General features: G+C 34.4%; 2 protein-coding genes across 5 annotated transcripts; one reads left to right on the top strand and one right to left on the bottom strand.

Moving 5' to 3' along the window:
* The first annotated feature begins 24,324 nt into the window (after nt 1-24,324).
* On the top strand, nt 24,325-118,379 carry LOC106716547 (GATA-binding factor C). 4 transcript variants are annotated; one of them, XM_045678203.1, is made up of 8 exons: nt 24,325-24,663; nt 36,157-36,531; nt 63,222-63,599; nt 72,553-72,704; nt 98,484-98,618; nt 116,969-117,182; nt 117,448-117,587; nt 117,779-118,379. In XM_045678203.1, exons 2-8 carry the CDS (start codon nt 36,282-36,284, stop codon nt 117,803-117,805), a joined length of 1,296 nt encoding a protein of 431 aa, XP_045534159.1. In that variant the 5' UTR covers nt 24,325-24,663; nt 36,157-36,281; the 3' UTR covers nt 117,806-118,379. The 4 variants fall into 4 exon arrangements, with proteins under 4 accessions (XP_045534159.1, XP_014365559.2, XP_045534157.1 ...); XM_014510073.2 differs by having other exon boundaries at nt 63,222-63,758; nt 72,553-72,698; XM_045678201.1 differs by having other exon boundaries at nt 63,222-63,758.
* Nucleotides 53,318-58,818, bottom strand: LOC123721058. Its single transcript, XM_045678204.1, has 2 exons — nt 58,378-58,818; nt 53,318-53,778 (listed from the first exon to the last, which is right to left on the bottom strand). The coding sequence occupies exons 1-2, from the start codon at nt 58,742-58,744 to the stop codon at nt 53,504-53,506; spliced, it is 642 nt and encodes a 213-aa protein (XP_045534160.1). The 5' UTR covers nt 58,745-58,818; the 3' UTR covers nt 53,318-53,503.
* Nucleotides 118,380-121,426: the final 3,047 nt, after the last annotated feature.

Genomic DNA, 121,426 nt, shown 5'->3' with positions numbered 1-121,426 from the left:
GTACATATTTATTCTACTGGATATTGAAAATCAGAAGAACAATCATATATTTATTGCTGTAAATATATACAGTTCTAGAGTTGCGATGCTACTCTATGTGTATAGATAAAGGATGATGATTAAAAGAAAAGGAGGGGAGAACATTGGGTTTGAATCACCTTATAAATGAAGAAGTATTAGAACCTCACGTGATACTTGTGTGAGGTCTAGCAAGCAATAATAGACTCGAATATTAATACAGATTATCTATGTGGAAGATAAATATTTGTCAGATGTCAAGTAGTATATATTGCCCGTTTTATTTGGCTTCAGACACGTTTGTTCATAGAAGATAACTTGATGTTCATTTATTATCAAAATAAAGTCTTGCTACACGCCTTTGAAATAAGAGACCGGCCTATCTATAAATATTGAATGACTATGAACATAGACCCTATTAATAAGTCACAGTAATTGATTACCTTTATAAATAGACGTGTAATTATTAAATAATTGTAATTACTGAAACGTCTAGTCACTTAAATAATCTAACAGATGTTCTCCTTAATATAACTATAGTTGTTTTTTATAAATATGAGTACACTAGTTGTCGCCCGCAACTCCGTCCGCGCGGATTAAAAAAAACATAATAAGTAGCCTATGTGTTCTTCTTAACTATGTTCTACATCTGTGCCAAATTTCATCAAGATCCGCTGAGCCGTTCTGGAGATACCTTCAAACATCTAAACATCGGCATCTATATATATAAAAGAAAGTCGTGTTAGTTACACTATTTATAACTCAAGAACGGCTGAATCGATTTGAAGGAAAATTGGTGGGCAGGTAGCTTAGAACCAGGAAACGGACATAGGATAATTTTTACCCCGTTTTCTATTTTTTTTTATTATTATTCCGCGCGGACGGAGTCGCGGGTAAAAGCTAGTAGGTATATAAAAGAAAGTCGTGTTAGTTACACTATTTATAACTCAAAAACGGCTGAATCGATTTGAAGGAAAATTGGTGGGCAGGTAGCTTAGAACCAGGAAAAGGACAGGATAATTTTTACCCCATTTTCTATTTTTTATTCCGCGCGGACGGAGTCGCGGGTAAAAGCTAGTTTACAATATAAGGAAGATATGTATAGGACCGACGCAACACAAACTGTTAGTATAGTTATTCGTAATTCCTTACGTTGGCGTACTGAAAAATATATGCCCTTAAAACTACCCTATGTGACAAAGTTGAGCATTCATTCGTCGTGTTTGCAGTGTTGTACAGTAAATAAAACTCTCTTTACAAGTATATTGGCTGGTGTTAAAGTAACCGCCAGATGGCGCGAATGACACCAAAACATTACGCAAATATTGTGCATTTAATTGCCCCCCGTCTTTGGTTCACGCGGGGTCGAATCAATTGGTAGAGATTTATCGAGTCGCACATTTGTTTGGTATGTTGTGGCTTGTTCGCGCTGTTGCTGGCAATACTTCGCGCTTTGTTAATTGCTAATGTCATTGTGTGATATAATAAAACTAAATAAAAGAGAATATAAATTGTTCGTTTATTTATGCTTTGTTTTGCAAGTTATTATTTATATTGAAAGACATTTTGGATTTGTTGTTGTTTGGAAGGTCGACTTAAGTCATGATAAAAGTTTATGGAAGCTTGAAGCTTGAGAGAAATAAGAAATTATGATAAAACAACTGTATACTCATAAAGAAATGTATACGAAGGAGTAATTAGGCGAGGCGAGAGGGACATGGGGTTCGGGGAGGCGCGGCCGGAATGGGAAGCTCGCCGGAGATGAAGCCGCGATACAATATCCGGTTAGACGTCGTATCCGCCGCGACGCGAGCCGCGCGTGTGAACACACCCTTACCGCGGTACACTGCCAATGCTGTGTGAATGCAAAAAAATAATTAAATAAATATCTAATTTATAAATTACATTTTGCGACTTAAACATTTGTTTTTAATATCTGCTATTAAACCGAATACATTACTTATTATTGATCGAATCTCTCTTATTCAATTAAACTAAATTTCGTTTTAATTTCCAAAAGTATTTACGTGTTTAAATATTATTGCATAAATTACATTCCTTCTTACAAGAATACATTTACTAAGGAAGTCTTAAATATCCAAGAATAGTAGGTACTAAGACTTTTAATACACCTGACAACGGATATAATAAAGAACGAACGATTAGATACTTATTTTTAAAAAGTGCAACTTCATAACGAAGCACACAAACAGACATCCGTTAGCTAGATGCAGATAAGGCAGGTTATACACACCTTTGAAAACGCACAAGAGCTATAAAAATGCATGCTAGGGGTCACAATGTACAATACAAAGGATACATAGAAGTATGGCCTGTTCAACTGTTCAATTATTACGTAAATCGAAGTGGGCTTTTATTATGATGAAGGTGATAGGGCAGGTCGTGGTTTGCGTTATGCTCATTTCACACGAGGGAACAGTGAAGCAGTACAGTCGGAGAGTGCAGTACCTATTGCCATTGTTTGACCGCAAAGTTATTGATGAAAACTTACTGTCAAATTTGTATAATTCTATCCCGGGTTGGGAGCACCGCGACACATATATATTTTCCTTCCCATTTTCTTTAAAAAGTAGAGACAATATGTTTTGATAAGTTTCACGGCAATCTAATTTTACGATCTTCGTGTAGATACTGCTCTTTTCTATCACACTGTATCACAGTTCCGGCCTCGTGTGAACATAGCGTTACCTCGTCACCTCAGTCAAGAGTAAGAGCGGCGTCCGTTACTCAGAATAGGTCCTCGATTCTTTTGTCAGAATTGTTCTTTGTGACGTTAACGTTTCAATTATACTTTAAGTTATTTGCATAATCCATTTCCTGAACGGACCGCACTGAAAAGTTAAAGTAGGAGCAATATTTAACTGTTAGTAGATTCCTCAAACTTAATGTATATTACACTACATTTAAATATTATGAAGCTCTGAATAATCTAAAAATGACGTCCAAATTGTACGACGCTTTGTAACTCTCTGAAAAAGCTTTCACAAAATATCAAAGCTCTATGTTACGTCTCGTATACTGTAACATAATCTAAGTGCAAAATCTCTTTGACATGACAACGAATTTTAAAATTAATACATTTAAATTATGACATATTCGTATATGTCTCGTTTTCTCTAAGTATATGCGATTTTGTAACAGTAGAATTCCACTGGAATTCTCGTATACAGTCGAACCTGGATACGAGAAAAATATATCGGTCTCTTGAACTCTCGCTTATCCAGGTTAGACTGTATAAACTTAACCTCCTTTTCATTGTCGTTGACAAAACAAAGAAATATGTCAGCAGTCGAAATCTACGGTAAGAGAATTGAATTAATAAAGACATTGCAAGCAAGGCTGGGCAGGTACGTGGTAGGTAAGTACAGTTTGTATAACTAATAATAATTATTCGGCGGCGTGTTGCGATAATACAGATTTAGATAGAGCAGCGACTGAGGAGATAACCCCTTACATAGCTCACAGCATATAGTGCCTTCCACCCTGCAATGTACAGTCAGCAAAATATGACTATACATGGTATTTTCAATTTAAAAGAAATAATTGAAGACAGTAAATGAGTACGCTCATTTACTGTCTTCAATTACGTAAAACTAATACTTATGTCTTAAATAGGGAAAATATATTAAAAAGTTAAAAAAAAACTACTAATTTTTTTTTCGGATTTACATATCAGATTATATAATATAAAGGTTTTTTATAAAGTCTGTATGTGATTGTTTTATGAGTAATGTATTCAAATAAAAATAATTAAACTAATTACTTTGTATTCCATACGTCTTCTAATAACCTCTTTCATATTCATGAAAATATTCTCTGCTGAAGTATTAATTTGCTGACTCTATCGGAGGGATTTCTGAAAGGATCTAAGGAGGGTGGCGTGAGGTTCTGAGGATGCGCGCGGGTATCGCGGGCGGCGGGGGATGCTGTGACGTCACGTCCTATCTCGGCGGCCATCTTGGATTATCTCGTCGCACCTGCGGGGAGCGGGGGACGGCTCCGTATCGACCCGCGCCGCTCTCATTTTTCACGGAAAACTTGATAACGTACCTTCAATATGCACTTGAAAAACACCTTATGGAAGAATATTTTTCGGTTACACATGAAAGTAGTAAGATTTGTAATACAAAAACTCATTATGTATAGTAATCGTATTTTTAGTACGGTTATCATATAAAGAGGGACAATGTATTGATGGTTTCCATCGACATATTCATACAGATTTTACGTTGTATACATAGTTATTTGTCTTGTTGATTTGTATTCGTTTGTCTTTTTTAATGATCTTCTAGTGAAATGAGACGTCTCGATGGACGACTGAAAATTAAGCGATCTGCAAACATAGATTTGGATAGTAACCTAATAACAAATTCGTCAACAGACGACATCTCATATATAGGACTTCCGATGAAACAACTTCGAAATGCCTAAGTATAAACAGGTGAGATGTGTAAATTCTTTCAATCATTTCTATATAAATTTTGTAAACACAAGTAGTAAAACGATTCAAATATAAATTTCACTTGTTACCATTCAATTTAGCAATCATCGTTGGAGCGTAAATATAAAATGGACTTTATTATATATTAAAATTCGGTCCGCACATGCTCGTTATCTGTCTGTGGCAGTTCCGACGCTGATACCATCTCCGTTCCCCGCACCCCTCGCGCCCCCTACACCCCCGCAGACTGCCATATCCCGCCCCCGCGCTAGTCTACCTTTGTACGCGACATCAAACGATCATGCCCGCTGTGTTTACACTACCTTACCCCGCAATTACACTTTTCCTATAGGTTATCACGCCTCCTTTTTGCTTGCTTGCTTACTGCTCCTTACATCTTAAAGTGGAAAATTCTTACTGTAGGAAGGATACATATATAGGTATATATAAGTCTATTATATATTTGTACATTATTTGTATATTTTAAAGTATACATCAGATAGTTATAAGAGCTTTATTCGTCTTCCCTTTATACCTTGAAATTCTAATACAGTCGTTTCAATATTATTGCGTGCGGTCTACATTTCATTTAATGGAACAACTACATTTTACACTAAAGTTTTGTTTTGATAAATTATGAACATTCTAGTGATTAACATCTAATACGTTAATTATCTAACGCAGTTTGTTATAAGATATCTTTGGATGTCAAAAACTTTGAAAGCAAAAGGGTGAAGCCACTTTCAACGGCTAAAGAATTTACAGCTACTGTTAAATGTCAAGTTTTCTAATAAGAAAAGATGGAATACAGTGATTACTAGATGGTCTAAGTTAACTTGCAAATGCTTTTACGTTTAAACTTCTACAGTCACTATAGAAATGGCTGTAGACACTTTAAATGTATTGTGCTATAAAGGTAAACAATAAACATGTAAAAACACAGGAAAAGAGTGAAGGGGCGATCAATATGGTTAGTCGAGACCACCAGTATGCGATACTCGACTGAAACAATGGTGGTCGCGTTATGAAGAGCGCGTGCGTACGCAGCTGTGGTCCCACCACTTGCCCTCTAGAGGTCGCTCTTGTGCTTTGTTCCGGAAGTACTATCGAGTGGCGGTAAGTAGGTAAACTGGGGCACGTGCTGACGCGACCGCCCGCCGCCTGGTGGACCACCGTCGTCGATGACAAATTATATAATCGTTTATACGTCATTGAAAAGTGACAACTTTAGTGGTACTGGTAGTTTAACTCCCAGCAAAATAAATATTTAATTTTATTAATAGTATTTTAATTAATTGTTTATTTTAAAGTTATAACGTATACTTTCAGTTATAATTTTCAGAATGTGAGAATATCAGAATTTTTATAGTAAATAAATAAAATTAACAAATTTCGGAACACTTTACATTATTAAGGAACACTGAGGAATATTTTTTAAATAAATTCTTATTGGAAAAGCGATCAGAATCGATTTCATTGATTGAAAAAAATTTCATATGGATAAAAATAAAATGCATTTCACTATCAAATCAAGGTTTTAACTGTACTACACACAAGAATAAAAGTTTTTTTTATTAATTAAGTATACAAATGCTCAAGGTATCTAGTATCAGCTACCATGTTGGTTGCTACATATTAAGTACATGTAATAAATCGATTGCCGTATGCTCAAATCCGTGGCTCAATAAATCCCACAACGGTACCACGTGGCGCTTTACAAATGAGTGCGAGAGCGCCGTACGTGCCGCCACCGACCGCTGCGACATCTACAATTGATTTGAAACATTAAAAGGAAGCTCTATCTTAAGTGATACTTGCTTCCAATTAAACAAATTATACTTACATGTAGCTACTTATTTATATAATCTATGTAAATATGTAACTATATATACAGTTCGAGAAATGTAAGAAATTATTTATTTATTGTCAATTAGTAATCATTTATGTTTCTGTTTCATTTATAAAAGTGAAATAAAATTATTAAAGGATCAAGATGATTTGTGTGCGCTATCCTACTGTATTACGATATTTTCAGTTCACATTTTGAAGACAAACTTCTATCTTCTATTTTTCTTTAAAATGCTCTTGGTTTTAATCTAATCAATTAACATAACTAAATTTGCAAATGTATTGTTAAAATATAGATAAAAGCAATTTATCTTTCTTTACCATTTAATAACCTAAAATTAATCGTAAAGACAGAACTTGACTAAATTTTTACGGCCTCAAATAACCTTTAGTTACAGATCCTATTGGATTAAAATATGTTTCTAATAGCAATGTAAGATTTGAATTTGTTTTAAAACATGTAATTATATAAATTAAATGACTCTTTGTACTCTATTTGTAGACCTGTAAAGAAAAAGTAAACCGACACCGTACCGACAATTTGCATATCAAATGAAAGGTCTGTCTGTAAGTGTATTGAAGGACAAAGGATGGGTGCGTTACCTTAAATGTCCGGTAAAAAATACAAGCACCGAAGTAGGTACCTGTAACGTCAAATAGATACTATAATACAAATTTTAAAAAACTCTCATGTCTATTGCGTTAGAGTTGAAGAGTCATGTTACAAAACAATTTTGACATATTGATTTTTTTTTCCATATTTTGTACAGGTTTGTGGGAATTTTATGCTCTAATCCTTCTTTATTATATTGTTGACGACTTTTTTTTTCATCAACACAGTATATTTTGACTGTTAAAATAAAGGTACGTATTTATATTTCGTATTTAATATCCTTTATTAACATTTAATTGTAATGGTAGTCTAGACTATGGTGGTCAAAGATAAGCCATGCATCTGCAATTACGAATATCTATAGGCAGCAGTCACATCGCCGAATTCACGTGGCCGCTTGCTCGTTTTACAACATATAATATAAAATAAATGTATTGTCTTTAGAATCTCTACATTATTTTAAAATATCGTACGTACATTTTGAATATGAGTCTAAATAGAAACAACGCAGTTCTTTAAAATTATCTTTGTTAGACTAAATACATTCGAATGATTGAAGAATATCAAATGATCGTCGAGCACACGCGTCGAAAAAATAAATCAAACATTCTCTTTACGACGCCCACCATTAATAAAACTCTTTAAAATATATTTAATAATGTCCACAAAGGCGGGGGACACAATGGGCCCGACATAAAGGAGCTGCATTTATTATGGCGACAATATATCGGATACAAAAAGATAGTGTGACAAGGATGCGTACTTTTTAATAATATTGTCATTTCTCAGCAGTAGTGGACTCTTTCAAAAAGCCATAATGCAATAATTTATCTCTTTATAAGATGTTTTTTTAGTCTGTGGGAGAATATTGTTAGCCAGGTGAGCACGGGTTAGCTGATACTATTAAAAGCCTCTATACAAACTCTCGTGAGTCCCGACACAGACAAAGCACATTTTTATTAAGTTCTAACACTTTTTTAGGTTAGATCTGACTTAAAACTACAGTTATTATGAACAAACTAAAAAGTTAATGTGAAATAAAACTATAGAGTTAATATAAAATTAGCATAGAAATAAGGAATACACTTCTTCTTGTAAAGAGAAGAGGGGTCGTAAAAATACCAAATAAAAAAAAATCGTGATCGATTTCATGCAGCGTTTAAAACGGTCGTCTACAGAGTACCTATTAAAATTATGTTAAATAACACGGCGTGAAACAAGAAGTTTGCGCAAAAAATACCATCAGCTTTTATATGTGACGTCGAGACGAGGTTGACACTGGAGCCACAATAAAATCGATGAAATATCTTTAAAGGGGCGCGTAATAACTCATAGAGGGCGCTGGGGCTGCTCTATTGTCGCTTACACAGGTAGGGCCGGTGCAGAATACAGTTTGCGCATCATTGTCACATTATTTATATTTATTGCAAACATTATGCTTAACAATAATTTCTAATTGTTTTCATTTATTTTTTGTCTTTTATTTTTGTGATTGACTATAAAAATATTTATTTGAAAAGGTAGTGGAAGTTAGTAAAAATATAAAACACTTATTCACAACGCAAGACACATACGAATGGCGTCATCGAGAGGTCTATGCCTATATAGGCTTAGTCAAAGTAATTTTAAATTATTAAAATCGTCCACTATAAATTAGCTGAAAACACGCAATGACAAGATGAATAGAGAAATTATTAAGAAGAGAATAAAAAAACGGTGAGAAAGTTGTGTAGTAAGAGTAGGAACTACGATGATTCTATTTCTGGTACAAAAGACAAAATTAAATTATCCCACAATTCTAATTTTAAGTAATAAAAATACGAGCAAAAGAAAAAACTCCAGTTATATAATTTACAGGTGTGGTAAGGAACTAGGACTAAAATATATCGTAGAACACAATGCAGACAATCTAAGTAAGTTTGAGAATCTGTCGTATACTCCCCGACTACTGTCTCAATCGGATGCAAATGGCGTCATTAGTACCGACTTATGTACTACGTTCTCGATACCAATTGGGCACGTACAAATTTTAGGAGTCTGATGACCTCGAACACGAATAAGTAAATTCTTGTCACTTTGCTCACATCAAAGGTTTTCTTATATTTAAGAAATTAGACAACAAGAAAAATAGTTAATAAACCAATAATAATTGTTAATAAGTCATATTAGAATCTAACTAAATGTAAAACAGTCAGGAAAAATTACAAAAATTCTAATTACTCACGTAACATACACTAGTCACTCACGTACAGTGACAGACAGATGTTATAAATTCCTATTTTGCGCGTTTATTCTTCTACTTGTACATCCAATGAACGAATAGTACTTTAGACAACGATTTGTAGTTACGTAATTAGTTAATAGCAAAAACAGTTGAAAGTTTGTTGTGATAGACAATTATAATGAGACGTGTTTATAGAATTGATATAAATTATATGCAGGTAGGTGAATACGTAGAGTGCGTCCCGGGTGCGGCTGCAGCGGCGGCGGGTTCCGGGAAGCGGGCATGAAGTCGTCACGCGCCCCGCGGCGACGGTAGCGCACGGGCGGTCCCCGTCGCCCCCTTAATTAATTTTGATGTATTTACCTGCCTGCACTACGACACATGCCTTGTCCACCCTCCTAGGGCTACCATGCAATGATTGCTTTAACCAGTAGATACCGATAGTTTCAACAAGTCGATGTTAATCTTGCACGGACCATATTTGCCGCTAAAATTGCAGTCGGTACCGAATACTCAATATATGTAGCTCCTGCATGACATCCCTTAGTCCACTTAGAGTAAGGTTCGCGTACATTTATAATTGTTAAGCCACTGTACGTATTTAGGTCAATTATTTATTAGCTTAATTCCTTTAATAAAAATAGTACAAACATTATGAACATTTGATAAGACGAGTAAACGGATTTGATTGTATGAAGGCCGTTATCGGTAGCAAAGGAAGTCGATTATTATCTTACTATCTTTGATTTGCAGTTGTTTCGGTATCAATGCTATCGATATATTCACGGCATTTCAAATACATTTTAATACGCCTAAAGATATTGATGAAAATAACAATTTTATTCAAGTATATTTAAAGAAATCGAATGTTATAAGATTTTTTTTTGGTTAGTAGGTTCTTAATGAAGTAAAAAATTATACACACAATTTAGCAATCTTTTGGTGGAATTTATTCTCACATAACTTAAGAACGCCACACATGCTGTTATCTCTGCTTTTTCAAAAATAATAATAAGGATGGTAACACGTATTTCGGAAGTAGAAATCCACAGTTAGAATTACCGAGGTCGTAATGCCTACGTCAAAGTTGGCATTCAAATTATAAGGATGTGCTAATCGGTTTATTTTTAATATTTTATCATGATAATGTCCTTGTCTTCAAGGAGAACAGATTACCGCCGAATTACTTTTCTCACGAACACGAATGATAAGAAAATTGTCTTATGTCAATTTCGAATCTTACTAATATTATAAATCGGAATGTTTGGATGGATGAATGTTTATTTGAAGGTATCTCAAGAACGGCTGCACTGATCTGGATGAAATTTGGCACAGATGTAGAACATAGTCTGGAAGAAGGTTTTTTTAATGCCGCGCGTATAGAGTCACGGGCGCCAGCTAGTACTACATATATTGAAAATTGCTCTCTCATCACCACGTTAAAGTTGTTTTAATCGTGAGGTTGTTAGTAAAATTCCTACAATTGTACGATGTGTTACAAAATTAAGCACCGGATACAGTTTATAAAAAAAATAATATAATAAATTTACGTTTAGTTTATATATCTTGAGTAGGACAAGTTTTGTCATTTGAAAGGGGTTGATTGTTTTGTGTTGTGTATGATTTTATTATTGTACCTCCTCATAACTTATGCAATATGCATGTATTACTAGAAACTTACTAACCGTTGGTTTCTGAGACCAAAATCTTTGTATAAAACATATCGTCACCCCTGTCATTGTCTTTGACAAAACAAAGAAAACAACATGTTTTAACCGGGGTTTTTGGTCTCATAAACCCAAAGTTAGTATCCTGTTTGTTATTCTAGATTACGTTTTACATTTGTTATGTTTAGGAGATGTGTAATAACAAATAACCGTCCATCCAAACTTTTGCTTTTATAATATTAGTAAGATAAAATAGCCCGGTCTATCTTTGTCCGTAATGTCGCCTAGCTATCTGAGTTTATCGTGTATTTTAGTCAATCAAGGTGACATTTTAATAAATTATTTTTAGCAAAAAATGATTAGAAATATAAAAAAAAATCACGTCAATACAAGGTTCGGTAGAATTTAGTGTTTGTTGATAACATGTTGAAATACTTTCGGCATATCAAATGAAATTTGATATCATTTAAGTGATTATTAATGTATACCTATTTTATATTCCGTTTATACAGAATATCGTCTGTTATCGTAGATGTTTATCGATGAATAAAACTGTGCGTAGGTATAGATAAAATCGAATGCGATTCCTTAATGATCACTTAATTGGGTTCTCACCCGTTTATTAGTAGCTGTTGAATAATATCATGTTAACTTATAAAAGTTCTCACGTATTTTGACGTAGAAATTCAAATATATGACTATTGCTATTCGCTTTTAACTAACATTCCAATTAGTTTAGAAGCACTACTAAATCAGCATACAGTCGCTTCGTCGCTAGTAATTATGTTCGAGAACTACATGCCAATGTCTCAGCGTTTGCACAATTGACGGTGTATGTTTCAAATAGTTTCGTAATGTATTATCGTCCCGCTCATTCTCTTCAGAAAAAGCAGAAACAACAATATTTTCAATATGATTGGTTAAAAAACATTCAGGTGCAATATGTAGTTCATATACAGTTTTTGCTTAACTTTTTATCAAATTCAGCAAAATGCAGAAGTGCATTCAATTGTGGTCAATTTGTATTTCCCTAGTAGGAGGGCGTGTGCTAATTTGCGTACCCAACGTCCCCTTGTTACCCGAATCGAATCATAGTAATGAGGTATATCTAAATCATTGTATTAATGTAATAAATATTTTGCTAGTGCTTAACGTTTAGGCAAATCGGAAGCAAATGATTTTGCTTGTGGAACAAATAAAGTTTGTAAAAATAAATTACAATTAAAATAAAGATTATGTTTACTTACGGAATAAAATTGATTTTAAAGGAGTTTTCTACATATAAAAATGCGAGATGGCTATTTGTGTAAAACTGACTTGACTTCACACATATCATTGAATTTCTTCTAAGATATGTGCATCACGATGTTTTCCTTCATCTTCAGAACGTCGGATTAATGTATATATGTAAATCGAAAATCGAAAAACACATTGGTATATGGCGGGATTCGAATCCAGGGCCTGCAGATTGCAAGTCAAGGGGTTAAGCCCTGTACCACTGACGCTCTTACTAAAATGTAACTTTTATTAAATTAAGTTGCAGATTATTAATATTATGTCTCGGTTATAAGGACGAATAAAAATGAATTGCCTTAAAGGATTTTATCAATAGTTAAAATTTAAAACGTAACAATTTAATGCGTTCTAAAGATTAGCTTAACTGTTATATAATTTGTGCGTACGTTAGGCCGAAGTGTTCTCACAATTCATTCGATCATAAAATTGAAATTACCGTACAACGTACCGCCCGAACGATTTCGCAGCGCGTAATCTTTGTCAACGTATTAAACTTTGACCGAATTATCATTATCAGGGGATGAGTTCACATCGTTAAATTATCTCGTATTGCAATAAATATGTCGTTCTGCGGTATTGTACGGCCATGTTTGGAAACAACGCAATCCGTGTCCAATGTTAATTGCCGAATGTTAATAGAGCGTGCAATAAGGGCGCGACTGTGGGTCTGATGACGATGTTATTCATTTTATATATCTGATCAATAGATCTATTAAGATATTTGATTTAATACATTATGACTAATGTTTTTTTTATTAATATACAAAGTACAGAAACACTATATTTTGTTTTCATCTCAGGTTTTTAAGAAGAAGCATCATAATATAGATTTCCCAGTAAAACCAATGGTTAAATAAATTTATGGATATATTAGACACTTGTAACCAATAGATAAATGACTGCCATTTTTTTATAAAAAAAAAATTATAATGCAAAATTTCATATTTTATGTAACTCGACAAAGCGTAAAATTCAATTAAGTGCTTTTGTTGTATTTTTAACGCAATTGTTCCACTTGAGGTAAACGAAACCATTTCAAGTGTTTAGAAAACAAAGAGCGATGCACCCAACATAAAAACATAATCCCTTCGAAACTGTTCGCTACAGACAAGTTACGGGACTGATTTTTAGTATGTATAATAAATTTGCTGTGTAATGTGTAATTTTAAAGAAAATATAAAATATTTTTAAGCTACATCATAATTGCCAAAAATCATTTTCACATAAATTTTTAGTTTAGAATTATTTAATGTTTTGTCCATGAAAAGGAGAAAGTAATGTAACCCTTAAACATTAAATTTGATCATTCAATGTCTTCAATAAAACAGATATTAATTATATGTTAATGGAGGTCTCTGTCTACTACCCCTCTGGATTACGGGCGTGAGTTATGTTCTTATAATTATATAGATCGTTGAATTCAATGGAAATGAAAAATTATAACAAACCTGTCGATACAATTTTACCTTTATAAGACTGTAATCACAGACTCTTTTGAATTATCAATTTCAACATTGAAACGTTCAAAAACAAATCCATAGAAAATAAATAACGTTCTCATTTCCATTGAATTCGACTATATTAATGCAAGTGACATTGAAGTCGAAACCTATAATAGTGTAGAATATAAACATTTCTATGCTATTCACAACATGCTGAGTTGTAGATTACGTTATAAAGTAACAGTGTCAATATTTTTCATGAATATTGCAAACATATTTCGTCTCACTTTGCAAACAAAATTCCACCCAGGAGTCAACAACTTTCAAAGACATTTTAATAGAAGCAATTGTTTTTTTCTTACGTACAAGTATTGTCCTGTACGTCGAAGTACGTCAACAAATAAACAACACGGGAGCCCAAATAAATAAATTGTATTGTTGACCAGTGTTGCCCTATTCCTGTGTTACCACAGTACCGGTAACAAAAGAAGCCAATAAATCCATGCACAATGTCACCGAATTTGTTATGCAATTAATGGCAACTTTGTTATAAATATTGTACACCATAGCAATAACGAATAAAAATGACAATATATTCTTGATGACCGCAAAATTCTTGTGGGATGGTCTGGGTTTTTTTTAACTGTTTACTTTTATACAGAGCTTTGATAAGAAGTGATATGATGGTATTTTATTTAAAAATTTATAATAAAATGCCCGTTTGTAAGAGAGAGAAGAGACGTAAAAAGAATGGAGGAACGCTATTATGTCACTAAGAACAAGCGATTTGTATATTTTTACGTACCAATAGAAGTGATAATTATCAAGTAGCCTTTCCAATCTTGTAAACTTATTCAGGTCGTGGTATATTAAAAAATAAATAGCAATTATGCAAAAATTACGTGCACTAGTTTTATTGGTATATTGAATTGCGAAATAAAGTAACGGTAACTATCACAGTTGATAACCATCGTACATTTCACTGCTGGTAGCGATTGCATGTAATACTAGTTTTACACGAGGGTAAAACAGTAAGGCAGTGCTATTGTTTTAACGTGGTCACAGAACAATACTCTTTTCATAGTAAGTGTACAAACGATAGCAGTACAGCACTCTCTACTGCTCTGCCTTTTTTGTTCTGTACTCGTGTGAAACCAGTGTAAAGTAGATATTTGCTGCGCATTGGCAGTAATGGGGCTGACATTATGTGCTTATAAGGGGCCCCGAGAAATTCCAACCGAGCCGTACGACATAACTTGGCTCGAATTAATTGTATTATTCAACAAAGGTGCCAATTTCAATGCAAAATACTTTATTTTGTTTAATTAACTGTTTCGTAATAAGATTAGGTGTAACAAAACACGAAAAGGGGTTAATATATAATAAAATCTAAACATTTCTGATACATTTTTTACCTAATTTACTACCGAACTCAGAGTTGTTAATTGGTCATTAAGTGTAGATAAGACTCTTAGTGTAGATTTACTTAGCCTCTTAATGTAAATATATTATATGAAATACTAATAATAACTAAGCGCCGATAGCTTTTTGGGTTAAGGCACGAACTACCGATCTAACGGTCGTAAGTTCAATTCCCGCCATTCAACTAATGTCGTGAGTACAACACACACAAGCTTTTTCAAGCGTAGCTGGCATAGTTACACGAAATATAAGTAAATTAACTGTACTCTAATATAAATCTACTCAATTTTTTTCAACACTGAGGGAAATCCTAGTGACCATTTAATGTCTGTCGAGTGTAGAAAAAGTTCTAATATTCTTTCAAGGTTTATATATTTCGATGTTTAATCTATTAAGAAATCATTAACCCGCAGTTTTGCCCATGCCCGCCTATTCATTATGTTGTCAAAATATTTCACCGGGCTATGGAAGTTTTTTTTTATCGATATTCCTGTGAATTTGTTCAATTGTTGTCGTAAAATGGTTACATCTCTATCCCATGACAAAGGGATACATTTGTCATTGTCCATTAGAAGGCATTGTTGGGATATATTATAATATTGGTCCCAGAATGAGTAATCAAACTTTAGTATGTTTTGAGTAAATACAATATCGGTTTGTAACATTGAAATCAGAAGTTTTCAAAATTTAAGAATCAAATTTGTATGAACACAAATCAAAGACCACGTGAAGTTAGTTTACTCTTATTTTTATTTTATTATATTACTAGCTGTCGCCGGCGACTCTTCTTCGACGTTTACGCGAAATTAAAAAAATAGTAATAAGTAGCATATTGTTCTTCCAGACTATGTTCTACATCTGTGCCAAATTTCATCAAGATCCGTTTAGACGTTCTGTAGATATCTTCAAATAAACATCCATCCATCTAAACATTCGCATTTATAATACATATTAGTAAGATTATGCAAGGATATGTAATTATAAGTTTAACATTCTTGTTTAAGATAAGACATTACGCACTTCTTTCATTTCTTTTTTGTAACTTAAATTTTCTTTTGTTTTAAAATACTAAGTAGTATCTATGCTATTTATTTTCTTTTTTTGGTGATAAATTTTGTGCATCATAAGTTCGATTTAAATACATAATACACATAAATACATATTCATATACTAAGAGGTGGTATATAAGCACGGTATGAAATAAAAATCGCATTGTAATCCAGTATTGGCTAGAGATAAGGAGGGCTTGTGACAAGGCAAGAATTATGTGCTCCAGAGGGCAATTTTTCTTTCCCGGGATTTATTCGCGTAATTTATTGAGGATCTGCCTGTATCTGGACTAACCCGGTGCCGGCCTCCGCGTCGGCTATGGCGTCGGCTGCCAACGTTTGCAATTAAGAATTAGATAACGCTCGTTATAATTACATTTCCGAATAAAAAATACTCATCACCTCTCATGTTCAGAGATATAAAATGGAATAAAAATTATGAGATCGATTATCTAATACTATGTTGGTATTTCTTGTGTTATGCTTTATGCCTGGTTTACATTATTCCAGTACAGTAGGATGAGGCGCTGGCTTGGCATGGACAGTTTCCACTCTCTGGCGCTAGTTCATGTTTACATATTGTCAGTTAGATGGCATGAAAAGTTGTAATTTCATTTTTTTATTATTTAGGTATTACACTTTCATCGTTTAGTATTCAACGTATATGTATGAATGAATAGTACTTTAGTTGCTAAGTTGTATTAAAACATAAAATCAATTTAATATTTAAATTGTCCGTTGGCTTAATACAAAGGTTACAATTGCGTTTCGCGCAGAAATTGAAACGAGCAAAAATGTTAACGGACGTGCCTCACCATGAATTGCCAGTGACAAAAGTGTCTGTAACAGCAAGCGTCGAGAGTCGGCTTAATGCGGCTCCCACCCCTCGACCGCAGTCGTAAATTTAGGGTTTCATAAAACCAGATCCGAGATAAGACACAGTGCGGAGAGCGGAGCGTCCCGGATCAAATGCGAATGCGAATAGCGCAGCCTCCTCGCCTCGCTCGCTCATAGACAATAAAAATAACACCCGCGCATCTGCGCCCGCCATTTACATCGATGCCACGAAATTTGTCTTGTTTACATAAAATACGTCCGAGCGATAGTGATCGCGAGATTCGCCAGAACTCGCGCCCAAAAAAGAAATATGTCATTTTCACGGCGAAATACGCACTGGCCGAAATGCGAGCCAAAGCCTCGGCTAGAAAAAAATAAACAAAGTAAACTGTCAGGAGGCGTACAAAGGAAGCATTATGATTTTAACAAGTTTCGGAATTGTTCCACTATTATGAGGTGTGTATTATGCTTTCTCGGCTATAGTCCGGGTATTTGGGCGCCTTTGTGGCTCGGTATTGACAAATAACGAAGATTTACTTCGAATGCAAAAATAAAAGGGGATTAGAGAGAGTGTATTTTTTTTTTCTCGGAGTTAAGAGGCGCCACTGGGCTGGCGTTGCATTAATCCTGGCACGGCTTGCTCGCGCTTTGTAAGGTGCAAGTAAAGGCATTGTTAATTATTGAAATGGAAATTGAAATGCTATTAAGAACTATGAAAGCGGGTTGTGCAACGTAACAAAAGGAATCTTTGTCTACACGATGCACGAGTAAGTACTTTTGATATAAGTTTAAACATCTAGTTTTACTCTACTTATTTTTTTAATGATTGAAAAATGTTAAATGATTTAGTTGTAATACAAGTAAGTACTGAACACGGGAACATAAAACAGTACCCACAATATTTATGAAAGGTCGACGGCGAAAACGAACGCTTAACTGTTGTTAAAACAAAAATTTCCAGTACCAACCTCATGAATTCAAGAGTCTAGTTATCCCTCTTTACTTTTCACTTTAAAATATAATTAATTTAAGGTTAAGCTGCAATTATACAGATAAAAATTCAGATTGTCTTTCTTGTACCTAGGACATAACCCGCCTTAGTGTATTTAGCTCCAAAAAAGGGGTTGTAGGCTGGGCTATGTGTCGGGGACATATATTTAAAGCTTCAGTAGATAGGGGTGCAATAATTTTGACAATGACTAGCAGCCTTACCCCGGCGAGGCGTAGGCGCGGGGCGGCGGGGTGCGCGGGGGGCAATCTGCGCACTAAATCACGCTACGAATAAAATTTATGGCGCCGAGATAAAAACTCGCAGCTTTTCTCTTTTACGTTCCTTCCCCGACGCCCCCCTCCCCCCCGCCTCGCACACCGCCCCCCGCTCGGAAAATCCATAGGGATTTTTCCAAGTGTTCCGGCGACGGAGTGTGTGGGGTCGGAACGATTTTGTTTTATGCTTATTGCCGGCTGCGATGTTTTGTTTGCTAACTTGCACTGATAAGGGATACGTACGAGATTGTCTCAGCTGGACTCGATTTTTTGTTAGACCGTAGCGTCACGGCGTCACGGCTGAATCGAGGGTTCTCTGAACTTATTAGCCCGCAGACGTAAACATTATCAACATTTTATTTCATATAAACTGCTTTGTTTGAATTATAAAACTGTTAGCTGTGATGAATTTATTAATTTTATTATTCCCAGACGGGTTTATTTACCTTTTGCTTGGTTATTTTACTTCTTTTTTCGCAGTAAAACAATACCCAAAGTTAATAAGTAATTTATTGTAAGTTTGTATTTACACTTTTTAGACTCTCTGACATGAATATGCGATTTAAAAAAATATTTCATTTTAACTGTTTAATACGATAGTATACTTAGGTAACTATTGTAGATGTATATTATACTTCATACTAATGTTATAAATGCGAATGTTTAGATGGAGGGATGGATGGATGGATATTTGTTTGAAGGTTGAAATTTGGCACAGTAGTAGAACATAGTCTGGAAGAATACATAGGCTACTTATTTTGTTTTTTATTTAAATTCGCGCGGACGCAGTCGCGAGCGATAGCTAGTATAAAATAAATTTAACTTTCATTGTATTGAAAATGCTTTAAAGTTGCTTAAATGTAATATATTTTTTGTTAATCTGACATGACAAAAAGTTTCGAATTTGTCTAAAAATTAACGAAGTTGTAACAACTAAAAGCAACAGGCCATATTTTTAAGTAAGTTATCACAAATATTTATGTTACCGCTATCGGATAAGTTGTTTAATTAATCAATTCAACATTAAATAAATAACAATAAGTGGCAGAAGACGTTCCGAAATTGGTCGTCTTGGTCTCGTCTTATTATCGTGCCATCGCATTAAATTAATACCATATACGAAGTAAACGAAGTTAACACAGTCATAGTTATTTTAAGCAATTTTACTTAATATTATAAATGCGAATGTGTAGATGGATGGATGGATGTTTGTTTGAAGGTATCTCCGGAACGGGTCAACGGATCTAGATGAAATTTGGCAAACATGGCTGGACATAGACTGGAAGAATACATAGGCTATACTAATTAAGTTTTTTTTATTAATTCAGCCCAAACGGAGTCGCGGGCGACAGCTAGTAAAATCATAAAACCCTTTTAAACCATACAAAAGTAATAAACATTTTAGCGGTCGAGGGATAGTATCAGGATATAGAAGTGTCAGATGTGTAACCGTGATTTTGATTGCCGAAACTTGTATTCATATAGTTATCCCTGTCATTCTCTTCGAAAAAACAGAGATAACAATGTTTTCATTAGTTCAATAATTTAAATTATACAAAATTATCTATTCATTAATTTCAAGAACCTTTTAGAATTTAAAGTATAAAAATATAACAAGTAGCACTTACTCTTAACCGAGTATAAACTGTAATAGTTAACAGAAATTGAAGTTTACCGTTGGACCAATTTGCCTACCTATTAATCATCCCATTGGTAAAAAAATTCCATTGGGCCCGATCGATTTAACGAGAACAACCACATAAATTCATATAGAAACCGATTTTTCGTAAATGTGTATTTCACTGAATTATGTGTAAAAGATTCGTTCAATGTTTAGTGTTCATATGGATTTACACTGTATAAATACATGTTGCCATGCATTTTTTTTGTAAAAATAGGATAAAAAATGTTTTTTTAAATTTGTTTACGCAGTTGGATTGTAACTTGAACAGAAAGGTATCGTGCAATCTATCGGAGTGTGTTCGTTCAAACGCCATTGTGGCGCGATATTGCCGACTTCGTAACTGGAACATTTTTATTATAATATCTCTTAATTTTATTTTGTGAAAATATGCTTATTTATATTATTAAATGACTTACTGTAGTCACTTTTAACTGAGGAAATTCTTTAATAAGGATTAAATTAATCGCAAGGCTATTTTATAATAATGGAGTCTTATACAAGTCACCTTTTAAAACTTAAGTTTATAATTACGGCCTTGGTTTTACCACCTGTCATGTCGCTCGAAATTAATTAGTAACACAAAGAAAGGGACAAGGAATTAAAATTTACTTTTCCATTGTATGTGACTCTTTTCAATATTTGCTTCTGTAATTATTATTAAAGTATGAAAATATAACCGAATTATATGGTAAATATGAATAATTAAGGTGAAGCCTTTGTTTAAGTTTTTTTTTTACTGGAACACAGAAGCAGCTGCAAAGAGGAACTCCGTATTTCGAAACCGATGCTTAAATTCTGTAGGATTCGCATCACAAAAAAATCTTACATTCATGTCACGCCGATTGTTTTACTTATCTGTACTCAATCAGTGTTTACAGTATGAGGACGCCGTGATCCACGTCAAAATAATGTCCTTATTAGACTACAAAGCGACATCTCAAAGGAGACACGGCAAAAACTGACAAAAATAACCGCAGCGAGCGAGAGATTACTCGAGAGCAAGGCCATCTGGGGATATTGAGACCATCTAACACGAGATAGCTTATCTCACCATCTCGACTCAGATTTTGTGAAGAAAAAGCGAAAGAAAAGACTTCTATTTATAGATGAAGAGCCATAGAGTACGGAGCGCACGCCACAATCGCATTAGGTCGGCGGCTGTCGAACGACGATGATTTGAATTTCCATTGTTTATGGTGGCAGACATGTGTCAAAGTTCGATTGGAATTTAAATTCGGCTCCTTTGTTATTAGTTTTTTTTGTTGAGTTGTAAACACGGCACCGTGATGTTCCAATTGGGTTACCGGCTCTGACGATGGAAGGTTGTATCTATGACTTCACTCGTAGCCGGAATGATATTTTTGACATCGGTATGCGGTATGAATAATTACGAATCATGTTTCGAGCGAACCGATAGCTGCGCGCTTTTCTTTTCTATTTTCACTGAGGTAATAATAATTCAAAGTGGACGTAGCATTGCCGTCGGAATATCAAAGCGAACGGGCATCTGCTAAATTACCAAACTTGAGGCAGTCACAATCAGAAGCGAGGCTAGGGCGAAACACAAAGCGTCTACCATTTTGTTCCGACACTTTTCAAAATTGGAACGTGACGGTCGCAAGCGCTCCCGACCAGAGACAATGACACGAAAAGGAAAAATGTAAACGGCCCTATTTTAAATAGGGGTATCACTACGTTACATTTTAAATCGCGTCACGATTTCAAGGAATATTGATTTGTCACAATTCATAGCGCAAGCACGGCAAGGTCGATTTTCGCTTGCATATTGTAGGTGACATAAGTCGTTGTAGATTTTTCCGTTGTTAATTTAAAAGTGCGTTCTTGAACCCTTTCAGAGGCATTGTATCTTTGTGCGCTTTGTACGGGAGATGGTTTATCTGCCTCGCGAGGTACATAAGTGCTGTTTTTTCATTCCGTAATGCTTTTACATTTCAAAGGGGTTAAATGTTATTCAGACTGGCTGCCCGCTTAGAAAACGTGTGGGTGTCGTGGGGACCGGGAAATACTTATTTACTTATCCTTCTAATGCTTGTATGGTTACCGTCCTCTCCTATATGTTGAGTAGCTTTGTATAAAACTTGTACCATCCAAATATATATATATATGTTGTTATATCAATGCTATAGACTTCAGTAGTATAATGTGGACATGACAAAGAAGAAATCGCATTAAATAATTTGTTACTTAGTCTAACTGTTAAAACTTGTCCAACTGGAATATTACAAAATTTTCTTAACATATTAATATTGCCTATAGAAATCCATCCAGTTGTACGTCAGAAGTGTTATGTCTTTACCTATTGACGCATTCACCTAGATTATTCAATAACGAGACAGACTTTTATCAGATTATTATTCAATACTTCAAAACATTAATCACCAAGTGTAAGGAATAAGCTAGTTGCCATGGTTTCCGCAGGAATTTTATAACAGTTTCCTGTGAGCTTAAATCCTAATATAAAATTCATACTAATATCAGTAAGTAAACAAATTGAACACTTAAGGGTTTTGGTAGATGTATCTAGATTAATATCGAAAGTAATCAATAGATGGTTTATCGGCCTTAAGCTAAAACTATCTTCTCTCGAGGTTTGAAACAAATCGGTCCTTCAAATCCAAACAAACCGTCCAAAATTTGAGATAAAAATTCGTAAGTTTTGCGAAGCCACCTCAGTTCAAATAACTTTATTATTAATTGTAGTTTAATATCTGATCAAAAAGCAAAACAAATTATTAAAGTTTGGTAAAATAATTACATTCACATCATTCGGAGTTTAGATTAAAAACCTTTAACATATAACCGAATTAATTGATTGTTAATTAAACGATTAAATTATTCTAAAAATATTAATGGCTAAATTGAAATTCAGTCAAGTTAAATTATTTTTTTTTTCTATTATAATATATTGTAAATATATACCCTAATTAGTAATATGTTAATATAATTGATAAATTAATTAATGCTTGTGTATAAATGTTTTTAATTAAGGACTTTAATTATTGTGATCCGGAATCTGTCTTCGAATAGCCTATCTTTTATTGTAGGTTTCTATTATTCAATCACTTATATATAAAATAATTAAAGTAACATATTAGGTTTATGTTTTAATGCAAGCGTTTTGTCAAAAGAACTTAAGTTACGGCGCTAATGTATGTATTACTACATTAGAATTAATACCAAAATTAGAAATCTTAATATTACAGTTGGTGTTTAGATGGATGGATGTTTTTTAGAAGGTAGGTACCTCTAGAACGGCTCAACAGATCTCGATAAAATTTGACATAAATAATGAAGATAGTCTGGAAGAATACATAGGTTACTTATTAAGTTTTTTTATAAAATTATGCGTGGACGAAATCGCGGGCATAAACTAGTATTTTTTATAACTTTTTAATTTCATATATTACACATAACTTAAGTATAATTTTCGATAACTAAAAGACGTATAGTATTTATGGCTTATTCATTTTTTTGGTAGTATTTACAAAAAATACATGAACAGATTAAAAAGGTTTAGATAAAGTAAATCACATATGTATCATCTTTTCTCTACATGATGGAGACGCATCTCAACTTTTTCCTTATAATTGTGCATTTTTCTTACTTGATTGTTTGCAACTTATAATTGTTTTGAAAGAATTAAAAACAAAAAATATAAGTACGTTCAGCCAGGTGACACGTGCCTTGGCAAGGAATTGAATTTATTAAAATAAATTTAAATGGATTTATCAATCCCACTCAATAATAGGTGAAGCAATAACAAATTAACATTATTGCAGTGCCGAAACAATCATTATTTAATTTAATGAGAGCCTTACGCCGTATAACGGTAATAACATAAGCTAAATTACATTATCAATAAAGTGTCCCTTTTATTGCTACTTATTCTTAATCGGATCTGTTTCATTATTTACGAAATAAAAAATATTTTTTATTAAAAACTTTCAATTGTAAGATAATGACCATACATAATACAGTTTTATTTATTTAGAAAGTTTATTTCTATAATGTTAAAAGGTTGCCATCCAGTATCGAGCATCAAAATTATTTACAAAGCTCTATGATACGAGCTGTCCATTAAATATTAATGCTTTTTATTGCCATCCGTCTGAAGCATACATGAGCAATTGATATTTACAATCATAACAGAGTGGAGCCTAGCATCGGTGGACATCCATAACGAAATACAAAAATGCGCCCATTGTTAACGTCTCCCGCCGCCGCACCGCACCGCACCGCCATCCATCAGCCGCGGCGCGCGCGCGACTGACGCACACCACCGCACGGTACTCGCCCGCCCAAAAAGAGAAAAAGAAAATTTTAAAAAGAGAACACTCCCATTGCGCGCGACGGCGCCGCCCCGTCCGCCGCCCGCCGCCAGGCCAGCCAATGGGAGGCCAGCGGGTGAGGAGCCCCGCGCCGAGCTTGCCCGAGCCCGCCCGAGCGAGCGCTCACAACAAAAACGTCACACGACTAGTTTAGTGTCGGGTCGCGTCCCAAAGAGGCCGCTTCCCGTGCCGCGACACCGTACCGCGATACTCGCCGCGCCTGCGCACTCTCATCTACTATATCTCAAACAAAACATTGTTATTCCGTTCCCATCTGACCGTTGCAAACGCTCACCTTACGATACGATCACGTCTTGTGACTTGTTGTGATTTTACTAATTTTCGCACCAAACAATCCGAGAAAATGGACCCGCGAACGGAATGGAGCGTACAATTACAGTGTGTTTATATATCTCTACGTTTACAGTGATAATAAGTGATAGTGATCGACATTTGAGTGATAAACTCCGTTTGCGGACATTTAAGGTAAAATAAATTATTTATCTTGGATACATTACATCAAACTACTGTAACATTTAAAAATGAGTGAGAAATCTATGTAGAGATAATTCGAAATTGACGACATATATAGCAAAACAGAACCTTATACTTTTAAAATACCTACCTACAAAAACAATAATCACACATTTTACTAAATAATCCATCAGACTTCAGAACGTAAAGTAGATGCATGTTAATTTAATAGGAGATTTAAGAATAATAATTTCCTACTACGTTCAAGTCTGCATTTACTTTAATAATTACATTAAAATGACTACACAAAGATATGTATAGTTAAAATCTACCAAGTAAAATGTAAATTATCTGCTTAGTTCAATGAAGAATTGATATTGATAAAGTCATAACAGTCCGACGGTAAACAATTTATAACTGTACGACGCGACGTTCAAATTAGTTTTCTTATAAGTAATTATTTCACAAGAATATTGCTTTTTAAATAAGAATATCAAAACGTCCTTTATTTATTTGTGATTTAAAATAAACTATTAAATTATTTCGTGAAGGAAAAAAAATTTAATTGCCAGTAATCAAAAATATCTTTCAATAAATTTCTATTAAAATTTACCATCGAAATTTAAAAGAAGGATTAAATGTAAAATACCATAAAAAATTTGCTGTATTTTTGTATTCGTTAGAAATAAGCATTTGGTAACAAATAATGTTTTCCTGTATTCAAATTGGATCCTCTATATAAAAGACATAAACGTGTTTCTTGAACACAAAATATTTGATTTGTAGGCTGTTAGAGATTAATTTTTGTTCAAATTTTATAAAAAAAAAAAACTTATTTAATTTCCTAAGAATATAGGTTGTTGATAATTACGGCCATTTTTTTAAATTCAAAAATATAAATTAATCACTTCCGTCTAAAACTTTTTGTAATTCATATAATTTTTGATATCTTAATAAATTTGAGAGTTGTTTGTACATATTTATGTTTGAGAGTTATAATTTTAAATGGGATAAATATTATAATAATTGATCCTGCATGATTCAAGTTATGAGATTCTTATTGCATTTCTTTTTTACTAGTGTACAATATTTAAATTGTACCTAATTTTATTGAAAATGTAAAGATAATATATGTGCAAGTATAAGCCTTGTAGGACAAGTTAAGTTGTAATATTTTCTTTTCAATTAATTAAAATACAAAAAAGTTATCTCATTATTTAATAATACATAACATAATATTATAAATGTGCATGTTTAGATGGATGGATGTTTGTTTGAATATATCTCCTGAACGGCTGAACGGCTCTTGATGATTGGCACAGATGTAGAACATAGTCTGGTAGAGCACATAGTCTAATAATTAAGTTTTTTTAAATTCCGCTCGGACAGAGTCCCGAGCGACAGCTAGTTGTAATCTTGAATAGAGAACATTTTTAAATTATGTCAACGTACAAACTATTAAGCCTTGTAATATAATAAATTTTAATATTATTATTACATTATTAGTCAATATTTTTTTTAACTTTAAATGTTATAAAAATTAATGTTGTAACTGGATATGCAAAAGGCATCTGTACCGGACAATGTCTCGCTTATAGATCTTATTTACTTTTAAGAATTCTAACTTGTTACGAATAAGAACATACGCGACCAACAAATCAATGTCAAAGTCGCGAGGCTTCTGTTTTTAGTATAAAGAGTTTCGACTTTTATCCCTCTCAACCTCCTTGAAAATATGGAGACAGCAATATGTTTTATCAATCTAATGTCGCAGTTGATTTCGGTAAGCATAACGTTTTCGGCCGTTACGATTGGCCGCCATGACAGTTCGCGTTCGAAATTTGAATGCGGCAAAGATGCGCAAACGCTGGCTATCGATTAGCAGTCGATAAGGCTAAGCGTGTGTGCGTAGGCTATTTAAATGGTTTCCGCTGATTTTATATATGTTAGCCGTATCCTGTCCTACGTACGATTTTAATAAATCAAATAATATCGGATTAATGTTAAAGCAGCTCACGGATCAAGTTCACTAACATCCACGACAATGTAAATCTGGCCTTGTAGACTTGTCGCTTTTAAATTATTGATGTTGTATGGATATAAAATTTTGCATCGTTGTTTGTTTAGCTTTATGGAGTTTATGGTATTCTTCTGAGCACCTGTTAGAGAATTTACAATCAACTGTTTAATTTTCTATGTATAATATTCTATGGAAATTAAATAATAGCCATTAAAAGCTTTTCTTACGTAGGTATAAAACTTTGATATAGCAATTTATAAATATACATACATATATGTATATGAATTTAATTTATATCAGTAGGTATGTATAAACGATACATATTGTAATAAGGAGTTAAAAAAGTTTTTTCTTTATTTTTTTAATTTATGTAGGTATATATTGCATTTCATTTCGGTTATGTAGGTAATTTTTATCAGCTCTTAAGACTGGCACTAGATTATTACCAGTTATTCCATTTCCAGAGTTATTCCATTTTAGATACCCGCTCCAAGTTATTTGCATACTTTGTAAACTTGTAAAATAACTTGACGGTTTTTTTAATGACAGGATAATAGATACAATAGTGTGGAAGAACAATTTGCTTCCATTCCCCCTGTCTATCGGCGAGCAATTATAAAACATACAGACTTGCCGCTAATTCTTCTCTGTCCGTATTAGGTGTTGCCAATTACAAAGGAATTATTAATTGCACGTTTAACTTATTTAATAAGGCGTGAAATTATTAATTAAAACGTAAGGTTTTTTTAATCATTTTTAACTGTTAAAATGTTTCCTTTATAAGAATATGGCCAATGGCCTAATGGTTAAGGGTACTTATAGCCGTTCACGTTGTGGGTTTGAATCCTGCCGTCCGATTACTATCGTGAACCATAGTTAGGCACGAGCCTAGATATTAGTTTGAATAGTGACCTACAAGAAATATTAGTAAATTTAAAATATTTTAACTAAAAAAAAAATTGTGCTATAAATTTATCGTTAAGAATTAAATTTATAAATCAATATGTTGAAGTGCTTATAGATATGAGGAGTGATATCTTTTGATTTGTTTCGTATTATCATTGATTGATATATTTACAACGATTACATTCGTGGTGTATGTGCGTAATAAACACGAATTGATATCATCGTGATAGTGTATCAGTGGATGGTAACCTGCGTAAAATGTCACCTTCAAGTAAATTTCGTTTCATTTACGATTTTAAAAATATTACCTTTTTATTCGGTTATAATTTTGTACTTATACTTTTAAAAAAAATACAAGAGACACAAAGTAACAGGAGTGTAACTTTGTTTTTTTTTATTGAGATCTATTTGTGGTTACTTACCTTTAGACCTATATTGAGGGCACAGATACGACTTCTAATAAAATAAAATAATTAATGACAAATGATAGTTACATTATAAGTACATGTTATGTTTAAAATGTTATATTTTTTTATTAATATATATTTTAGTACAATTTAATTTTATAATTGATAAAGTTATTAAGTTATAAGTTTTCATTTGTCATTAAATGTAAATAAATAAATGTATTCTGACATATCTATATCTATTTAATCTTTGACCTCTAACTAAAGCTCACAACTGGTAAACAGGTAGCTTTTGATTTAAGACTTAACAATTATTTATATTGTCTCACAGACAGCTATTATCTGTTAAATGAATTTCTAAACGCTCCGATAAACGTCAATCGACGGATTAAACGTTGTCCAATAAAAAACTGAAGCAGGTCCCAATAAATTATTCAATCTGGTGTTCATTTTAAAAGGCATCGATCAAGCCCTATCGGTGGCGCGTCGGCGATACAAAAATAACACGCGCCTCTGTTACTCCCGTCAAAGATTAACTTTAAAAATCTTACGCACCGAAAACACTGTCTTACGAAAGCGGTACGGAATCGAAGTCAGAATTCCGTCGCGTCATAATCATGTCTGGGCGATTTTGCGGAATAATAGAATCTCATGTCAATTTCATGTCAAAAAATTCGTTGGATATGTGTTTATTACAAGGACAACACAGTGATGTTTAGAATTATATTAACAGCAAGCTTGTGGCGAAACAAAAGCGATTCGGAACATCACCAACAATTGTCATATTAAACAACAATTCGTTTTAGATTCCGCCTCCGATTTGCGGCAGTGTGATAGGGGCGTTACGGATGATCTTTTTTCGTGGCCCCACATTGTTTTAGAAGACCTCTCTAATCCCCGCCGTATCGACACCTCAAGACAGTGTTTTATTGTTTGGTACATTTTTAATCCTAGCTAATGTGTCTGGTACTCTCATATTACCTTCTTTAAAACTCGGATTTTATTTGTGAAATCTATCAAAAAAATATAGACAATCTTGTTTTATGGTAGTTAGCTAGTTAGTGATATTAGGTCTAGATTTATTTATTAACTTTGGCTGCAAAAAATAATTAAAAAGTAATTTTATGCGTTAAACATTTAAACATATTTCTACTCGTCACAGAAACGTTTATTTTATTAAATATCGGGGCCAACGATATCAATCGCAAAATTATGTAAAAATTTATAACTTAATAAAATGAATTGGTTTGAATGTCAAAATTATGTTCAAAATATGATTATTTTTGATTTTAGGTGTTGCATATTGGACAAATACATATTGTTATCAAAATAGTAGTAATATTGTAAGGACAATTAAAATGATTAAGAACGGCTTCGGAAAAGACAATCTGGAAAAACACACATGCTACTTACTAAGAGATTGTTTAATTCCGCGCAGACAAAATCGCGGGCAAAAGCTAGTTACAGACTACATAATATATTTTGTTTTACATGGCCCATCATAAAAAATAGTTTTGTAGATCGCCAGAGGTTATCTAATGGATTCACGATAGTGGGTCGAGATAATGTCGAACACATTTTTTTAGATTTGGGCCTAAACGAGCGAGGCCCGGAGGTCCGAGAGGAATCAATTATCTTAATTGGGAGCTGGTCTAATCTTATTATGGGTACGCAGTTAACGTGCTAGGTGTAAGCCAACATGTTTGTATTGTATAACCATTATTATACGACACTATTAATTAAAAATGAGCCACAGAATTTTAGTCCAATTTTTTTTTAATTCTTGTACTTTTAACATTGTTAAATATGACATTGAATTTATTTTTGGGTTTCATAACTTTTTTTTTAATTATTTAAATATAATATTAAATTAAAGTTTCTTTGAAATTCAATAATTCATATTATGTAAGCTTAACTATGCTTTAACTGAAGCGTCTTTCGTATTAAATGATGGTAATTTAATACTGCGCCGGAGGTATTGGAGAGTTAAGAGATTTTTTACACCTCTAGCCCTGTCATTATATTACGTGACATAGATTGAAGTACAAAGGTACTTTATATGCTTGCTTATCTGTTACTTATATCTTGAATTGTTTTTGTTTTGCAAAAATTTGAGTTACAAAGGTTCTTTATTGTGTTGAGTTATATATGCTTACAAGCTGATAAGTTTAAAATTTATAAAACAACCTTTAAAAATTTCTTTCATATTTCACACGGTTATTGATAATTTACGGTAGACTATTAATTTAACTTTCTATATGAAAGTCAATATGACAACATCTACAATGAATATCGTTTTTAATAACCTAATACAATAAATATTGTAAAAAAACATAAAAACATAAAATAAAGAGCGAAGCCGCGAGTAAAATTATAGTTCTTATCACTGATATCGAGTTATGGGCAATCAGCAAAGATTTACAATGTCGAGTGTGCTACTGCGCATCGTGCGATCACACGGGCGAGATTTCAATGATTTAGATGCCGATACAGGCGCCTGCAGTGGCGAACGTTCTTACAGGTTCGTCGATGGCGTGCATGCAAATTTAGATCTTAATGACAAATGGTAACAGATACTGTCTGCTCCTTTATTCCGAGCACACGCATCGCGCTCGGTTTCCTGTTACATTTGCTGGATTGACTTTGCAGTTTGGAATCGATACTGCCTTGAGATTAAATCTTATAATGCAATCAAATAGAAAAAGGTAGCAGTCCATATGAAAGCTTCTATACGGTAATAACGCAAACTGAAAACAATTGACTGTAACCGGGACTAAATAAACAAAAGAAAGAGGATGCCAACAAAAAAAAATGTGATTTGCTTCAACTAGATCTCTCATCTAGAGACGTTGAGCAAATAAACTGAAAAACTTACAAATAAAAAGGTTAATACGCTTTATTCTTTAAAATTTGCATTGAACATAAGTTAATTATAACTTACCGATAGACCGTTGATCCTTGCTTTACTTATATAATAAGTAAGGATATAGGCGGTTTATCCTTACTCTTGTACTAACAAATAAGTAAACAGAAGTATATAAGCACTATAATTTTACGCGTAGCTCTTAGACTATTGGATCTTTTCTTTAATATTAGAAGTAACCAATAAGTAAGCAAAAGTATGTGCACGATGTCACTGGAATGCTATAAAAGTACGTGTTGCAATCGATCACGGTATCAGATACTTGGTACAACAGAACCTGTTAAACGTACTCGCTCCGAGCAAATAAAGTTGTGTGTTTTAAATTAACGTGTGATCTCTAGACGGTGTTGTGAGAATTAAATGCCGTTTACAAAGCCTTTTTAAATGTGAGCTTATGACCGTAATAATCAAATATAACTAGCAATTTAATTATTAATTTATAAAACACATTTAACGATTAGAATCAAATTTATCTAAAAATAAAAAACTAATAGAAAAGAATGAGTCAAGGTGAAAAGAATTAAATCGATTTTAATACAAAATAAAGCTTTATTTAAAGTTAGGTGCAATAATTTCGAGAACTTAAAAATAATGTTTGCAAATAATAATTTCTTAAATTAATCTTACTAATATAAATGCGAAAGTTTAGATGGATGGATGGATGGATGTTTGTTTTAAAGTATTTCCGTAACGGCTCAACGGATCATGATAAAATTTGGCACAGATGTAGAACATAGTCTAAAAGAACACATAGGCTACTTATTAAGCGCGGAAAGAGTCGCGGGCGACAGCTAGTGAAGAAATAAATACTGGTAGTATGAAAGTTTTTACATAATAGGCGCTAAATAAATTGAATATTTATAATAAGAACAAATAAACAGATTTGATAATTATCAATATTTAATCTAACTCTAAAGAATTAAGAGAAAAAAATCTTAAACTGATTTAAAATAGTGTTTAAATTGTGGTTTAAGATTTGGCAATAGTCGATAACAATAAAGCCTTGATAATTTTGTAAATAAAATATTAATTTCTTTGATGGTTATTTTAATTTGAATACTAGTTTTAGAATATACTTAAAAAATTTGAATCCCAAGTTTATATGTTAAATTAATAATTGAAAAGAAAAAGGGGAATTACATCTACCTAAGTGCTTAGACATGATAACATACTTGGTAATGTTGTAAATAAACTAAGAGATTTAATTTGGCAAAGACCTAAAATAATTTCGAATAACGCATGGCATATTTATCCTTTTTTTTTACTCCGAGCGGACGGAGTCGCAGGCATAAGCTATATTTCATAATTGATAGAAGACGTTCAAATAATTTATTAATAGGCTCTCGAACTCCTCGCGGCGACTTATCTCGTTACTTATCATTGATATTACCAGGAAATCGTACGAAATGAAGACAATTTGCGATAAATATGCGATTTCTTTTTATTTTATCAGCAAATCCTTTTTTCAGTCGATTGCCAGATAGCGGCGTTACCGGTTGTGATAGATCTTTTATTGTCCCAACTTTGGCACTACTGCAGATTATCATCGAGACAGCAGATCACATCTTATCGTTAACTGGTGAGATTCAATTTTCAAGTGTTCTCAATATCACTAGTGGATTAAAAGCTTTAATTTTCTTTATGGTGTAATCATGTCTTATCATAATTCGTATTTTTCTTTTATTTCAATGATTTAATAATAAAATGATATATTTAAGTCTAAGTATATTGATAAGTTCATCTTAGTGTAATATATAATTGTTGAATTGAATATATATGTCACAAGGTTATATAAACCTTAATGTATTGGTCTTATTTTTACGTCCTACTTGGAAGGAATCATTTTTTTAAAATTAAGAATATGTTTTTTATTATTTTTTTAATATTTAGTAAAATAACAATTATGTTAATAGGAAGATGTATAAGAATGGTTTAGTACGAGTATGTGTGTGATCTTTGTGATATAACATTTAGATGCATTCAATAACGTCTCTGACTTATCTCACCTTATCAATACTTACTTGGTCCGATGCTATATCAAATTTTATATATTTAATTTAGAAAAAAAATGATTTTAAAATAGAATCGAATATTGGAATACTCAAATATGTATTTTTTTCTTCCTAACAGTCGTGTTGACAGTTATTTTGTAAGAAAAGAGGAAATATTTTTTTAATATTTAGATGCACGTCTTTTCAAGGTTAGCTCGTCTTAACAATTAAGTTATAATTAGTTACTTTCTTTATACTTTTAAATTGAAGTGTACATATTAATTAGTAGTAATAAAGTACTTGAATGATTACATTTATTGGTTATTAGCATTCAATTAAAGTCATGATATAAGCAATAATAATTTGAGACAGTGGGCGATAACGTCGATGCTATCAGCTCGTATCCCTGACGTGTATGTTATCGCCACACAAATGAATACTAACAAATGTAGTTGCTAATACGGTTATTTTTAATCGCTGAACACAAGGTGTGTTTAACATTGGTTAACGTGGCAATAACACTGTGTTAGCAACAAAAAAGAGACAAGCCAAATTGTTATTTAAAACTTAAGCCTTAGTCTATGTTTAGACAAGTGGGATTCAACAGAAAAAGTCTATATTAATAAGTTATCTATAAAAAAATAATTTAAATATTTTCTGTAAAAACTTAAGTAATACTCTAAATATACACTGAGCAAATAACTTTAGTAAAACTAAAGAAAAATATATGTTGCAGATGTTTTAACTCAATAAATGAATTGAAGTGATTCCTATAAGATGTCAATAAAAACGTGTAACACCCTTATTCGGTGTCGTACATCTCAATAAAATAATATTACAGGCAACATGCTTATTAACAGCAAAGATAATACAGAATAATTCGTTATTCTTGGACTTTGAAATTTTTATTTATTTATTTTATACTTACTATATCGGAATTATAGATAAAAAATTAACACCATCTAGGTGATGATCAATAAAATACTTGTCTCTCTTAAAAATGTTCATTAACGAATAGTTTTTTTTTTAAATTAAATAAGTACAGTTTAAAATTCCAACCGCCATTACAGACACATATTGCTGTCTCTGTTTTTTAAAGAGAGTAAGAGAGATGTCATATACACACTGCAACAATGTAATGTACACAGAACAAACTACTTACGCCTGTAACCCAGAGAGGTAGGCAGAGTTGACGGTCTGATAAAATTACCTACATAATAAAATAATACAACGTGCTTAATTTTTTCATCCTTTTCTTCTATTAATCTAATAGTTTTGTTTATTTGCTTTGCATTTATACGTTGCATTTATTACAAAAAAGTCTTGTATTTTTCACAAATGTCATAAGTTGATATGTTAGTGTCTATTTCACATTCTTTATTTTTTTTATTAACTATTATTGTCACTGGAATGGCTGGTTGATCTGTTTGCCACCTGCTTGACCGACAATGGCAAAAACCGTAAACATTGGGGGTAAAAGTTAACTTTGTTTTGTTGTAGCAATTTGTAACAGTAGACTTCAACTGCATTAACACTTGTATTTAGCCATAGTGTCATCCCTTACACTTGCTCTTACAAAAGAGAGACAACGATGTAATAATAAAGGTTATATATACTCGTAGTTACTGCAGTAGAGTTCTACGAAATGAATTTAATAAAGTATGCGCTTGATTCTGTTTAAAGATTTTTTCCATGTTTTCAAGAAAAACCAATGAGAATGTTGACAGCTTGCTTCTGTTGTTAACATTGTTATTAATACGTCCGTACGTCGTATTTTTAAATAGGTTTTCCTTACCTATATTTAGCGTCTTAAATTAAACGTAGGATATTCAAACACGTACTAAAATATACAGGACAAATGTATTGCCTAGAACGCTTGTATTCAAAATAATTATTCTATTAATTTTATAACAAAATCGTTCAGTAACAATACGATTATTAAAGAGTTATAAACAAACTATAAATATTAGAATATTAAAAGTCAAAAGAGTATTATTTCGACAATACTTGGAATTTTGCTTGGCATATAACGTTCATTGTTTATGACGGAATTAAGAAACTCTCGATGCAAATGATTTGAATAAAGAACTGATAAAATATTAAATATTGTATTTAATATTACAAAATGTATAAGTATGAGAAAATAGATATCTAATCCTACATCTTATTTTATTTCAGAATTATTAAATATTCACATGATTGTCCAACGTAAATGTTTTTAGGTTTCTTGCTATAACTGAAAAATTTTAGTTATTAACGTAATATAACATTATAATGTCAACTAGCTGTCGCCCGCGACTTGAAAAATAGATGTTGGCCGATTCTCAGACCTACTGAATATGCTCACAAAATTTCATGAGAATCGGTCAAGCCGTTTCGGAGGAGTACGGGAACGAAAACTGTGACACGAGAATTTTATATATTAGATCTATTTTACTAAACAAAGGAACTACTATTAACACTGTTTAAATTATCACACAAATAGCTCTTTTCGTGTTAGTTTTTCTTTTATCCGAGTTTATAATGCGTTGTCGGTGGTATCTACGAAGTTAATTCCTTATTCTAGATGCGTATATGTAGATAGTTGCATATAAGTAATTCTTCTTAATCTAAAAGTGTGTAACAAATTTAATTACGCATATTTATTATAGAAATATAATTATAATTTAAAAGCAGTTGATAAGGAAATGCTTTAGTTTTGTAAATGTATATTTATCTAATATGAATGCGGTTGTTTTTAATTGACAAAAGAATCGGTAGCCTTTGTAGATAGATAGCGCGAGTAACTTTGCGGGTATATTCGATACCAAGATATGGCGTATAGATAACTTTTGTCAAGTTTAGTGGCAATAAAAATCACGGCTCGCTTGGCTAACATCGCTTAATGTGCGGTTGGCCGTTATCGCGGCCGTATCGAGTGTTGTTTGTGGTATATCGCCTAATCAAATTGGGAGCGTATCGATATCTTCGGCATCCGTAGATAGCGCACCCGCACCACCTTAATCTTAATTGATTGTAACGTTTTGACAAAACACCGGCTTGAGTACTGACGTTACGTTTTGTTTGATCTAGCGCAAATCGAATTGTCTTATAAAATCGCATAGGAAAACTGTAAGACTAGGAAGCTTCGTGATTCTTTTCCAATATTGAGGCACGCAAAGAGAGCAATTGCTGTACTACTATGGGATTAGAATGTTGGGCGTGAAGTGCTTTTATTTTGTACTCTAATTTAATAAAGTATTTATTTGTGTGTTTTAGGATCGAGGATCAACGATAACTACATTTGGATAATGCTAAGAGTGGATGAGGACGAGATCTAGTTTTTGACTGTTGCGATGCGGATATCGGTGTGGACTCATAGTGCGTGTTTATAAAAGCGATGCATGGTTTGTGAGGCCTTGGCGGTCATGGACATGAGTGGCGAGGGCGGCGCGGGGGCCGGCGCGGGCGCAGGCGCGCTGCAGCAGCGCTGGTACGATGGCCGCGTCAACGGCAGCCCGGCCGCCGGCGACGTGGGCGACGCCAATGCCGACGGCTTCTTCCATTCGCCGCTAGAGGGCGGACACCATAGCCGCTCGCGCTACTATCATCAGCAGATGCACGCCCCCTACTCCGCCGCTGTTGCATCGCACGGTAAGATATACATACCTACTTTATACATATGTAGATACACTTAACATCAACATAACATCGATTTTCATGCTTGATTCCGTTATTGATGAGTTTCCGTCTAAAATATGTTAAAACAGAAAAGAAGCGTTTATAATTAAAGTTGAAGCCATGAAGGTTTGGCCGATGTATGTTTAAATCTGGACCACCGACCGCTTTTTGTACAGTACAGAAGTTGTGTACGCTAAAGTATGGTTGGTATGACCACTAAAATTACAATAATGTTTACAACTTTTTGCTTTGGTCCGAAGGTACCAAAAAAACTGGGTCCAGGCGATGTAAGTTGTTCCACCTCTGAACACCCTATTTGGTTTATATGACAGGTCTTTTTCACTAAGTTTGGGATAACAGACAGTAACCCAAAATATGTATTTACATAATTTGACATATTAATATGATGTGCATTGGGTACATTCAGATTAATAAAATTCCTCATTAGTGGTACGAACCTAAAAATAAAACGAAATTTGTAAGATCCATATATCAGGCCAATGTTTATATACTTAAGGAATAAGCAGAAGTAGCGACAGTAACAATTAAATATGTGAAGCGGGCCTGCAATTCCGCGAGCGGGCCTGTCAGCATTTAAAGCAAATTGCGGCAGCGCGCGACCGCCCTTATCGCGCATCGGACGATATCTCTCCCGCACTCCACGATTAATTCAACAGAGCTGGCCGGTCAAAATCGCCATTCTGTAAGGTGACAGCTTAGGTAAACACCATCTAAAATGGGCCTCGACCGTAAAAGAAAAAAATGTATAATCTCATGGTTTTTGTTTTTTCATTTGAGGTTTAAATTTAATGGCCGCTATAAAGTTTTTCGTGGAGACAGGTGGCTCTTCTTTAAAATTTAACTACTCGTTCCGAGCCTTACGAAACATCGTCTATAGGTGCGTCCTTAAAGACTAGATTGGCATGCGCGCGCCGCGGCTAATTTATTGCTCGGTGCGTCGGTAGTGATGTGACACTCGAGAAACTGTGTCACTTCTCGGAATCGGAACTGGGAATCGATTTCGTCGCGTTCGCAGCAGTTACGTGGTGTATTTTATGTGTGTCCCCGCTTTAAACCGATTTTTGGCCTGTTTGTAAACTCTGTAAACTCGCTTCGTTATCGTGTTACGTCGAGGGTCACGCGGCGGCTTCTTCTTGCTTTGATGATATCTGAATCTGGTAAATTCATTTGTCGACACACTGCACACAGCACGGCAGCGGCCGTCGCCATTACGTATGATAAAATTATGTGAAACATTGATTTTCTGCTTGTTTTTATTTGACTTGTCAGCGTTCATCACAGATACGTTAAAATACAGTAATAATTTTCTCAATTCTTAATACAATGTTGTATACTTTTGTGTGATTGGTGAATCCGAGATCGTTAAATATGTTTGGGCAACATGAAGGCTATAAACTAGTACGATGACAGAGAGGACGTTCAGTCTGCAACTCTTTATGGCCTTTGAATGTGTTGGCGGTATCTTCACTAAAGGTTACGTTATTATTTTTATCAATATGAAGGTTTATAGTTTGTTTTATTTCAAATATTATTTGCATAATTGGCAAGTTATTTGTGTAGGTTTTTATATTGTAGGAGATAATTACTTAGGTTTGCTGGCTTCTTAGTATTTAAATGGTTTCTAAGGGACGTTCTCAAATAAAATAAACTGTATTTAACTAATCAGGCTTATATGTCTTTTTGATCTTTGATAGCATATTTGTACGGTACGTATCTGTAAGGTTTTAACATAATAATACCATTTAAGTAATTTTGTCACTGTTAAGTTCAGTGATTTGAATCAAGTTCCAAATTGGGATCTCGAGCAATGTAAAACAAAACGTAGACTTCTACATTCCATGGATCCGAACGTTTTTTTTATTGTAAGCAGTCTGTTGTCGTAATAGGTGAGTGTAACACGATACAGGGCGAGGGCAACCGATTTGACACCGACTCTATAATTTATGGTTTGGTGACGCGATTGATGATATGGATGAAATTATTTATTTCACTCCATTTGAGATCACTTTTACGGCTTACTTTTTTCTTACCAAGAATGTGACGAAAGTCTGGAATATTTTTTTAATTGTTTTTTTTTAATATTTAAAAAATGAATATATCTGAACTTTATAATATGAGATAACAATTTATCCAAAAATAAAGTGTTAAACTTCCCGCCATATTTAATCTTTTTAGTAGCAGACAATTATTTTTTTGCTTTAATGTAATGTGGATTCAATGGAATAAAAATCCAAAGAAATGATATTAATAAAATATGATACGATCAAAATCGATATATGAAAATAACGGAGATGGTTATTATTTCACCTTTTATATTTAATACTTTTTTAAAAAAAATGCAAATGCAATTTTTAGTTGTGTGGCTGTCATCCGTAGACTATTAAAGTTTTTTTTTTCTCAAAATGAACAATTTGTGTACCTACAGGGTTTCGTCTTGTCTAATTTTAATAATGAGCTCGAATGTATCTTAGGTTTTCAATTTCCTACTGTTAATTATGAATATACCTACGAAATATTTAGCATTATAGGAAGCCATGCTGCGAAATGTGTAATAAAACAAAGGCATTTGTTCAATTATGTGGTTATTATCTGGCATCGATTTCATTCGTTTTGAATACCTATCTTACACGCAACTACGACCACGTCTCGACAACACAAACCATCGAAATTCACCTAATTAGGCGTGCGTTTTATCGAATAACGGAAAAATTATAACTTTTGATAACCAATTAAAATTTAATGACATGAATTTCATATTTTTATTGAATATAAATGTCTTAATATGAAATTTTTAAACATTTATAACATTATATCGAAATAACATAGTTGACACGTAAACACGTTACATAAGTGGAAGAGAATTAAAATCCTCGTCTGTGGTTTAGTACTCGTTGATTCCATTTATCGAGTCCTCTTCAATTACTACGTCTATGGCGCAGAGTAATGAATATGCTATTATCGAGAGCAATCATCACTATACCAATTAAAATTGACTAAACATTCGTTTTGTTCAGGTCTCATATTGGTAGGTACCGTACATGCGACGATGCAGACCAGCGGCTCGCATTACCAACATGTTTTACCTTCTTTTTCTTTGCATTTCATACTCTGTCCTCTATAATTCGTTAGCGCTGTCTTCGTTTACTCATCAAGCTTTTTGCTCTTTTGAAACTCTCATTAAAACTAGACGCAGCGTTTAATTATATGGTGAACTGGAATTATAGCTTAGCCTATTCTATTTACGTGTCTTTTAACAATGAATTGCGATTAAGAAATACAAAAGGCGCTGCATTTGCCTAATGCAGTATGCCATTACGTGTGGTGGTATGCGTGGAAATGCGTACGTCAGTGCGTGGAAATGCGTGTGTGCGTGCTCGTCCCGCAGATTGGTGCAATTAAGTCAGGGGCGGAGCCTGCGCCGGCGCACGCGGGGACATCTCCCCCCTGCCCGCACCATGCCGTGCCGTCCTATAAAAATAATGATGCTTTGAACCATTAATTATTTCCTCCCTGTTCGTACACGAATTAATAAGCCGACGGCGATTCCGCTTGCGAAAATAGTTGCTAAATTACCCTCGGTTTCGGTCCGGAGAGGATGAACCCACTTATTATATGCAAGACTTTATTCTATAAGACCGACTTCTTATGAGGCTTGGTCTGTGTGAGTGTGGATAATTGTATTTTATTACTTTGAACAAGTTCTTATGAAATATCGTTCATAAAGAAAATTATTATACCTACGTCGACACATATTTTTATTTTTTACCAGAAAAAACTACATATACTAATGTTTGTATGAAACCTTAATTTTGATTCAAAAATATGTTTGGCTAAAAACAGTACTATTGATAAAATATTTAATTTTAACAGAAACAGAAAATAGAGTTTTTCGCAACCTTTTTAGAGGAAAAGTTGCATTAATTGTTTGGGTAATTTCCATTAATGTCTTAAATAACTTACCGAAAATCAAAACTACGACAATTTGATTACACTTTTGTACATTACGGTAATTAATACTCTATCAATATTTTCATAATAAAAAAATAATATACATTAAGACATTATGATTAAAATTAAATAAAAAATATTTAAAAAAAATATAATCACCCGAGCAAGATCTTGCCGCCATGCCGGCACGCATGCTTGCTTTGCGGGATCCATTTGTAATTCCTTTTCAGACAGCCGATGTTTACTTTTTTATATAATGCAATTCATACTATGCGCAATATCCAGTTTATCATCAATATTTAATAATCAATATTATGTCACGTAAAAACTCTTCCATAGTGATGGTTTGCGCCTGAAACATTTGTCCATTTATTAAAAAAAATCGAAAGAGCGGACTTTTTTCATAGTGGCCAGTTAGTTTGCGCGCGTAATCGTTGCGCGGGTAATTTGTGAAATTGCTTAATCTCATTCAAAAGTTTCATTACATACTCTTTGCTCAGCTAGAATTGCAAGACGTAAAAAATACTCGTAAAATAATGTCGTAAAATATTGCTTAACGTCATACCGTGTGTGGTTGTTTTTGCCATAAAAAAATAAGTGTGATTCGTTAGTTTATTAACCTACTTTGTTTTCTTAACTTCAAGTGTAATGTTTTTGTCTTATTGAATTGAATCACACAGGTTACGTTTCCTTGACGCTATTTTTGTATTTAGTAGAACTTGATCAAAAACTAATCTAAAAAAGATTATGTTCATGGTAATTTTAATTAGTTTATGTTACATGAAAGTTTAAATAATTTTTAGTATATGTTTACTCAAAATAGACATTTACATAATATTTATGATATTTTCGTTTTAATTACAATTTCCTTAATACACGGCAAAGTTATAGAAACTCGAATGCGTATTGTATTTCGCAGTTGAAACTCCCTCTGGCAAATCGTTCGCGCAGAAATGTAATATTTGCAAAACTTTCCAGACTCGATCCTTTCACACACGGATTCTGCCGAATTCTCGAATTGTCTTCTTAAATATTTTCCACATTAATGATTACGAACATTATAACTTTGGAACGTCGTAAATGTTTTCTGATATAATTAGTCTGTAGGTAATAATGTAAATAATGTCTTCAAACTCAATAGAACAAATATCATGTCACATAGAATTTATTTTTCTACAAAACATTTCTTAATAAATAGACATAAAATAATGCGAATTTTAACAAATAAGTCAATTTGAAAAGTTATATAATAATGTAAACGTTTTAAAAATTATTTCTATAGCGATAAAAATTTAGAAATGAACTAACGATGCCCAGCAGGAATGCACACCGATATAGTATGGTACACTTGTGTTGAAAAATCGAAAGTACAAGAGCAGAAGCGGGTTTTAATTAAATCAAAGGAGGCCGTTAAAGCGGCAGTTTATAAACCGTCACAATACATTAAACATCGACCGTCTTGTACAGAGTAAGAAAAAAACGCTACCTTAATCGCTACTATGTATATGTTAATTATTGCATATTTCTTACTAACAAGTAGTCGTAATAAATTGCTGAAACAAACTTAGTTATTTTTTTTAGTCAGTCTCAATATATTGATACTGTAATTGCCTTTGCGGGATATACATTTATTTTATTGCATATCAAACTCTTTTTTGCATCTTTTTTAAGAACACAAGCTTATTTGAATTTGGAAATTTAGCTGAGGACCATGAAAAGATTTATTCTGTCTTACTTCTTACTAATATTATAAATGCGAATGTTTAGATGGATGGAAGGATGTTTGAAGGTATCTCTAGAACGGCTCCTCGGATCCTAATTGGCACGGTTGTAGAACATAGTCTGGGAGAACACATAGGCTACTTACAAAGTTTTTTTTAATGCCGCGCGTTCAGATTTGCAAGCGACAGCTAGTAAAACATATAATGAAGCTTCGACACATTCTTAAAATGAATTGAACAAAGTAAAAGATCAATTGGATCTTATAACTTTAAACATAGTCACAACTGATGTGATATTGTTTGGTAAATAATTGTTTTATTTAGAACATGACAGAAAGCTCGCATGCATTGTTGGTGAACTAGAAACTAGTTTAGTCGCAGTGTTGGCTTTGTAACAATTAGAAAAATCGATCGTCGCGCCGCCGCCAACGAGCGGCCAGAACTGAGAACAACGCTTAGTTTTATTGGCGTTCTTTGTTAACTTCGCCCTCTCTGTTATATCGATTGCTTTTGAACAATGAACGAGTTGACCTAATTACTTAACTTTTTAAATTGCCACTGAGTTTTGATCACTTGGGAAGTTTATTGATGGTTGAACTCACGAAACGTCTTTAAAGGTAGAAAAGCATTTAAAATTTTACTTAATATTATAAATGCGAATGTTTGGTTGGATGGATGGATGGATGGATGGATGTTTGTTACAAGGTATCTCCAGAATGGCTCTACGGATCTGGATGAAATTGAATGGCATGGATATAGAACATAGTCTGGAGGAACACAAAGGATACTAATTTTTTTTTTAATTCCGCGCGGACGGAGTCGCGAGCGACAGCTAGTCATATATAAAGAATAGAAATATCTACTGATTTTACTCATTAATCTACGTAGATACTCTTAAAAACACTGAAAGTGCTTTTTAATGCAGCTATTTTGTGAAGAGAAAAAAAGTGCATTGCAAATTATGCGTAAGTCTGTGAGTTACGAGTAATTAATAGATTTTATTATAAAAAATGATCCCTCGGTAGTTGATTCCCGGTCCATTGCACTCGGCGCGGGCGTCAACTAAAGAACTTAATGTATTCATATTGCTTTTTTTATCTTTCGCATGATTAACTTTGATTGATCGCATCCAAATATTGATATTTGATATTAAAATATGACGATCATCCCGTGGGAGAGGTACGAAGCGATTTATTCGAATATTTTGCTTTTGCATATTTTTTTTTTTAGTTTTTTTATCGTAATAAAATTAGATAATTATGTCGAAATGCAATATTAAAGTGTATTTTAGAAATAAAAACAGACGACATGAATCAGTAACCATTTTTTGATACTATGCATATACATAAAAGTAACAAGAGTGTTACATATTACATTATAAATCTTTAATGTAATGACTGTGATAACGTTTGTATGAAGCAAATTTTGCTAAGGTGTAATACTGACTTTATTATTCTGTTAAGGTTGTATAACTATCTCGTTTGTGAAGTTGTTAAGGTACACTTTATGTAGTTGTTCTTGGTTTATTTTGTTTAGGATTACGAACATCACGATCCAATTTAGGATTTGGTAAGGGTCTTGTTTCCGGTCGATTGGTGCGCTGAGGGTGATACGACCGGACCTTGATCGATGAAGGTTGTATAGCCATGCCGCATGCACCTCGCTACAATTCTAAATTATTAACACTTACGATATCGACTAATGTTATCAATATAGTACTTACTCCATTGTAATAAGGATTAGAAAGTAATTTATGTTAGTTTAACGGCGGCAATCGTTTTGTTTTCCATAGTGTGGATGAGTCGGTGGTTATGTCACGATTTGTCATACATCGCGGTGCGGTTACGTTCGCCCCCAGAGGAATGGCCACGATTTCGGCTTTAAGCAGAAGTTATGACAAAAATGTCATGGGAACGGCCATTGAACTATGGTCCCTTTTTAATTGATTGGCCTTTAAATCCGCTTAATGGCGATCGTGTAGTCTCGGAGCTTGCGGTTTGCCCTAGAAACTGAAACGTTAGTTTTATTATAAACGTGACTCAAGCGTATTTAAAGTGAAAGTTATTGTTATAATGTTGTATTAATTTTGTGATTCAAAGAATAGAAAATATTTTTAATTACGAACTAAAGGACTTGATTTATAACTCAAAATTATTTAAGTTATTTTAAATGAGTCTTGAACACTAACCGTTTTACCGCAGAAAATGTAAGTATTATTAGAGATTTGCTTTTTATTTATTCGTTTTTAACACTTATAACAAATTACGTGCGGGATTACGGCGACCGTTAGCGTAGAGGCAGCGAGCGAAAATTACCTTAAATGAAAAATTTATGTTCTCATTGCACCACAATTTGTAGTTTAAAGCGTCGGGCGCGGGGGGCGTTAGCGTCGCACGACTTCGTTCCGAGTGGAAGCCTATTTTCGCAGCACATTACTGAGGATGAATGATTTCCTGGGCCGCCATGATTTATGCCCCGTTGTTTCGTCCAGGGCTACCGCGGCGGTCGAGCGGGCAGGGGAGAAGTGCGCGGGGCACACTCATTACTAGGCGGCCGTTAAAGAATGAACGCTCCTTTGTGCAAAGAAAGTATCGCATTTGTCTTTCTTTGTTGCGTTCGGGTCGCGATATCAGTGATACGGGCGGGTTCTATCGCGAAGATCTGCCACTGAGAGCTGTAATTAAAGTTTTCGTAGTATTCGTGCAGCACTCACTCATTCGGTTTACCACTCCTTATGTGTGATTTGAATAACGAAAAAAAAAATTCAGTTTTACGTATCACGACAATATTGTATGCTATTGTTTATGTACAAAAAATCTGTAATTTTATATTGCTGCTGTTTTATGTCGACTAAGTAAATATCAATCTACGTTTTTATACAAGTCTCGAGTATTGCCTCTGTAATTATTTCTTAATAAAATAATAATTATATGTACTTATAAAATACGACTAAAAACTAACGCTAACGCCAACTCGACGTGCATGCTAACAAAACATGTACTAATTTAGTGTTAATAAATCTTTCCGTTATTTCAAATTATTTGCTCATATAAACTAACCCTTATTAAAAATTATGTTGCTTTTATGAGTACCTACTTCTTTGAACATATTTTATTGAAATTTTTAAGTTAAGTTTTAATTGAACAGCTGTTGTTGACGCATATTTTATTTAGAAAAAAAACTTAACTCTATTTTAACAACGATACTTGTAAAATGATTTATGTTGACGAGTGTACAAGTTTGATTATAACTAAGGATCGTTGGTCTACGGACTTGCTCGCAAAATAACTGTGATCAGTGCAGACAAGCTACAGGTGCATTCTTCCTCGTAACTTATAAATACTTTTAGATATTATATTTGTTCTGAAATAATTCCAATTATTAAGTACAATGGTATACGAAAAAGACCACCGATTATTATTTTATCTATTTATCTTTTCCCAATTATTTGGGTCGGCCAATTTAATAATTTAAGTATAGAAAAGATAGTTAAAAAAACAAATCAGTTTCTATGGCTTCAATATTATTATTTCTACCTTACTTGTTCTTTCTAATAAAAATAAGAAGCTATTGATTATGTTATACTAGCTGTCGCCCGCGACTCCATTCACGCGGAGTAAGAAAAAACTTAATAAGTATGTGTTCTTCCAAACCATGTTCTATATCTGTACCGAATTTCATCAAGATCCGTTGAGCCGTTCTGGAGATATATTCAAACAAACATCCATTCATCCATCCATCTAAACATTCGCATTTATAATATTACTACGACAAACGTTTGAAAATCAACCTCCGGGCTCTATACAGTGCAAGTTGTAACATTAACTTTGTACACTGACTGACTGTTACTAGTTTACGTTCAGCTATATTAAATTGTCCAAGTATAGTGTAGCGATAATTTATCATTCCATAAACTAATTATCCAAGTATTAGTGGATTGTCTTTCCCATTGAATTGTATTGACATTGTCACAGTATAACGGTTAATCATTTTATTGCATACAAAGATATTCAAATATAATACTAATTATAGAGCGGACTTTACGAAGACATTCCTACAAATATTTTAAGCATTATATCACTTAATCGTCAATACTTTATGTCATGTGTCAAACTAGACAACCTAAATTCTACCAGTTGTGGAGTTTATTGAGCGTACGGTTTGGTTCATAATGTCCGGTCTATTGATATGTGTATATGTTAAATGTCTGATGGAATATGACTGAACGTTAGCGGCTACTTATTGATCAATGTCGCCCTATAAAGGTGTGGAAGGGATTTCCTTTATGCTAATACGTAACTGTTTATATACTGTTGTTGGTTTGAAAATATCTTCATTCATTTAATTATGATTTATGTATTTCTGTTTATTAATACGATGCTGATAATTTACGATATAATATTTATTAGCACTTTACAATATGCGACTTTTTGTTTAGAATTAAATAAATACATTATTTTCTCTAGTAAAAACAAGGTAGACAGGATTCATGTGGATTATGACCTATATATATGCTTAGATTTTTGTCGATTAATTTTAAACAACAAAACTAGCAATAAAAAAACACAATAGTTGTTCCTATTTTATTTAAATACAAATGCATAAGTAAACATGTTTTATAAGTAGGTGTTTAAGTTATCATACAAATGTGAATAAAGCGTTAAAAAAGCTTAATTACAGTGTTGTAGGCACTAAGAAGCTTTCTATATTGATCGAGTGGGTCCGTTTTAACAAAGTATAGCCGGAGGGGGCACTGTTGTCACATCGAGTGAGGTCAGTAGACTCTCCGCCTTACTTAGCCAGGATTAAATTATGATGATCGAAAAATGGACCAGTTAACAACAACAGGGCTGTATTTACCCATATTCTATTGAAAACATTGATTTATATTTATTTTGACGTATGATGCGTATTTAAAAATTTTATTTTTGTCTCACTAAACTTTAAATTGTATAGACATTTTATTAATTAACCAGATTACAGATTGCATGATCCTCTAGTTTTTGGTCAATTTTTTTTTTGTATCATTAAAAGTCGTAGTTGTCACGGTTCTTTAGTATCCGATAAGCCAGTTATTGTTTTTAATTAATAAAAAGCTGTGTGCAGTTCGTCCCTGTGGTATGCTGGCTCGTATTTTTGTGTCGATACCGTAATGCGCGAGTCACGAGCGGTTATGTAAGCAAGCTGCCGGGCGCCGTCATTATAGAGATTATTACAGGAACACTCGCCATCGCTCGGCCATTGTCAAGATTGTGGGGTCAGGCGGACCCCGGCCCGATGTTAACCAACTTGTAATTTCGCAACAATTCCTATAACCCAATAAATCGTACCTTGTAAAACAATTTACCAGCATCGTCCATAGATACACGAGATGTTGGTTGGATCACGTTTGATGATAGACATCGTGACCGATGCACGGTTATTAATTATGGAAATTACGACTCATGTTGCGCTCGTGTTCCTACCTACATGTCCATTTTATTTGTTGTGTCATGGTGAAGATTTAACTGTACTACGTCTGCTCACCTGGCGTTATTTTATATATATATATATATATATATATATATATATATATATATATATATATATATATATATATATATACGATAATATGGCAAACGACAATACGGGAGTAAACGGTCGTCTCATGTCTCAAATGTCCCTGAGTAGAACATGCACTATTGCAGCTCGCAGACATTCTTAAAGCATTGTTTGGTAGTTTTGATTAAGATAAAGTAATAAAGATGAATAAAATAGGTCACAGTCTATCACGTACACTTTACGTAAGCTTTCAACAATAATGCAATTGCTTTGATGCACTCAAAGATTATAAATGCTTCTATGTATTCGGAATTATAATTTTACGACTACATTTGAAAATACCTTGTCAAACTTTTTTTTACATTTATGATTTTTTTTTTATTTTAATAATTAATCTACGCATCTTCCAAATTCGATTTCCGCTATTGTACTTATACCAATGTGTTTTTAGTCTAGTATTTTTATTTCACTGTCATATTTAAACCATAAATTGACTCGCATGATTGTGTTTGTCAAAATCATTTCACAGTTAATGCAATACTGTTTAAATCAAATAGCTTCAAAACGCGACCCCGTCCGCTCGAAAAAAAAAAATAGTAACTTATGTGTTCTTGCAGTCTATGTTCTACATCTTTACTAATGCAATGCTCCTACGGGTCAATTCATTACACGTTTGACAATTCATACAGAGAATATAAAGGCAAAAGAAACGTATTTGTTAAGGTTAAAGAAAACTAGGGTATCTTTGAGACGTGAAGGTTTCGCGGTTGTAAGTGATAATATTTATCAGCAACCTCGTCTGGTCGGTATCTCAATAAACTGTCGCGTCAAATGTAGTGGAAATTTTCTAGAGGCAGGTTACTTGACGTTGGTAGTGCGCCGGCGTAGCAGTGTCGGCCCGTTTGATGTCGGGGATCACAAGTGTAGCGTGACATATCCGACGGCCGCGGCTGCTGCGGACATTTTTTTGGATCTTTGAACTCTTTCTTGTCTATGTCACGATTGCGATGACACTGATGTGTAATATTATCGTAGGGTTTAAATAAAAAGTGTAGAACTTTCTATATAAGTTGAGGTCAATCTTTTAAAAATGATATCTGTAAAAATAATTTTAGACCATAAAACAATTCCTTGTTAAAAATGCATTATTTTGTATAAATTCCCTGAATGCACCCGAATTCCACCTAAAAACAAAACACACAAGATGCGACTTCCTTCCTCGCTCGGAAACGCGACAGCGAGAGAGAGCCATTGACAAACGTTCGAACAATGAAAATTTATTAAAATGCAATAACAATAAAATTCATGTCCGGACATTAGTGATGTTAAGTTATTCTCCAAACGCCACTTAATGAGAAGTGATGGGTTCGTAAGAAAATAAAAAAAAACAATGCACCCACCCCGGGTTCCAACGAGTGGCATCACATTGCGTATGCAGGGCGCATGCACTTAAAATTACATGCCCTGTATGCAAAGAAATTCCTTCCACGGTGTCGCCTCGACCGAGAAGAAATTGTCGTGTCATCGGCTTACATCATTATCGCGACATGTCTATTTTTTATATTTCACATTTAAGGAATATGTCGACGCAAAAGTGGAATTCGTTTTTGCAACAATCCTTAATGCTTCCAGATGTTTTTGACTGACACGTACGGACTTGCAAATAAATTTCATACATTTATGTACCTACGTCGTGTATTTACGTGAGGTTGAACACTGTTATTTTTTTCTGATTATAGTTGTAGGAAATACTCATCATTTTGATGCACATTATTATAGTTAATATATGCAATTGTAATGTACTTAAATATTGCAATTATGACAATTTTGAGACGTTCATCGTTATTCAATCAATAAATAACATCGATTACATCAAGTATAAAAACTAAAGTACAGTGGTGATTTAGTCACACATTTCTTTATTATTACAAAACTTCATTCAACACTCATATTGTTTGGTACGTTCTTATTTTACACACATTTATGTGGTTTTTAAATTGTGTCATATATTTTAGAAAACATATGTGTAAAATTCAACGATAATTTTGATAGATTCTAAATCTATGTTATAAAAATATGTAGTGATTAATTTTTATTGCTTTTATTTAAATAAACAGTACGTGGCTGTAAATCTGTTTAACATCTTCGACAAGATACAACAGTTCGCTTCTAATCCGTTTCGGCTTAGCTTCCATCGCCTTGGGACTCGACTCGACGAAAGCCTGACAACTAAACTAGATATGCAAATAAAGTATTATATTAACAAAGTCAGTTTCGTTATAATATATGGATATTAATGGCATAGAAATAGTTTATTAACTTACTAACGTTATTTATAAAATTAGTATAATTATTACGCAATTCAAAATATAAATACCGAAATGCAATTCGGTTATAAAATGAGAATCATGTTCAAAACGACGTATTGAGAGCAACTTTATGACCGAGTTCTGTAGCGAAATATAACGCTATTTTACTTGCTATATATTTTTATATGAAAACTAGCTGCCGCCCGCGACACCGTCCGCGCGCAGTTAAAAAAAAAAAACAAAATGAAAAATAGATGTTGGCCGATTCTCAGACCCACTGAATATGCTCACAAAATTTCATGAGAATCGGTCAAGCCGTTTCGGAGGAGTACGGGAACGAAAATTGTGACACGAGAATAAAGAAAGTTTATATATTAGATCTCGTTGAATAAAATGCTTGGTATAAAATCGATTTCGATGAACATCCAAAACTACGTACGTGTGTGGAAGGAAGATACATCACAACAGTCAAATACTGAACTTCTGTTTTATTACATGGTGACAGCTCATTAGACCTTAAAAACCTGACATTTTCACGCGAGTATAATAGACCATTTGTATGATGAATATTTCGTGACAATTGGGTGTTTAAAAAATGAAGCGATAGAAATCGTCCAGAGAATTTTAATAGGATTTTCAAAGGCGTCATTTAATTTATGTTCAGTTCTCACTGTCAACTGTAGTGGTCGCGCCACACATGTCGCGGCCGCGTTCACATTATGCCTCGTATCAATACGTCCTTGTAATTCTTATAAGTGTCGTACAACCAAAAAATGTTTTACGATCGAACCGGGCGCGTCCCGAATGGTAAAATGATCTCGCGGGCGGTCACACCTCGCTGTCACTTCTGATTGGATTATAATACGATTTTTATTATAACTACGTCGCTAGCGTATGATATGCGTTGCGAGGACGACTTCTTATACAAAGCATTTCAATTTGATAGAGCTTGCAAGCTAGAAATATAGTATAGATATTAATGGAAAGGGCTTACATATAAATACGTGACAAACATGTTTATTTACGACAGCAAAATGATCTCCATATCTATGTTGAATATTAGGATCCCGTAGTTGTATTAGAAAACAGCTTTATGACTATGGATTCGAGGTTTGTCCTAAATTACTTCATGATGAACTCAATAATATTACCAGTGGTAATAACAGACTGTAATAAAATTATCTGATAATTGTTTATAAATTTCCAAGTAAAATGTATCTGCGTTATTTATAAGAATAAATCATTCGTTTATCATTGCAATCGAAGGAAATATATTAAAGTTCACACTATATACAGACATATTAACTTGTTAATTCAGATAGGTGACTGACACATCATCAGTGTTGTAACTATTGAAGTTAAGTGCCAATCAATTTTTTAGCTTAAAGGATTGAAAATAATCGAAGTAATAAATCGTATATGTAAATAACATTCAATATATCCGGTTCACCTTATTTGCACATTATTAGCGATTATATTTAAATACATAAATATATTAACGTTTTATTCGATGATTAGTTTATTTATTTAGTTTTGAATTTAATTTATTATGACATTACTGGTTGTTGACAGACGATAAGTGTGCAGGATTTATTTTTTTATCTGCCAGCTTATCGCATTAATTACAGAGTAAAAGTTCCTAGTATTATAATTTTGCTATTCATATTGCGAAGTGAACTTTTTTTGTAGGGCAACAACTGGTGAGCCATAAATAATATTTTAATTTGAATTTCCAGTTACCTTGACCGATAGTAAGAACGTGCGTGAGTATAAGCGGCTGCTCTTGTTTGTCTGGTCGTTTTTAATTACAACATGACACCACTTAGTGTTGTTGTATTCGTTTGTATTATGTTTGTATTGATGTAGGAATTAAATATGGTATCATTTCAAAGCGAGCGCTGCACGGCGACTGCGATGGCGATGGCGACGAAGTAGGCAGCTAAAATACTCCGCGTCGATACGGCGATCAATAAATTAAAATTAATTCGGCGTGCGAACGGCGAGATCCGATACGCGATATCGACGCCTACATTTATCATTCGCTAACACGTCGGACATTTCACAGGGGAAGATTGCTAGAGGAATTTAACCTCTAACTTTACAGCGCTATGGGTCAGGTGCGTAAAGACGGGTGAAGTGTAATGATCCGGCACTGGAACAAAGGATAACACGTCTAAAGACAATATGTGGAAGGGATATGTTAGCTTAAGATCGGAACACACGTCCGCGCACGCCGCGCGCATGCGTATGCGGCATGCGTCGATGCGCGGCTGCAGCGACGCGCGCAGACTGGACGACGCGGCTCGGCCTTGCCGCGCTGCAAGATACTTCTCACGATGTTCCCACTACTGTTATTTTTAAATTAGATTAATAAATCACGTTCTCTTTAAGAATCCTTCTAAGAATTCAATGAAACTGACAGTATGGAATAGAGTAGCTGCGAAGATATAATGTTCTTATAATTAATTAATGTTAAATGAAATTTTATTCTCTGTGTCCTATTTTTTAAATATTTAAAACATTTTAATATAATGAAAGCTCCAGTGTTTTGATAAGACGACGATAACAATATAAAGTTAAACAAATTAGCACCTCTGCAGATGCACTGCACTGTAAAACCGAAGATACACGTATAAGCAGTAATAAATCAATTTGCAAACGCCTATTAATAAAAATAAAACTTTTTAACAATAAACTTTTTCCGTAACAAAGTATTTTAGTAAAAGGGGTTGCAACAGAGCCGTTACAGCGAGTACATAAGAGAACGCATCGCTAACACTTGCGGAGGCCTGCGGAGTCGGCCAGATAAGATCTGATGCAACATCTGCTGGTCGGGGGCTGCGTAAGGGCAGGGGTCTCGATTCAATTCCGGTGTTTTGTTTCCGTACACACTGTGAGAACCAGCTGAACTGGTTTTGATTGGGTTTTCATTTAATGTATATATCAATATATATGTAAAATATGAAGACATAAAGAGAGTAAGAACACAATTCCACTAGAGTACGGGCGGGCAATATAGAGATGTCGGGCAAAAATAATATTTTGATACATTAGTAGAGTAATTATAAGAGGGAGACAAATATATCGTTGTTCGATGCGCCGTGTCTTACTGTTATTGAACAAACTAAAATTATTAAGCAAAGATTGTACTTCAAATCAGTAATCACTCTCTATTGTATACTGAGATCTGTAAAGTACGAAACGGTGAAAAGGAATCCGGGTGTCGGTGCAGGTTCGTGAAGAATCATTGAAAGATCTTACTTGATCGCGTGCTTGTTGTAAGGTTGGATGTTGAAATTGAAGTGAAGTAAAAGATGGCGCCGACGACCGCCGGCCGGTCGGCCGTCGGCGCGAGAGCAGCGATGACAGTGCACTGTCGCTGCTCTGTGGCAATGTTGCCACTTTTTAAATATGGCGTAGACAGGCTGCCCCCCTTGGGTCAGGAGCATCCTGGTCCAACGCAGCAGGTAGTGGGCAGAGGCGGTTGTAGGCTCTGCGCAGCGTCCCGGTTGTGGTGAGGACGTCAGCGACGCGGTTGACACCGTCGCTGCCAGGGTGGACGCCAGTGATCCTTCCAATCAGCCATCGGTTTGGTGGAAGGCGATCATCCTTCACGACGACCATTTCTCCTAATTGCGGTTGCGTTCCTCGCGTGCGCCACTTGCTGCGGGAATGGAGTTCTGAAAGATATTCCTTATAATATCTGGTCCAAAAATGACATTTTAATTGTTGAATTCTCTTGAATTTGCTTAAAGTTGATAATTGGTGATTTTCCACCTGAGGTGCAGGCGACATAGTTATTGTTCGTCCAATTAGAAAATGGGCCGGTGTTAAGGGAATGAGATCCGTAGGATCGGACGAAAGAGGAGTGAGCGGTCTAGAATTTAGTATCCCCTCTATTTGTACTAAAAGAGAATTCATATGTTCGTAGTCTAAATGAGTCATAGATAGGACTCGTTTTAGATGGTGCTTTACCGATTTTACTGAACCCTCTGCCAAACCATTAAAATTGGGACTATAAGCAGGACAAAATTTAAAATTTATATCATTTTCAGCCGAATATGAAACTATATTGTTGCAGTTATCCTTTAAAAATTTTGACAATTCATTACACGCCCCTTTATACTGAGTTCCATTGTCAGAATAAAGAGTTGCTGGCTTACCTCTGCGGGCAATAAATCTGTTTAACGCGTCAATAAAACCTTGCGAAGTGAGATCGGTGACGAGCTCAAGGTGTATTGCCTTTACCGCCAAACATACAAACACAACTATATAGGATTTGATAAGTTGTGCACCACGACCCTTTCTGTTCAATATCATGATTGGACCGGCATAGTCTGTAGCTGTGTTTAAGAATGCGAATTCAGACTGCAACCTCTCCGCAGGAAGTGTACTCATGATTGGTTGGTAAGTTTTGCCTGCAAATCTGAGACAAGTTGTACATTGATGTGTTATTTTTCGGCAGAGGTTGCGTCCTCCAACGATCCAAAATTTGTGCCGTAGTGTAGATAAAAGTAATTGTGGTCCTGCATGTAATAATATTGTGTGGTAATGTTGGACTAATGTTTTTGTTATGTGATGTGATGCATGTAACAATATTGGATGTTTTGTGTCATAGTCGTAGTTGGAGTTTGACAATCGACCTCCAACTCTTATAAGATGGTCATTATCAATAAAAGGGTTCAATTTAATCAGTTTATCTTTTGGTGAAAGTTCACCTTTCATGAGTAAAAAATATTGTTTATTAAACATATCTAGTTGCACTCTTTTGCACAACACTAATAATGCTAGTTTTAATTCTGAAAGTCTAAGTTGACCAATATGTTTATTATTTTTATTTTGACAATTGTGTTTGAATCTTAATAAATAAGCTACGATATGTTGCATTTTGTTAAAATTTGAATATTTGGTTGTGAAATGTTCATCAATATCTTGCAAGACTGCAGTCGCAGAAATATGAAAGTTAGATTTTATTTCTGGTAAATTTGAAATATCTAAGTTTTGAGGTTGGGATGGCCAATCTATGTTTTGATGCCGCAAGAAGTGCGGACCTTCCCACCACAAATTTGAATTTTTGAGTTGTAAAGGATTCAAACCTCTGGAACCTATATCAGACGGATTGAGATTGGTTGGGACATAATTCCATGCTGCTGGATCAAATGTATTAGTAATTTCTGTTACTCTATTGTATACAAATTGTTTTAATTGTTTTTTGCAAGTTTTTATCCAGCCCAGCACTATAGTTGAGTCACACCAGAACTGTATTGAGTCAATGTTTAATCGCAACGCACTTACTACCTTTTTTGTCAGTTGTGTTACAAGTAAAGCACCACAGAGTTCGAGCCTTGGCATTGTTAATTTATTTTTTAAAGGTGCCACCTTACTCTTTGCAACTAGTAAGCGTACAGTTACTTGACCACTGCTCGATATTGTGCGAATATAAACACAACCTGAAAATGCCTTAATTGAAGCATCGCTGAAGGCATGAATTTGGACTGTTATATACTTTTCACATAACACTTTTCGAGGTATTGTTATTTGAGAAATGTATGGAAAGTATTCTATGAATTGTTTCCATTGCGACTCAATATCAGCTGGTACTGGTCCGTCCCAAGGTATATTGTGAGCCCATAGAGCCTGAAGGATAAGCTTTGCTTGTAGCATGCATGGGTTTACTAAACCCATGGGGTCAAAGATGTGTGCTATTGTGGACAAAATAGTGCGTTTTGTTATTGAGATATCATCTATAGGTATTGATGGAAACAACAATGTGTCAGTTTTGCTGGCCCAGGCTACGCCTAAGGTCCGTGCACAATCATCTTTATTTAAGTTCAATGTGTCATTATTGTTGGTTTCATCAACAATTTCATTTAAAATGGACGTTTTATTTGAACGCCACTTTCGTAAATGGAAATGAGCACTTTTAAGTTCACTAATAACACCCTTACAGGTTTCAACTAGTGTATTTTTGTCATCATTTCCAGTTATAAAATCATCTACATAAAAATCGTGTAAGATAGATTGACTCACTAATTGATTGGAACACTCTTCACCTAATTGTTTTAAGCATCTGGTAGCCAAGAATGGTGCTGAGGCTGTACCATATGTTACTGTGTTGAGTGTATATTGTTTGATAGGTTGTGAAGGATCTGAACGCCAATAAATTTGTTGTAAAGAGCGTTGACCTTCTGTTACATAGATTTGTCTGTACATTTTTTCTATATCGGAAGTAACAATATATTTATGCTGTCGAAATCTAATAAGTATGCTTAATAGGTCGTCTTGCACTACAGGGCCAATGTGTTGAATATCATTTAGTGAGACACCTGTACTGGTCATTGCGGATCCATCAAACACTGCACGCAAGCGTGTGCTGATGCTGCCCTCGCGCAAGACACCGTGATGTGGTAAAAAATATGAATTTGTAGTAAATTGTGTGTTTGTTTTTTCAGACATATGTCCTAACTCTATGTATTCATTCATGAAATTGATATATTCGTTTTTGAAACTAGGATTTCTTTTAAATTTGCGTTCTAAAGAATTAAATCTAACCAAAGCTTGTTGGCTCGAGTCACCCAGACAGTCCGGGGACTCTTTAAATGGAATTGTAACAATAAACTTGCCATCTGGGTGGCGTTTTGTTGTGGTAGTGAAGATCCGTTCGCACTCACTCTCAGCTTTAAGATCGTGCAATTGTTGAGTGACTGGAGCAGCTTCAGATTCAAAAAAATAGTTTAATTTTTCATCAAGCTCGATATCGTTTGTGAAATGGCAATGGACTGTATGTGAATAAAATTGTTTTGATTTTCTTTTGTATGGTAATTGAATTGAACCAGAAACTAGCCAACCAAGTTTTGTTTCAACGAGGATTGGTTTGTGTTTACCCAGAGATATTTGATTTGAAGAAAGAACATTCCAGAATAGATCAGCACCAAGCAACATGTGCACCTCTGACGGCACAGCAAATGTTGGGTCAGCAAGTTGAACTTGGGAAGGAATCTCAAATGAATTGGTATTAATGGGAACCGTGGGTATCAGCTGAGTGATATTGGGAACGATAAAACAGTTGACTTCTGTTTTATAATGATTTTGATATAGAGATGAAATTGTGACGTCACATCTTTGCGAGATGTTGGACGATTGTTGATTTAGTCCTTGGACTGATACACATGTGGAATAACTGGGTATCCCTAATTGCCTCTGCAAAGATTGTGTTATGAAACTGCTAGTGCTACCATTATCCAATAGAGCACGTACTTTGTGTAATTGCCCAGCATGATCTTCTATGGTGATCATTGCTGTTGATAATAAAACCTGGCTATTGTGTATTGATGATAGTGTAACAGGTTTAGATAGTTCCTGTATATTTGGTAGAACAACACAGTCACTTTTAGAAGATTGATTAACCGGAGGTTCATTAAATTGTTTAGATGGATGCAACATAGTATTGTGTCGCTTTGAGCATAAGCGGCAGGAACTGAGTCTACAATGTTGTTCATTGTGCCCAGACCGCAAGCAATTTGTACAAAGATTCAGGTCTTTTATTTTTATTAGCCGAGATTCTATAGACATTGCCTTGAACTTAGGACATTGATATATGGAATGAAAATTTTTGCAAACGGGGCACTTAAATTGTTTATGTTTAGATGTTTCATTAACAATAAATGTCTTGGGACGGTTGTGAGTTACATCACTATAACGTCGTGACTTAGGTTGTCCCTGAGCTTCTTCGATGGTTTCTAAAAGATCTGCACGGTTTTTTAAAAATTGCATGAACTCTTGCAAAGATGGTACATGCTGAATCCGATTACGCTCAGTTTCCCAATCGCGTATTGAAACTAAATCAAGTTTGCTTGACATCATGTGAATAATTAACACATCCCAATGTTCTGTTGGAAGTTTTAATGTATTAAGAGCCCGTAGGTTTTTATTTACCCAATCTATTAAATTCCGCAGAGCCTTGGAAGACTCTTGCGTGACAGGCTGTATGTTAAATAGAGCTTGAATATGGTTGTTAATTAAAATTCGATTGTTATTGAATCTGTCACAAAGTAAGTCCCAGGCAACATCATAGTTCTCCGTTGAAAATTCTATAGATTTGATAATTAAAGCCGCTGTATCCTTTAATGAATTTCTTAAATAGTGAAATTTATGTATTTTTGGAATTGTGTGATTGTCGTGTATTAATGATTTGTAGGTGTCATGATATTCTAACCAATCTTGATAGCGACCAGAAAAGGTGGGTAAATGTATTGTTGGTAATTTGATGCTCGGCCCACCTGAATATCCAATAACACCTGAGCCCGACACCGATGCATTGTCATTGCCCGCAGCAGTAGCAGCATTAACAGCGGCATGCCTGCTGAGCAAATCCTGCGCAACAGCCATGGCGCTGAAGTAGCTGTTCTCGAAGGCAGCTCGTTCTGCATACTCGTCATCTGGAATGTCGGTTAATCCTTCTATATCATTCTGTACCGAGTCAAAATCATTGTACATTTCTTGCATTTTCCCATTTCTTATGGTTAATTCATGGGCCTGTACACTATTTATAGTTTTGCTAGGTAATAATGTATCTAGAAATTTTTTAAACACTGTTAATTTCGATTTGAAGCTTGCTCTAGATTTTTTCAAAGTTTGGATGTCCATTTTGATTGTTAATTGAAAGTAAATTAATGATGCAAAGTTAATTAAATGTTAATGAAAATGAAATAAATTATAAATCCCTGCTGTTGTAAAGAAAATTAAACAAAGTTACATATGCAAATAAAAAAGTTAAATTGAGGGTAAGTAACAAAATAAAAAAATACTTAAATTTTGTGAAAAACTTGAAAAAAGCAGGCAGAACGTTAGGTTATATTCAAGCAAGCAGATGGCAGAACAACCGAAGGCTCATGAGGGTTCACTCGGCTACCAACCGGCTTAAGCGGGAACAATGACCCCACATGGATTTCTGTAATGTTCGAAATTTAAGTTAGCAAATGGTTAAAATTATGCTGCATTAGTACAAATAGAGGCAATACACCGTTCTAGACCCTTTAGAAATGTACAATAGTTGAATTTTTTTTAAAAGTTAGTGAAGGTAAGTGGGATGACGCGACAATTTTTAATTTGTTGAAACGAAATAAATTATAGTTTTTTGAATTTGGAATAATGATTTTTGAAATGATTAATAACAAAGAAATTGAATAACACACCTTTAGATAGTTGGTATGATTGAACAAATAGATTGAAAATTGCAATAGTGAGATTTACGTAAATAGTTGGAAAATAATTGGAACGAACTCACTCATCTCCGCAAACCTCTCTAGGTATATATTGGCTTGATGAATTGAAGATTTGATATTCAGCACGCGTCCATGTCGATCAATCTTATTTTTCGACCACACCGCTTCGAAATTTTTCTTCTTGGCCCCTTTTGATTGTTGAGTTCCAATAGAAATTATTCGAATCCGGCTCGAAACTATGTCGGTGCAGGTTCGTGAAGAATCATTGAAAGATCTTACTTGATCGCGTGCTTGTTGTAAGGTTGGATGTTGAAATTGAAGTGAAGTAAAAGATGGCGCCGACGACCGCCGGCCGGTCGGCCGTCGGCGCGAGAGCAGCGATGACAGTGCACTGTCGCTGCTCTGTGGCAATGTTGCCACTTTTTAAATATGGCGTAGACACCGGGCAAAAAGAATATAAATCCATTTTATCCATATCTATGTAAAAGGTAGTGTTTAACGGTAAGCCTGATCCATCGAAAAAAGAATCCGTGACATAACATTCAGATTTTAAAAAGAATAAAAACAGATGTATGTATATATCCATCCATGGAATACAGCATACAGAGTGATATTTGTAGAAAATGTGCTGCCAGTCCTTATCCTAACACACTGAAAAATAATATTTCCATGATAATCTTTTCATTTACTAGAAGTTAGGTATCAACACAATGACAAACATAAAACTTTAAACTTTGTGTATATTTTTTTTCCTGCATCAATCTTCTCATATTGAAATTGCAGTTAAGAGTACAAGTTTATTATTATTTTTTATCCGTATAGTTCGTATGGCACAAAATCCCCACACAATCGCAGCTTAGTGGCACATTGAGTATCTAGCACAATGGTCGAAACTTTGCAGCCCTCTAATGAATAAAAAGCTCGGCTGTTGGCCGGTACCATGTGACCGTTTTCCCTTCCAAATCGATACGAAAGTATTTAATTTTTATAGTTCATTGGTTGGTTGTTGTATCGTTGGTAGTAGCATGGTACGAGGGCAGGTAGGGCATGTGGCGAGATGGAGCGATAACAGGAATTATTCATACGCGTTATCGGGCCGCCATCGCCGGTGGTATTGTGCGCGAGGGGCGGCTGCCGTGGCCGCTGTCGAAGCCCCGCACGGTGTGTACTCTGCCTAATGTCACGCCGTCGATTGATTATTGTTTTATTCGCTCAGTAATGATGCTAACGGTGATTTATAACGTAAAATAAAAGAAAACTGCTTTGGCTTTTATAGCGTTTTGGGGAATAATAAATTGGATGTTGAAAGCTTATTTTTCCCTTACTTGATTGATTAGAGGAAAGACACTAAAATCACTCAATTCATGTACTCTTAGTTTGGCTGAGCCGTAAGAAGTGTGTATATAGTTGATGTTGTATACGAAGTAATTAATTGGGCAACCGTACACATAATTTAGTTATTCATTCCTCGTAGAGAGCATTTCTCTGTGCCACGCTCGTTGTGGGGACGCGATGTACGGGTGCCCTTGCGATACGATCGCCGATTATCTGCAGTGCGATCGACACCTGGGTACAGGCCATGCGGGCTAGGCAATAGTTTGGTTTACATTGTTGATGTTCGTATTATGTTCTGATTCCTCTCTACATAACATTGTTGATTATGGTGCTCTATCGTAAATGTTCATTTAATAAAGTCTCACGTAGCTTATCAATATTGTATTAATATGCTCTTGTAAAAAAGATATTTGCCAGGAATTAGATGAAGACAAATATTTTTTCTGAGTTTTTAATTGTTATATTTTCTCATTTGTAGAAGATTTTGTTTAATTATTTTCATTACTATGATAGAAAAGTTCGCTTGTTAGTACTAATTCGAAGGTCGTTAACTAAATGCGAAGTGCTTTATTACATTATTTATTTATTGAATTATTATTCATATACAATAATAAATTAATAATCAGCTCGATAGCTAATGTTAATTTATACTAATACGATAATTCGCAGCTGTTTATGTAATGAATAAATAAGATTAGAAACATTTGTATAACATTGAATTAATCTATCTATCTATATATATAAAAGAAAGTTGTGTTAGTTACGCCATTTATAACTCAAGAACGGCTGAATCGATTTGACTGAAAATTGGTGGGCAGGTAGCTTAGAACCAGGAATAGGACATAGGATAATTTTTACCCCGTTTTCTTTTTTTTTTTTTTTTTTTTTTTTTATTCCGCGCGGACGGAGTCGCGGGTAAAAGCTAGTTATATATATAAAAGAAAGTCGTGTTAGTTACACTATTTATAACTCAAGAACGGCTGAATCGATTTGACTGAAAATTGGTGGGCAGGTAGCTTAGAACCAGGAAAAGGACATAGGATAATTTTTACCCCGTTTTCTATTTTTTATTCCGCGCGGACGGAGTCGCGGGTAAAAGCTAGTTAATAATAGAACAGTAATTTCAAGGTAAATTGGTACGGCCTTTAACTTCTAAAAATATCACGAAAATTCTTCACCGCGTATACTTCGGTAGGTACCATTTCATCGTCTTGGCACATCTCTTTTGCTATGTTTACTTTGGATATTAACATTATTTATTTAGAAATATCGGAAACAATTAACTAAGTGTAGATGAATATACGAATAAAATTGTACGTATAGACGTGAAACGTTATAGATTTAGAAACCGTAATCTCATCCAATAAATATAGGTTTAGCAGTAAATTAACTGATACTGAATAATCATTTGCTAACCCGCAGAGCACCACAGGGATGCGTCAACAATTGCCCAGCCGTGGGACGTAGGCCGTGGGGAGCGCTGGGGAAGGGCCCACGACGACCAATCCTCACTCAAGCAGACTAACAGCACCCCATAATAACGAGCCCGTACATATGTTCGCTTTCACTTTTATAAATAATAATTGCCGAATGTAGTTTGTGGAATTGAATGGGGTGTGAGCCTCCCTTAACTTTATTTAAAGATTATATGTAATGTTACATGCACGTATATATCGCAATTATGCGGGAAAGAAATGGGCATATTTAATTTATCTAAAAAACTGATATTAATTAAATAAACATTTCTGTTCATAAAATTTATTAAGATATTTTAGTCTTTTACAAGTCAGCCTATTTCCACTTCTGCTAACTTTATTGTATAAATCATTAAAATGTAATAAACCACTTACCGTGGGTTGCTGAGACCAAAATTTCCTTTTAAAATGTATTATTATCTCTGTTTTGATAAAGATAATGACAGGGATGACGATATGTTTTATACCGATATTAACGTCGAAAAGGTCTCAAAAACCAAAGGTAACTAACCCAAAAATACGCAAAAGCAAAACGTTAATTAAGTTGGAGTAAAAAAATCAAAACTGTTCATGATGTAAATATTAATCACCTTTTAGTTGTCTAATTAATGAAATTTCCAACTGGGCCACAATTTTAATTGTTTGTTGCCGTGGTTGTGACACAGCGATTTTGTAACGATTTCAGAAAGAGCGGCCTTTGTTCACGGACGCAGCCAACGAGACCGACGCAAACAATCATTATTTGTTTATCAAATATACATTAAAGCTGCACCACTACACTATGGTGTACGATTATAATTACGTTGAATAGAGATGTCGCGTGAAAGAGCCGCTGTTAAAGGCAAATGATATTAATTTGGACGAGCGCGGGCGACTAAACGTTTTTGATGTCGGCTTTAATGATGGGACCAGTGAAGCAGTTGTAGAGTTATCAACAATACTAAACTGATACGAACGGGTACAAGCATGTAGCCATTTTAGTTAGTTGATTTAAGAAATCGTTTAAATTCCGTTTAAAATCCTAATATTTTTAAATTAAAGTAGTTACATAGATGTTATAATTTTTTAATGAAAGTTTTTGTGGTGCAGGTCGAACGTTAAGCGGCGGCAGCGGGCAGGTGTGCCGGCCGCACTTTCACACGCCGCTGCACCCCTGGCTGGACTCGAAGGCGCTGGGTGGCGGCGCATGGGGTGGCGGCTTCCAGCAGGAGGGCGCGCAGGCCGACAAGCCGCTTTCCCCGGCGCAGCACCACCACCCGCACCCACTCTTCTCCTTTCCCCCTACTCCCCCCAAGGATTCGACGCCGGACTCGGTGGCGGCGGCGGCACTGGGTCAGCAAGACTACCAGGCGGCCGTGGCACATGCTACCGCCATGAGCGTGGCCTTCATGCAGCAGCAGCAGGAGTTGCCGCTATGCGGGGACGTCAAGCCCATGATGGGCGTGCCGCCCAGCAAGCAGCGTGAAGGTGCGCAGCCCGACTCGTGCCCCCAGGACGCGAGCCAGCCCTCCGGGGAGTACAACGCGCAGTACAATGCCGCCAGCGGCGACTACTACGGCTACCAGGGCAAGGGTTATAGTCAGCAGCAGAGCAAGCCGCGCCCCAACAAGACGCGCACAAGCGCCGGTGAGTCCGCGCGCTCCTCACTGCACTCGCCTCGCCCTCTCTAACTCCCTAAGCACTCGGCACTAAATTAACGGCAACACTCACTTATCCGATCACAATCTTGTACTGTTTTAAAATTTAATAAAAAATGTTTATAATTTTTCATAACATCAATTACCGTACTTTCAGAGTTATAGTTACCTTATTATTTAAAATTGTATAAAAGCAATATAACAGATAATAATGAAGTTGTATTATCTGATTTAGAAAGTATTGATGCATTTAAATGTCAACAGCAAAGAAAGTATTGATGCTTTAAATGAGAGAAAACCTTGTACTGCAGTCGGTGCAACGAAATATGGCTTACACTAACAAAGTCTATCTTAGTTAATCAGCCAATAAATCAAGCGGAACTAAAGCTTGTTAATAGACGCAGCAGAACGCCAGTCGAACACCGACCACATAATTAGAATCTCACCACAGATTGTCCTATTCATGAATTATCTAGATTAATATTTCATTTGGCATTTCTAAATCATATTAGCTAATAATTGTATTGGAAGAGATGTGATCGGATAAGCGTGGTGTTTCACACGGGGGTTGTGACGCTAAATTATCACTTCGTAAATCGCAATGATTCGCATCGAGAAGTCGATCCGGTTTTATTCGTTGATACTAACGCTTTTACTAACTCCTATGGTGGTGGTGAACATTTACCTCTATATTTATACATGTTTATAGGTGGTGATGGGTTTTGTTTATGTGTAAGTATAATGCAAACTAAACTGTAAATAAAACTAACGTTTATCTTAAACTGTGGACTTCATTATGTATGATGCAAATTATGAAGAACTTAAAATTATGAAAAACTTAAAAATAAGTTCAGAATAGGTCAAAGTACAAGATCCTTTTGTGAATACCTTTTGCATTTACCATATCTAATTTGAAACTGCAAGTTGCGAGTAGTAGTGTTCATTGTTTCACTGGACATGTGAATCGGCGCGCCGCGGTCGCTACGGCTAAGGCAACAGGCAGTTCCCACTACTTATCTAATTGCTCCGCGCTATTGTTTATACGCGAGTAATTAAACAAATGCTTTTAACTAGATTTCTACTAAAGTTTCAAGTGGATTTTCGAAATCGACGCGATGATCTATTTCCCCATTTCGTTTGGCAAATGCCGGCCATCTATTACGACATGCTTAGCAGTCTTAAAAACTTCCAGTCCGTGATATATGAGCGCAGTAAGCGAAGCGGCCAGTCTCGGCTCGCGGCTGTTCTATCCGATTGACCTTTATATTAATGCGACCATTGTTACTACCGACAATTGGATGCAAAATTTTCGCAATCGAAAACTTAAAGTTATGACGACTTACATTGCTAAGAATTACTCAATGTTAATTGTATTACAGATTAAAGCCGCCGCTTTATTTTATGCATAAATATGCAATTATTACTCTGGTAGTTGTTAAGCTTTGACAATGGAGAGAACAAAAACCGGCAACCGCTTATTGTGTTTCATTGGGGACGAGCCTGTATTATGTAGTTCCCGCTAATGTATACTACCATTGGATGTACAAGCTCCATTATGTTTATTCAATATTTTGTGAAAATTTAAAATGAATTTACATTACATTTCAATCTCACGAACTTCTAATCTAATCTGAGTTCTCAGGGAATAATTAGTTGAGATGGAAAACACAGACACGTCTCTAATTATGCAGGAAAAGCTATGCTATGTATGTTGTTCTAACAAATATAAGGCTATTGTTCATTTACACTCACCGTTAACATGAATATATATTTGTAACGGAAGTGTAGTAGTATATATTTTGATAGACTTATTACGCTAAAAAGATAAAGGTACGACGTCATATGTATGTTACAAATTTCACTGCCTATTGTTACTTAATGTATCAAATATAGTGGATTTTTGATGACAATACTAACACACTATTTACGCTTAACAAAGGCTATTTCTTAAATCTATCTAATGAAATCGGTCTTTTGTTTGGAAAGGATTAGAAAGTGATTTTAGAAAGCTTAAATTAGAAATACGACATAGTAATTGGACAATTTTTATCATTCTGTATGTAATTTTTATTAATTAATTTTTCAACTCATAAAATAGAGTTCATAAAAATCAGCGTATTTTATGCGTTTAACAGAATATTGGTATATTAAATGAATCTTATGTTATTTATGGCTACAAATGGTCCGATCATTATGCATCGCTAGACATTGCATAGTTAACGTTGGCATAAACTCGTTCAAGTTGTAGTTTAAAAAAACGATATTTACAAAGCAAGACGTGTTAGATAATTGTAAATTGGTTGTTAGCTTGTTTATTAAATCGCCGGTTTATTCTATTGCCAGTCGATTAGCCTTGGAAAATTTAAATAATGGCTTCTGTGTTTACGTCGTTTTATGGATTTCTGTCTTTCTTTTTTCAATGATGTATATAAACAAGACTTGCTTGTGATTGTCATCTCAATAACTATCAAACTATTATAGAATAGATATTTAATTAATTTACTTTGATTATATTTCGGATAGCGATATGAGATCGTAAATCATGAATAAACCTTTCTATATTTAGTTTTATTACGAGCATATTGAAGTATATAGTGAAAAAAATGTTCTTTAATTAAAAAGATCTTAGATTCACGATGAGTCCGCTCTTCAAGTTTACTAGTACTAGGCATTGGCACCAAGGTAGTAGAAGTATTCAAATAGCTGTTGTGAATTGCGAGTAGTAGTGTTAATGTCGGTGTATCGGCACCGGTAGTATACCTTAGTGGAAGTAATATTACGATAATACAGCTTGGCCGGATGTGGCCCATTCCATTGTTGCCGATCGCTTGACCTCGGGTTTGTACTGTGCTATAAAACTAGACACGAGAGGAACTTACAGCTTTGGAATTTAGCTGTAGTACTTTTTAAAAGATTCAGTTATGTTTCTTTGACACCTAGGACTTAATTCTTTTATAGTTTAGTCTTTGGGATGGCGATATGTTATATATCAAGTTTTGCTTACCGCTTAATTTTCGAGAGATATCAATCGTTATATTCCCGCTGACTTAAATCTGAACTTTTTTCAAGTTCACTCGAATGCCGTATGTTCAGTATTCATCATTAAATTCTACAAAGAACGCATATGCAACGGTTCTGTTATGTTATAGATATTCCTTTTGAGTCTTAAAATTAGTTTCATATGGTTTGTTATCAACTGTCTCATTAGTCATTACAGAACAAGCTTGTCTATATGTCTGCATGCACATCACGTATGTAGCTGCAACAAAGATGTTTTGCGGATTGCGCAACCAATTATCCGAGTGGTACATTCGGGAAAAGAGTTGATGGTACTATTCCATGATGATGTTTATGCGATTTTAGTCTCTATACAGTATGAATACTGTTTATATTAGCAAGAATAGTTAGTTGTCAGCCAAGCTAGCGTGTGCCTACTCCACGGACGGCCGGGTCAGAGGAATGAAGTCGAGTCGGCTCTCTTAATGGTGTTATTTTATTATGTCTTTTCTTTTTTTATATGTCTATTTATAATAATGCTAAATTTAGTAAGCTACAAACGTTTACACATTGGCCAGTTAAGAAGGGTATATTAAAACAGACAACATGAACTGATTTTTTTTAATGTAAATTCTATTTATCTCCACTGCAAGAATTTTAAACTTGCTGAATTTGAAATGTCTAAATAAGTTCATTATCTTAAAACGAATTAAAACATTAAAGCGTTTAAAATAGACTCAAAAAAAAACAAATGAAATTGTCTAGTCGATTTTATCTAACCGCGATAATTTAACCAAACGAGATCCTGTTAGCGAATAAGAAAAAAAAAGCGAGATAAACAATGGTTTTACGTTTAATTTACCATTTTGATTGTTTCCAAACAGCACAATGTGAGCCGTTAGAGCGATGTATTTTGAAACAAGGCTGTAATGAATATTTTCGTGTTTAAAACCGTACCGTAGGTAGTCATGGTACGATGCCCACACTGTGGGATACAATTGCACCAAATGAAATTTGCATTTTGCTTTCGGTGGAACTTTAACGATTAATTCAATAATAAAACTGTCATTAGGATACAGTCGAAGAATTTAATTCGCTTCCCACTTAAAGTCGTACTGTCACTATAAGAGCTTTCATTTAGCAGGTATGTATGCTATGACAAGATTTTAATCTAATTGCACTGTGAACTTCAAAAAAATAATTTATTTTACCGATGGGTAGGACATCTTAGAAAGATACCCTACCTTCTGGGGAGAAGACAGGGTTATGTGGGGTTTGACCCACTAAAACCCACTCGGTGGCCAGCCACGAGCGCAATAGAAGAGGGTTCCGGAATCTCCGAGGAACGAACGGGAAACCTTAGCACTTTACTACCCAGGATAGGACCATGCCATGTCACCGTCTTTCCGGGACCACCTTTGTCGACGATCAGGAACCCAACCCAATCGCCAATGGTTCCAAGGGAACGTGTTGTTCAGCTAGCGATGATATTCTTTTCATTTTTTAAATGTAATTTTATGGAATTATTAATTTTAATATTAAGAAATAATTTGGAATATCGTTCTGGTGAATTTTAATGATAAATTTTAATAATAGTATTTAATTTTTCTAATAATAATACAATAAAGCATGAAAGAAAAAGATTTTTTTAAAAGAAAAGAATAAAAAAGTAATGATAAAGAACTTTGCCGCCGTCTCAAGTGAATAATGATAGTTATCACATAATAATAACAGATAATAATATTTATAAATCTAAAATATATATAAATATATGTGTAATAGTTTCAACACATTATTTCCGTTATGGTAATAAATTTATTCAACGTTTATGATTTATACAGCATTTGCAACTTGACTTCATAAATTAGTTCAAAACTTTGCTTATCTAAAACTAGCTGTAGCCCGCAGTTCCACTCGCCATGTTGTTTTCTTGGAATTAGATCACCTAAGGTGCGTTTATGTGTCATTGTGTGATGCTAAATATCTTGTGACCTTACATGGTTATATGGTTGTCAAATGCAATAGCGTGTGAAGCATATATGTTTGAAAATTATTATTTTAAAATGCAATGAAATTAAAGCCGTGGTATATTTAATGTCTTTACATTAAAGAGGTAACTGTTGCTTTCCTTACGACTCCTGTAGTTGTGACGTGTACCAACATTAAACCTTCATGGTGGGACTGTTAGTTTTAATTACACGAGTCCCCGCCAGCGCTGCGCTGCCTCGTCACACGTAATTATCTGAATGTATGCTAATAACAAATGCAAATATGATCGCTGCGCCACCGCGCTACTACTGGCAACCTCTGTGTGTGAAAAATGACTTCATTACTATACTCGACTTAATGATTTTATTTCAGCTGCCATTGCATATTTTATTTTAACCTCAAAATGCCCTGTCAGTTTAAAATCCAATCTCAGCACACATTGGTTTCCATTAAAAACATTTGCATACAGGCGTGTAATTAAGGAGTAATGCCGGGCTTTGTGGCGCAACAATGAATAAGTTTTTGAGCAATAACATAATGGTTTTGTATGCAAAATAGCCTCACCGTTACCTACGTGTTGATGGGCTGATGCACCGAGAGCGCGTCACGGTACACAGCGAATCCGTCCTTCATTTAAATTACATTACGTTAACGTAGCCGCGGTTGGGTGTTGGGAGTTTTTCTCTCATCAATCGTTCAGTTGTTTTTGTTTCTTTGACGCTTCGTTGGCCGCAAGAAGCGCAGAATGGACTAGTGGCGGATTCTGCACAATCAGCTGAATCGGCGCGTGGATTCAGCGCAGGGATGTTTTCCCCACGCGCGAGGGGCGTGTGAAAAGTTTGCCCTCTCTCGATGGCTCGAGTGTGCTTGCTGGGAGACACTCAAAAAATAAAAACCGCCCACTCCGCTGCGTAAATACAGCAGATGAGAATCTTTTATCGCGGTCACGTAGCGTCGCTGCGTCACGACCGCGCACCACTCGGCCACTAAACGGCGGACGGCATTCTAATTTTTGAACAAATACTGGAATTTTTGCGTTCAAAGCTCAATCTTCGCGCGTCCGCTCCGAATAGGTTTATCTCTAGTCGCAGTTACAGTTACGAGAGCACTAAATCGTATCTTTATTTTGCGTCAAACTCACGTCTGGTGTCAAAAGCGGCGTGTGCGGTTGATGCGTCGATAACCGACGAGTCGTGGAAGTAAAGAAATAATTCTCACAGCGTTACCGAATTAACACCGTTACGTTACAGATTAAACCGTCCCGAACAATTATAAGGCCGGGCAATTAATCAGAAAGTCTATTCTCTTTAATAATACGTATAAGTGTATATGAGTGCGGTGAGCAGTAAATCTTGTAAATCACAGCGCGGCGGCGGCAGCCGCGGGCACTACTTTCACAATAGTTATCAATAGAGACGTTACAATCGAACGAAATCACTCCACGAGCGAGAGACACCGTTGTACAACTCTAACCGCGTGTAATATCCTATCATTTTTCTTAATAATCGTTATTGGTGTTTATTTATTAGAAACTTCGGAACAAATTACAGGCTATATCGACGCCACAAAAAATAAAGGGTTAGCCCAAAAAGTGAGTCGTCGGTTCGATCGCAATAAGTTTTCGATAAAGTCCGGGCGATTTAATTGCCGGTTGTGATCTGGTTTTACATAAAAAAAGATGAATGGCCTCGGTGCCTTGAGCCCGAAGACCATTTTGTGTTTTTAATACGTTTTTTATTCATTGTATAACCTTTATTAGAGCACTTTCACCTTCCTTGTTAGATCCTGCGCAGCTCTCATTAGTTATTCCGCGCACCGCGATCTCTGAACGGGGACTTGATAAATCAGATCTAGATACATATTGTTACGGTCTAGATATTTATCAGTTACACCTGTTATATAATTCAAGGAGAAATAAACTGGCAACGTAATATACAATTACTTTCCATAGAAAGGGTAGACAAAAAAATAACGGAACTATTTTTTCATTGAATTTTAGATAACAAGATTATTAATAATTAAATAAATTGTATTAAAATTCATTCAATTAAGCTTTTTTATTATTCAGAATTAATTAATTAACAAACGATATGAACCATGATGTAATAAAGTTAGTCGATAAAAACTATATGTAGGAATACCGATAAGAACGTCATTATCCAGCATTATTACGAATGCAGTTTTTTTTTAGACAATGTATTGCCAGTTAAGTCATTCTTTAATTGGTCGTGTAACGTGTATGTGTGTATGGGTGTAACGAGGCGAGCTTCTAAATTCGATCTCGGTAAATCATCGATCGTGTAATCGAGTTTAGAGAGAGGTGGGCGGCGCACGCGCATCCCATATGCGTGCACATCCTCTTACTAACAATGTGAACGTTCTTGTGAAATGCCTTGTTTTCTTCAAAAAAAAGAGAGCCGAAAGTGAAAAAAAACTGCAATATTTCCCGGAGGGCCGCTCGTTCTGGGGTCAAATTATATTTTATAATATTATGCATGATTTAATGGACGTAAACTTTAAGCATGGTATCAGTTGGTAGACTTGAAATAAAAGCAGTAAGAATTTAGATAAAGTTTTTTTAATAGTATAACTGAACAAGTTAATAGAGCTTTATTTTAATTTCTTTCATAAAACTATTTACGGTTGAAGTGATATGGCTTGCGTTGAAGATTGTTTAAGAGGTATATATACTACATACATGGGTATATAATTACACATAGCAAGAATTAGTATGTAGGCAATACTTTGCTTTATAGCTACGTTTCTGCTCTGTTTACCAGACAGACGCTCTCCTACATTTTTGCAACTGGCATTGTTTTATAACTACCTGCTTTTGTTGCTGTTCAGTATAGAACATAAAAATAATAATTACTCATCAATATTAGTATTTTTATTCACATTTTTTTATCTTTAAATCATTGTAGACTTATAAAGTATTTGATTTTTAAAATCGTTTTATAAAAGAAGATCTAAATCGTTTCGATTATTCGTATCTAATAAGTCATTTTTCAAACTCGTAATGTCGAAGACTAGTTCTCAAAAATAGAAATAACTTCCTGCCAATGCGAGACTCTTGGACGTGGTCCTTCAAGCTATGTTACTATGAAGAGTTAAAATGTAAAATTTTGCTTACGTTCAACTTTTTGATACTTTGGGTGTTCAAATTTGACAATCTTGAATTTGAGCTTCATTTACCAACGTTAACTTGAATACCATTAACATTTTAAATAAGCTCTTTTAAATATTTACTTTTTAGTGTACTGTATTTAGACATTAGATGTATAATTTTAAGGGATGGTTGCATGTTAATTTGCTAGAATGTTAGCAGTTAGTTACTTTCTCTAGATTTTTCTTTGCGTGTAAAAAAAATCTTGATATTTTTCCTACGAGTGAAACTTCGTGCGCTTTCTCTTGTTAATTATATAGTTCGTGATTGCGGTTTACATTGCTTTCAAAGTTATGGTATATTTATTAGTAATAATTAAATGTGTATTCCATGTCTGCATGTTAGATTAGTTAGTGATATTCGATTTGTAATGTTTCTGAATGTGATTTTCTCTCGTCTTCCCCAGCCTGCCAGGAATCAGGTAAAATCATTCAGAAAACAATACAATCATCACTAAATTATTTACGTATTCTCTCCATTTCATTCTTTATGTTTTGTCCAACATATCTTTCATAGTATCACATATGTTTTCTTTCATCAAATACATTTTAACTTCTTTCGAAATCATTATAATGTAGCTTTATTCATACAGTTCTATTAGTGGTTTTGATTGTTGTTTGTATGATAACAGAGGGTCGGGAGTGTGTCAACTGCGGGGCGACAAGCACTCCGCTGTGGCGACGCGACGGCACCGGGCACTACCTCTGCAACGCTTGCGGTCTCTACTACAAGATGAACGGACAGAATAGGCCTCTAATCAAGCCAAAGCGAAGATTGGTGAGTGTAAGAATCCGACCAATTTGTTACATATGCACTGACGTCATTTGGTCTTACGTCTTATTGACTGCTGATTATCCACACAACAATGTTTTTGAACAGAATTAAACAGATTAAATACTGTAATAAATTTTTACCGTACATCAGGGATAATTAATGTTCTAATGTATAATGCAATATTGTGAAAGACTTTTAAAGTCTCAAACAAGGAAAGGCGATGAAAGGAAAATTGCAACACAAAGTACCAGATATGGGAAAAGCTGTTAAATAATCCATTAAATACATAACAATAAATCATCTTTTTTATCAAATTATCCCTCTGGGGGGTAAATAATTGTATAAGTCCACGCGATGTCGAGCGATGTCGTGGGCAATAACTAGTCAACATATATGGTCATAAAATCCTTTTATAAAGATATAGAGCAGGAATTATGGCAGTTATAAAGCGTAAACGTTTTATAGCTTTCCTAAATTGCCTTTTTAAAATTACGTTAACCTAAGTCTATGATCCGAGACCAGTTAGGTCGGGTACACAATGTTGCAAGATAAAAAAACCATGCTGTAGTTGGAACACAGTACTTATACGCGCACATATACAGTTTGGAGATCATAGAGAGTGGGGACATTCGTAGAATCACGTATCCTTTGTAGAGCCGCGGTACATCTTTTGTCGTTTAATCTAAGGCCGGCTTTGAGACAATGCGACATTCGGCTGTCGGTAGATGAAGTCGCAAAGGCTTCGAAAACCTAACGACCGGCCCGTGCCCGTAATACTTCAATTTATATCAAGACTTTAAATATACGAGTAGTGTCCAATTTCGTCTACTTAGACAAGAACTAGCAGAATGTTTCACTAAATTTGACGTGTATGTTGTTGGTAACCGCAATGTTTGAAAAAATACTTTTATTATTCAAAGATTACAAGTGCAATTATTTACTGCATAAAGTACACTAGTACGTTAAATATTCATATCTCAATAAATACTAAGCGGTTGAGATATTAACTGTTAGGTAAATAAAATATTTATATTTTTCATCGTAATTTTATACTAATACAACATTATTAGCTATAAATTTAATTGTTTTTAATTATTTAATTCCGCTCCCGACTTAAATAATTTCATTGGATTTTTGATTACTTTTAACCACTGCAATTGTAACATTAAGCATTACCAAAAATTAGTGATGTTATAAAATAGTTTTTCTTAACAACTTGGAGCTAGTATTAGCGTCGGTGTCGCGGCTAATTAAGTATAGTCATGGTATTTAAACTGATATGCAGCCAGGCGAACACTTTTAATATTTAAAGTCAGCGTACTGTACCACGCTACCGTTACCCGGCCAGGGAAGATTGAATCCTCACTCTTCATTTCAATTAAAGAAACAAAAACACACAGTTATGTTTACTGTATTAAATTTTAAGACTGCGTTTTATGTCTCCGCTATATCAAAATATAGTGGAGACATTGAAACGTAATTACAAGTCTTGATTCTATTTTTTTATTAGTATTATTTCATTTAAGTCCAGTCATATTTCCAGTTTGGATAGACTTTCATAGTAAATATACGGTGGAGTTAATATTTCTTATCAATGTCGAAGCACCTTGTTATTACAATAGAATAAACCATTACAATAACAATAACATTGTATTCTAGTCGAATCATAAAACGCTTTTAGCTAAATAATAATTTTACAAGCACAATGCAAAATATAATTTTATTAAATCTCAGAATTAGAACGGCCATTACAATGGATTGTTACGAAACGGACACAGAGTAAGCCTACAAAGAGGTTGGAACGTTAAAACAAAGAAATTAAGAGCTAATTTTTAATTTAACAATCACGAATTACATTTAAGTAATAACGTAATTGCACTTGACACTAAAAAATACATAAAAGTGGGAATCTTTGTACAATACAAATTAGATGTCTTACTCGTCCATGATAAAAGTTAGAATCACCTAATAAAATACACAGACAATGAGTTCGCATTATTACATTAATGAGACGGTTTAGTTTTGTATGTTTGTGCGTTTCGTAAATTTTGTTATAAGTTTAAACAAAGAAAGTATACGAATGTAAAGGTGGTAATAATTCTTATGTTGAACGGTTAACATTGTACAATAAAGTAAGTTTTGCCACCGGCTTGTTTACTACACAGATGATAAAATGATAAACTTTTTAGTACGTGACGTTTGTATATTATTTTTTTCTTACATATTAAAAAGGGATGCGATCGTAAAGTGCTTGTTCTGTACGTAATTAACTTAAGCGATGTAATAAGAAATCGCGATTCCACAGCTACTGGAAGTTTTTTATTAGAACATGAAAGTTTTTATTCGCCGATTCAATTTACATAGAAATGGCAATGTTGCTGCCGCAAAAAGTACATTAAAATATCGGATTCACTTAAATATTACAAGACGGTTTCTATTAAGATACTATATTGTAGAAAGGAATAATGTTTTTTACAAATAATATTTATATTAGTTTAAATAAAAGTAGTGTAGTTTTAAAAGACATTTTCATAGCTAAAGTATATGAAAGGTTTAAAGTATTAGTAGTATTAGTAAAATGTTGGCTCATTGTTATAACATTTTTGTAAAGAAGTCAAAAATAGCAAATTTTATTAAATATTCGATTAGTAAACCTTTGTAACAGATGAACAGCACGAAAATTTGCGAGAAAGTATTTGTAAAGTTATCGTAAAAAATTGCATTAGATTAGTTAACTGCTCTATTGGGTACAAAGTGCTATGACAAATTTAAAACAAATAATGACATATTTTATCGAAGACTATGTGAAAACGCATATCGCAAATATTCATGATAGACCATCGGGTTTATCAATATTTAGTATTGTATTACGTCTCTAAAGATTTATATAATCTCAAGTAGGTATATTATGGTTTAAGATTTAAATAATTTTACTTCAAATACAAGTTGAGGCAACAAGGCCTGCAGTCTTTACACATTATGCAGAGTCGTGGAAACAAAACGCGAGCGCTAGGGTTACAGCCACTTCTGTGTGGAAACGCTTAAAGAATAAGGAGTGGTATACATTGCATTTAATATTATAATTATTTATTTGTACAAATATGTTATAAATTCACCATAATTAAGTTTTTCTGGTTGATTGAAATTTAATTGAAGTTTCGTTAGTTTTTTAATATAAAAACAAATTGAATAATGTATATTTTAAAAATCATATCAAATGCAAAAATGGAAGAGAAAATTCCTTACTTTATTTGTTATAAACAACTCTAAAAACAATTAGTTTTACCCATCATGAGTGTGTTCGTTCCTTTACTAAAGCAATAAAATTGTGCAGAAGTGTACGCCATAAACAGGGCTATGTGTTACGAGCGATATCCAGCAATATATTTGCGGTGCGTTTGCGCTACTCGCGCGGGAGCACCTCACGTATGTGTACACCTTTATTTGTATACTTGTAGGTACAGTCACTTGCAGTGTGTAGTGGACTTTAAAACCTTATGTCGTCGTCGTACGGTCCAAATATTAGCAAAAATTAATGGACGCGATTGTACCTACTTATTGTACGTTTCATTATTTCTCGGACGCGCGAAAGTTTTGATGTAGACTTGGATTTATGTTTTGCTCATTTCACTGTCACTGAGTTTTTTATTTGCAAAATTTTATAAGTATGCAGTGGTGTTAATATTATTTAGATATGTTGTAATTCCAGGAATATTATAAGCAAAATGACCATATATAATATTAAGTTTTATTACTGTTATTTTCATATGTTATATTCAATTCAAATTCTATAGAGGATCAAACTTTACATGTACATTTTAATAACTATCTCTCATAAATTCTAAGCAAAAGACTTAAGTGACTTCAATTTGTAATCAGTTCGTTAAATAAAACTGCAATAGCTATAGACTTTCTTTATTGGCGTCAGTCTGGAATTGCAGTGCGTGTTAACTCATTCAGTATGGCTTCATTCAGTGAATCGGCTTGAATAAAATATCTCCCACGCCTCCTTTCGCGGTGCGCATTCGTTAATAAGTACGATTAGGTGCTATCCAGTTTTATCACAACATAATCTGTCCGCCTCGTGCCTACTCCAAATGCATTCACAATAGCCGGTGTGGATCGCGGCCGGTCATGGAACTCGCCTATTTGGCATTCAGTGGCCAAACAAGTGCCAAATATACTATCACAATGCGAATGCTATGCCTTACGTCGACAGGAATCGGTCCCACACTGTCTGACGTTCGTCGGGGTGACGTCACATTATTCATTCCAATTCGTTTTTATGATGTAACTCAATATGCTAAACTGCGGACATTGCGGGCCTTTTGTACTTAAAATTCATGTCCGTATTCGAGACCCTTAAAAGTTCTAATTCATATTGTTTTTGACACCAACTGAGTTATGCAGACCGATCCGAAGAAACTTTATATCACAATAGAATTAAAATATGGCTTAATAGTTATTGGTTTAAAAACATTTTGTGATAGTTAAGTCTCTAACCGTGGGTTTCTGAGACAAAAATCTACGTTTTAAACATAATGTCATCTCTGTTTTGTCGATGATAATGATGATGATATGTTTTAATTAGAGATTTTGGTCTTAGAAATATTTAAGGTGGTTGATTTATCGTTTTTTTATATTCAATTTTATTAACAAAAATAAAATAAACAAATAACATATGGTTAAGTGTACATTCAATAAATTGTATTGGACGTGTTGAAAACGAGTTCTACATCATTTATCTTTGCATATACAAACAAAGGGCCAATTATAATACGCTTTAATTCACAAACGAAAATAATTCTTATAGCATCACGAAACTGTTGTGGACACGAGGCGAGCAACGTTGTTTTTTTGTATTGATATTTATTTGTCACGCGACGTTCTATGCCGGGAATAAATAAATCAAGGTTAATTTTAACCGAAAGGTGTATGATATTTAAACAGTGGCAGAAATACTTATTAAATCAAATATAATTTAAGATGCAGAATTTGTTTTTATTCGGCATAGCGACTTTATTATTTCTATTCCGTATTAAAGAAAAAAACAGATTCTAATTAAGATTTATAGCGACAAAAATAATTTATACATTATACTTTATAGTTTTAAACTAGGTAGTTTATAGTTTTTAAATACTGGTTTATTATTTCACGTGCAAAAAATTTCCAGTACAAGTAAAGTATAAGTAAAGAGTGACCTTTAATTTCAAATGCAAGTTTTAAATGCTGTAAAATAATAACACCCTATAACATATTGACATCTCACTAAACGTTCTTGAAAAAAAAAAAACAGAAACATTATGTAGTCGAACCTGGAGAAGCGAGTGTCCAAAAAAACCGCGATATATTTCTCCCTTCTAAAGGTTTTAACTTATCCATTTCTTGACAGTTACCACGTTAGATACTCAACACGAAACGAATATTTCAATAACTACGCGCATTGTCTTAACATTTTTATTGACTTAACTTTAGGAGTTAAATATACGAGATTGAAAACAATTATCTTTACAAGTTAAAAGTCAACAATTGTTGAGAGATTAACAATAACTTAATTAGTTGTATTTTGAAGCGGTTGTATTTTTATGTCGGGGTACGGTAGTGGCCGCGTTGTCGCTGCGCCGACTGCCCATCGATCACCGCAGACCGTACTATAAATCCTGCTCTTACCCGCGGTGTAAGGCATAAGATGACGCGATAGCGGATTAAAACTAATATTTCTTTTTATGTTTGCAACTCTGTAATCGTCTCTTAAAATATTTATTTCGACTTTTATTTAAAATGGCAACCCTTATAGCCAATACAAATTAATGTCACAGACATTATAAGATAGTATAAGAAAATATTTTACAACAAAAGTTTCAATGTACAATAACAATCAAATAAGGAATTAATTATTGTCTATTTTAAAGAGATTAATTAATGAAATTAAAATTAATCATTTCCATAATAAGTTAAATCAATTTTAATAACGAAGTTAACGGCCTCTTGTTTTTACATTCCTTTGTATTTAAATTAAAAAAACTGCAAAGCTGTACTAATATATCTTTGTCCACAATATGATCGCGCAAGTTCTATACGAGTTTTAAAACAAGTTACAACGTTAATTATCGGTGTAATTGCCCGCAAGGCATTTATATGAAATGACAAACATTCGGCCGTGTGGCAAATTTAGAGTTAGTGGGTCATGTCGCCCGTGCCTCCCCTCGCTCTACCGATTTGAAGATAAACAATACGATGCGTATCTGTCATTGTCATGAAATTGTTGAATTTATAATTCAATTCTGCCTGTTACTTGGTGCAACCAATTGCTCAATCAATTTTAATTAGCGAGATAATACCAATATCATCTTACTAATATTATAAATGCGAATAGATATATGTTTGAAGGTATCTCAGGAACGGCTCAACGTATCTTATGTTTTTTACCTAATTAATTCAATAAATAGAAAGTATAACGATTCACGAAGTGATTTCAAATGTTTGCATGTGATTTTGTTCTAAGTCTAAAATTTCTTTCGTATATTAAAAACATATATATGGTTTGAGGATTTCATATTTTCAATTTTTTTTACATACCATTAAATAAATCCATAAAAAAATTGTGAATAAAATATTAAATCTTGTCTTTATTTGCCCAATTACAATTAATGGCGATTTAAAACTTGTATGTATGTATTTATATGTTCAATAATACATTATTTTCAGACTATATATAGCTGACGAAATATATAAATATTTATAATTTAGATAATAAGTTTTTCATTTCACAAATAATATTAAAATTAGACGCGTATGAGTTAAAAAGATAGCTTAATGTATTCACGTAAATAAAAAAAAATCACTAAGCTATTCTATTTGGGACTTTTATTGTAATGTGCATAGATAGTGTGGGAATTATCATTGAGATTTTTAAATAATTTTACAAAGAACATAAATCCCAGCGCAAAAAAACTCCGTCTGTAGTCTGTCTGTGTGACTCAGCGCAATGCTTTTAAATAAACAAAATTAATCTTTATTATAATCAGCAATGTATTATATTATTTTAATTAATTCAAGTTTTTATATTATTAAACGAAGGAATTAACCTAACTTATCAAAAATATTAGAATGGAAATATTGATCTTAGAGCATGTACTATCAGGGAATCTGGCGGTACATAACCTTAAAAGCGACATTCGTATGAACGCTTTGAAACGACGACGCGCAAACAATAACCAATAGGAGAGGCTTTGAAATGTGTCTGTAAGAAAAAAAGCGGTGATTAGTATACGACTAGTTAGCTTTTTAACATTATGTCGTCGTTTTCGCAACGCACAACTATAAGCAAGGCAATTTTTCCGTAAGTGGAACACCGTGAAGGGCCCTGACTTTACATAATTTTTGCATTGGTGTATATTGGGTCATTTGGAGTAGGAAAAGAGATTGTATGTGTAGTTATATGATTGTACTATGTCACGATCGTGTAAAATGCAAATCCATAATCTGTGGCAACATGATTGTGTAATATTGTAGTATTACTATTAACTAACTCTTTAGACCTAAAGTCTAGTTATTTCACTTCCTACTGTTTCTTGTACTTCGTTTGCATTCAGTATTATTTAATTATAAAGTTTGTTTGCAAACTAGCTGTTGTCCGCGACCCCGTCCGCCCGGAATAAAAAATACTCTTAATATGCCTATATGTTCTTCCAGACTATGTTCTACATCTGTGCCAAATTTCATGAAGATCTGTTGAGCGGTTCCGGAGATCTGTACCTTCTAACAAACATCCATCAATCCATCGCATTTATAATGTTAGTGAGATTACACATTCGCGAAGTAATTTAGACATTACTATGACTATTATAATTCAAATTATCTGTACTAATAATTCGTAATTAAAGATTTTTTTTATTAAAAATTGTTTTTTGCACTTCTCTATGTTAAATTTTACGTTCACTCGTTCACGCATTTTCCTTTAAAAAGGTACAAAATTTTATAAACATATTTTGTATTTTTTTTAATAATCAATGTACCCAATAAAATTGAATACACTGGGCACAATAAACGCCTATTCAGTTTAATATGTGGAAGAGTGTACGTCAAGGCATGTATTAGTTTCTCACGGGTGGAACATGGCGGGGCTCGTGCACGGTGAGTGACACGGCCGGCCGCGCCGCGGGGGACCTCACTCACATTTTTATCATTCCCGCCTTAGGATCTTACCTGCTTGTCTATGGCTACGTAAGAAAGCTGTGCAGGGCATAGAGTATAGTGTGCACTTGAGCAAAATACCAACTGTCAAATGTCAACCTGCTATTTGACTAATGTTTTAGATACAAGTGATAGTGAAGCGAAAGACCACAGTATCGAGTCATATCGTTGATTTCTGAGACTAAAATCTTTTATTATCTTTTAAACGGGGATTTTGGTCTCAGAAATTCACGGTTAGTCACAGTAATATTACTGAAATTAGTATAAATGATAGTCTTAACGTCGTAGCGAATGTCGTTTATGTCTTTTTTATGGAGCGTAGTGGTGTGCAATAAGTTCACCTGCCTATAGAAGTCACATATTGTAAGTTACAAATTTCCAGCAATAATATATTCTTTGTCATGTAAAAAAGAATTTATGACACACAATCCAAAAAAAAACAATAAGTCTCCATTTAAATAACTGTAGATCCATCTGGTTATAATTTAATTAAATAAATAGTCATAAAAATTTATAGACTAATGATACGTTTTTATAACAAAATTAAAATTAAAACAAATAATGTGTATAAAGCTGAGGTCGGTGTGGCTACATCGTGGCCGCGCAGCGCTCGCGTCTCTTTTATTGCATTTCCATAAACACGGACCCTTTTTTCATCCCACGGCTCGGGCACGAGGAAAAAATTCCACTTTTGTCAACGCCTTGATTGATATGGTAACCTTCCCTTGTTTTAGCAATAACCCGAAGGCGTCTCCTTTGTTTTTTTCTTACCCTCGCCTCGTACATTTTTATTTGCCACGTCGAACAGGTTTGACACATCACTAAATTTTGTAAGAAAAATTACAGTTCCCCGGATTTTTATACCGGTGGCCGGGTGCCGGGAGGTGTTATAAATTTTCAATTTTTTTCTAAACGTTCGAGTCAACCTTCATTGTAAAGAAGTGAACCTTTTTGTGCGTTTATTTTTATAGTTTCGAGTACCTGTTCCAGGCGCCAGTGGCAGCGACATTTACAGCCAGGATATTGGGACTGTATTAATGTCCATAATAATAACAAGGAAACGAGCCTTGTGGGAGATCATAAATTGTCTCGTGGGTCGCTTTTTATTATCGTGTCAAAATATGGGCTGACATTTTTTAATGGGCGTATCTTATCTTATTGATTAGTTTTATTACAACGTTTACGAGGCGGGTGATAATTTAAAGAGAGGTAGCTACTTTTAATTGTACTGTTGTTTAACTAATCGTTAACATTACAACTTACATTTAAACAATTATGAAAGATGAGATTTTTTAAACGTATACTTTCTAAATATGGTTCAGATAGTGTTCATAATGAATTATAAATTTAAAACGATTTACTGCATATTCGATTACAACTTATTTATTTTTAATCTATTATATTATAATCCGTTAAATTTTTAAAATGCAAGTGGCCATTGCGCTACAAGCGAGAAGTCGATTTCACGCGATCGAGCGCGGCGAATTGATTGCCCGCCTGTCGTACGTGTTCGAACAGAGCTACAATAACTACGCACCCTACGATATAATTACCGCACTGACACTATGTGCTTAAATTGCATTAAGATGTAACCTATAAAATCTATCCACTTATTCATAATGGTTTTTCGAAACGCAATTATATTTTGGAATGTTAATTCATTATTATTTTAGGGTGACGTTATTATATATATTATAATAACTTAATTTTTAAGATTGTAAGCTGTATCCCTGTAACAACTGCTAATTTAAAATGTCTTTTAAGATAAAGTCCTGAAAAAAATTGCTTAATTCAAGTACATGAACAAAAAATGTCTTACATTGACACAAAATTTTATACATTTACGGCCAATGTAAGCATATCTTTAAACGCATATTTAAAGCCGTAAGCACATTCGAACTCTTGCAGAGTTCAACAATCATGAAGGTAACAAAATGAAACATTCTTGTGTTACACACTAATCGCCTCGTTGTTATTTATCGGGAGCGGTTGCGACCGCGGCAGCTGATTTAGAGCCGCAAATTGCACAGCTCCAACTCAAGCGGAGCCTCTCTCACATTTTATTTATAATCAGCACTCAATTTCACTGTGAGAATGTTTATACAAAACCTGGGCAGACGAAACACGATTCGATTTAATGATTCCTTATTGCATAAGCCTCTTCAATAAATTAACGGCAATTTCTTACTTCGCGTTTCTGCGCACGGCGTTGCTTGTTACGTTGCTGCAAAAACTGTAATAGTTCCAACCATTTAACACAATTGTTTTATAGTTAAACATAAATTCTCCAATTAGTAATTGTTGATCCTTAGGTAATTTGATGTGAAAGCAACAGAGAATTTCTTTGCTTGTTCTCTTTAATATTCCATTGTCTGACAGAAAGAATTGCTACTTAACGAATACTTTTTGCTTTTTCCTAATAAAAACAAGTTATTGATTTTGTGTTTTCCACAATCGTAAAATAATAATATCGATATGGTTAACTTTGGCATAATCATTACGGGAAAACAAATCAGTTTTTAGAGTAGATGTTGGGCATGATGCAGGGTCCGTTGCAACATAATGTCAATTAAATATTTTAAGCGTGAGTTTGAACGACAAGAGAGACAAGCAGACTACCGTATTACGTTTTAATCTGGACTTAAGCTTCCCTTCGACTGACAGTCGATGTAAGTGCCCGCAGCCCACCGCCCGCCGCCGCGGACCGGCAACAGCCGAAAGTCGATCTAATAAATAATTCGATGCGTCTATCGACTTCCCGCCAATTAACATAGCAGGAAGCGTGAGCTGTCATTATGCCGTCAGAGACCAACTGTTTGCCACTGTTCGAAATCACGGTTCACGAAGCAATTAGAACCGCACTTTATAAATACAAATAAATAAAGGCGATGTGAAGTGGCAGCCGGCAATTTGGCGGTGCGCAGCGCGGTCAAATTATCGGGTTGTCTGTATGTTTATGGTTTATGTGACTAATGATGCGCCTATTGCGTAGTCACAGGGATATAAGTAAGATTAACACATCTATCTAAATGAGGCCATAAGTCTAGAGTGGAAAAACTTGGTTTGGATGTATGTATTTTTTACGACTAAGTAAGGCAACTTATAGCCTTGATAGATCCCATTCATAGCTTGACTAGTTAGTAGTACAAAATGTAGTATTTAAAAAAGGAAACAAACTTTTATATTGGCTTAGTCTTGTTTTTGAATTCCCGTTTTAAATTTTTAAAACTTCTAGGTACAACTACGATTAAATCTTTACACAGTACAACTTTACAAGTACAATCTTTACACAGTACAACTACGATTAAATCTTTACACAGTAGCGACATTGTTTGATAGCGTTGCCACCGAGACCGGTGGTTTTAATCCTGAATTCCAAGGTATTATCGTGTTGTGTATCTATTTAACGGGACTCGCTAAACGTTGGTTCAGTGCGGCGTCTATTTTGTCAACGTGTGGTGTTATCGGCCCACGCGCGGCGCTCTACAAGTCCCCGGTCGCTACCAATGTGTCGTCACTTCCGCGTCTTCATCGCCCTTTAAAGAGTTTAAATGTCCAATTGGTTATTAATCTAATTCGAAATTTACTTATAAGATTGTATATTAAACTAATTAATACGTTCTTATTAAGTAAACATTTTTTAGTTTTCCTTTTCCAACAAAAAAACCTAAACACCGAACTTCAATCTTGGTAGTATCATTCTGTAGAAGTTCATATAAGGACAACTTTATAAGAACAATTTTGATTAAATTAAATGACAAGAAATCTTTTAGAGATAAAAATGTCTATAAAATACTTTAAATACAATAACTTATCTGTGGGAATATAAAGTCGGTTGCACACAGTACATTTATATGTATCGTTCGATCGGAAGAGTGGTCTCGTAATTGACACGCAGCGTTATTATTCGCGATGTATCTCTGATCCCGGATAGGATCGATCTTAACACTGATATCACGATGCGTTTTACACACATTTCAACACTTACTTTTAGATTAAAATTTAGATAGAACATTTATCTGTTTAAAAAAAAGCAACAGTGAAATTAACCTTAAATGATTTTTATAAATGCTTACGTACAATTTGTTATCGTAATTAATTTTGTAAGTAATTAAATTTAGTAGTTAATTTAGTATTGATAATCCTTTAATTTTTACGAATTCACAGCAAGAAACTTGACATCTAAAAATTATAAAAATTGAAGATCTTGCAGTCGTAAAAAAATCAATATATAAATTACAGCCTCCAACTTTGCCTAATAGGAAAATAAACTACATGTTTGTAGTGATCACATTGTTAGAGCGTGTTAAAGACCGGTCGGCGCCGGTAACGAGACCACCGTATACAATAGACCTTTTAGCGTCGTGTGGACGCACGTCAATCCCCAGGCGGACTTGCACGACGCAATGCCTCCAGTGTGCACCCGCCCTTGTTATACTTACACGTCACATGATTATTAAAAAAATTGTTGCTCATTTTTAAAGTAAAAAATTATTATTAAATAGATGTTTTAAATTTAAAATATTTTTCTTTCTAGGGTATAAAAACGATTCTCATTTAAATATCAAGTCTTTTTATTACTAGAATACATAAATATCAAATAGTTTTCATGTCTAAAAATAATAAAATAATAGTATTAACGATTAATGTCTATTTATCACAAGTAAATGTTATAACAGAAGAGACTCTGCAAAACGTTTATAAAATTAATCGTATACGCGAGTCCGACAACTATGATGATAACAAAAAACTCGACTCGGCTCGATTCGTATGAAAATAAAAGATATCCCGGCAAGTGACGTGCGTCCGGCGTCACTTAGCAGCGCTGGAATGATGTGACAGCCCTTGCCGAACCGAATTCCCTTTTTATATTTAAAATCAAAAATAGAACAAAAAGATTTCACTTTCTGAATCTGTTCCATTGTGTTCACGTTTAGGAAAAATTTAAATGACCGAACGCCGTCCGCTTTTTTGAGGTCCAGCGTCTCGGTTTCGGCGTTTAAATACATACAGTTTCGCGGTTTAGCGCCATGTTTTTTCCATTTTCTGTGCATTTGTTTGCGCTGGTTGTGTCGCGATGCGGTAGATTTTACACGATGAACTCGCCGTGGGGGGGGCCGCGAATAAGTTGTAAGTGTTAACGTTCCCACAATCACATTCTTGATCTTCGATCGAAACTCTCGAAATCACAACATCGAGACGATTAACTCGATTTTATTTAATTATAATCTGTGGCGTTTCTGGTATTTGAAAAACGAACCGATTCAGTCGTATCGGCTACCGTATTTACCACAGATTATGCGAGGACATCAAAATGTTTCATTAATCATACGGTTTTTTGTTTGTCGGCATCTCGGCGTAGGGCGCATCCATTGCAGATATTTAGAGTGGCAATATGAATGTATTTATTCAGGGTCCGGGGCGGCCTCGGTCTAACAATGCTACGCTTGTCGCTGCCGCTGCCGCGCTGCCTCAGGGTTATCGCAGCGGCTTTGCAACGATATACACTTATTGTTGTTGCCTAGGCGGCAATAAACCTGTCTGAGGACATGTTGAAGGCTTATTCCCATCATATATTACAGTTCGTCAAGGTTCCCCGTTCGAACATTATTCAACGATTCAGATCGATGGTTAAATTAGATGATTCCTTGTTAGTGACACTGATTTAATACACTTTTACACTAAAAATCACAGTAATTGATAAACAGCATAATTATGCCTTTAAATTTTTTGCACATATTTATGGATTTTATTTCTTCCCTTATTTTTGATTAAGTAAAACTTAAGAGCTGACACACCGCTCTATTATTAACGGTATGTTGACAGCCCTATACTTCCCGAACATGAATCAGGGCTGACACCACGGCCCGGTGGTCCGCACGTCACAAAACGCGCGTGCGCGCTCTGTTCAACCCTTTGTATTTACATAAGCGCATTCACCTCTATATAAGTAATGCCAAGTATATCCCAAGCTGAAAACATGAAATTTGACCTCTCTTTTGGACGAAACCTTCAAGATTTTTATTATAGAAAATAGTATCAAAATTATTTTCTTTTTACCAGAATGGTCCGACTTGACAATATTTTATGTTCCTGCAGGTTTGGAAAATAAATACCGCTAGTGTAAATTACATTAAACATTCAAGCTATACGAACAATTGCCTTAAATATTCTGTAAGAAATGATGAGAAGTCTCAATAGTGTTACAATAGCGATCCAATTCTAATTTCATCAAGTGTTGTTGTACATTTGCTGGCATAATTCATAACTCTAGAGTAATTTATTGTACTATCTTGGCGTAAAGTAAGAACTATAGGTACAGGCATTAAAGCGTTTGAGAACAATAGTTAGTCCTTCGCGAGTGACTCCACGCGGTAAGGGGCCGTACTCGTCTCGCAGTCGCTCCGCGGCGCAGCGTTAGCCATTGTGTTTCCCGTGCTTACCATTGTCCGCGCTCCCTATAAATTGGGCCGCGTCGTTCTACACCGGTGACAGGTATATTTGAGTGGTCGATTTCGGTCGATAATTAATCCGTATTGTTAACTGTATGGGCCACCCTTGTTCGGGTGCAGCGTCTTGGCATGCTGTCTTGTTGGTCCCTTATTTAATTCGCCGCGTCGAATGTTCGCTGTGGAATTTTATGGCCGCCAGCTAATGTTAGATGGCGTTTAATTTCAATTGTCCTTTTGCTTGACATTTTCAAAGAAAGCTTTTTTGTTTTTGTTTTTCAGTATTTAAATGTACTATAATATGATTGGAATTAACTAAGTGTATTTCTTTACTGTATTCAAAATATTTTTTAACATTTAAGTTAGGATAAACAAAGTTACTTGTATATGTAAATTATTCGATCATCTATAGGGCTAGCACTTTTCGGTGATTACCACCAAAAAAATATAATAATTTGTTTCACAAAGCTTACTCAGCTGTTTACCAACAACATTATAACTCGGTGATTTTTTTTTCGGTATACGTTATTTTGTTTTTGTTTGAACGTGAGGCCAACATTGAATTTAATTTCACGCTCACTTAAAGTTAGCGAAGCTCACCGGTTAGAATAACTGTTGTAAATAAGCACTGTTTTTGCTCTCATGCATTTTACTTACCTTCCATTTGTATGGAACTTTGTTATCAGTGGAATGTTATCAATGAAATGTCTCCTCAAATCCAAGAACACTTAAAAGCTATTTCTGGATGGATAAAAACTGAATTACTTACGATTAAATTTAAAAGTCTATAGTTATTACCTTTTTGCAAATATTTTATGTGACATATAACGATATGCTTAACCTTTCTTTATTCATGTTAGAGTTTAAAGAAAAAGTGGGTTTCCACTGGACAAACAATCTAGCGAACAAATATTGGCATCCCTCTTATTCTCCTTGAAATAACTATGTTAACAATGTGTTTTTATACATGTGTTTCGACAGTGGAATCCCACTGTAATAAGGATATGGCAAAGTATCTCAGTGTAGTATCCAAATAAAACAATCGCGTTAAATATATTGTCCCATTTATTGAAAATACTGGTGCTAGAGTAGCCGTTATAAAGCTTCTAAGAATTTACTATGCAAGCTATAAAATAGCCCACGTTAGCCAATGTTCTCTGCACCTGCTTTTTTGTACAAACTCAGCATATAAATTATCCAATTGGTTTGATTGTCTTATTGCTTTTAAATTAATAATTTATCATTAAATTATATATGTTGCCGTATTTACGACAACTGCCACATTCGATATGCGGTTACTTTGCCTAATCTAATAATGTAGTAATAATGCATTCGTTTTTATTATTCATAAATAAACAACAATTAAGGCAAACAGCTTGTAATTATTTCAGTTAACTACGAATACCGAATAATTCTAACTCTACTCAGGGTCGATAAAACAGTTGTCAATGATTTGAACCGTCAAGTTATATATTTTTTTTATAAAGAAAGTCAGTGGCGAGTCAGTCATTAGTTCGGAGGGCTACGGAGGCCCGTCGTGTACATTAAAAGAACACCGGTCAGTATTACGTCGGAACGAATGAAGAGCTGTCAGGCAGTGACGCGTGCGCTGACTACTGTCGGATGCTCGTCCTCCCTCCGCCGTGCCCCTTTGCGTCCACCGCCCCGTGCCTCTGTGCCCTCAGGCCTGCGGACCCACGATGTGAAGAAATACTTGACCCAAGGGGTTAAAGTAAAGTTAAAAAGTTAACGTATTCAATGAGTAACTTTATGAAATACATTTTGCTTTTTTGTGACAATTCGTGTAGGGATGTGCTTTGGGATAAATTTACCTTTTTTGTGTATGTAATTTTTTTTCTACCAAAAAAAGAAGAAAGTTGTTCGATAATAATAGGGTCAAAGTGAATCTTTTTTATTACTGGATACTATAGAAGATTTAATTATGCAAATATTTACTCTTATTTACTAATAAATATAACCCAAAGTTCAGTTGCTGAGGGATGTCATCGCAGCCTCCTACGTACATACTTGGACGTTGCTCGTTAAAAAATGATCCAATTAAGAACACCGCAAAGCTTCAATAAGTTACCGAGTTAAAAATCTCGCTCACACCCATTGTAATAATGCATTCGCTCTCAATATTAAATTTTAACAAGGTATTAATTAAAAAAAACTAAAGCGAAAGAAAATATCTTTTAAATTTTCTCAGGGCTTGCACGGCCCCCTCGGGTTGTTTTATTTTTAATTCATTTTATTCGGCGCTGGCGGAGCGGTTCGCTACGCCCACCGGTGATTTAAAATTTTGATTTATCGAAGCGGACGCGGCGCGGCGCGGGAGAGCGCCTAGCGCGTGCGCCCGCCTCACCTCGCCTCGCCTGCTGTAATTATAAATATGACGCGCTGCTAAACTGTGCGAACTGACCCCTCACCTTATCGCCAGGGCTGTCTAACTAAGTCTGACAACAAAACTATTACTTGATATTTTTTGCAACCATTCAGGTGAAACTCATATAAAGTTTTTATTTACTTTTGGTTTCACATTAAATCAGTCAAAAGACAAGTTTACAATAAAAAATTGAATGTGCAAGTTTATAATCTTAGTGACAACCCTAGGCAAAGTTGGTTGCAGTCCGGTGCAACGCGTTATGTCCGCCTCACTGCGATTGAGGGTACGAATAACTCTCGGCGAATCGCGTTATTTTAATATTGCCGTTAAAAATTATACATTCAACTAAATTAACTGTAAAAAAATGCATACTTGCTTATGTGACTACTTAGTGTGATTTGGGTAACAATTAAAAATGTACGAGTGACTCATGAGACAGCCTTACGTAATATTTCTAATTTATCGTCTACTAAAACAGTTTAAGAAGCCATAGAAATTAGACAAAATGACTTTGGAGCGTTGGCAATAGTATTCACCCAACTTCATAATTTATATGCAGGTTTGAAGACAAAAGTAAAGAATTGGCAAAGATGTTAATTAATTATTTATAGATATTTCATGTTATTAAATTATACAACACCTCAAGGGTACTAAAATTTATAATTATTGGGCATAGGCCTGTTTAAAATTAACTTCGCAAGTAATTTTTAAAAGGCGCGTAAGAAGGACAGCTGCGTATTCGTATTTACGACTTCCCTCTTCGCAGCTTTGGCTCAAACCGAGGCTTTACTCGGCAGTGGTACATGCACCTGTTTTATTTGATTAATTGCATCGCCCAATCAAACTGTCAAATAACTGTGTTAATAAACAGTAACATGGTGTCAAGTTAACCGCAATATTTAGTGAAATTTCTTCGTTAAATTTTTTATTATAAGTAAATTCATATTTGCTTTTTTACGAATATACGTTTATACAAAGTAAGTGGCACCCGTCATATTGTCAGTTAAGATTCACAATTCACTAAGAGTTAATTAAACTTCATTATAAGCGACCGTTAATATTTACAGGTGTAGTATTTATGTAATAAAACAAGTGATAAATAATCAGTCAAGGCTTAAGAACTGTGCAAATACGAATCGGAAATCAAGAAAAATCTTTACCAACTATGAGAATTTAGATAATAATATAGAACCCAAAAGCATTCTTAACTCATTCTATTTCACAACAACATTTTATGCATAAGTATTAACCCTTCAAACTTTGTTAAAATTAAGATAAGGTCTATCAACTGCATTAGCCACCTTAGTTCCGACTTAGATTCTACAGACTTATGTTAATGCAAACAATGATATGGCAGATGAAATAAGGATAACATTTTTGTACAAACTTTGACAGTGGTCCAAAAGTGTGAATAAACACAATTCGGTAAGATAATAACAATGGAAACAGAGTCGCCGGCCCCCCAACAACGATCTGCCTGTGTTACGAGATCGCCTTGTATCCAATTTGAAAACGCCCGCGCTGTCCTTCCCCATTCAATGCAAATTCACACGTTATAAGAAACGAAGCCACGCAGAATTACCAACGTTTAGTCGCCTCCGGAACATAATTTTAAGTAACTCGCCACTTTGCAATTTCACCGTACTCTCGCGTTATTTATTGCAGACTGTTTTTTTACTATTAAAATTTAACTTTAAGTCGGAAACGAGTAGTATACTGTTTAAATTTCAATTTCTTCTCATGTACAATATAGCAAATTTCATCAGCTTTCTTTTAAACTTGGTGTCTATTAGTAACGTATATATTTCTTTACTAATTTATCGGTTATTTAAGGCTCCCTTTAAACGTAAACATGTTGTAATCTACTGATTTATAAGTTGTTTACTTCGTTGTCTCGCGATAGCAGCTGGTTTTTTTTTAACTGAACACCTTGTAAAAACTATTATTGCATAAAAATAATACGGTATACGAAAAAGTTGTTTGTTTCAGAAATTTTACTGACATTCTAGAAGCTGCAAAAACTAGGGCAATTAAAGTTTTAACATTTTTAACACATGCACTCAAACAGTATCATTTCAGTTGGCGTTCGATTATGAAGTGGTACGCAATTTGCAATTAAATTGTTAACTTTTATCGCTAATTGGAACTTTGTATTCTTCCCTCTGCCAATTTAATGTTAAGTTAGTCTTAATTGGCAACGGCCGTCAACTTTTTGCCAATACAGTGACTATGATGCACTACCTCGCATGGTCGCCGCCATCCGTCTTGCACCGACCCATGTACTGGCCCCGATAGCCTGGCTATTATTATATTTTTTGTTATTGATATCAGAATTGTTTAATATGTTCATTATTACGATATACCTATGGTTATTTTGATTTTTAATAATTCATTTATTTTATTTTAAATGGTTGATTTAAAAAATGTTTCGTTCGTGATTGTGAAATGAGAAACTTAATATGTGGAAATTCCGCGTGCAATGTCACCGCGACAAGCGACAAGCTTTTATTTACATTGTACGGTGGCGCCATCCATCAACGTCCAAGAGAACTAATTGCAGGGAATTCTCATACATTTTATATTAAACATAGAATTAATAAACAATAAATATTCTAGAAATCACAGCTAATTCTATTATGTACTAAAAAGACGTATAATAGATTTTTAATTAGGCAATTTGTTTTCTAAAGTTTGCAAACAAAAGTTTAGTTATTTGACGTAGATATCCGTATCCAAAAGAACAGACAATTGCTATCATATTTGGATTTACACCCACTTACGTATACTTTTACTTATCGTACAACTTTACAAAATTTAAATTCGGTCAACACTTGATATTAGTGACTAGATAAAGTGACAACTGACAGAGATTAATATCTCCATAAGACGGGTAAAGACGCAAGAGGTTATATAATTTGTGTAAGATTTTCCGTATTATTTTCGTGCAGCAGCGTGACGTTGGCGTGGCGGCAGCGTGACGATTACGATTAGGAATCCCGTCGATCGGCGATAAGGCGGACGATTTGACGTGTCAATCGGAGCGAGTATCGCCTGCCATCGTACAGACGAACGTATTGTTATGTTCGAATGTAATACAAAGCTACAAACAAATCGAGCGTTTGAGTCACCGAACTTTTGTAACTTTTTTTTTCATTACTTAAAAAGACATTTATTTTAAAATATTATAAGCAAAATATGCCTTTTTGTAGAAAGTTTATGTTAATGTGATTTTTTTTATATCAAATGGTGGCAAACGAGCAAACGGCCACCTGAATTCGCCTAAATAGCGAGGCGACCGTTGCCCATAGACATCTCATCATAGAAATATGTATGTAAACATGAATCAATGTTAGTCTGTTTAGTTGTCGTCGATGTAGAGTTGCGAAAGTTTCCAAATTACCAACATAACAAAGAAATTAAAAATACTACCACTAAGGCGTTTAAATTGTAAAGGTTACAATTATTAAAAAAAAAACAAGTTAAGTAAAGCAAGTTAACATTCTTACACTAAAATAAATCTAAAGTTAATTTTAAGTTTTAAAAATAAATTTAATTCTTCCGCAGTAAAATGCTTACCGTTAGTCAATTTTATAACTCAATTAAATTATAAATTATTGAACTAAATAATATCTTATCATTTTAAACACTAGTTTTGATGAAGTATCTTTATAATAAAGATATCAAATTAAATGGAAATTGTCAGCCCTGGCTTAGTTGCAATTTAAAATATACTCACGCAACAACATTAGTCAATTAAATTGGCGTCGATGCATTACACGTGGTTAGTATCGAGATAGCATTATTTACAAGGTCTAGGGCCGCACGACGCAAAGGTCACATCGCCAGTTAATACCTTTAGTAGTCAAATGTTGGCTTACAACGTGATTCAGTGTAAGGAGTGGCCGCAAGCTCTCGTAAATGTCATTTACTAGTTTTGTCACGTTCCGTTCAAATCATTTCGGTTCTGTTTTGATAAAATACGAATTCACCTTTTGATTGTGTAATGAATAGAAGGTTTAAGTAACAAAATATAAAATGTTAATGTTGTTTTAAATTTAAAAAAAAAAGATAAATATAGCTTGCTATATTTGTGTTCGTAAAGTTTTTCGATTCTTCTCTATTCAAAAATTACTTAGTTTAAAAATTACATAGTCTAACTCAATTATCGATCTTGGTACAATCGTTCTTATGTAAGCATTTTTAGTTAATTTTCTTTAAATTTAATAAAACTAAAGATTAAAAAATGAATATCAAAAAATCAAAAACACGATATTATTTAGAGGACAAAGTTCTTATTTTTGAAGTCTGTTAAAAGTAATAAAAATAACACTTTGGTCGATTTTAAGGATCGATTCATATTGAAAATAGCAGTAAATCTAGGAAAAATTACTCTTACGTACGTTTAAGAAAATTAAAGAAGTTTTTTTTAATTCATTAATTTATAGTCAACATACCTGGCTTTTATAATATGTTAATATGTTAATTGTCAATGGTATTTGAAATGCAATAACTTTAGTACATTAGAGGTAAACGCACGGTCTCTCGTGATATGCCCTTAAATACATCGTTAGTGAATTCCCCAACATGGCTTCCCCGGCTACGGCCAATAGTAAGGCAGAATATAAGACAGCTTTGTATCTTCGTGTGGGAAAGCTATGAGTTGAAAGATATTATTACTTTAATTGTATGTGTTATGTTGAAATGATACGTCTTAATGAAATTGTATGTACAAGATTTTCACTCTATTGTCTTTGTCCCCTTATAATGTCTATGAACAAAGCTTTCTTACTGATTTAAAGTCAATATTTTATCTTTTAGTTAGTTTACTAGTTGCTATAATAATCTGATAGCTAACATGTAGTGTTAAAATAGCGTCTTATAAAATTACAAAAGCAACTTCAGTTTGGAGAGCCACCCCTCTAGTAACGTCAAAGTTTTGTCGACCCTCGGTCTATTATAAGAGGCCTGTATATACCGTCTATGCCTACAACAGACACTATACAACCGCTACATCGCCGTAGATACAGTTCGTGCCACGGTGGTGTGAGTGAACACGATGAAAATCTTTATTTTCACGCTATATCTCTCCTTATCTAATCGCCCCGGTCAGATAAAGACAGAGCGCCGGAAAAACTGGCGCGGGGCGGGGGGTAAAGGCTACATCGATTCCGCGCTTTCACTGCTAGGGGCCGTGTAAACCTTTGAAAGCGGTACTCTAGCCGGCCGATTGTCATCTCTAATGCCATAGGACAAGAAGGAAATTTCCGTGCACAGAGATCACTGGTAAATGGATTGCCTCCCTCTTGGGGGTTCTCATAGTGGGATCTAGATGGCGTAGATATGCTGATATGCGGGACTGTGTGCGTGAATGCACTACACTTGTGTGCGAGGGTGAATAGGTGTATTTTCCGACTACGAAGTTATACTGGTATGCAGCATAAAGGGACGCTTCCTATGGGTTAAAATTTGCTTGTGTTTGCAAATATATGAGGGGTTGTAGGTAACCATCCCTTTTTGTAATATAATTTTATGTTTGAGTGTAGATAGGTGGATAGATTAGGGAAGACGGAGGCTGTGATTTGATTTGATTAGGAGGTGTTTGCGTTAGGGTCGGGCGAGATAAGGCTGATTGGATCAGAGGAGCAGGGTCGCTGCCGGGAGGGTCTGCTCTTTATGGAAATATGTTTTTAATGCGGCCGGATCATTGAATTAGTCGACTTCGTGTCTCTTGAAGTGAGATTAATCCTTGAAAGTTAGCTTACAATTCCAAACAGGGTGCGTGTTTAATGAACACATCAAATCAATTAAAAGTAAACAATTATAATTACAAATATTGTTTACATGTTTCAACAAATATTGTACAGCGGTATAAATACCTATTGTAAATGAGTCTTAGGAAAAAAGCAAAGATCTTCTATGTGCGTAGTTGTATTACACCATTTATCCTTCTTTTAAGTCACCTTAACATTTGCGTATTTGATTGTGTCCTATTTGTTGTATTGTCAAACGTGTATATCCATTATTAACGGATTTACAGAACTTTGGAAGCGAATTACAGAAGAAAGGCCGTAAGCTGTCCACTTCTACGGGCAGCGGTATTATGTCCCATTATAATCGCTAAACTTCGTCCAATCTCACAACAAAGGAGTCGTTTTTGTTCCTGTCAAAACACAAAAGGCGGCCCTTGATGTCACAGCGCCTGCTCTTTTGAGTTTACACTACACTGCAAATTAAAGTACTACGATAACAATATGTACTGGATTTTGTCTAGTTGTTTGTTTATTTCGGCCTTTTTATCTGAGTCGGCATCTTCTCTGGCATTGGCTATGAGAGCTGCGTCGGTATCGGCAGCGGAATGTCGTTGACAGTGAAATGGGTATCACAATTAATAAAACTCTCCGATGTTCGGGGACATGCGTTCGCGTGCTTCACATTCTTGCTTTTTTAATGCTTCAAAAAATCTGTAACACTCGAGGAGTACCAAATGCATTGTCCTAGGAAAATGGTTGCTTACACAAAAAAAAAAAAATTAACGACAAATAATGGAGTAGGTACCAACGGACCAACATACCAATGACGTACAGTATTATTATTGAGTGATATTTGACGGCTAAAAGCCGCTTCTTAATATTTGTGACATTTGTCAAAATGTGATTTTATAGGTATTTGGGTAAATCTCGAGATATCTTGCAAAGTAAAGCTTTCACGAAAACCTTAGCATCATGTAACGAGCGACCCGAATAAAAAATAATTTCGCTCGTAAAATTTACGACTTTTTCCAGCCATTTCAGTGTTTGAAGAGCGAAAGTAATTCGGTCATAAAATTACGAGTAAACAGTCGTTTTTTCATGGAAATAAAAGCGCCCCCACTGACGGTTGACTTCTGTAATCGGCTTAGCTCGGACCCCTCGCCCAGTCTGCTGGTCTCCCTCGGGACCCGCGTGTGATGCAGCGCCCGTAAAAGCTTGATGAGAAAATCTTATCTACAGATTATAAATTGGTTTGGCGTAATTGACTCATAAAATTCGGACATCGGTTTGGATTACTCGTGGATTAATTTTTACCATATTCCACGTATCATTTAGTCTTTTCTGTTTTGTTGATTTGTGTTGGTAAACAACTAAAATCATGATAATTTATACATGTACAATAAAACAGATTTTTCTTTGACAACATTACATTAATTTAATGCCAAGTTTCTCTCTTGACAGTGAGAAGAAAAAGGTCTGTCCATCGGTTGTGCCTGGCTAATATAGCGTGCTCTAATCTCTTTCTGGCACAAAGGAGCTGCCATGACGCGGCAAAATTGACGCAAACCATTTAATATTTAGGTATTCCAATATGCAGGTGTACAGTTCAGCACATTATATTTAGGGCGTATTTATCTTTATTTTACTCCTCAAAAATGTCATATTATCTTTATACACGTATCATTTGCTTAGCTTAACGTTATTTAGGTTCACATTTGAACAAACTCTGTGAAGAACACAACCTAGATGAATACATTTATATTAGTTTCTACTACGCCAAGTAACTGATAACTAAGACGTAAATTTGATAGTGATCATACAAAATATCTTTTGAAGTCCTAAATATACAAATTCTGTGCATAACAGTATATTGCCGGCGACCGCCAAGTCACTTACGACATTACAGCTGACAATACGACGGTACAGTCACGACGATATCTGCCAGCGCTCCTTCTAGTTACCGAGAATCGGTCACAAGCAGTATCGAACACTTCGCCTAATGTTCAAAACTCCAATACTATTCTCTCGATAAATGACATGACAAATTAATGGATTTATTATGAGCGGGATTGCGCGCTCTGTTTCTTTTTTTCCCCGCGTCGGGTTAGGACGAATGCATTTTTAATTGAGTGAGGCACTTTTGTGGACTGTATAAAACGGCCACCGCATGCTTGGGATATTTTTTGTTTGATTGACGGGTAGTAATGGGCAGGTGCGTAAGAGGGGCCGACGATAGCTACTTCGCTTTTTCGCCCCGTTGCCCCGATGTTCGCTTTTTGTCTGTCGCATCGTTTTGCCGATTCAGTTTTGTTTTAACGTGATTGTTTTAACAAGTGAAGCACACCATGTGCTTGATACTTTGCTAATTGTGAAAGACAAAAAAAAAATGACGAAACTCGAGGCGTATGGAATTTTAAGGATGTCTGGATCCTATTGCAGGCTTTGTGTATTAAATAAATTAAATATATTTTTTGGAATTCATGTATCTATATAATATTGGTATAATTAATTAAAAATTATTATGTACCAATTTTGGACAATAGTCTTAAAAACGTATCAGTAGCGCCATCTAGGTCTGATTAAAGACATATTCATTACTTGTATAATTCTATATTTATATAAGTGTATTTGTTGAGATTTTATACTTTTTTTATTTACAACTAATGTTTTTTGAATAAAAACTAAAAGAAAAGAAAGACTTACAGAACTTTTGTGAAACTGTCTAACTCGCGCAACCGCATTTTTTGTTATCCGTGCCCAGTAGTAATCCAAAAAGATTTAGATAAATTTTAGAGACTTGGAATACTTACTTTCTTGCTTTAAAAAGAGTGTCTTATTATAAGTACACACATCTACATTTCCTCTGGTATCGACGTAATGAGCTGCTCGTTTGTAACCTCAACAAAATATATGTATGTACCTATCCGAAGTAAAAATTAAGTATACATGTCTTAAAGGCTGTGTAGCACTTTCAATTGTTTTTCTTATAACATAATTTCATTGACAGTCACTGCAGAGCGCGGCGCGACGAGCCGGCACCTCGTGTGCCAACTGCAAGACTACCACGACGACATTGTGGCGACGCAACCAGAACGGGGAGCCCGTCTGCAACGCTTGCGGACTCTACTACAAACTACATAATGTGAGTCAATATACTTCTATACTAGATTATTTAATAAGGAACAGTGACGTTACCTATCACAGGAAAGAGAGCAGTCTAGGATATACCCGACTAAAAGATTCTATAGCTATCTTGTCAGATAATACAATCAAAGATTAATAATTAGTAGATTAGTTGGATACATTTATGAATAGTTATGAATACTGGAATTTATTGTTGCAGTTTTATCTCATTTTGCTATTAAATATTTATTTATAAACTCCGTTCTTTTATGAACTCACCTTCCCTCAAGAGACCAACTCCCCCGTGATGAATCGGCAGATCGTTGGTGACAGATAGCGAGCGACTGCCGCGCCCCCTGACGCCGGTTAATGTGTCATAACACCCGGCGTCCCCAGTCAGTTATTGACCATTTAGCGACAACTTCACATTATTTTAGCAATACTAACGATGAAAATAAATGCCACAAAAGTGCAGTTGAATTTTTAAAATGTTTTTGAACCAACGTCATTCAAATTTGTGTCTTTAAAATTAAAATTCATGTACTTAGTACTTTAAACACTAAATTGTTTGCATACAATTAAAATGACTACTAAAATTAAGTGCATTTCTCACGGCACTCGCAACCCCGATATGTGAAAAAACGAAATCACCCTTGTGCAATCTTGGCGAGCGATACATTCGCAAAACAACAATAGTACTGGATCTTACAATGACAAACATATTAACAGACCCTTCGATGGTTTCAACATTTTTTTCCCTTTGAAATGTATACTTTATTGCCGTTCAAAATATTCTGGCAACAATGTTGTTGATCTAATTATTCGGAAGCGGCTACAATGGTGCGGAGGGTGTGCCCGCTACTTTAAGAGTTGACGGTATAATAGCAGACGCACAATACGGGAATGCAGCGGTAGCCTTCACCAAACATGTACGTACCCGCCTCTCATACATATTTATATATTTGAACGTATTGAGTTACACAAATGCCGTCAGCCGCTCGTTTTTAAGATAAGGGAAAGACACTGTTTAAGACATATTATATACTGATTGGACTCTTAGATTCTTGAAAGTTATATTACAAAAGAAAAAGCATTTGTTAGATTAATAAGAATGTTCTAAAAACTATAACAAAGCAACTAGTAGTTGTACATAAATAGTTACTTGTTGAGATTCAATTCGCGTAATAATTGTGAACATAGTTTCGTCATTTTTATCTAATTTGAATAAAATTATAAAGTAAAAATAGTCGCAGATTTAATTAATATATTCCATGCAAATCTTTGTATGAAATTGTAGACGTTAAAAGAATAAAAGTAAATGCACATAATGAAAATCTCATTTTAGAGAACCATAAATATTTTATATAGCTTACTTGGCATATAGCCCAAGTTGCTTCATGTCACAAGGAGTTCTAACTTTTGTAAACAAACACTGTTATAATTCGGCGGGATTCAAAGCGGATACATCGTGATCGATTTCACGCAAAAAACGCAATTCATACAATAACGCACGAGCCTATTGTGATTCACCGACGTCAACCTTATTATACGCGACCCAAACATCTTGATATTTCAATGTTTAAAAATAATTCTTAGAGTAATATATTAGGTTATAAAGTAATATCAAGAATTATATTTTTAAGTTGCATTTGTTATTGCGATAATTAAATATTTATGATTATTGTAAATTTTATAGTATAATTAAATTATGTTTTAACGATACGGTCATAAAAGTTAAAATTATGTTACGTATATGTTATGTTGCATACATTTTTAAGTCCTAAAATATTCAGTGAAGCATGAATTGCTTGTTGATACTTTTGTTTAAAAATAAACTCTAAAAGTATCAAAATGTGTGCGTCGTTGTGTAGAGAAAAAAAGCTCAAGTGTGTTTACTCACAATATACCTCTTAAAGGTATACTATTGTTTGTCCATGCACGCTTAAATTGCCCTCATAGAGTATACAACTCGAGCCGACAAGGATCTTGTTCTTTTGGTCCTTGTAGCCAAAGCTTTTGTATTATTGTTTTTAATAAAAATATTTTATTGGTACATTGTGATAGTTTGTTTGTCTTTGATTGATATGGGAACGTTTACGACTCGATTGGTATGCGAACGGATTTAATAAAACAATTTAAAACATTGTGAAAACTAAATATTGTTTATTTATACATTTAAGTAGGTACTTGATATTTTTTCTTTTTTTCTTTGAGGTTCTGGGAACTGTTTTGTTTTATTGTAATAAGAATATGTAATTGATCAAGCACCTTTTATCCAGGTGAATACGATCAAGTCATAAAAAAATTATTATTGGTTATTAATTCATCAATTTTATCTAATCCACTTTAAAATGCTTAAAATAACCTAAAATAAAACATAACAAAAAAAATACGAGAAACAATTTTCCAAAAAAATATTTTAAAATTTAGCACGATGAAAATCAGTTCAAATAGTTTTTAAGTCTATTTATACAAATAAAAAATTTGATAAATATTTAATGATTGCTGAATTTAAGTCACAAGGTCGTTTTAAAATCTTGACGCACAATAAACATGATAATAAGCTAGTATATTTAATAAAATGACAGAATATAAAAATAATAAATAAATAATAATTTATTAAGGATGCTATTTTTACTACATTTACGATTTTATTGATTAAATCAGATTAAGATAATTTTTCATAGCCATATTTTGACACAAACTTTATTCAACAAAAACCTTGAACAACATTAATTGATATTCAAATCATCGGTGAAGCTTAAGTTTCATAATGATAACTTGATTTTTATTTTTAAAATATTACTTTGATCTAGTGCTAACACTGAACTAATTCCAAAGAATTTAGTGGCCATAGACACGTCGTTTATAGGCAAAACGAAAATGTACCACGTGATGCTTCATAGTATAAACTGCAAACGTAATTTTATAATAGAGGATTTTTTAATTGCGAATAATCGATAAATGTGTTATATTCTAAATTTAAACTTACATATTTTTCTTCTTTTTTTTAATTAAATATTTTCTCACAATGATCAATGACTTATGCGTATAAGTTGTTACGTTTAAAGTCGCCGCTTTAACTTAAAATCGAGTTCAGTTTGTGTTGTGTACAAATGGCGCTAGTTGTCCTAAATCATAGAAAGGTCTCGTTCGAATGATAAAGCAATTCTTCAACAATTAATAATCGCCCCGAGCGGAGCCGAGCCCAATTGCTATTGAATACTATCGAAAATAAATTATTTATTTGGCCATTTACAATAGCCGGGTAATAGGATTACCTTAGGTGCGTGGGTTCGATTCCAGGGCCGTACCTGGCGACCGCAGTTCCCCAACAAAAGCCCGGCTTGATGTGGCTTTTTATAAATTTGTTTATTTAATTTATCACGCTCGTTTATTTGGTACTTCCTTCGCGTTACCGCGATTAAGTTTTTGTGGTTTGTATTCGATTATGTTTTTTTTCCGGTACGATCATTCATCATTCATCGATGAGTCGGTTATAACTTTTTGCGACTATTTTCAAATATAAATTCTAAACAATTTTTTTCTATACAACTGTATCTAAGTGGTCATATAGCAAAATGTTCTTTTCAAATTTTAAAACCTACCTTTAAGAAACAAATAAACCTTTGTTAGCTTAACAAGTATAACCTACATAATTATTATTACTTATTGACATTTAATTGTGTTTCAAGTTGATATTTCATGTAACAGCATTAAGAGAAGTGTATAATCACCTTTTAATCATTCGAAGTCTTCTTTAAAATACAGTAGGCGTGAGAATTAGTTCAAGCAAAGAGGTAACGCAATCATTTTTTAATAATTTGAATACCTGTCAACAATCAAATACTCTTGACCGGAAGCTCAACCAAAAATATATGAATTACTTAATACAAAATACTACTTATGAACTAGTTACGTTATTGACTTTAGTTCTTGATAAATTAAACCCTATAAGTTGTGTAATAAAACTCTACATGACTTAGTCGTGTTTATACAACGTTTCGAAACTAGTCCACGATGTTAAGTGCCTTCCATACAAAAGTATTGGATTACCGGCTGCATTGAGCGTTAGAAAGAGAGCGGCCATAATAACAGTTCAAATGATACATTTAGAATACAATGGAGCGATCAATTCAATTTTTGAATTGAGAATGCTCTCCTAGTCTTGTTTTTTTATTTCGTCTAAAGTGCTGTTTTGTTCAGCCAACATCCGATGGATTCTGACAGTCACTGTTTTTTCTCCCGTTTTTCTTTCGCATCAGTTTATAATGTTCTGTTATTATTAAAAACTTGTAGTTAACTATTTAAACTAAAAACTTTGCAAGAAAGGTGACAACTATCACCGAAAAGGAATCCATCAATATATTAGGAGCCCTTTTCTATTTCTAGCAAGTTGTAACAAACGAGACTTTATCTCAAAGATATGTTAAACAGTCATTATCGATGTTAATTGCTAATATTTCCGGTTAGTTACGAATGAATAAAGTTATTTCGGTAAAATTTAATTTTTTTGTCGATACAAAGGATCTAAAAAGCACGTTTAATTTACTCATTACACGGAGTGCCGTGTAAAGGCACTGGCTGTTAGCCAAACTGCCGGCACGTTTGGCCGAATGTTATAATGACATCAATTTGAATATTCAACATTGAACAACGATACAATTTACATAAGTTCGACCGTTGAATTTTGTGCCAATGTAAAATGTCCCCTACCTTACTAATTATTGCCCGTTATTATTATTTCCGGATCGAATTTTTAAACAAGCCTCCGAACGCTTGCTTTTAATTATAATTTAAAAGTTATGCAATTCGTTTACGTAATGTTTATTTACAATAATAAAATACGTTAGTCCGAATGTTTCAGTTAGTCTAAATCGTTATAAATAAAATAAAACTGGGCGTCCGTGCAGTAGGCCGGAAAGATTTTATCTGTTGGCAATACAGAAAAAATGGCGCCCACCGGAAGTGTCCGAGCGCGCCGCGCGGCGCGTTACCATTTTTTTTCTTTTTTGTTTTAAATGGCTTTTTCCCGGCAGCGTTCGACCGGAAATGCGTTTGCGTAGAACTGCTCGCCATCGACGAACAGTGATACGTCCCATAAATTTTGTAAACAATTTTGGCACTTGATAAAAAGCATTAAAGTTTTATATCCTGTGAACGGTGGGAATAAAAACGTTTCGGTAGGTCCGAAGACATGGTGTGCGCAGCGCTAAATAGGATGTTTTTATTCATGAGGCCCTCTTGTGTTTTGTGAACGATTCCGGGCTGATTTATTGTATTCGTAATAAATTATGAGAAAGCTTGATACCTTATAAATTGTATTCTGGGGAACATTAACGTTACTTCTTTGTAGATTTTTATATTAACTTGTAATGGTGGGAAATCTTTTCCATAATTTGGCTCATGCTATCCTTATAAGATTTTCAGACTAAAATACATTTTTGGTTTTTTGAATGTGTTTTTCTTAACAGCTGAAATATGTAGACCATGTTAAAAATATTATACTCATAAAGGAAATGAACATAAGACAATATTTTTATAGTTTTACATTCTAAAATCAAATACCTTTGTTACCGAATTTTGAATAGAAAAATTAACATGCTCTGTGCTATAGAAAGTCTATTTTCATTTTGCATTCGCAATTTAAAAAAAGAACAAAATGGCAGCTGCACGTGAGTCGAGCGATCGTATGGGGCGATAACAGTGTCCTTCTACAAAACAATTACGGCGCTACGAGTAAGTCGGTCGCGGCGCAAACTAAGCGAGATTTTCGCAACGGCCATTGTCGAGAGCTTTTGTCACTGCCGTTGGCTATTTGTAAGTATCGATATCTATATTTTCAATATTCGTGTATCGAATCGAATACCTGTTCTAATCGATTACTCTTAATGTTTACGATTTTGTTAGAACTATAATAATACAGGTACGAATGGAAACATTACTTACAAATGACTTAATACCGAGACGATAAAAAGTCATTTAAATTGCATCTCGGGTTATTTATTAGACACTGCAAGTTATAGTAAATTTAATATAAATAAATAACCTTTGTATTTCTCAATAATTGAGAAACTACCATTAATTTCTGATATTTTTTTATTGCAATACGTACGAAAATATTTCTTAAATAATCGGTGATATAAAATCATATAGAATGGATATTACAATATAAGACATATAAATCTTAAATAAGATATATAAGACAAGATATAGTAATTGAATAATGATGAGTTGAAACGGGGATTTAAATCAGTGATCTGGCACGCGGCCATGCTATCATCGCCATCTACAGTGATCTACGAGTGTGCAAAAATAATCTCAGCAATTCCAAGAAGTTCATCATCAAACAACTTTTGACTTACCTCTATAATAGTTGGGGGATATTCAGATTGCAATTTTTATTACTTATGTGTCACTGTATGAGTTAAGTCCGAGTTTACTAACATCAAGCCTCTGTTAAAATTTTATCTATAAGGAAATCAAAAGTATTTTTTATACCTCTATTTCTAAAACTGCGACTCTAGGTAAATTCTTAAACGCAAAACTATTCTAACTGGAGAATGATCTATTAAATAGATCTAGATCTATAGATTTAAGTCTATCTTGATTTGCGTGAAGCTTCAATATTACAACTATCAATTCCTACGGTGATAAGATAACTGGATTTATTATTATTACAATATAATCTGTTTCCTTTATTTGGTCACTAAACAATTTGAAATTTGTCTAGTGTTCAAAGTTCAATCCAATGTCCAGTCGAAGTAAATGATTCTGTTAGTTGAACTGACATATCAGTAATGCCGCCTATCGGGGTTACAGGTAATTGCCTTTAAGTCCGCCGAGCATATTAGAATTGTTCGGTCGATTGCGTTCACGAGAGACTTTCGGCCGTTACCCCTCCGGTACATCTGTAAACATATCTTAGATAAGCATCTGACGTTTGACACAAAGCGCGGTTGCGGGAGATACTATCTGAGAACTATCCGAGACCTTCCCTCCCCTACCTCTCCACTTCCTCTCCCCCACTCGCACTCCAAACTTCCTCGGCACCGTCTAATTATATATTTATGACCGCCTATCACACCATCGATGCGCTCCACGGCAAAGCTGAACGTTTTCATGACTTCAAATTTAGAATGGGAGCAGTTTCGTTATCATCTAGGTGATCTCGTCGTCGGCTACGAAATCTCGGCGACATTTCGCCATTCTATTTCGTACACAAGGACTAGTATTTAATTCTTGAAATTTCTATTTAAACACAGGTTATTTAGGACGACGCCTGCAATGAGAAAGTACATTCCTATTGTCAACAATCGTTTGGTTATCTGATCGCACCACGTGTTGCTAAATTATTTTCGTCATAACTTGTAGCTGATTGAGCCATTTTACTTCACAATGAATGCTTTAAATTTCACGTAGTACAACCTTTGGTATATATTTAAATTTGCTATTGATAGCTTAAGTTATAGAATACAGTATTGTATTATCTGTGGTTATATTATAATTCTATTCGTGGCTAGAGTTTTGGTCACTTCAACAACTGACCGTTATCAAAAAAAATAATGGGGGTCCAAATTAATTCTTGGCATTTTGATAGTTTCAACTTTAATTCGAAATATAATTGATAAAATTCCGTTTTACACCGTTGCCACGAAAGGCATTGGGCACTATAAAAAAACTTTTATGACATCTCACTTATATAATGCCAGGCAAAGGTGTAATTTGATTGAAAGCACCAAAAAAGTCTTATAATCATATAATAAGTGGTGGAATAATTACTAGGGTTCTTAAGGCAGGTGTATTCGAGATACGAGCGCACGCGCCGACTGCTCGCCACTCGCCGTCGCTGCTAGCCACGATTACTTTAACGAACTTCGAAATATATTTTGAAATTCATTGTTTCTACAATATTATTGTTACTTTCTACATCGGACAGTTTGAATTTAAATGCGCTAATATATATGATGTTAGACACCGCCCTCTTTCAGCTGTCTTGTAATTTTAACTTGTAATAATTTTTTTGTAGCAAATTTATAACGATTCATAATTCATTAAGTTTAATTAAAAAAACGTGTACGACTCGTTTAAAGGATATGCGAAACACTTTGTGAATTCATCACGAAACAGGATGGGTTTAAGTAATTAGTCTATAATCCAGTTTAATGTGTTACTAAAAGTTTAATATTTGTAGTTTCCTTTTTATGTTATTGTGTGCTTATTCACGTTTTTTAATGATACTTATACATTCATCTTGTTGTATCCTGATAGTTTCGGGTCTTTTATCGTGGATTTAACTATAAATATTTATCAAAGCAAACATTTGCACTATACATCGATACTAAAAAGGAACTATTTGATTGTTTGCTTGTTTGTAGTAAATAGATAAGTTTAGACAACTTTGTAGTGATCTTTCACTGTTGGAAAGTTACACTACTCCTCGGATGACATTTATCACTAGATTTTTTTTATCCGTGCGGACAAAGTCGCCGGCAACTCGATAGTTAATAAAAATGTTGTAATATTATTTGATAATCTCAGACATATTTTTCTATGAACTCTAAAAGACTAGTAATAGGACACTACATTCAGCATAAATAATGTCATAAAATCTTGTCAATAATATTTTCATATAAAAAAAATAATAATTTTACACAGACGTTCTTGGTAGAAGGTAATATGAATTTTAAAGACTTGCGAACTTCAATATTTAACGAGGCAAAGTTTATGTTAGTGATGTGCGTAGTCTATAACATATCGATAATCAAGAAGTTGTTAAAGTCGCTGTCTGTATGGACAGTTACGAGGCGAGGGCTCGACGGCGGCCGCGTATGAATTAGTGTAGCCTGGTAGCCGGTGGAGATTTAATGCCGACGTGGCCCAGCACTAATTGGACCGGGTTCGATGCCAAGGGCGCGAAACACTTCAATTTATTTCATTCCATAATTGTTTTTGAGATGTAAGATAGAAAGGCAAGCTACTGTTATTCTAATGTGTACAATTTTAAACGGACTTCTCTCCAATTTTTTTTATTCGACTGACTAATGAAGGCAACGTTTTTAGTACAATTTCATAAGAGTATAAATTATATTTGTTTCAAAACACAATAATTATCGAGTTCCCGCGTCACATTTCCATGTATACCTACATATTTTAGTAGTTTTAATTTTGATTTTATTACTTTTTTCACATAATTTAAAACAAGTGAATGTCAAAACGGTGTATAAACTTTTTTTATACATCATGAAATATTAAATAATCTCTAAATGGTATGATGTAATGAAGACCATACTTTACTAAAGCATTCGACATTAACTTCATGCATATTCAAGGCGTAAATATAACAAAACTGATTCGTTACAAACGTAACCATTCGCGACGCTCTTACTATAAATCGAGGGTGTCGATAAATTTGGCGGGCTATATAAATCGTGTTTTCAATTATCCACCGAGTACCAGCCGTCCGCGAACTTACTACTGCCTCCAGTATTTATTTTAATCGCTCACACCCATCAAAAACAAGACTGCTTTTTATCGTTACACCTCCTTAATTATAAAATGTTAGTTAACATCTCTTATCGTTGATTTCTGAGACCAAAATACCTTTTTTTATAAGTCAAAGGGGCAAACGAGCGATGGGACATGGACATCCGCAACACCAGAGGAATCGCAGATGTGTTATGTTATTATATAATATTGTTATCTCTGTCAATGATAATGTTTGATGATAATGATAATAAATATATGATTTATAAAGGAATTATGGTCTCAGAAACCAACAATTAATACTGTAAGAAACCAATATCTCTTTTAGTATCAATATTTCTGTTAAAGAATTTAGCTCATATTCAGAGAAGAGAATGTCAACAAACCTGCATAACTCTTTTGGCTTTTTTATTTTTTGACTTATCATCACCAGGGCTAAAAAATTAAAATGATTTAACTCATCCTTTTTTTTTAATATATTGTGTGGTAAAATGCGTTGCGCAGGCGCAGACGCCGGCGGCGGGGCCGATTGCCTCGTGCGCTAACTACGCGGAACTAATTCACTGACATCACCAAAAGGACCGCTTTTTGTCTTTGCATCACCAAACGTATATTTTGAACTGTCGCCACGAAGGAGATAACTTTGGGTTCCGTGACAATATAATCAGCTGCATCGGTTTTTGACCTCTGATTTTTGTCGAACTCTGATTTTTGCTGATGTGTAGATGGCGAATGTTGGTTTATTCCTAACAAATACTTTTCTAGTCCGATAATAGGCTTCGTTTCTTCTTCCTTGAATGTGTTATAACATTATCATCTCTCCGACCTCTCTTCACGACGACCACTCTTCCAGACTGAAATAGCGTTCGTTATAGGTTTTATAATAGTAAATCGTTTTCTTACATATGTAATTATTGTTCATGATATATATATATATATATATTCTACTGAACCCAAACCTAAATATACTTTAAAATTTTTCCCCCCTTCCGATATAAACATCGAGAACCCTTTTAAGAAACACTCGGTTGATTTTAAATGACCCGATACTTCTGTGCACTGAAAAAATGTACACGTGATGTGTCTAAAATTGTGGCCGAGTCATTACGTGTCTTGTCGCTACCGTTTGTAAATTATGTTTATCAGTTTTTATAACACTTCGTACGCATTTCAATAAAAATTAAAAATCGTGCAACTATTATTTTGTTAAATAAAAGTTTAAAAAGTTACAAATTGTGCCGTATTAAAAACATTAGACAACAGTAGAAATATTTGAAATGAAATAATTTACTGGCTGTACTAGCTATACTGGCTGTAATTAAATTGTAACCCGCCAGTTGCGCGAACGATATAAAGATAAAAAAACTTTAAGTAAATCGATTAAAGTTTTAATACGGACAAATTCGATTCCATTAATCAAAAAACGCTGTCACAATTTCAGCTTTCAACTGATTCAGTCAAATTCTGTGTAGTTACGTGTGTGGCGGCGCATGGTGGCCGCCGGCCCAGCTTCGTTGCGCCCAATTGCAACCGCGTATGTTTATTTTCCTGCCACGCAACATTTCTCTTGTCTTCGAGGCCATTTCGCTTTTTAATTGCAACTCTCAACACTTGACTGATTGGGCGAAACATTTTAGTTCAAACTTTGCTTATTTAAAATCTTTAAATATCAATGGAAACAATTTTAATAAGACGTTTTATAGTGAATATAAAATTGTAATGAACGATTTGTCATTTTAATTTATTGCTTTAAAAGTGTTACTTTAATGTTCATTGCTTTAATTAACAACATTCTATTGTTTTTGCACAAGTGTGAACAACGCTTTTCTTTGAAAGTTCGCACGCTTAGAGAATCGATTGTAAATCAATCTTTATTAATTAACAATAATATCGGATAATAACCATAAATATAATGACGCAAAAACAAGCAATAATGGTTGAAACTTCGGATTATATTGACTTGAACTTATACTAAAGCAAAAACTTGAAATTAATTATTCAAAGATAAACGAATAAACATTTCTATGATCAGGCGATTAAGATTGTTTTAAAGTTTGAAATTTGCTTTGTTAAAAGTAAAATAATTTACAAAAGGTGGGATTTTAGTCATGTTGTTCATACGTAAAAGATAAGAAAAATAACAAGACAAGAAGTAGCTCGGTATATGAAAATAATTTAATGGAATTGCAAAGATAATAAAAATATTTATTTCCTTTATGTCTAGTAGTATTTCATGATAATTTATAAAACAATTAATTCGACCCGACGTCTATGAACTCGACACAATAATGTTTCATTTTACAGTGTAGTTGTAGAACTAAGGAAATATTAATCAAATCGAGTACATTTTAATGCAATTTGCATGTCATGCATATTATCTATGGCTAGATACGGATGCATCAAGCATTTTCCATGCAATTGTGTTGTAACTATGACGTTTCGACTCATTAAAACGTTAAATTGCCTCCGAGATTATATAGATATTAAAGAAGTAGGCGAAGAAAACATTTTGCAATGCATCGATACGATTAATATTTAAATATAAATAGGAATGTTCGATGTTAAACGAGGGATAAAAACGAAATTCGCATGCGATAACGCGATCAGTTTCAATTGAGCCATTTATCGTTACTTTTTACCCGATAACGGGTGTATTGCATTTTTTACAGTATAATTGGTTGCTAATTCTCAAGTTTTGTCGTGCACTCGTACGCCTGTCTAATTTATCTGATCTTTATCGATTGATTTACAGCTAGGCGGCGTTGTGCGGCGTGTGCGCTGCATTTCTCTCATTTCCTGCGCTCGATTTATTGCAGCGCGCAGGGGAAGTTTTGTTACAATTAACACTATACATTTTCTATTACTTATTGTATCATAATTTATAATTGGTTTACATAATAATCTTCTATATATATAAAAGAAAGTCGTGTTAGTTACACTATTTATAACTCAAGATCGGTCGAACTGATTTAGCTGAAAATTGATGGGGAGCTTAGAACTAGGAGACGGACATAGGAACTTTTTTATCTTGTGTGCATTTTTTTTTATTCCACGCGGACGGAATCGCGGGTAAAAGCTACTTTATATATAATGATCGTAATTATCACTCATAATAGTTATATAATAGAAAATAGTTTTATAGTTTTAAAAAACTAGATGGCGCCACTGGAAAATATACCACACATTAACTTTTTTCATTGACTTAAAGAAAACTCTTTTATCATTCAACTATTGTGCATAAAAGCATACGCAATAAAGGGCTCGTTTCTCTGCAATTACCTTCAACACAAGCTTTCTAGCCGTCGGAAAAATTACAGCGAGGTGTTGTGCAGCATTTTCCATGGCATTGTGGCGAGCCTGTTATTTTCCCATTTGGCTTGATGTCTGCGGCCGATGCCAGATAGCCTCGCTCTCTGATCTAGAAACCTAACGTAATTATTCGCACGCACACCGACTTGCACACATTTGTACATTTTTAATAGCTATTGCGCTTTTACTTCCATCTTTTCTTTAAAAATGTTTACCTATAAGTGTAGCGTATAATATTTTCAGGCCAAAAGAAATTAAAAAACACAAACCATGAAAATATGAATGGATTGTTTGAAAGAGTATGTATGAAGGGAGTAAATTCAGATATGACGGCTGATAGATATGTATGGAGGAGTAGAACATACTGTGTTGTCCCGTTGCTTACTTTATACATTTCCAATAATAAAAATAATGCCTTTAGTGACCACTTAATATTTCTGCGTGCGATAGTTAATATAATTAAATTCAATGAATCCAGAGTATCTGAAAGAATCAGTCAATGTAATTTTAGTCAATCTAATGAATTTGGTTAGCACACAAACAGTTGTACTGGAAACTAGGTGAATGTAAGACTTTAGAAACTAGTTTACTCTGAAGTTTCATACAATCGGTAACAACGAACGTAAACTCTGTAAAATGTCTACCAATCACGCTATCGGCAAAGGCGGTGATACACTGCAGTTTTTATTTTTATACTGTTTAATTTAATAGCACGTTATATATGTAATTGAATTGTTCATATATTATGCAAAATGTTTACTATTTGATATATATTGAATTGTTTAAAATATAATATAACATAAACGAAAAATATAAGCAAACTTTATGTCTTTCTATATAAAGTTAACCCGTGAACTGACCGTTAATACTGTAGTGTGTTACAAGCATTATATCTAATCATTTATACTCGATAACACTTTTTTAAAATTAAAAAAAAAAGACTTTTCATTCATCGACCCAACTTAATCCGTAAAGTTTCTAACATTAAGGATTATGTAATAGTTAGTTAAAGTACCCTGTCTCTTCGTACATATACATTCTTAATATACTTTAATCAGTATTTTAAATATATTGCATAAGATTAAAACAATAAAGTAAGTTTATTAGTGATTCTAAGAAAGTCCCACGTGTGACGGATTATTGCATGTGTAGTGCATATCTTAGTTAGGAAGTGGCTCTGTCCGTACGTACGTTGTATTTCATCCAGTAATTATGATTGTTTCCCTTCGCGGAATGGTGCATGTTTTCCTGATAAGATTTGTCTACGAAGTCTTCGTGTAGTCTACGAGCATAGATTCAAGATTACAGAGGCTGAACGAGAAAGGGCGTTTTGTTTTCTTTAACATAAAGACTAGAATTTAAAACTTTTATTTATTTTTTCTTTTTAGCTCAACCTAGTTTTTTAATACTGAAATTACTAAATCTAAATTTAGCTTTGTGCTAATAGTTTCAGAAAAAAAGGTAGTTTATAAGTAGAAACTCTATTTTGAGATCCAGTATATTATAATTGAGTTTAGATTAATTTAATTAATTCCTTAATCAGTTTATTTATTTATTTTATTTAATTCCTTTGGCTCAACATTCCTATCATTGAATACAGATGTTAATTCAGTGTCGTGCTCACTTTATGCGCTAGCTTACTCGGTGTACACTCGGACAAACATACTCGTAGCGTCTGTACGTTTGTTTGTAGTGAAAACAGGTGGCAACGTAATTAACTTGATGTAATGGACAGTTATTAAGCAATTTCTGTAGTCAACCGGCGGGAAGCTCGGCTATTTAAACGCTGTAAAACTTAATATGAACCGATCCCACGTACACTATTTCTACGTACCTCTATGTTTGAATGCAATAATTGAACCTTTTATACCCTTGTTCTAACCTCAATGAGACCATTCTAATATTTTGACAAACTCTGATAACACACATATATTTTTCTACGTATTTTTGCACTTATGTGATTTAACCATTTTAAATTATAGAGGTTTGAAGCCAAAACTCAGTATTTGCGTTGTTGTCTGTCAGCTGGCTGGTCTATACAGTTTAAATGTACGTAGACATAATATGTCTTCCGTATGCGCCAGTAATGGTACTATAATCCATAAAAGGTTCCACATTTCGCATGCAAAGTTCGTAACGACGACCATTGCAAACTCAAGTATTTATCTTTCCTCTTTGAATATATTTTTTAATTTTCCTAAAGGTACACCGTAAGTATAGTCGAATGCACTTTGAATCTTAATTATTATAATTTGACATTAGTGACCACTATTTGAATATTAACCGTGGGAAATTTTGTTGGGTTAATTAAAATTCACAGACTGTTGCAAATAATTCGTCGACATTTTTTTTATAATTCATTGTTTCATTCATTTACAATTTAATATATTAGAAATTAAATAAAAATTAATATTTTACATTTAAATATAATTTCCTTAGCGTGTGCACCTACAATTTCATTAAGACAAAATAATCTTTAGGTATGAATTAATAAAATTGGAGTGTATATATGTTATATAAAAAAAAAAAAACTTTCAAGAACACGCTGTATTTGCGTTTGTGATAAAGGAAAAACAATTTTTAAAATTTGTATCTGTCGGTCCACAAATCCGCGTTTATTTCGGGTAATCTCCGAAATGACAGGACCTATTTTAAAGGGACTTTAACTAGAAGGTTGCTTATGTGTACGAAAATAACACTATTTTAAATTCCGCACTGATGGAATCGCGTGTAGTTTAAAATAAAAGGACTAGCCCTGGGTAGTAATCCTGTTAGTTAAGACAAATATCTATGTGACTTGTTTAGTTCTAGAAACAGAGTGTACGAGTACCAGTTTTGCGGTAAATACGTCTATCCCGAAAAAGTAACATGTTAAATGCGAGGAACGCGAAGGCTTTGCATTGACCCAATTCGAGTGCAATCAGCCGGCGAGTGCGGCGATGTTAATGCATTTTATATTGGTTCAATTGCGAGCAGAGACGGCGGCGGCGGCGCGGCATGCGCGCGATGTGTGGGCGATTCGCGGGAAGCCATTAGGGCCAGCGCGAATTGGCACGCACCGACAACTGACGGATTCTCAGGATATATCAGTTGCACGAAACTAAGAGCTTGTTCAACTGTTGTAAGCGTTTTAGAGGATTAATTAAGGAGATCCAAGTATTTGACCGAACTCCGTTTATTAAAATCAGGTAACTACTCGCGTAACTATTGTGACCAGAACTTGTTTCAAAATTTTATGCTAATGAAATATAAGAGTCATAAAGTAGCCTATAATGTAGTACAACTTTTTTGATTTTTCCAGGCCCTAGAGTAATCAAATACTGATTTATTTTTATTTCTTTTCGTCGCTCGGTCATTCCTCGTCCTAACTTTTGGTAAACAAGTGTTATAATTTTTTTTCTTTTTCACAATGATGGAGTCGTGTTTTTTTAACGTGACTAAAATGTAGTAAGCAATCAATTTAGTAAGTACTGTCTGTTTTTTATATGAAATATAATCGATTAATTTGAACATAAATTTTCGGGTTATTATTGTGTTAAACAAGAGCAGGGCCACAAGCGAGGTGCCGACGCAGGCGCAGGCGCAATGCAATCGTGCGTTTAGGGCCACATGCCGACGCTAAGTTCCATGGAAGGCGATGAATAACTCATTGTCCGTCCGTACGTCCGTCGTGACGCACGCTTCTCGGAAACTAACGATGCGGTGCAGAAAGTGACCGAGATAGTTGACCCGAGAGATGCATGTAACGCACCGAATTAAACATTTCGGTGATTTAAGACCGCTTGTGCTCATTTTTTTAATTTATTAATGCTGACATTAAAGTATATTTTGAATTTCTACAGTAGAAGTTTTCTCATTAGAATAGAGGAAAGAAATTAAATAAAATATATTTAGTTACAAATATGCATTGACTAGAAGCCTAGCTCCTTACACGCGGAAAATCTAGTGAACAAAATCACAAACAAAATAATTTATTTTAGCTCAAATTTTCCTCACCTTTTATATCTGTAGTCAAATCTTCAATTAAATATACTTACTTAATATATGTGTAATGTATAAAAAAATTAGAAATAAATTCATTTATTGAAAATCTTCAAATTTAAAATATTTAAGTAATTTTTCCTCCTTTAAGTAGTTCCTAGTATTGTCTTTATCCCTTTGCATCGAGTAACAATAGTTCAAAAATTAAAATGCTACAAGCAAACACGTAGAGATGTAAACTGGCTCAGTGTTAATGCGTGAAAACGAATACATTTCGCATTAAAGTCACGGTGTATTTAGCGTAAGTTATAGGACTATAACATCGAATATAAAGCGAGGATGTCAAATTCAAATGGAGTACGACAATTCCCACCGGGTCTGGATGCAATGACGAAGTGCATCGCTCTAATTAGGATGCTAGTGACGTTCCGTTCACGCATGTCGGCATCGGCCACCAAACAACTGAATATTCGCACACGACTATTGTGATACCACTTTATGGTCTCGGCTTGCCTTTATACTCCTTAGTTAGCATTCCAAATTGGTAACACAAACGTTTTTTTCATTTCATACCGCTTAATGTCATGTCATAGCAATAAAGAAGGAGCACGTCTACACAAGAGTTGTGACTCAAGTTTGTACGATTGTTAACCTCACAAATGTAATTGTCTACCAATTACTATGGCATTTGAATGACTAGTTTAAGTGAATTTGTTAAATTATTTTGCAAAAAAGACAGGAGATGAAAATATAACGTAATAATAGTATTAATATCAACGTTGCGATAGAACGAGGTTTTAGTTTTAAATAATTTATTTTCAAAAAGACAAAGAAAAAAATCACTTACATGAGAACAGTATCGCATATTGTACATAATACAATGTGGTCGCCGTTTTAGTTGTCAGTTTACTTTTCAACAACAATTTAAAATATATTCAGCTAGCTTTGATTTAAATTGGTTACATGAACTCTCATTTTAATGGGTGAAGGTAGCGAGTTATAAGCGAGAACTAATGAACGAATACGAAAAAAATAATGTTTAACACAATTTTTCATGAAAAATAACACTTTTATTGAATAGAAGCAGTTTCCCGCTACACATTCGCGCGGAATTAAAATAAAAAAAATCTAGTAATAAATATAGACTATGTCACCCGGCGATAGTGTTGCTTCCCAAGATTGAAGAAACTTTTAAATCGGTTAAGTAGTTTCGAAGCTTATTCAATGCAAACAAACAATCAAATCTTTCCACTTTATAATATTACAAGCTGTCGCCCACGAAACCGTCCGTGCGGAATTTAAAAAAAAAAACGTAATAACTAGCCTATTTGTTCTTCCAGACTATGTTCTACATCTGTGTCAAATTTCATCAAGATCCGTTGAGCCGTTCCGGAGATACCTTCAAACAAACATCCATCCATCTAAACATTCACATTTATAATATAAGTAAGATTGATAATGTGTACTAGTACGAAGTATACCTTCGTAGACAAATTGCTACGAAGTCTACGCACGAAGTCGAAGCATTGACATATTGAATTACCATATATTGAATTATATTTTACTAATAAATACATATTTCTTTTGTTACAGGTAAACAGACCGTTGACAATGAAGAAAGAGGGGATTCAAACGCGAAATCGCAAACTGAGCAGTAAGAGTAAAAAGAAGAAGGGGGGAATGGGCATGGGGGGAGGGGGAGCGTGCGCGCTCGCGCTGGGAGGTGTCATGGGGGACATGATCAAGCCGCTCGGAGATGCCACTAAAGGTTTCGGCGGATCAGCGTTTCCCTCTGCAATGGACTTTGGTAAGTTGAAATGTGAATTAAAAACTACGAATAGGATAAGGATTGGCTAACTAATACTACCCAAATGAAGTACTAAACTCCAGTAAAGTAATGTCTTCAATGTCTGTCAACGCAAACAAAGCTTCAATTACAGGAATTCATTAAATATATTAATAATTTGAGGTACGAGTTACGAAATGTTAGGATTTTTTAAGAACTGTGCTGGTACATGGTAACGCCATCTAGTAAAATTTAAATGTATTAACTTTGTAATTTTGTGATACAGGTCAGCACCAGGTGGGGCTGGTACATCCGGCGGCGGCGCACATGTCGCACTGGTACGGCGCACCGCACCAGGGCTTCGCCCCGCCACCCGCCTCACACAATCCTTACCACCATCATCACCTCGCGCAGCTCAATTCTATGGTGAGTATCTTAGTTATAATTTATATTTAGGTAAATAATGAAAAATGGCACCCGGCATTTAGTCTTTGTCTATTCTTATCGCAGTTATAAATACATTAAAAGTATAACGATTGTTATCTCTTGAGATTGTGCTTAAAAAAATATGTTTTTAACTTTTGCATTGTAATTTTAATCGATTTTTTTGCTTTCAGACTGGCTGGAGGAGTGAGTACACGTGATAAGTCAGTCTAAGAGCCCGACACTTCGAATGTATACAGCGGATGACGTCACGCCCGGCGAACCATTATAGAGAGAACGAAGACATCACAAAATAGTTACTGTGATTTCAATTAGAGATGATTAATTACCCGAAAGTAGTTCGTATATTAATCACTGTATGACCTTTGACACATCACATTAATTTTATAAGACTGTTAACTGAATTGATGTTTGTAAAAAATACCCGCACTAAATGGTTTTTTCCTGTTTCGGTTAACAGAATTCATTACAAATTGTTCATGCGGTTTTTATATACCGCGTTCGTTTTCCGCAAGTATTATTCTATTAGCCTCGCGTAGAAGATTTGCCGATGACTTTCTCACCCACTAACACCGCGCTAGTACTCGTATGCTCCGTACTGTAAGTTAACGCGTGACGTCATGACGCCATCGGCAAAGCTTCTGCGCACGAGTAATAGGTGCGTATTACATGAGAGTAACTAGCGAAATTGTACAGTATTATAATGTAATTTAGGGTCGTTTAATGTCCGTTTAGATGATTTATATATATACGATATAAGTAGGTATTGTTAAAACGAAGTATAATTTGTGTATTTTGTACATATACATATCTTATTAAGTTATATACCGTTCCTGTATAGATTGTTTTATTTTCTTTATTTTTAATTTAATATCAAACTATGCGGATCGCTATGGGAATTGTGATGTGTTCAAAGAATTATTATTCCACAGTGTTTTATGTACATTTGATTTATGTAGTCTTTATTAAATGAAATGCAATAGTAATTTATATAATAGATTATAAATGATGCAATTTGTAAATAATATATGTATCTAATCTGTGCGGATTTTACTTGAAGCTGCCGCCAAGATATTATTACAGGTCCACTCCATTGGTTACATTGTTCTGATCAATTTTTGTAAAGGTGTTCCTACACTAAGAGCATTCACCTAGAATCAAATTTATGATTCGAATTTAGAGCAATATGTTACAGATTTGTAATGTTCACTGTAATGCTCGTTTCTTATAACAGACGAATGTTCCCGATGTGGGAATACTTTTATCAGGCGCAGTAATATTTTGTTAACCTTGTACCTTTTGTAAATTTAAGATGTTGTGTGGCCATAAATTGTAAACGGTGATTCTGTTTTGGGGAGGTGTTAACGAATGCAGACATGGACAAGGTTTTCAAAATCTTTATTACATCCTCAAACATAGTCCCGGAACACTGAAGTGTATATAAAATGTAAATGAACCGTAGGGAGTAAACGTATTGAAATGAAATTGTAAATTCACGCAGAACACCCTATAACGATATCCCGTAACTAAAATTTTTAGTTTTTAAAAATGAAACATTGTGAAGTTGTGTATTTTAAATAAAATTGCGATTAAATTATCAATACTTATTGATATTAATATGAAGTTTTCTTTTTTTATAATAACCCCATACATATGTTATTAGTATATAAACAATGTTAGAGCAAGGTAATATTCATACTTAATGATGTTTTTAATCAGTTCTGAATTACCGAGTAAGAATTGTCGGTAATCAATTTACATTAATTGTTAATTAGCACAGTAGTTCAATGACCGGGAGGTCGGTGACAAGCCAATTGGTTATAACCAATTTGCTTACAGTTTTTACCACTAAAAATCAATTAAAATAACATCTAATATGTTCTCTTATATTAAGTTAAAAGGTAACAAAGGTGATTTTTATTGTAGTCTAGCAATGTGGAAGTTTTGTTAGAAAGAAAAGATAAAAGTTCTTACGTAAAATTCCATTGAAATATAGTTAATTAAAATAGGGAACCAACCTATTATGAATACACTGCAAAGCTCCGAGGGACTACAGTTACGTCTCGTATTAGATATTGATTGAATTGACCATTCATTCGGCATCTCGGTCCGCCATAAGTCAGCGGATCAATTCCGGCATTGCGCAGAAAAAGTCGTCCAAAAGTCGCGCTTATCTCGCGGCAAATTGAAAATGCAGCCGGCCGTGTGATTGTGACGCAAGCGGGGCCTATGCCGGCGACATATGGACCTATTCAATTTTAATCGCATTTCAGAAGAAAGGACATCGGATAAAGTACCTATAAAACGCTCCCCGTACGTCGCCCGATAGAGCCCAGTTAATAAGCTGGTTTTATTTGCGGTTTGAGATTTCAAGGGTGGCTTGTTCATTGTTGGTGGACAATTAAATGTTTGGGATTGATCTTTTTAAATCGCAAGACTTTGTTACTCTAAGCGTTTACGCTCTACTGGAAATACGTTAAAATTGGTAAGTTCCTTTTCTAAAGATTATATAGTTTGGAAAGAATGTTTATTTGGTATGGAATTAAATAATACTGCCACACATCCTGTTGGGTACGGATTCGTTTATGGTCGCGAAAAAATGGTGTTGTCGTGTATTTTTAGCGGCAAACCAGAGTCGGATTCGCATAAGTCACTAAAGAACGAGTGATATATCGGCCACTAGCGCGGGAAAAAATGTCGCCCAACAAAAAGCTTGGCATCAGTCCGCGGGATTTATGGCGCGCGGTAAGACCGGCGGGCATGCGAGCTACAACACCGAGGGCGAATATTCTTACACCTACCCGCGCGGAATGCGCCTACCCCCCGATGTGACGGAACTTTGCACTTCGCTAAATTACGACTTCGATGCAGTTGTATTTCGCTTATCCACAGTCGAGAACATTAATAAGTCTTCTCCTTATTTACACGTCTCGTTCCCGTCCCCTGTCGGCCCTCAACTACTACCTCCCTTTGTATTCAAATTATTTTATAAACGTCATTTTGGTAAAGATTTAAAGAAGACTTTGTAATGGTAGAGTGAAAATGAAAGATAAATTTTATAAAACAATAATCAACTACATAATTCTGTAACGAATAGAAACGCGAGAAGATTGCTACTAAGACTGCTACTGCATATCACTATAAGGTAAAAAATCTAAACATGCAATAAACAAAGCGTCATTGCGTAAATAAATAACAAGAATAACAAGCTTAAATCCCGATATAAAAGTGTAGGAAACTAGCGTCACAAATCCCATAAGAAGAGTCATAGAGGGTCGTCGGGTCGTGAGTAAAGGATCGTGCACACTCCACCGGCCACTACGTCTGATCCGGGAATCAATCTCGGACTTAGTGCGCTTATCTCGCTGACCCCGGCCCTGGCGACTGTCACGCTCTATCGCTCAATAATTTTTATAACCCTATATTTTTAATAAATAAAAAAATATCATCGTTTCAACAAGTCACAGAGGAAAGTTCCTGACCTTATAACCAGTACGATTTCTTCGCCTATGAAAAACCAGGAAAGTGCAAAAAGAAATGTTGCGAGAAGTGTAATTTCGGATTAGTTCTGTCGTGACGTACTATTGAATCTTAATAATAGATCAGTGAAGAGTGACATTTCTTCCTTAGCCCTCCTTTCTCACTCCTTCATCTATCTTAATAAATGGGTTTAAAAAAATTGCAAACTGCTATACACAGGTGGGCATAGTTAATCGAAAAGTTAACTTCGTTAATCGTTAATTCGTTAATTAAAAAATTAACTTCGTTAATCGGTAAAGCGTTAAATTCTCGAAAATTTAACGCAAGTTAAAGATAATCGT

The sequence above is a fragment of the Papilio machaon genome, chromosome 6 (assembly GCF_912999745.1).
Source record: "Papilio machaon chromosome 6, ilPapMach1.1, whole genome shotgun sequence".
NCBI classification, from domain to species: Eukaryota; Metazoa; Arthropoda; class Insecta; order Lepidoptera; family Papilionidae; genus Papilio; species Papilio machaon.
The sequence above is the reverse complement of the archived record's forward strand: the minus strand, read 5'-3'. Positions and strand labels throughout refer to the sequence as shown.

Excerpts from the sequence above, each read along its gene's own strand:
- LOC106716547 (XM_045678201.1), top strand. The coding sequence starts at position 36,282 with ATGGTTTGTGAGGCCTTGGCGGTCATGGACATGAGTGGCGAGGGCGGC. Across the intron at positions 36,532-63,221 it reads CGCCGCTGTTGCATCGCACG|GTCGAACGTTAAGCGGCGGC; the intron begins GTAAGATATACA and ends TTTGTGGTGCAG. Across the intron at positions 72,705-98,483 it reads CAAAGCGAAGATTGGTGAGT|TCACTGCAGAGCGCGGCGCG; the intron begins GTAAGAATCCGA and ends TTTCATTGACAG.
- LOC123721058 (XM_045678204.1), bottom strand. The coding sequence starts at position 58,744 with ATGGACATCCAAACTTTGAAAAAATCTAGAGCAAGCTTCAAATCGAAA. Across the intron at positions 53,779-58,377 it reads AGGTGTTATTGGATATTCAG|AACTCCATTCCCGCAGCAAG; the intron begins GTGGGCCGAGCA and ends AATATCTTTCAG.